Below are 144,179 nucleotides of genomic sequence, written 5' to 3' on the forward strand. Positions count from 1 at the left end.
AAACAGCACATCACGACAACGCAGTCACATGATGGGCAGTAGCGTTGATCACGACAAGTGACAACATGCAGTGCCTGGTAGGGCGATAGTGTCAAGCACCACAACATCCAATGACTCCACAATGCGGTGTGGGAAGGCAAGAGAAGACACGGAACGGATCGAGCATTCCCGCATCCACTTGGAGGTCCAATCAGTGGGCTACAGTAGCAGATGGACGTGAGGACACTCATCCAGGACCGAGCAGAGAAAGTAAGATGCCATCTAGATTGTAAAATTACTAAATAAACAAGTCTTACAATTGATTCTTCTATTACTGAATCTGCTAACACATCCAGGAACCTACCATGACCATCCTGCACACAGGATCAGCTCTTATAGTGTTAATTGTCCATCAGATAAATTCTTTTCCAGATGTGTACACAAAAGAATGTATTTAGTTTGTAGAAACAAAACTGTTTTATTCCGCACAACAACAATATATGTCATAATTATAAAAATTATTTATAAAAATATAAAAAATTACAAAATATATAATACAAAAATATCATTTATGGTTCAATGAGAATTATATGCAATTAAAAATATTTCAGAAATATGTTTACATGTAATTCTCATTTTGATCACAAGTATGAAATACTGATGGATCTAGATATAAATATTATCTTCTTTTGTCCTCTTCAGCCAATGATCTAAATGATTGTTGTAATGTTCAACTGTTGTTTCATTTCCTCCCCCGTTTCCAACCAATCAGGTACCTGCATAAAATGAACCACATTACTAATTTTTTTTTAAAGTAGAAGACTCAGTAAAAGCAAATTGTTGTTGCAGGTCAGTGCAAGCAGTCAACAATAGAACAATGTTTGAATCTCTTCCTTATAAAACATAAAAATAACATTAAAAATGGTTCAAATGGCTCTGAGTACTATGGGACTTAACTTCTGAGGTCATCAGTCCCCTAGAACTTAGAGCTACTTAAACCTAACTAACCTAAGGACATCACACACATCCATGCCCGAGGCAGGATTCGAACCTGCGACTGTAGGGGCCGTGCGGTTCCAGACTGTAGCGCCTAGAACCACTCGGCCACTCTGGCCGGCAATAACATAAAAAATATGTACACAACAAGAATGGTAAAAATTGATGAGACTGCGTACACTGAGAGGATATGTGACTATACAGAGTGATCATTGTTAATGTTCAAAAATAACTGATGCGATGCAGATGATGCTGAGACAAATAATTTAATAAAAGACACAGTGGGCTGCAAATGTCGGGAAACACCCAAAAAGTGGATGTCACCAGATGATATACCTCACTGCATGTGCAATGGTTGGGCTTGTCAATCCTAATCTTGCTATTAGGACAGTGCAACACATCGCTTCGGTAGACTACGCTGTTTTCATAAATGTGTACCAATTCATAATAGTCTACCAATACAGCAAGCACTACAATATCACATCACATAAATCAAGAACAAATGAAGAATACCTTAACAAGCAGTGAGTAGCACTGTCCCTACCAGGAAGTATAGGATCAACAAGCCCAACTGATGCGTGTGTGATGAGGTTCACCATCTGGTGATATCACATGTTCCACATTTATAATCCACTATTGTGGTATTTCTTGACATTTGCAGCCCCATGTGTCTTATTTTAAATTACTTGTCTTAGCATCCCCCACATTACTTTGGTGTTTTTAAACGTTTATAAGAATCATCCTGTAGAATGATTACAAAAGTACAATAAACAGACAATAGAGCTCTCTCTACAAGTATAACAGTATGGGAAAGTTCTCTCGGGACTGTTTAAATGTGACTCTGAATGAGATTAATGAGCCCCTTGAGAAAACTTGATCTACAGATGTTGCAAATGATTCTCAATAGATCAACAGTGCATCAGTGTCAACATTCATTCTGATCATTCTCATTTTTCTACTGTGACAGATCTGGGGGTTACATTATCATAGGAGTGACCCAGCTTACTGATGATGATTCAATGACACATGAACTTTCTGCATACAAGAAACGTGTTGCTGGAAGAGTGAGCTGTTATTTTGTTCCTTTGTTGAAGAAAGGCAAGTGAAGTCTGAATGAACATATATTGTACTATCTTGAATACAGTAAAAATGCAATCCTATCAAAGTACCCAATAATTCAAATTAAAAATGTTGTCACATACTACTCTAAGCAAGTCAGAGAGTGTACACAAAATTTCAAACAATTCTAAATTAAAGGTGTTTACATCATCCAAACTTGAATGCACCAAATTAAATCTCAACAAAGTTTAGTCGTTTTAAACTTATAAACCTTCCTTTACAAACTCTAAAGGAATAAAATGGGTCATGTAAAATCTACTATGCATATCATTATTGTTTCCATGTTAAATTATGCCTCTAGTGGCAAAAAATTTATCACATTCTGATTACTGTAAAAAGTTCTCTCAAATAATGCAAAGTGCATACATTGGTAAAAAACTCATGCCATTATAATCAGCACTCTGTACAGCCAGCTCTGGCATCAGTTATACTTAATGTTGATATTCCACTAAAACTACATTGCTTTTAACATACATCTTTTCCAGATATAAATACAACCTTTTCAGCCCCTATATTTATAAATAACCACTGAAAATGACTGTACAGCAACAAATACTTCACCAAAATTCAGTATCCTCAAAAATTCACATAATCTGCTGCGTGTTTGTGACACATGACTAATGTCATTGAAAAGTATGATCAAACCATTAAACAAAGCATGTTTGCAATGAAAAAATTGTCCTGTGGAGAACAAATGTGGAGATCACTATAAAAACCTCATAAATTATAACACAAAAGTATTTGTAAAACTTCTGTTGTCCCTTGTTCTTAACTCACTTGTTGTTTGGAGTCCTTAATGATAAGCTGAATTTACTGTGCCTATCTAATATGCAGTTGGAAGCAGTCTTTGACACTAGTATCACTGCACAGGATGAGATCTGATTATTACGCTGGATCTTCAGAGTAACCTTGGGGATATTTACTCCACCACTAAAATATTAATATCTACCTCATCTAGTCAATAAATCATTTCTTTTCCTTGATTCTATAATAGCCTTGTTTCTTGTTGCCAATTATGGCAGAAAAGCTGCACAGATTAAAAAGTGACAACTCACAAGCAGTCAATAGACAGAAATCAGCATTCACATGATCAAAAGTGGCAGTTCATTAGAGTCAGCACAAACAAACTATTTGACTAAACTTGTGAGCAGCTGTCATCAGCCATACACATTTGTAAGTGCACTACATCTGAGTTGTATATGATGGCCTGCTGACTCATAACAACTGCAGCCATTGTCAATGCACAGTCATTAAAAGGTAAAACTGTACTACTATATACAATCTGGTATACCCCATTATACATCAGAAGAGCAATTGTTTAATACCTTGACAACTCATTTTGAAATCTGGCCACATCCAACCAAACATGAGATCCAGGAATCCTATCAAACTTTTAACTTCAGTGGTTGTAACATAGTTCACTCATTTACAATAACACAACCAGTAAGACATATGAAATAATTATATGTGGTGTGTACTGAGATGGGGTCAAAACCTGTTTTGAGGGTCTAGTCTTCTAACAGGCCTAGAATCAACTGTAACTCATGAACTTTGACACAAAAGTTGGTGGAGTAACTAAATGAGTATAAAATCATCCTCATTTAATGATCTGTAGCTGTGCATATGGTACTATTTATTTGTTTTCACATATATAGTCACATTCACATAACTTTTCTGAATACATCTCGCCCAATATACCTTCAACAAAGAACTGGAAAATTTGCTGTTGAAGGAAGAGCTATAATAAATCTGGCAGCTGTCCATAGAACCTCTATTTACGGAATTATCACAGAATGATATTTTCAGGAAAGCCATCTGCAAGCCAAGTTATTAAGACGTTGTCTGATTTTTCATTTGGAGCAAGAAACAACTCTCAGCAGCAATTAATTGTTTCTAATAATAGCTTTCCTGCATAAAATGTCTGTGGTGTGCTATGATAACATCTTGTTCAGGTTGAATCCTTCAGTGGCTCAAAAAGTGGTACCACAAGCATTCCTCTCTGTTTACCTAGTTACTACTCTTGAACCAAATTTGGTCATATCTCCATGTCCCCTTTGCACTTCAGTAGCTCCTTTCTTTGGGGGAAAATGTCTCTGAACAAAAAACATATTTCAAGATCATATTTTTAAAGACTTTCTCATGTCTGCAATGAGGCAAATTTTGTGATTACCTATTTCCTATTATAACTGGCGAACTATTCTTTTGTAAAGGCAAGCCAAGGGATTAATTACTGTTAGGAAATAATTTTTTTGTTATTGTAGATAGCTTAATTTTGTCTGATTGAAACTGAAATTAAAGAACGGTATTGTATCCCATATTATAAACCATTCATTCAGAATTGTACGGTCTAGTTGAGCACTATTTATATACAACAGATTTCAGTTATAGTTGGGAGACAGTAACCATTTATGGTACTGCCACTGGTTTCTCAAAATAATGATAATTTGTAACAGAATCAATTATTTTTGCAAAAGTGGAAAATACTTAATTATTTACAAGTTGTGTGGAATCTTCAATCTGAGTGAGATGAGAAAATTCCACTGTATTTTTCAATATAATATTTTTAAAGGAATAAGGAAAGAAATAATATTACAATGAAGGGGAGATACTACAAAATCCACCGGGAAACACAATGAATGCTAAGATAGGAGAAAAGGGAACACTACAATAATATCATAAGAGAACCAGAGACCAATTTCAATCATCACAGGGCAAGACAGCTGAATCAAAATTTTTAAAAGAATCTTTAGGTAAATTCACTAAAAGAGAACAGATTATCAAGGATCAGCAGAGGGAAATACTGACCAACAGAGTTACATACAAGAAGATGGAAAACATACTTTTCACAACTACTCTACTATGTCATGCCTGGTGGTCTAGTGGTAAAGCACTTGACCGGAAACCAAAAGGGCATGTGATAAGATTCCTGGTTGGACCTTGGAGTTTTCAGTCTTCGATTTAACCTAGCCTTTACCTTTCAATGATGTGAAGGACTGCCAGAACAACACGTGGTTCATATTCCACATTAAACTGTAGGACTCCTATCCCTGATTGGATAACTGGGGTAGGTTAGGGGCACACAAGTCAACAAAGTGGCGTCCAATTGAAAAACTTGCACCAGGCCAGTGACCCACACAAAATTATAATTATTATAACTACTCTACTGTAATGACTGACAGTCTTACTTTAAATGTGAACAACCAGATACGGCTTATGTACAAGTCACCACCCCAATAGTTAATGAAGTACAGCAAGTAATAAAGAATAACAATACTTGTAGTGAAGACCAGATATGCATTGAGTTATTTACAATTTGGAAAACATAAACCATCCCTGAAGCCTGGAAAAGTGCAGGTGTATGTCCCAAATTTAAGAAGAATGATTCCCTCATGTGCAGTAACTACAGAGCAACTGCTTTACTGGGTGCCACTTATAAAATCCTACAGATTTTCCTATTAACCAGGCTGATCCCCATAACTGAAGGACTAGTTTAGGACTACCAATACCGTTTCCACAGAAATACATGATCCAGTCACATTAACGTGACCACCACCTATGTTCAATGTCAATGTGCAATAACAACAGTCAGACATCAGGTGGCAGCACTAGCATTGGAGGATATATAAAGCATGTTGGGGGACGTGGGAAACAGTGCAGTAATTGTTGTAACGCGGGGAGTGGCAACAGCTGACCTTTTCAGATGAATCATATTTTAAGCTCCACCAGACAGATGGCTACTGGTGTGTACAGTGTGAAATGTCCACAAGCAGAAACTCTGCAACAATCATCAGAAGGAGGGGGGAGCATTATGGTCCTCGGGGACCATGTCCACCTCTACATGCAATTTGTTTCCCCTCGACACAATGGCGTCTACCAGCAGGACAATGCAATGTGTCACACATTTCACAGTGTACATGTGTGGTTTGAAGAGCACCAGGATGAGTTTACCACGCTCCCCTGGCATTTAAACCTAATCAAGAATCTGTGTGAACACTGCAAGCAGGCTCTATGTGCCATGGATCCTCAACTGAGAAACGTAGTGCAACTGGCCTTGGCACTGGAGGTGGCATGGCTCCCATCTCTGTTAACACCTTCTGGAACGTCACTGACTCTCTTCCTGCACATCTTGCAGTCGGTTCCGCTGCAAAAGGTAGTTAATTCCAGCTTTTGACAAGTGGTCATGTTAACGTGACTGGAAAGTGTAGATCTATATTACATCATTTATTCACTCCAAGACAAATAACTGAGAAGATGTAGGAATTGAGTGTAGATGTTCCCATTTTCAAAAAGAACCACTATGGCATAAATTGACAGACAGTCCTAAATATTACAAAGGAATCTGAAATACTCTCAAAGTTGATCAGATTATTTAAAAAGTGTATAGAATACATTTTATATCGTATAAAGAACACCTGTAGGAGAAACTGAAAATTTTAGTGTGTACACTGGACTGAGGCATGGAGATGCCAATTCACCTATTTTATTTAACCTCATCACAGAGGCAATAGATTGAGAATTTATTAAAATTAATCCACAAGGGATCCACCTGCAGGGTTAACAGTACTAAACTTGGCTATGCAGATGATGTAGCATTAACATGTGGTTCCAAAACAGAATTAATCTGAATTATGCAAAATTATTACAAAATTGCTGAGAAAACAGTATTAGACATTAATGAAGAAAAGACAGAATATCTAATTATAACCAAGAAAATCTGAAGTGCTGCACCTTTGGCTGTAGATGGTATTCACTTCAAGTCATTTAGCTGTTTCAAGTACTTAGGAAGTGTTTTTACTAACAACAATAGGACAGATATAGAGACAGATACCTGTCTAGCAATAATGATTAAGACACTTTTTAGTCTTATCAATAACTTAAGGAAAATATTACTTAATAGTAACTTCAAAATTCACTTGCACAAACTGACTATTATACCAACAACATTTTATATGGATGTGAAGTATTAATATTCAGAAATAAAGACAAAGAAAAAATATTAATATTGGAAAGAAAAATATTAATGAAATATTTTAGATCTGAATGTGATGACAACAACATGGAATGGAGGATAAGAAAAAATGAAGAACTTCGATGGAGAATCGACTATCTAAAACAGCATTTTGCAGGACAATATGAGAAAAATTTTTAGACCTGAATGTGATGAAAATAACATGGAAACAAACACTGAAAACTCTATGTAGAAATATTAACAATATAAGAAAAGATAGATTGCTACTTACTGTAAAGAAGACACGTTAAGTAGTTGTAGACAGGTACAACTAAAAGCTTTTGGCCACAGCCTTCATCAGCAAAAGGGAAACATACACCATTCACACACACAATCAAGCACACCTCATACACACATCACCATCAGCACAGGCAGAACTGTACCAAATCTACATAATTACATTACCAAACACACTGTGTCTTGCATTGTATTGTGATGTTATCTGCCAATACAAAATAGGCTTATTTTCTGTCTGTCAATGGCTGTTTTTTTTTTATTTTAGAAAGACGTATTCCGTGTAATATTGCCCACATTCATATCTGATAAACATTAGAAATGAATTACAACTGGGTTCTAATCCTGTGACTGTAATATTATGAAATAAAAAATTCTCTCTCTATTTTTAATATAAAAGTTTTATAATGTACCCTATCTCACAGATACAGAGTAACCAGTCTAAACAAAACTATCAGTTCACTGTCATGTACTAATGCCATACTCGCATCCTGTAGCTTTATATTATAATTTTAAAAGAAATTTGACTGGTGCAAAACATCTTGAGCATTAAAGAGTGCCCTCTAATATAAAATGATACCACGCAAGAAATGGTGTTACTATGTAATTACAAAATATGTAAATTCAAAATTAAAAACCAATTGTGATTTATTGTTATTTTTTATACATTCCTAGATAGCTGGCATTGCCTGAAACAGGTCTTTTTGAAAATTATAAATTAATGAAAGTAAAAAATAAAAACAGCAATTGACATAAAGGAGGACTGCAAGTGACTCCCTATGACAAATATATACAGTTTTTATTACCTATGAATGTTCCACATTATTTGATTTTTGTAGCTCATGGGCTCAGGCTCTCCGGTTTATTGTAGACTGTTTCATGAAAAACTTATCATACTAATCTCCACAGTCACCCTGTGGCATGTAATAAGACTGGTGTGTGCGCCACGATGTTTGGTACACATCACAGTGATGTAAAACACTCCCATACTCTCAATGCTCAAGCAAGATGATAAAATACTCAAACTCTTACATGAGCATTTTTTGCTTTCATTAATATTCACTGTGCACTCAGCCCTATTAATTATATTAAAAACTGACTGTCAATCCTGACAGAGTGCAGTGTCACTTTTCTGTCACTAATGATAAAGAACATTCATTGTTACTTGGTATATGGCTGCCTATTAAGCAACCTTGAAGATTTGGGGATGGGTAAATTTATGATATGTTGAACCATTTGCAGGATAATATTCTCAAATGCAGTTAACACACTATACAGAATTCTTGTGGTATGCAAATATGCAATGTATGTTTATGCCTTCAACAACATTTACTAAGCTGAAATTGATGATTCCTTGAAGCAATGATGTCACATTGGTCTTATTTTCGCAGTGACGAGGTGATTTCATATTCACTTGATGACTCTTTTCCATGTTCACTTGATGACTCTTTTCCAAACACTTGTGGTCTCACACAGTAGCTTTTAGTGAAAGTCAACAAGCTGCACACACACATAAAGGAAAACATACTTTTGATGAAAAGTGCTAAAGCAAATATGATAAAAACTATAGCGATATAAATCCTTCCAAACCTATGGAAGTTTCAACAGGCACTGGTGCCAACCTCCAACTTCAGCCATCCCACATCACTGCCCTAGTACCCAAGGAAAGCTAATAAAGGCTGCCTGTAGCAAGAAATTAGCCTTCTTACTTTGAAAGTATCATCTTTGCAACTATTCCATTAACTGATCGTCCTTGTTTACCTTAAGCTGTGATATTTTTGCCATACTTTGCTTCTTCCCTTCACTTTTCTGAACTTTAGTGTCATGCCATTCTATATTGTTATTACATCCTGTTTAACTGTGTGTACTAGTATCTGCCTAACAGTGTCACATTCCACTGTTTGTGCCTTTTCCAACTGTGCCCATAGTACTCTAAGCAACTTCAATTCAGCATCCATTAAAGCAAACCATGTCTTGTTTAAATAAACACTGTCTCACATCATGGCAAACGCATTTATGCTGTCCATGACATCTGAAACAGGTAGCAACTGAAAAAGAATATTTGAAATACACGCAGCTAAATATACCAACCTAAGAGTCAGATCTTGAGCACAGCTTGTCATTACAACCTTTTGCATCTCAAACAGTTGTCACATTCCAAAGTTCGCACATTCGGTAAAATTCACCTTCATGATCCTCCTTTAAAAATGCTCGGAAACCTGTGAACAGAAATTAATTCTGAGTACGTATAAAGTTAAGCTGTACAGTGGCGGAGAGGAGAGGAAAATGGAGGCAGGGGAAAGGTAAAAGAGGGTAGTTAGGGGGAGGGGGGGGGGGAGGTAGAACGGGGAGCCACTGCTGTGGTTTGATAGTTGAGATACACCCACCATCAAATATGACAGTCTCTTCTACATGGTGTGCAGTTGCCTTTCATTATACCATTGTTAGTATTCAATTAACAATTTTCTGTTAATATATTAATATTTACATGTACATAAAAGAAATCAGACAAATAATGTGACAATACATCATACAGATGGCAAGTAGCAGCTTCACTACTCTGCCATCACATCTGAAACTTGCTCAATGAAAGATCCAAATTGCAATATCAGTCATTCAAATTCAGATACTTTAAATTCTAAATCAGCCACCAAGAACACAAGGAAGGTATGTTTCTCCGTTTGTTTGCTTGTCTTTTTTTTCACGTTTTCTCTCTGCTCACCTGCACATGTACTTCAGCAGATTAGCAAAGCATCATCAGAAGGAAACATCCTGCAGGAATTCTTCAATTGCAAATAATTATATTTAAATTTTACACACACACACACACACACACACACACACACACGTACTCACGCAAGCACAACTCCACGCACGACCAGGTAGGACCTCAGCAGCCACAGACAGTGGTAGTGTGTGTGTGTGTGTGTGTGTGTGTGTGTGTGTGTGTGTGTGTGTGTGTGTGTGTGTGCGCGCGCGCGCGCACTTTTGAAGAAAATCTTTTGGCCAAAAGCTCTTTTTGTTGTGCCCGTCTGTGACTCAGTATCTCCACTATATGGAGAGTGGCAATTGGTCTTTTTCATAATAGTGTCATTATTCCATCCTGGATTTTCCATTGTTTAAATATAAGATTATGCCAAACACTTTTCAAGTCTGATACATCCTCAGTATCCTGACACGTATTTCGTTTCTTGCTACACATATGCACTCTTGAAGTGTATACCTTGCCACAGGGGGGTGGGTTCTATACCTCAACAACGCAGAGACACATACGACAGGTGCAATCAAATTGGAGGGGTATCTGCAGAGGGGTCAAAATAACATGTAGTTCATGAAAAAGAAGCAACAGCCATCTTAATAGATGAAGTGCAACACACCACCTGAGTGATCAGCCCTTGCAACATTAGTCATCATGGTCTCTCTGATACTGTGACATGCCTGAAAGCTGGCAAAAATCATAGCTTTTAAATTTACTGAGGACATGCTACTTTACTGTGTGGTTTAATGACAACAGGGAATATTCATGAGGATGCTGTCATCACAAAAAAATCTCATAAACTGAATTTTAAAATCTCGGTTGGAGCATGAATGTAATACAACAATTATCCACCATTGCTGCCAATTAATGCTTTATGTAATATCTAAACAATAAAGTGCTCCTTGTTATAAAACAGTGAAGCTGCAGTGTAATGTTCTTTTAATACAAGGAGTATCATTCTTTTAGTTTTACCTTAGTATTTGAATATAATATACTAACTGACCACAAGTCTAAAAATACCCACATCTGTAGCAGTTCATACCATATTTACTCGAATCTAAGAAGCACTCGAATCTAAGCCGCACCTGAAAAATGAGACTCGAAATAAAGGGGAAAAAAATTCCCGAATCTAAGCCGCACCTGAAATTTGAGACTCGAAATTCAAGGGGAGAGAAAAGTTTTAGGCCGCACCTCCAAATCGAAACAAAGTTGGTCCATTGTAATATGAGACACAATTTAGGTCGAATGAAAGACGATACAGCTACAGTAGTTTGGTTCGAGTCGTAAGCTTAGCAGTTAAGCTTTACCAGGTAGCCATTGCTATGCGTCAGGTGCTCCGTCCGTATTTATACGGGTACTCTTCCTTTTTCACGTGCTTTGTCTGGTTTGAATCGGCTGCTTATTTTGCTTGGATCTGATAAGTGCCATTTTCTTTGTTATAGGTGTTTACGTTGCTCTAAGCTGAAAATGCATTAGTGTACTGCGTCATGAATTGTTTGTCGCATTCTGATAGTGCGTGTTTACGACCTGTCGCCGCTCGCGGCATGGCTGCTTTTGTGCTCACTACCGCCGCTAAAAAAAAAAAAAAAAAAAAAAAAAAAAAAAAAAAAAAAAAAAAAAAAAAAAAAAAAAAGGAATCATCTCATTAGCGAAACAATGGCAAGAGACTGCTATTTGTTGTTACTTACACTGCTGCTTTCTTTGATAATGATCAACAAGAACCAAATAATAGACTGCGTATGATAGAACATGTTCTGAACGAGAGTTAGCCGAAAATTTTTCTCCATTTGAAAATCTTTGCGGTCGCTTCTTTAGTACATCAAATTCTGCACAGAAATTAGTCATCTCAGATTTAAAAATCTAGTCAGTTGCCGTGCTTCATTTATGACTGTATCACTATTTGGCATAAGAATAATATGAATATAAACATGACACGATACGTATATTCTTCCACGTTTGCTGTTGTCTCACTCTAGTTTCGTAGTTTATTAGGCAGATAGGATTTAAATGAGATAGCAGCAAACACGAAAGAATACATGGCAGAATGTTTATATTCGTATTATTCTTATGGTGAAGAGAATACTGCATGTGATTCACATTTCACCAGGTTCCTATTAGCAACCATCACTTCTCACAGGTAGGAAAAAATTCAGAACGTAGAGTTGGTCATATTGACAAACATCCCTAACAGTCTTGCCAGTCGGATTTTCGTAGTACATTGAAATTCTGCTACATTCGAAGATGAACAATACGGAATTTGTATTTACTTCGTTGGACAATGTATGAAAATGCAGTGGTCGAAACTCGGGCCGGAGAAAAAAATGCTCATCTTCCACTTTCTTTTTTTTTTCCTTTTTTTTACTGACGCAGAGGTTTTGGTGCCAGTATTTATCTCTGTGCCTACAAAGCATGCCTGTTTAGCGCTGCATATATTCGATGGCAGAAGTTAGTTGTGGCGGCACCTACCAACATTTTTCAGAACTTCCGCTTGCTTTGCACTCGATTCTAAGCCGCAGGCGGTTTTTGGATTACAAAAACTGGAAAAAAAGTGCGGCTTAGATTCGAGTAAATATGGTACTTACTTTCCAAACTGTTTACATTTTATGAGGAGCAGTTTATTATGATAACAATTTTCTTAGACCTGTTTTCATTCTGCTATTTTCCAAAAGTAATGGTCTGATGGTGGTGGTGGTAGTGGTGGTTGTGATAAATGCATTGTTCCTGAATGCAAGGTCTTATGTCACAGACTGAGCATTCAGTGGGGTGTTAGGAGCATGTGAGGTGACAGATAGCTGTCAGCAGTTATCAAATAAATTAACTGTTGACAAACAAGCTTATTTAAACAGTTTCCCGTTTCAGTATTTTTGTTCACTCAAAGATATATTATTTTGCGAAGATACTCACTATTATTGTGACAAAAAATATTTGTATTAACAAAGTGATTACATTCACCATTCTATTTTTGTTGTTATTTGACATGTCTATGCTACATTCACCTGCATCTGGCTAGTGCATAAATGTAATAACAGAATTTGACCCTTACAATTATCTCGCACCTTATACAGAGATGTGCTCCTTTTCTGCTAACAGTATTCATACACACTACTTCTGAACAGACTACGAGCAGCTTACACCGAGCTGAAATTGTGATTCCATTGCTACAAAAATCATATGTAGCACCAGTAAAATTTTTGATTCTTTCGTACGAGATCCTACATGTCTTTTCAACACTTCCATGACTTGTATGTGTCTTATCACAAATAAATGAAAACAGAAAGAATATTCTTCAACAGTCAAACTGAAAAAATATCTAGATAATGCGATAAAACTGTATTACCTGTCAGCTCAAACACAAATACAGTTATGAACAAACAAATGATGTACAGAATGAGATTTTCACTCTGCAGCGAAGTGTGCGCTGATATGAAACTTCCTGGCAGAATAAAACTGGTTGCCGGACTGCGACTAGAACTCTGAACCTTTACCTTTCGTGGGCAAGCGCCCTACTATCTGAGCAACCCAAGCATGACTCACGCCCCACCCTCACCGTTTTAGCACCACCAGTACCTCGTCTCCTACCTTCCAAACTTCACAGAATCTCTCCTGCGAACCTTTGATGATGTTAACAGCTGCATCTGGCAGATAAACAAAGTCAGAGGTCTCAACTCAGGCAGGGCTGACAATGCTGTAGAATCTATGACCGTATTTGTTCAGTTTTAGAATATAGATGTCACTTTGTATAAACAAACTATCTTCAAAAGAGATATTACAACTAAAGGAAAATAAAAAATATTCCAACCTACCACATAGTAGTACCCTGACACAGTACAACAGAAGCTAGTAGATCGTTCCAAGTAACAGATGAGCAAGAGTAAGGAAGGGGGAGAGGAGTCCTTGTCTGAGCTGGAGATCTTGGTGACTTTCTTGCTTAATCCTACATTGTTTCCTCAAACTGAAGACATTGACTAGGCTAGTAAAGATACACATGGCTGCAAAAGATGGTGTTTCTGGCAGCATTTGTTCAGATGGATAAGGTACGCCTAATTGGAAAGGAGATTTTCGCTGCAGTGGTGTTGTATGTAATTCCAGTGGGTGAATGTTTTTACCAAGAGATGACATGGTGCTACTATCAGTTGCACATGTGGAGTTGACGGCTTCGCAGCCATTTCCTCATTTCTAGAGAGTTGTTTCTATATTTAATTTCATAACGAATTCCTCCTGATCAGCACAAAGAGTGGTTATCCAATTTCTTCACACAGAAGAGGAGCATGCTTCACAAATTTAAAACAGGATGAAAGGGACTATATAGAGGGCAGTGTCTCACATGGTGTACAGTATTCTGGTGGTGTCAGTGTTATGAGACTGGAATGTAAACTTCAAGGACATGCCATGCCCTGGGCAGATGCATGTTATCACCACCAGTGCCACGATTTCAGTTGCGGAGGAGTTCATACAGATGAAAAATCAGATCACCACACATGATACTGTTGTTGAACTGTCAACATGCAAAGGAACAGTGTATCACATACTCTGTAAGAAGCTTATTTATGGCAAAGTTTGTGCACAGTGCATGTCCAAGCATCTTTCAGAAGATCAGAAGACGGTGAAAATGGGTGTTAGTTTCACCCTTCTGTTGAGATAAATAGGGCAAGGAATGGATTTCTTTGCTAAGATTGTGGCATGTGATAAAAGGTGATGTCACCAGTTTGGCCCTGTCTACAAACAGATGATTAGGGAGGGAGTGGTAACATTTGGGCTCGCCTCTTCAAAAAAAGCCCACTGTGCCACGAAGGCTGGAAAGTGATGTTCAGTTTCTTTTTCAATGAAGAAGGACCTCTACTTATCAACTGCCTACTTAACAACTGGCTAACATTGTGTGCAACAGTTAATGTTGGGCAGTATTGCAATACATTTCTGAGGCTCAAGCAGACCATCAAGAACAAGTACAAGGGCAATTTCTCAAATGGGATAGCTCCTTCAGAAATATGAATGGGAGGTCCTAGAACATCCTCCTTACAGCCCCAGCATCTCCCCATGTGACTTGTATATCTTCGGTCCCTTAAAACAATCTCCGAAATTTCAGAACTCCACCGTGGCAAGGAAGTGCAGCATACCATGGAAAACCAGATCCATCAGTGACCCAGGAGTTTCCTACACTGAAGCCTTCCAATCTCTTCCTACATGCTGGGATTGGTGTATCAATGTCAGTGGCAATTATGTATAGTCATACTGTTCCACGTGAACTGTAATTCTATAATTGTTATTAAAACTTCTTTCCATATAACTGTAACTGCATTTTCATTTGGGTACACCTTATATTAATTTATAAAGACACGAACATGTGAATAACAACAGTTGATAATCAAAATTAATTAGAGAGAGCGCAGTTTCTTTATATCTTGAATACATCTATAACAACAAGCATCACTTTAAAGCTAAACCAAATGTTACATTGAAGAGAACACAGGCAGAAGAACATAGGGAAAACCAACGCAAGAAAATGAAGATATTTTGAGAAAAAAAGAAAGCAACGATATCAGTAAAATAAGTACAATCATGCACCACAGCTGGGCATGATGATGTTAAAAAAAATTGCAAAAGTTGCATGTATATTCAGTTTTTGTGACAAACATTGTGGTAATAGCCTAAAAATTAATATAAATCAAACATAATAATGCATAAATATTAAACAAAAGCAGGTGCATGGCTAAGCTGAATTAAGGTACGGGGTATTCAAAAAGTCTCTCCGCAGTGCCATATGATTGTTAGCTGCACGTGCCATATTATTAGAGGAATTGAACTGTGTATTCAACAACAGGGGCCACACTTTCACCATTTAATGTGAAAATTTGCAAGTAAAAATGAATATTCAATAAATTAATAACTTGTATTTCACTGAGTTTCATTTCGGTATATTCAATGCGGCATACAGCACGCACAGCTAACAATCATACGGCACTGCGGAGAGACTTTTTGAACAACCCGTATTTCACTCACATTATGAAACAGATCACAGAAAATAAAGAAACATTAAGAATGTTTTTTTTTCAGAATTCACAATGTTATATACAAATAAAAATATTTACCTAAGAAATATGGATTTAATTCCTTTGACCGTAAGAAAATATCTTTCAGTTGCAGAAGGAGCTTTTTCACATTACTTTCAGTCTTGTATTCTTTCACAACAGAGATAAATTTCTGATAATTTTCAGTATCAAGTGCACCTTTTACCTGAAAATATTTAACAAGTGTTAATTAAAGGAACTAAACTTAATAGATGGTTATAGACTTAAGTGTTAAATTGTCTAAAATGGGGGGAAGGGGGGCAGCAGAGAGGGAGATGGAGAGGGAGGTGAGAATGGGCATATGGTGACAAAATAGGACTGTGAAACAACTCTGTTCTGAAACAACTTGATAATTTGCTGTTTAACCATTAAAGGTAGTTGTAATGTTTAGTAACTATTAAGACAAATATAAATATCTTACCTTCTTTACATAGTTTGTAATATCATCCAGTTTGTCTGTGCCAGATTTACTAGGTACAGCTCCTGAAGAGGAACTGTATTTAGACACCTCTTTGAACCTGTTAGTAGAAAGAGGCAAGGGGATTGCATTTTCTGAAGTGTTATGATTTGATTCAGACAGCACATATGTGAAAGGTGCCATCTTCATCTTCTTCTTTTTGGCTGGTGGAGGTTGTGAACTGCTCCCTTTAATATCAATAGTACCTCTGTTCTTGGATACACTGTCAGGCATTTCATTCAGCAAATTAATGCATGTAGTATGGGGTTCAAGAGCATCCAAAAGGCTTCCATTTGTGAACGGATTGTTACTCATTGCTGAACTCTGAGTAGTGGAGGCACTAGTTGTATATTCATTCATTGACCATGAAGTCGCATTATCATCTGATGATTTATGACTGTCTTCCTTGGTGTTTATTAAACGACCAATCGCTGTTCCAAATGATGCTGGTACAGGTGGTAAAGAAACATCTGAAATACTTATCACAGATGCTGATGGAAACTGCAAAGCAAAATACCACAGTCCATTACAATAAACTAATAAGCACAATAAAAAATCATATATTTGGCCAACAGTTTAACAAGCACAAGTTCAAGTACAAATACAAGTACATTTACACCTACATCTACATACATACTCTGCAAGCCACTGTATGATGTGTGGCAAAGGATACCTTGTACAACTACTACTCACTTTCTTTTCTGTTCCACTTTGAAACAGAGTGAGAGAAAAATGACTATCCACAAGCCTTGGTACATGCACTAATTTGTCTTATCTTCATGCCTCTTGGGCGGAATGTGCATTGGTGGCAGTAGAATCATTCTGCAGTCAGCTTCAAATGTCAGTTCTCTAAATTTTCAAAATAGTGTTCCACAAAAAGAACTTCCTCTTCCCTTCAGAGATTCCCATCCAAGTTCACGAAGCATTTCCATGATACTCACACGTTGATTAACATACCAGTAACAAATCTAGCAGCCCGCCTCTGAAATGTTTCAACGTCTTTCTTTAATCCAATCTGGTGGGTATCCCAAACACTCGAGCAGGACTCAGAAAATGGATCATACTAGTGTTCTATATGTGCTCTCCTTTACAGATGAACCACATTTTTATTATTCCCATAAACCAAAGTTGACCATTCACCTTCCCTACTACTGTCCTTACGTGCTCATTCCATTTCATGTCACTTTGCAAAGTTATGCCTAGGTGTCTAATCAATGTGACTGTGTCAAGCAGCACATTACTAATACCATATTCAAACATTACAGGATTATTTCTCCTAGTCATCTGCATTAGCTTCCATTCTTCTACATTTATATGTAGCTGCCATTCATCACACCAACTAGAAATTGTGTCCAAGTTGTATTGTATCCAACATCCACTCATCATAGACACCTTCGTCTACACCACAGCATCATCAGCAAACTTTTTATATGTCCATCCTTGTGCCAGGAGGTCTGGGGGACTACGGCCGTTCATCACTGTAAGAAAACTAAACACCTACAGCCATCCTTAAGTTACTGTATAGCTACCAGTTTCAGCATTTCAGTGCACCATCTCCAGGATTTAGTTGACGCTGAAGGGGTTATTGCAATCCATATACAGGGTGTTACAAAAAGGTACGGCCAAACTTTCAGCAAACATTCCTCACACACAAATAAAGAAAAGATGTTATGTGGACATGTGTCCGGAAATGCTTAATTTCCATGTTAGAGCTCATTTTAGTTTTGTTCTTCCACCTACGCTCAATGGAGCACGTTATCGTGATTTCATACGGGACACTCTACCTGTGCTGCTAGAGCATGTGCCTTTACAAGTACGACACAACATGTGGTTCATGCACGATGGAGCTCCTGCACATTTCAGTTGAAGTGTTCGTACGCTTCTCAACAACAGATTCGGTGACCGATGGAATGGTAGAGGCGGACCAATTCCATGGCCTCCACACTCTCCTGACCTCAACCCTCTTGACTTTCATTTATGGGGGCATTTGAAAGCTCTTGTCTACGCAACCCCGGTAACAAATGTAGAGACTCTTCGTCCTCATATTGTGGACAGCTGTGATACAATACACCATTCTCCAGGGCTGCATCAGCGCATCAGGGATTTCATGCGACGGAGGGTGAGCGCATGTATCCTCGCTAACGGAGGACATTTTCAACATTTCCTGTAACAAAGTTTTTGAAGTCACACTGGTACGTTCTGTTGCTGTGTGTTTCCATTCCATGATTAATGTGATTTGAAGAGAAGTAATACAATGAGCTCTAACATGGAAAGTAAGCATTTCCGGACACATGTCCACATAACATATTTTCTTTCTTTGTGTGTGAGGAATGTTTCCTGAAAGTTTGGCCGTACCTTTTTGTAACACCCTGTATATGATGTATCAGTGGCCAACAACTGCTTTATGCAGACTACTTATAATTGTGATGTTGTCTCTCCAACCATCAAATATCAACATTTTGGCCTGAATGGTCACTGAGTAACTGATTAGATGATTTTGAACTGCTTACTTATTTCATGTAAGACCAAAACCTCTTAGGTTTCTTAGCTATATATAATATTAAAAAAAAAAAAAAAAAAAAAAAAAAAAAAAAAAAAAAAAAAAAAAATGTGGCTTCGCACTGGGAGTGCAAATGTTAGCTAACGCCACTGACATGGATACAAGGAAAATTGCATACCATAGCTACTTCTACTCTGTTACAAAGTGTGGTATCGTTATTTGGGGAATACTGAGCAAAATAATGCACATACTGAATTACAGAAAAGCATCACTGGAAATGTGTGCTGTGCATCCAAGGAAATCATTTCTCACCTTATTTAAAAATCTGAAATTATTAACTGTCTCTCCCTTTATATCTATGATATCATCATTTTGGTAAAGTTTTAGTTTCAAAGTCACTGAATGCTTCTCTCGTTGCTCTCCTTATGATTATTTTCACTTCATTCAAGTTTTATCTGGCAGCTAGGTTTTGACTTCTCCTGAATCTGTGATGAAGCTTTCTTTGTTTATGTATCAGTTTTCTAACACAGTTATTAAAGAATAGTGGGTCTTTCCCACCCCTTAAGACCTTGCTCGAAACATACTTGTCTGAGGCATACTGAACAATGCTTTTGAATTTTTTCAATCTGTGCTCTACATCTTCATCCTCAGCACTGAATATTTGATGTTGACTACTAAGATATTCTGCAATTTGTATCCTGTCACTCTTGCTGAGCAAAAATATTTTCCTACCTTTCTTAACATTCCTTTTCAGTTCCTGTAGTCGCAGATGCTACCACTGCCTTATTATCATTGACACCCTTCTCAACATTAACTGATTAGAAAAGCTTAAGTCTGTTTGTTGCTAGGAAATCTAAGACATTACATCAAAGTTGGTTCTCTCAATATCAGCTCAAAGTAATTTTTGGACAACACATTCAGATTAATATCACACAAATCCCTGTCTCGGATATCAGTTTTGACCATGGGCTCTAACATTCGATACCTGGTAAGTTCCAGTCATCCCCTATTACAATAGCACGAGGTGTGGCTATAAAATAATGGGACTATTTCCGTAAAACATTTTATTTCAACAACATACATATTTAGTTATTGTCACCCTCAATATAATGGAACTCCTACAACACTTCATGCAAATTTCCCATTGATGGAAACAGTGCTGGAAGTCTTCCACTGCGAGCTCCTTGATGATGTGTACCGCTTTTTGTTTCACTGCTTCAACTGACAAATCTTGTTCCTCTTCATGTGCATTTGGTCTTGGGGAACAGATAAAAGTCACATGGTGCTAGGTCAGGTGAATACTATGGGTGGTCAAATACTCGAATGCTGTACTTCACTAGAAACCTCTTAACTAACAATGTAGTGTGAGATGGCGTGTGTGACTTGTTGTTCTAAAATTTGGGTATTTTTTCCTTTTTTTCACAGAGTTGAGCAAGTACCTCAAGGCAGTAATGTAGCTTTATAATTTGACCTTCAGGAACCCAGTGAGGATATACACTTCCATAACTATCGACACTTTGAATCTGGATTTGCTCATTCGAGCCATCTTTGGTCTCAGTGAAGTTGGGCCCTTCCAGTCCATGGTCTGGGGCTTAGTTTCTGGATCATAAGCCAAAAATGAAGATTCATTACATTGTCGCACTTTCCAAGAAATTAAAATCATTTTCAATAGTATTCAAAGTGTCAGTACAACCATTTTCACTAGTTTCTTTTTGTTCAATCTTGAGAATTTTCAGCACTCATTTTGCACTCACTTATTTCATGTTAAACTGGTTATGTAAAATTTGTGTTGCACATTCTTTGTCAATTCCTATAGTTTCAGCAATCAATCAAATACTCAACAAACCATTTGATCAAATCAGACTTACTTCTTCGATATTTTCATCTATTTTTGATGTTGAAGGGTGTCTTGTGTGTGAGCCATCTTCAGCATCTTCTCAGCCATCTTGGAAATGCTTGAAACACTTAAAAACTCACATGCATGATAAACAGTCTTTGCTATACATTTCTTTTAGTAAAAGATAGGTTTCGGTAGCAGTTTTTCCACGCCTCGTGTGAAACTTCCCAACCATTTGTTGTTTTATTATTACACTTATGATTTTTCCAGCAAAACAAAATAACTGCTCTTACACATATGAAGGCCACAGCCACACTGCGATGTCTACATATGAAGACTTCATGCTTCAGAGCTATTGGTCATTCATCTTTGGCATGTGTACTTACTCTGTGACAGTATCAGTCCCATTATTTTATAGCTACATCTCATACACATAAAATTCTGGAAGTTCTCTCTGAAATATTCTATCACTGCAATTCCTAACACAGGCGGCCTTTACAAGCATCAGATTACTATTTTTGACCCACGTGTGATGCTTAACTTCATCCAGATTGATTCACATTCAGAATCCTTGATAACATCAGCATATATTATCAAATTCCTTACTGCAATAAATTTGCACCACTTTTGGTGTCTTAACTATCCTTAAGGCAAATATTCCAATCTAAATTTAGAATCTTAATACTATCTGGGCATTATTACCTTTAATCGGCAGTTCTAATTCTGGTACCTTATCCTGGATGCTCCTGCAGTTTATGAATATCACATTAACCTTTTCTACTTCTGACCTCCAATGGCAGGCATTATCTGAGAATAATGTGCCAGGGTGTTACTCTAATTTAAAAAAAAAAATAAAATAAAAAAGTTCATGTGCAAGTCACACCTGCTCCGCTACCGTAGCACCCAATTCCTGCATGTAGTACATGCCTAACCATTAAGTAGTGTCCTAAAATTCTCCACCCTATAATGGAGATTGAGAAATTAACATCTGACACCACCACTCAATTGTCTGTGCCTCCGATTTAGACCTCCCATTCTACTGTTAACCCGAGGACTCAATGAACTCTGGAAACAATGCTACAAATAGTGAGTTTAGCCTACATGCCTCATGCGGTGCTAGCTGCTGCCATCACCAAATCACTATCCACCACAAGGAACACAGGATGGCCTCAGAATCCAAGTGGCAGATGTCATTTGTGACAAAATGAGCCATGATTTGCAACCATTGCATACAGTGTGCTCGATAGCTGCCAGCAGAGTCTCCTCCACATCTCCAACATGACCCACCCGGCTCTTCCTCCTCACTCCACCTACCACCAGCCAACAGACTGAGTCAAATGCACAATAGCACTTTTTTCCCAACATGCCTGCTATTTCCCTGAGAGGATCTATAATCTGCCTAAAATTGGAGCTCCCAATGACTAGCGTATCTGCCCTCTGCACTTGCCTGGACTGAGCAGGAAAGTTGGCCACTGTCCCAGTAGGAGCCATCCCGTGCTGGCTCAGAAGTATTAAACACTGGGTACGACTTTCTATCTGTTGTTAAGGTGTAAGGGGCCAGCTAAGTGTCCCATTCCCTCTTTTGCCTTCTGGCCAGTAACATGGAAACACATCACTGTCCACCATTCACTCTTGAGTAAAGACTCAGTTATTGTATATCTGAAGATGCAGCGACAACCAGGTCACCTGCGCATTCAAACAGCACCAAATCTGTTCATGTCTTGTCACTGGAACCCAATGTCGCTGCAGCTTCCAGCAGTAGCCAGAAGCCTGTTGACAGTGGCCATTGCAGTTTACAGCTGTTTATGGACAGTGGTAAATTCTCCATGGGTCGCACAAACACAACAAGTACAGTGCCTATCCACATCATTCTGTGGGGGGAGGGACCTGTTAAATTCTCAAAAATACAGAAGAAGTGGAACTAATTAAAAAAGAACAAAAAGACACCTGTAGGGAAGAAAATTACCCAAATGTGGTGCTATTGATGTTGGGATGTGCTTAAATATAAATGAGGGAAATAAATGAACACTAAAATCTTCTCTGTAGAGTTCTCACTTAACACAAAGATCGCAAGATTTGCAAGCTCTTAGAACAGAAACAAAAAAAGCTCAGCTTCGCCAGAAATTCAGCTCACACAAAAGATAAAGCATGAAGTAAATAGACAAGTTTGAAATGTACACAGAGACTAGCAACTAGATAAAAACACAGATAAATATTCACTTCTTGACAGATGCTCATGGAAAATAAACTATGAACAACACTAAAGGCTATGTACCAAAGCAAACTACTGGCACTGCCACTCTGAACAATCCTATCACCTGTCTAGCTGTTGCTAAACTGACTGACAAACTACTCATCACAAATTCAAAGTGAATCAGCCGATGGTGGCAGTAATGATGGTCTGCAGCTACACTACTCAGTTCAGACAAAGGCTACTGCAGGAAATAAATATGCAAGCTTTTATGCAAACAAAAACTAGACACTCAGATAATAACACAGATAATATTCACTTCCTGGCAGAAGCTCATGGAAAATAAAGGCAGAAGTAAGATAAACTCCATACACTAACTCAAACTGCTGGCACTGCCATTGCTAGACGCTCCTCCCACCTGGGGAGCTGTCCCTAATCTAACATTAATTTTCCTAGCTGTCACACTACTGTAAGTGACAATAAATTGAAGGCTCTTTCCATATGAATTATCAAAATTATTTTGCCCGCTCCTTTTTTTTTTTATTTATTACTCCATCTATCTCGAATGTACACCAATAAAAAAGTAACAACTCCCTTCACTGTCATAAGGGAAAAGCTTCAGATCACAGTGAAAGACTTCCAGGGCAAGAAGTCCCAATATAATTAATCACCTTTCCTCGTCCAGTGTTGTCTTCCTCACATTTTAGAACTTAATCCCTTACTGGTAGCAGTTTATCTTAGATTGCCAGAGCAACAAAGTTTTCCAAGCAACTGGAAAAGGGTGTAAGAGGTTCATATACTTTAATAATCATTTAAACAGCAATTAATATGCTATATTTCAAAGTAACAATGATAGTTTCACATACTTCTAACAAAATAATCATGATTGTAAAATCAGATATGTTTGAGCTTATACAAAGGCTTCCCATTCTTTGCACCCACTATTTACGGGTGGAATAAAAAGGGAAGAAATGATTGTTGCTCACTGAATGTCATCTGCCACACACCATATGGTGGCTTGCAGAGTATATAGATTCAGAAGTGGTAACATTCTTCTTTTTGTTTGTTATGGTATCAGATTGTTATTTTAACTTTATTTGCAAATACATTTACAATGAGAAATAGTAACTATGAAAACAGAAACTTACCTAATAGTAACAACTGTTTAATATCAACTTGAGATAACAGAATATGTAAGATAAGGGAAAGGCAACCACTTACCTATAGATGACTGATGTATGGCCAATAGAAACACTGCCACCTCCACCCCCCCCCCCAACAACCTTTTTCTGCACCCCTCCCTCCCCCTTTTTTTGGAACTTCTCCCTTATTCTCACTCTTTATCACCACTGCAGCAACCATGTCTTCTAGTGCAAGATCTGCCTCTTACAATCCTGCCCCCCCCCTCCCCCCGTCCTTGCCTCATGCATCCTTCCCTACGCCCTCCCAACCTCCATCCACATAGGCAACTACTTTCAATAACTGGTATTCAATAATTAGTCTTTCCGCTACCACGGGGATGTACATTTGGTGTCTGTGTGGCTGTGTGTGACAATGTGTTTACTCTTACCGGTAAAAGAGCATGAGCTTGAAAGCTAGTGTTAACTGTTTTTTGTTGTGTGTTCCTGTGCGCCACGCACCAGTCCTGTGCCATGCACCAGTCCTCTGTAAGTAAGTGGTTACTTTTCCCTCCCTACTCCCTCCCAACCTCCATCCACATAGGCAACTGCTTTCAATAACACTGGGCAACAATGAAAATGTTTCGGACTTAAAAATTGTTAATTCACATGTATTTCCATCTGCTGAATTCAAAAGTAACCATAAAAATTACAGAATAGCTCGTTTTGAAGGTAAAGTGACATTTTATTTTTTAGAGTGAAGATTTTAAATTTGGGGGAAATTTTTTTTTTGGGAGTTGGCACACCTGTCAAATAACAAAACACAAATGCTCTTCAGCTGTTTATAAGTCATAAACATAGATACTGTTGCTGTGACTGAATTACATGTAGTTTCTACTCAAATTAATGCAAAATTTCTGGTTCAAGAGTGCTTTTTAGTGTAAAATTTGTAAAAATGTGACGAAAATGTGTAAATATGGTGAATAACTTTTGTTATATTTGTGGTGAAATAACATTTTCCACACAGAAACGCAATCTGACGACTCTTGTAAAGACTGCCTATCAGTATTATTTCGGTATGAAAGTAGGGGACCAGGATAAGTCTTGGGCTCCACATATATGTTGCAACGCACGTTCAGTTACACTGCAAGAATGGCTGAAAAAGAAGAAACGATCTATGGCTTTCGCTGTGCCTATGATTTGGCGGGAGCCTACAAACCATATAGATGACAGCTATTTCTGCCTGACTCCACCTATAAAGGCACGATTGTCTATGAAGAAAAGAAGAACAGTTCAGTACCCGAATCTTCTATCTGCTATTCGACCCATTCCACATTCGGATAGTTTACCAGTTCCTACTCCACCCAAAAATTGTGTGTTTGACGTAGAAAATGAAGCCAGTGTGGAACAAGAAGAACCAAACAAGCCTTCCACATCCCATGACCCTGATTTTGAGGGAAAAGATGATAAACCACACAGACTGAGTCAAGTGGAATTGAGTGATCTCATTAGAGACCTTGGCCTGTGAAGGGAGAATGCAGAAATTCTTGGGTCTTGACCACAGCAATGAAATCTTCTCCAAAGTGATGTGAGAATCTCACACAGTGCATAAAACATCACATGGAACTGCTTCCCTTTTTTGAGAAGAAAAATAATCTTGTTGTTTGCTGTGACATTAATGGCTTGATGAAATCTTTGAATTTGAACCATGATCCAACTGAATGGAGGTTATTCATAGGCTCCTCCAAGCTTAGTTTGAAAACTGTGTTACTTCACAACGGGAACCTTCTTTCATCTATTCCTGTTGGTCATGCTGTTCACGTGAAGGAGACATATGCAAATATGACAGCTCTCTTGGACTCAAATATCATGAACACAAATGGAAAATATGTGGTGATCTAAAAGTCATTGCCATACTCTTAGGAATGCAACTGGGTTACACAAAGCATTGCTGCTTCTTATGTATGTGGGACAGTAGAGATAGGAAATTGCATTATATTAAAGAAGACTGGCCTGCAAGAAATCTTCACCCTAGCGAGAAAAATGTTGTTGCCAAGCCTCTTGTGGACCCAAAAGATGTTCTTCTTCCACCCCTGCATCTCAAGCTGGGTTTGATGAAAAACTTTGTCAAAGCTATGAACCGAGAAGAACTGGCCTTTAAGTAGATAAGAGAGAAATTTTCGAAATTAAGTGATGCAAAAGTTGAGGAAAGCATTTTTGTCGGACCACAAATAAGAGAACTTGTAAAGGATCCTGCATTTGACAAAGTTTTGGAGGGGAAAGAAAAGGAAGCTTGGGAAGCCTTCAAGGGTGTTGTTCATAGATTTTAGGCAACAAAAGAGATTACAACTACAAGCATTTGGTGACAGTGCTCCTGCAAAAATACCGTAACCTTGGATGCAACATGTCCCTTTAGAGCCATTTTCTCCACTCCCACCTACACTTTTTCCCTCCTAGTTGTGGAGCTGTGAGAGATTCCCTCAGGGCATTTCTGTTATGGAACAAAGATATCAGGGCCATTGGAATGAAGTAAAGCTTGCAGATTACTGTTGGTCTTTGTGTAGGGATTCTGCAGAACTCCATTACAAGAGGCAAGCTAAAAGATGACGAAGTCAATAGGCCACCACATGATTCTCTTGAGACACGACCATCTGCGAAGTATTTTTCCAGCAATTTAGAACTCTTAGCATGTAATTACCAGTTTAAAAAATCAAATGCACTTTCACTGTTGTCAGCATGTATGTAATTAAAATGTATACTTTTCTCTCAATCCGTTAATATGTAATACCTCCACCTTGTGTATATCATAGAAACTAGAGCTAATAAAAATTTTTCATTGTCATATTTGTTTTTCTCAACCCAAAATTAGTAGGAATTGCCTCATGAAGTGCTCAAAACATTCAAGAATTATTTTTTTGTTGCCCAGTGTAATTGATATTCAATAATTAGTCTTTCCGCTACCACAAGCATGTACATTTGGAGTCTGTGTGGCTGTGTGTGAGAATGTGTGTACTCTAACCAGTAAAAGAGCAAGAGCTTGAAAGCTAGTGTTGACTGCTTTTTGTTATGTGTTCCTGTGTGCCACGCACAAGTCCTATGTAAGTAAGTGGTTACCTTTCCCTTATTTTACACATTTTTCCATCCCAGAATTTCCATTTCAGAACTAACAGAATAAATTATATATTCATATATTCAGAAAACTCTCTCTCTCTCTCTCTCTCTCTCTCTCTCTCTCTCTCTCTCTCTCTCTCTCCCCCCCCCCCCCCCTCTCTCTCTCTCTCTCTCTCTCTCTCTCTCTCTCTCTCTCTCTGTGTGTGTGTGTGTGTGTGTGTGTGTGTGTGTGTGTGTGTGTGTTTTACACTTGTCTCCTAGACAAAAGACAAATAATTGCTATACATACCATAAGTTCAGCTTGTCTAAAGAAGGATCGTATATTCCTCACAATGGGACCAAACTGACGAAAAGTCTTAATGTGTGGTTGCAGCCATGCAGATAGTTGTTTCTTGAAACTGGCATTCTCAAACCTCAAATCACAGAGCAGGACAGCACCATAATCCTTGGCATGTCTAATGACACGTCCCATAGCCTGATTCACAGCTCTTGATGCCTCCAGCTGATACCAGTCACGACCTGACAACATCTGTATACTTTACAGTTAAAGTAACTATACAAACAATAACTGAAAGTACCGTTTAACAAAAAAATAAAACTGTGAATCAAAAAGTGATACGATGAGTGAGACTGAGTCACATGATTTTTCTATCTGCTCTTGTTCACCTAGCCTTTGATGTTCATATTTTACAAACACTGCAACATAATACACTATACATGCATGCTTCTTAAAATGTGAAACTGTTCAAGACTGAATGAAAACAGTTTTTATGGCTGTTAATGGATGACCGTACTCTGCTGAATATAGGTTGTAGTAGCTTAGTTCCTAAATGGGTTAAATGACATTGATTTTATAACAAATTAAAGAAATGAATTTAAAAATGCACAAACCACTGAAGTCACATCAGACAGGCAAAGTGAAAAACGTATTAATTTTAAAAAATTAATTAGTATTATATTATTACAGAAGTTACTCGACGCTAAATCTTGAATTTCTTCATTTCATATGTACATTTGCTTTATTTTTGCCTTTTCAGTCAAGTTACCATAATCACTTAAAGTTCTGAATGGGACATCACACTGACATAGGAGGTGGAATTATTGTTAAGTGTATAATCATAAAAACTGTACATTTACCCACTAAGCTGACTCCACATATTTAGCATTCAGGTAATTATCAGCTACTTGGAGGAGGCTTGAACAGTCTTTTCCCATTTAATATTTAACACCTCTGTCCTAAAATAGAATAGATTTTTATCTGATCTATTATAAAACAGCTGCCTGAAAGTGTATGACTATTTTCACATGAGACAACATTTGCTGTTAAGTTTTTTGTCATTGGTTAACTATGACTGTCATGTTTTACAGCTAAAGCATAGCAAACAAACTAAATGTATGACCCCCCCCCCCCCCATACACTTTCCCCTCAGCATTTTCTTCTGTCTTTCTGTAGTTCTTTAAACTGAAATTTTACATAATAATGTAAGAATTACTCAAACTACAGTTCTGTCTATTTATCCTGGAAATTACCCACAGTTTTTATTCTGTGAATGTCTTTAATCATTCCAGCCATCATTCATCTGAGTTGCACACAAAGAACTAAGTAGGAAAACGTGACTACAGGTTTTCTCATTATGGTTCGGATGCAAGAAAATGTGAATCCTAGTCAGAAAGCTTTATGAAAGATCCAACATTTTACAAGCAGAATCTTTATAATCCATAATTTAGAAATCACATACAGAAGCCTCTTTTTGAAAACCAACATCCCCATAGGTTTCTTCTCCCGCATTTCATAAGATCTAGTCTATAAGGAAACTATAAGTCTACAGCAGAGATTGTAATGAAATGAGCCACCTTAGTCAATTCTTGGCTACGCCTGATGGTGAACAGTATCAACCACATATACCCCTCTACTGTACGCTTGGAAGAGTGTCTTTGGTACTGACAGGTGAATAGCATTGTTTTGTTGTCTAGTGACCACAGGAACCAGTCAGTCATTTACTAACAAATAAAAAATATTAAGGGAAGGGCAGATGTTGTTGCATAGCAATGTAGATTTATGCAGAGGATAATGGGTGGGACCTTTGATAATATTTTGTGATCAGATGAAACTTGTGTTAATGCTAATCATTCATACACAGAGGTTGAAGTGCTGGAGCCACCAGGGTGACAATAGCAGAGACTGGTAAAGGAGGGTGAATTACCGTTTTACAAGCAGCATAGAGCAGTTTTGTGCCAAATGCCTGTTAATATTTCATTCACAAAAACGGAACACAAGAGGTTCAAACCATCCATATGACAAATCTCAGAAACCCATCAGTCACTGTTATGGCTAACAATCCATATCATTTTGTAGGTCATGATGAGATGCCAACTCTGGAACAAAGAAAGATGAAACTATTGACTGAAAAGATACCTCCACATTTCAGTGCTATTGGGCCTACATAAAACAACATGTTGCCACAAAGAACAGAAAGTTTAGCATCTCTAAAGGCGCGAAAATTCTTGTGGAATATGTGAATCAAGTGAGTGGTGAGACCTGCAGGACTTCGGTGAACAGCACTGCAGATTTCATGATAGGAGCCGAAAATGAAGCTGTTGTGGAATCCTTTGCAGAAAAACTGATTGTAAATCAAGGACGGAGCAGTGGCAGTTCAAGCAGTTCAGGAGGAAAGACTTGCAATCAGATTCTGAAAGCAATGTGAGTGCTGTTTTTCCATTATAATACTGGCAGCACACTCAGGACTTTAAAAGGAGTACATGCCATCAACCAATCATCAAACTGTGAGCAGACTGAAATTTACACTCTGCAGTGGACTGTGCACAGATACAAAACTTTCTAAAAGATTCTAGAGCTACCCAAGCATGACTCATGACCTGTCCTAACTGTTTCACTTCTGTTTGTTACACATCTCCTACCTTCGAAACTGTGACAACTGGTCGTGAGTCTTGCTTTGGTAGCTCGATCGGTAGAGTTCTTGCCTGTGAAACGCAAAGATCCTGAGTTCAAGTCTCGGGCTGGCAAAAAGTTTTAATCTGCCAGAAAGTTTCATAACAGTACACAATCCGATGCAGTGTGAAAATTTCACTCTGGAAATATCCCAAGGCTGTGCCTAAGCCATGTCTTCATGATATCCTTTCTTCCAGTACTGCTAGACCAGTAAGTTTCACAGGAGAACTTCCATGAAGTTTGGAAGATAGGAGTGGAGGTCTGTCTGCAATCCTCCCTGGGTATCTCCACAACAGTTTGCTGAGTAATGCAATATGTCAGATGCAGGATTTGCTTCTAATGTAAACATGCCTTTTTCTCATTATCTGTGTCTTGACTTGAAAATATCTCTTTCTCTCTCACACCCTCACTTCCCCCCCCCCCTCTCAAAATTGGTGTCCCAATACCACATATGCTTTGTATTATCTACTTCTACTCCATTTTGGCATGCTGCTGAGTGCTGGAAAATCAACAACAATCATTTCTCTCCACACTTCTAAATCAGACAATGTTCTTCCTTCAAAAATCACATTATAGCAACATTTTACAGTCAGGAAACAACTTTGAACAATTTTCCGTCTATTTGAGAAGTGTAACTTAACTACATTAACAATGAAATGAGTTACAGTTCAAAGCAGAGTCAACTAACATGAACTACTTTTGTTCCATGACTTTTTTGGGATCATCAAGGCTGTCTTCTTCCATGGAGTCTGGGGCAACTCCGAGAGGGGTCTGCTGCTCAGAGAGAAAACATTAAGAACAGCAAGCGTGGCCACACAAGCCACAGCCAGCATCGCCCCTTTCAGTAACAACATCGTCTCCATTGCCATTCCGCTAACATGCCCATATAGAGAAATCCCACATCCAACATGCAAGTCGCACCATGCCATATCAGTTTATGGTCAGGCATGCCGGAAACCGGCCTCACATGGGGGAGTGATGCACCATACATAGTTTCTCCTTCCCAAGTGGCTCTTTCCACCTTCCCTTGGTGCCAGATGTCAAGCTCGGCATTTCCTGGGCCCGCCTGGATGTTGACTTGCATCAGAAGGGAGACTTGTGACCCAGCTCAATGTGAAAGCAAAGGGTGCAAGGCACAGGGGGAGGTGTGTGCAGGGACTTAAGATATGTCCGTTGGAGAAAGGGGGGGGAGGGGTGTTTGAGTGGGCTGCAAGGCTGGGGGGGGGGGGGGGGTTGAGTGGGCTGCAAGGCTGGGGGGGTGTTGCCACCTCGTGGACGACTCCTCTGTGCTAGGCGGCTGTTGTTCCCCTCATTCTTTGCATGGAGCACAGACCACCAGCTGCTCTGCATGCCCATGACCTCGTTTGCTGGTATGGGATCTCAGCGCAAGTCAGCAAGGATCCTTCACTGCAACCGTGGGTAGACGGGGCATATTTTGCCAAACCCAGAGGGTGGTGACATTGCCTGAACCAGGTCCACTGGGTCCAGTCCGCTGAACGTCTGGGTGACCATCCCACCACCTGAGTAGGAGTGGGTCCTTGACCAAGAGACTTGGGCTAGTAGGCGGCAAAGGACAAGAGGTGCATCCGCCTCTCAGGAGAGGGGTTGTACTTGCCAAGGAGCACTGAGAGAAATCATCGGTGACGGGGCCATCGAGGGGGACCAGTATGTTGGTGACAGTGTGCTGAACCCGGCAGCTCAGGAGTGCCCTTGGCCTAGGGGCAAGGTTAGTGGGCAAGCTGCAGCAGTCCCCCACCCATGCCAGAGGAGCCGGTCTGGACAAGAGACAGATCTCCACCTTTCTTCACTTGTCAAACTTCATGATGGCTGATTGAGAGATGAGTAACACGAGTTCACCTTTATGGGCATCTACAGTGTCTGATCCCTCCTCACAGGACAAGCTGGGAAAGGTGACAGATGAGAATGTTATGAGTAGGCACACCGCAATAACACTGCTCCTAGAGAAGAATGTTAAAAAATGGGAAAATAAGACAAGCTGCTCTGATGACTATTAAAAATGAGTTGGCAGCATGGGCCATTGCTAATGCAAGGCTCGAAGGCCGTGTAAAACGAGAGGCTGCACAAGCAGCCAGTAAAGACCTGGGCCAGCGCAAGCGTCAACCACACCACAAACTATGAAGGACACGATAGCAAGGGTCACCAAGCGGCCAAACACAGCAGTCTTTCTCAGACCGCTGCCTGGCCAAGACATAAAAAAGGTCCAGGAGATTTTCACGACAGAAGTGAACCCCGCAAAGGACAAGATTAGAATTAACAAGGTGAAACAAGATAAAAATGTTGTAATTGTAGACAGGCAACAGAGGAGGACAAGGAAAAGCTGTTAAAAAAACCAATAGCTGTGTAAGGTAGTAAAATGTGAACCACCTAAAAAGCAGAATCCTCTTGTCATATTATTTGATGTACTGACTATAATGAAAGATGAGGAACTGTATGAAATGACAAAAAGACATAATTTTGATGAGATGGAGGATGAGGAATTCGAAAAGAGTTAAGCTGAGATTCAAAACGGGACTTCAGGAGCATGATGTCGTCCGTCACGTTGCTGAAGTCACTGGAGCAAGGTGGAGAAAAATCACAATGGGCAAATTGTACATAGGCTTCAGGTTAACGCCAGAGATTATTTTGTGGTACCTCATGGCCACAACTTTGGGGACCTGGACCACATTCTCCATGGACCCTAAGGGTCTACCAAAATCTTGAACACGTCATGCAAGCAGCCAGGTTGGAGCAGCCAACTACCATGACCACTGCGTTGTGGCATGTGGTCTAGGTGGGGTATGAATTGAAAGTTGATGATGGAGGCTATTGACAGAATACAGATTAAGTCAATTAATCTCCCTAACGACTTTGGAAACCTATGAGATGTGGTCAAGAAGGTATTTGAAAGAAGAGGCAAAGAGTTTGATTTAGATGAAATTTATGTTCAATCAGTTTTGACAAATGAATGCATTGCATTCACTGCCGAAAAAATTGGCCAGAAAATCATATACATACCTACTTCCCATAATGACCACAATAACTATTGGACAGCTAAATACACACAATAGAAGACTCGAGATGCAGGAGCTGCACAAGGTGGTGGAGAAGAGATTGGGTGCGCTCTGCCTGCATTAGCCGTACTCCCAAGCTGGGCGAATATCCTTTGGAGCCGCAACATGGCAGGTAGTCAGTAGTGGAAACGAGCCGAGAGTGGCAATGATAATAACGAATAAAGCATTACGAATAACAATTCTCTCTCAGCTATCGAGTTGATTACATTTACGATAGGTAACAGAGTGTGCCACAGGGACATGGGGTGGAAGATGCAATTGAATTATAACAGAACGGACTGGGAGTGCCTAGCAATGGAGTGCGACATTCCTGCATTACCAGAAAATGACCAAAACCAAAAAGTAAATGTGATATGATGGGTATGTCGAAGAGCTAGTGAGAGCTATCACTAGAGCAGTGAAGGCAGCTGTACGAACTGGGTGGGGGGTGGGGGTGGGGGGGGGGGGGGTGGGGGCATAGCAGCCTCTCCATCACCATGGTCTGCCGAACTGGAGCAAATGCACCAATCTATCGGAAGAGTGAGGAGGCATTACCAGCACAATGTCATCTGGTGGGAAAAGCAATGATGGTTGCAACAATACAGGGAGCTAAAAGATACATTCCAGAAGGACCTTTGGGCAGTTGCAATTCGAAGTTGGGAGAGAGATGTCACAAATCAACTGGCTACTGACCCATCGGGAGTGCCCTATAAGTTGGTGAGGGAGAAGATCCACTCTTCAGTGGTTCTATCTACAATCTAGCATGGGGACAGATGATGGAGTCTTGGCAAGAAACTGCTGAGGTCCTCCTCTAGGCCCTGTTCCCTGATGACAATGAGAAAGGGAAAACAGACGGACAGTGCCAAATAAGAGAAGCAGATCTTGTAGGATATACAAATGATAGGGTGGTATACCCCTTCTCTGCCCAGATTAAATCTTTAAAGAGAGGAAAAGCTCCTGGGCCAGATGGCATTGTTGCAGAGGTGGTGCAGTTCCTCGCCCCTCAGTTGGTAGCATCATTTACAAAATTGTACAAGTGCCTCAGGCTGCAAAAATTACCTAAAATTTGGAAAACAGAAAATGTGGTCATAATAAAGAAAGGGCCAGAAAAAGGCCCAACTGAGACCAAGTCGTACACACCGATCTCTTGGAAAATTGTTCAAAAAATTATTGGCTGATAAACTGGCTGCACTTGGAGTGCTGTGCGGGATGAGTTCGGCTTCAGGTCTGGGCGGTCGGCATCTGAAGCAATCGCCCTGGCAGCCAAGGTCTGCGACTCAACCTCCACCTTTGACCACCTGTAGTGGCCTTCACTCTTCTCCTGTTTACAGAAGAAGGAGTGTCTAAGGCCACTATATGTTTGTCTGAGGAGTTATTGCGACAATCAGGAGGTCTGGCTATCATCCCCTAGTGAGACAGTTAGAAAATCAACAACAAAGGGATGCCCAAAGGGCTCTGCATTGGGGCCCTTGTTTTGTGACATCCATACAGAACCACTACTGGACAGTAGGCAACAGAGTGAAAATGCACTAGAGGTGAAAGCCTACACAGATGACTTCCTCCTGCTGGTAGGTGGCTGTAGCTGCGAGGACAGTGAGCCCAAGATCAAGAGGCCAAGAATATATTGCAAGAATGATGCCATAAAACTAAAATGACAGTTGCACCAAGTAAGCCAACCTACCTTTTGCTGAAAGGACAACTAATTAGGAACCCGACAGTCACAATCGAGGGCTCACGAGTTCTCTGGCACTGAGAGGCATATTATCTAGGAGTCATTGATGAAAGGTGGAACTTTGCAAAGCACATTGAAACTGTAACCCAAAGAGCCTTAGAAGTGCTCAATCCTGATATGCATCAGGCACAAAAAATTCCATCTCCCTCCTGAACTGATAAAGTTATACTACAGCAGTATATTAACATCAATAGTGGGTTACAGCTCGGGAGTCTGGGCACACAGGCTCATGGCAGTGGTGCCTGCCATGGCCGTGAGAAGGGTACAGAGAAATATGTTATTAAGGTCAGTTGGGGCCTACAGGACATCCCTGGGTGGGGCCTTGTTGGTAATAATGGGGCTTTGGCCCCTTGATATCAAAATTAGAGAACACACTACATGGTTCTGCGTAAAGAAGGAATAGACTGGGAAAACGGGGAATATTCTGTGTGTGACTCTTCGTTCTGGGTGTTCAGGCTGGGGATAAGGGAACAATCAAGAGAAGGAGTGTAGAGCTGTTGGAGGAAGTATGGGAAGCTGATGACACTGGACGCAGAACTTTTCAATTCCTGACAGATATAAGAGAACAAATAAGTCTGGGAGATTTTAAGCGAACAAGGATACTGTTTCACTTTCTCACTGGTCATGGGCCTTACCCAACGTATGTGTGTCGATTTGGGAGAAGGGCTACACATTCGTGTGACTGTGGTGCACCGGAGGGTACTCAAGACCATGTGGTTTACGAGTGCCCCCTACACAATGATGTAGCAGCTGCACTGAGGCAGCAATTACCACACAATGACACCTTTAACCTGTTACGACATGAGGATACATTTCAAGTACTGAATGACCTGGCCAATGAGGTATCACAGAAGGTTCTTCTAGAGTATCTGAGGGACAATCGTGACTAACGACAAATAATGAAATGTATTCCAATACGCCAATCCCGTACCGCCTGGTCGTGGACAGGCTGAGCACCGTTACATTCAAAATCTGCCATGTCAAGGATTAAGGAAGGGGAGGTACATCATCACCAAACTAGAGGAACGCACCAAATTTGATGTAGATAGGTTTTTAGTAAGTAGGACTTAAGATATAGGAAAATAGACAATAGGAACCTGCAGCGAATAGTTAAGACATCTTGGGCCTGCCCAGTGCCAGGGCACGGTCACCAGGATTAGCCCGGTATGCATGACCATCACAGAAGTAGGTTTATACCTGACTGGCACACCTGTAACATTGCAGGTAGTGTAAACGTGTAAGTTTTAGTATATCACTAAAGATGCAGTAGACTAATGGCAACGGTAATGTAGCTTGCCTATCGTAGCCAGAACACCAGCACTACTTTTAGTTCATTGTAAATTAGTTGCAACAATTATTGCAATAATATTAGGATCCACTAATTGTATTAGGTAGTGGGTTATTACGTATAGTAACCGATTAAGAAATAAAGTCCCACCTTTCAAACTACATAAAAAATCATCTTCAGCAGTCAATGATCATCATTCACCAGTACTAAACACATTGTGCAACATCACTTTAACAAAATGGTATGTTACACTATGTGGTGGAAGCGAAGCTGTGAGGCCAGTTAGTGAATCATGCTTGGGTAGATCAGTCAGTAGAGCACCTGCCCACGAAAGGCAACAGTCCCAAGTTCAAGTCTCAGTTCTACACACAGTTTTAGTCTGCCAGGAAGTTTCAAATTGTAAGTAGCTTTTTATGAGTATATCTGTTAATCTACTGATGGATTACACAAACATAGAACAAATTTACACTGAACATATTTAACAATGAAAGCAAACACTGATCATGTTCTATCAAATGACAAACATAGTTTACATTTCTACTGTGAAAAGCACTGCTGGAAAAAAAAAAAAAAAAAAAAAACACCCCCAAGGAAAAGGTTATTTTATTGACAAGTTAGGGCACAGGTAGTTCATCATTGTACAAATATATGATAACACATTCAGACCAAATGAAACACACATCACATTACAAGTTGTCCAAACAGTCATATCAATACACAGTGTACCCAGCTCTGGCAGTAACAAAGGCGTGTATTCTCACATGCAAACGATCACAAAGGTGCCAAATGACATCCTGCAACAGACTGTCACAACCATCTAATGCCTTTTGTTGCAGTTCAGCATTGGTTCTTTCAGGCCCTGGAGAATGAGGAAGCCCCACTTCATGTCTTATGTGCATTCATTTGGTGAGAAACTTGGTGATCTTGTTGGCCAGGGCAGCTGTTGTACACTATGAAGAGGATGTTGGGTTGCATCAGCTGTATGTGAACATGCACTGTCCTGCTGAAAAAAGCATGTCACCTTCCTACTGGTGCAACAGCAGTAGCCTGGGGTTAACAGCCTGTGTAACAAATCAGGTGCTGGTTACGTTAGCCTTCAGCAAATGTGACCGCAAGTTGTAGCAGGTGGTTCGCCACATTTTAAAGCCTGGGATGGGACCCGTGTGTCATGTTAAATGCACCCTGGAATAGACAGCTCAGTCTGTCATACACAAGTACGTACTTCACCCACATACTGACAGCACCTACTCTGATCTCTGAAGACAATGGAGTGCCACTATTCTCCAGTCAACTCTTTGACAACACCAGAGCAGTCATGTCTTGCGATGTGGTGTCACTGGGAGTCTGGCCAGAAGCACTCATTATCTTAATTCTGCTGCAAGAAGATGGTTCCCAATGCTCCCTGATGACACAGCATGTGCAACATGTGCACGGATTTCGTCTCAAGATATGTTCGGTCAGCCACCACTGCTCACACAATGTGTAAATCTGGAAATGCTTTTATACTATGCCGATGTCTGGAATCTGGTCTAAGGTGTGAGAATGTTCCACGACCACTACTGAAAGCAGTGACACACCACCAATACATGGTGCCCAACACGTGCAGCAATCCGCTGACATGTCTATCCATCTTCCCGAAGTCCACAATGCGACCCTGATCAAATGGCTGAAGCTATCAACAGGATTACATACTTGTTGGTGGGGATGATTGTACCGTAAAACGAATGTTGCAAACACTGTTCACCTCTCAACTCTGCACAGTTACTGCCTCAATATGCACATACTCAGTATATACATGGTGCCCTGAAGATGTTTCAGGTGTTTTTTTTTTTGTTTTTTTTTTCTTGGCGGTATATATCAAACAACTTCAGCATACTAGATACTGGATTGTTATTTGTAATTTTTTGAGTTTATGTATCAGAACCAGTAGCTACAAACAAAGTTATGCAGATCCAACCTGCATGTTCTTGCATTTCCCCCCCCTCCCCCCCCCCCCCCAATGTTTCCCGCAAGACATAGGGATATAGGGATCAGGGTACAAATACCACATGCAGCAACACTGCACTGGATTATATAGTACTGTTCCAACTGTCAGCACTGATTAAGTTTGGTAGCATATAATTTCTTAATTCTGGTTGTAATACACTATTTACCATCTGGGCAATCCAAGAATACATCATTGGCTGACAACATTTCAGTGTATCTTCTACTTTTCCACACTCCTAAGAGGTGCTCCAACTGGACTACAGGGAAAAGGAAAGACCTCAGTACAAGCAGCACAAAACTTTTATCTATCAAGGAGGTTCCACTTCCAAAACAAAACTTTAATACATGAAACATCATAATAAAACGAAGTGCTGCTATGAAATATTGCAGAGGATACTGTAGCAAAAGTCTGATCTAATCTAATAACAAGAACATGGCAAAAGCAATTCTATGTAACATGTTACTTATAAACCTACCTCATTTTCTTTTGTTCGGTTTTCATCTAAGTACTTCTGTTTAAGTACAACACGTGGGTCCTTAAAAGGTGGATAAGGCAGTCCAGTAATAATTACAGCACGGCCATTCATGTCTGCAAAGTCCAGGCCTTCAGATACTTTGCCTCTTGTGACTGCCATAAAGCAGGCACCCTTGACATTTGGATCTTTGATCTTTGCATAGTATTCAGTCATTGTTGCAACAAATGCATCCTTCGTCTGAGGTTCCACCAATATTGGCTAAAATATAATATAACAAAGCAAAATTATACTTCATGGAAAACGAATGTGAAATGTAAAGCAAATTTAAATATGTATACTTTTTTGTTCTACAGATTAAAACTACTGAAAAGATATTGCACTTATGACGTACAACAGCATGTGTGATTAAACAATTTTACAAATGCTCAAGCATTGTGCCAGATGTGTGATTCATAATCCACACATATTATGAAAGTTGATGTGATTATATATGTATATGTATGAGTGTGTATGCATGTATGTACATACGTATGTGTGGTCCACACCTTCTCCTACACAACTGGATCAATTTGGATCACTTAATGTCTGGGAAGAAGCACTGTGGGGGTAAGAACACCTATCTCTCAAGGGGACAGAAATGGAGGTGAAGAATAAGTGTACCTCAAGACTTCCAAATAGCCAGAGTATACTCATCCACTATTTGTGAATACAGTACTTTGTGATTTGCAACCAATTTTACATGTAATTTCAAACCTTTGAGACTTTTTTTTAACACTTTAACCTCCCCCCCCCCCCCCCCCCATGCAATGATGATAAGAAAAAAGCTTATCGCTTATTACATATTCCCTGTTAATACAGTAAACTGCCAAATCAGGCATGACCTTCTAATTTATTATTTCTTTACTATTACCTCTATTTGCAACATATTTTACAGACACAATACACATATGCTGAAGAATGTACCTACAAAATTATATCTTTATATGACACGTAGATCATGTTCCACCATAACACCAAGTGCCGGCATGATGGCCAGAATGTTACAGCAGAGAGGGCTGTGAGACGACGTCACCCAATAATACGCTGATGGACCCTTCTCTAAGGCAACACCGAGACCAGAGCACCCTCTATACGAAGATAATACAAGCGCCGTGCCAACTAGCCATGGCCGGAGTTGAAGTTGAGCCGATCTAAGAAAACTACAGGAGTGACTTAGAAACTGTATTGGTTCACTTGTATTACGAATTGTATACACTGAAGAGCTTGCTTATGTTTGTCTGTCACCCCTTGCTTGCGACACATCTATATCTCACAAAGTTACGTATTGTAATCTTTCCTTTTGTAATTAACTCCATTAATACGATTGGCTTGAATTGTTGTCTAGTGATCTGAGAAAGCAGCTTTCCTAAGCACTCTATATTAGACGAGAGGGCAGAACCCAACAGTTCAGGAGATATGACATAAACATTGAGCTGCTTGGAAATGGAACTGCCAGACAAAATTCACTAGAGATAAAGATGAAGTCTGTGCAGAAATATGTGTGAAATATGTTAAATACATGTGAAATGTATGCGTTGTGCGTAAATGCACAAAGCCATGGGTAAAATGCTCCTCCTAAACAACTGGATTTCAACCTAACATGGTACATATATTACTTACTACCTAGAAAGAAATACTGTGGAGGTAACCAGCGACCTCCTATTGGGGTGAAGATGATAAAGAGAAGGGAGAAGGAGGAGATGGACACAGAATGGACATGATGGACAGAGGGATGAGGGTGGGTAAATGGACGGAAAAGGAAGAGACAAACAGAAGGTAGAAGAGCAGATGGCCAGAAAAACATAAAAAGGAAACAGAAGGGGAAGAATAGGGGAGGGGGACAAAGATAAGGACCGCGAGGGGGGGGGGGCAGGAAATAACAGAGAAGGAAGAGGAGGAAATGGATGGAGAGAAGGACAAGGAGGAAATGAACAGAGATATGGAAGAGGAAGAGATGGACAGAGGGAGAGGAGGAGTGGATGTACAGAAAAAGGGAGGAGGAACAGACGGACAGAGATTGGGGGGGGGGGGGGGGGGCAAGGAGCAGGTTTAAAGAAAGAGCAGCGAGAAGTAGATGGACAGAGAAGGGGAAATGGCAGATGGTCAGAAAGAGGGAGGAGGAGGATATGGACAGAGGGGGATGGAACAGATGGACAGGGAAAGAGAAGGAAGGAGCAGATGGACAGAGAGGGGGAGGGGCAGATGGTTAGAAAGTGGGGGGAGGAGGAAATGGACAGATGGAGGGGCAGGAGGAGATGGAGAGAGAAAGGAGTAGGAGGAAATGTTCTAAAAGAAGATTAGAATAAATACATACCCAACAACATCAAGTACTCAGCTAATAGTAATAGTAATAATAATAATAATAATAATAGAAGTTCTTCAATACAATAATACTAAAGTATGTCAACCATCACAGGCAAAACTTAAGTGTGGTGTGTATAGATTACATAAAGGCATATTATAGTGTACCTAATGACTGGATCCTGAACTGGCTTGAACTACAGGAGTTCACCCAAAATTTTTATAATTCTGTAAGTATAGCATGAAATAATGGAATACTAGACAATCCATAAATAATGGACAACAAGGTTTTCATTCATGAATTATATGGGTAAGAAAAGAGAATATTTCATGGGGATTCTTTGTCTCATCTCTTATGTTGCATTTGTCTGATTCCTCTAACTAAATAGATTCTATTTCAATTATTAAGCTTTGTGACGACTTAATTAGTCACCTTTTTACATGGATGGTTTTAAACTATTTACAAGAAATGATAAAATTCTAAACAAAATGCTAAGTATTGGTAAAACATTTAGTGATGACATCTGCATGCTGCTTGCTACTGAAATTAAGTGTGTTTAGAGGAAAACTTGTTAAGTCAAAGGAAATTCATTTGGGTGAAGATACTAGTATTAGAAAGTTAGAATCTGCTAAGACTTACTTGACACTTTCACATAATGTGACAGGTATAATCTTCTGGAGAAGGGTACCAAGTGCCAAAAATCGGTTAAGAAATTACATTTCTTTCATGTGACTAGTTGATGATTAATTATGAAATTATTAAATGAATAACAAATCAAATGAAGCAGCAGTAAAGAAAAGAATTCTTCAATAATATTATGGGGCACAAAATTGAAATTAAAAACTGAATTCAACTCCACAAATAAAATTACGACTAAAGGTCACTGACAGGTCCTGTAATTACATAAAGTTTCAGTATGGAAAACTGGACCCATCAAAATATTTTATCTGCAGACTATAAGAAACAAAAACTGCTTAACATGTTTGGTGCTGTACACCCCAGGGCTAACATCAACAGACAGTATGTGACACACAAGGAAGGAGGATGTCTGAGACAAATACAAGCAGTATGTTATAATGCTACAGTTGGATTTGGGAAGAAATGTGTCTCAGCATCTGAATGAAACACTACTATTTCAAATAATACAATTTGAGACTGCAGATGGAAACAGAGGAATTATTGCCCTGGATAAGACAGTTACAAGACAGTTCTCTCAGAATGCTTAAGATACCGATACTGACTCCTCCCTGCAAAACAATCAAAACTTGGACTCAGGACAAGCTAAAACAATCATGGAGAGAGTGCCCAAACCAAATGTAAAACTGGAAGTACCCAAAAATGTATGTTCTGTTGTAAATAATAATTTATAATAATAATAATAATAAATTAAATCCTATTTTTCTAGAACAGAAAAGCAAGAAAACAGTGCATTAAAAAGCTAAAAGCATGCCTAATAGCAATAAGGTAAGAAGATTAGAATTCAACAGCCCTTTGACAGCAAGGTTAGTTGGAACACAAGCTCTGACTGTTATATCAGCATTTGTCCTGAGCAGTATAGCAAGACCACAGAACATTTATATTGGCTTGAACAGATGGGAACTGAATAACAGTCGTCCTAAATTTAAGGCCAGTGTCTTAAGTACCCTTCAGCTCACTTTTTCAGTAAGACTATGGAATGCATAACAACTGTGAGTGTGCACAGCAGAAGCATCATAAAAATAAGCAGGGAAGAATATGACTGCTGTTATAGCAATTCAATATGCTTGTAATAGCCAAGTTGAATGATGATGCGTGTCTAAAAGAAGCTGCACGAACAATCAGCCACATCTTGATAAGATTTCAAAGTGGTGCAAAGTTTGGCAACTTGCTACGAATGTTCAAAAATGTAAAATTGCAAACTTCACAAAATGAAAAATACGTAGTACACTATGACTACAATATCAATGAGTCAAAGTTGGAATCGGTCAACTCATACAAATATCTGGGTGGAACACTATGCAGAAATACGAAATGGAACAATTGCATAGGCTCAGATGTGGGTAAATCTGGTGGTAGACTTCAGTTTATTGGTAGAATACTAGGGAAATGCATTCAGTCTACAAATTAGATAGCTTACAAATCACTTGTATGATCTATCCTATAGTACCGCTCAAGTGTGTGGGACCTGTACCAAATAACACTAACAGGGGATACCTAATATATACACAGAAAGACAGCACAAATAGTCACAGCTTTGTTTGACCCATGGGAGAGTGTCACAGAGGTGCTGCAGAAACTGAACTGACAGACTCTGAAGATACACACAAACTATCTTGAGAAAGCACATTTACAAAGTTTCAAGAATTGGCTTTAAATAATGACTGGCAGTATACTACAGCCCCTTTATGTATTCCTCCTGTTGGGATTGTGAACATGAGATTACAATAAATACAGCATGCACAGAGGCATTTAAACATTCTTCCTTTGCTTCATGTGTGAATGGAAAGAGAAAAGTTCCAATAACTGGTACAATAGGACACACGCTCTGCCATGAACTTCAGTCATTTGCAGAAGAGAGATGCAGACATAGGTGAGAGTGAGATGTGGATGTTTTGGGGCTTGGGACCTTACCTCTTCACTCTGCATATTGTCCACGTATTGTGGGTAGGGACAACATGTGAAAGTGAGGTTTATGTCAGTTCTGTATTAACAGCTCCATAATGCAAGGCTCTGGAAATGTACGATGAAGGGGAGGGAGGGGAAAGGTTCAGCATTTCAGAAGATGAAACTGACAAATGTCCTCTTTATCCCAACAATTATTATTCTAAAGACGTTTACTTCTTAGCAGTGTCCAGGGACACTATTAGGCTACTGAAAAATGGATGCTGCACACAATGACAATGTGTGCACTTTATCCAGAGACACAACACTTTATGTACTGTTACACTGAGTGTATGAGACTTGACAGTGCACAGAACTGGGTAATTCAGTTCCTCAATAATGGTTACCATGTGCCACCAAGTGGCAGGTGTGCTTAGTGCACCAGATTTCAACATAAATAAAACCAATTTGCAGATAACAATCAGAGCATCTGCCTTCACACAATGACTACAGACAATGGTCACAAATAAACATAAATAATGTTGTTCTCGAGATAAAGTGCAATGTACATATTTCAGTTCCTTCGTTATCAGTCTGCTGGTTTCAACATATGAGCAATCTTGACTATCACCTAATCAGCATTTCAGAACTCAGGAGGTAGCAAATGGAACTCAATTCTGCAGCACATATTTGGTTTGACTAATGCTCTGTCTTGCCCCATATCTCATCATTTCAGCCACTTTATTTTCAACCAACTACTCTTCAACAACATTTTGTAGACTTTGTACCAGATCAAACTTTGCTGTTGCCTTCTTTTATTTAAGTTTTTTCACTCCCACTTGAAAAGCTTTCTTAAGGACCCATCATAAATGATTTTTTTTTCTTTTAGTACAAACACACTTTTTTTCTTCTTACTACCCTATTTTCTTCAAACGCCAGGTACTTCATACACTGAAGATAAAAATTTCTTATTTTTTTGCTCACTAATAGCTTTGGTGTATTATTTGCTAGAAGATAAAAATTTTTACATCCTTAACGAGTCAACAGTGAATCTCAAGAAATTACTCAACACAACATAGGACCAAAGTTTTAATTATTTACATGTATATCAATTTCATTCCTGATATGGTAGTTACAACTAACCAGCAAGATGTTCAAATAACTTACAGGTTTGCTGCCGGGTGACATCGTCGAATACCGCCGATATTTTGACAGGAGCACACCCTGCCATTCTGAAGGCACGAATGCAAGGAAGAAGAAATGTGCAAGGAAATTTAATACCTCGGTTCACAGAGGAGAAACAAGGAAGATACCACACACAGAACAAGTGTCAACACAAACAAAGATAACCAACATCAGAATTATCGATAGTTACTATTAATCAACAGGTGAGGTAGCACTAATTCTGTCCCTCTGTTTTTTGATGAGAGACAGAGCCGGATTCCAAGCAGCATTTAAACAAAATCCACCATCTCTGTTAATAAGGTTGCTTTATAGTCTGATTTCAACAGCTTCCTTAATAACACTATTCCAATAGCTGGACGTGCAAGCCAGAATCTCCGTGTTGTTGTATTCTATAGGATGACCGGTGTTAAGGCAATGTTCTGCAATAGCGGATTTGCTCGGCTGTTGTAAGCATGTGTGACGCTTATGTTCAATACACCAGTCTTCCACAGTCCTGATTGTCTGCCCAATATATGACATGCCACAACTGCAAGGAATAAGATAGACCCCAGCCTTACGCAAACCAAGATCATCTTTTACGGACGCCAACAGGGCCTTAATCTTAGAAGATGGTCGAAAAACACATTTCACATCATATTTCCACAAAATACGGCCAATCCTGTTGGAAATGCTTCCTGCGTAAGGCAAAAAGGCCGTAGACTTAGGTGCCACTTCGTTGATATCGTCACTCACTCGTTGTACAGAAGGCTGATAGCCCAACATACGTTTGATCTGCCTCTCACTATAACCATTCTGACGAAACGTGGCTTTATGATGTGGTAGCTCAGCTGCCAAACTTTCAGGGTCTGAGATAACGTGGGCCCTGTGAACCAAGGTGTGAAGTACTCCTTCACGCTGAGCTGGATGGTGACAACTATCAGCTCGCAGATACAAGTCAGTGTGGGTAGGCTTCCTATAAACAGAATGTCCCAACGTACTATCAGTCTTCCTTTTGACCAACACATCAAGGAAAGGAAGGCATCCATTCCTTTCCACCTCCATAGTGAACTGGATATTCGGGTAGATTGAATTCAGGTGCTCCAAAAACCTGGTTTAAATTCTCACTACCATGAGGCCAAACAACAAAAGTATTGTCTACATATCTGAAAAAAAAAAAAAAACGCAGGTTTAAAGGTTGCTGACTCCAATGCACGTTCCTCAAAGTCCTCCATAAACAAATTGGCCAGAATAGGTGACAATGGGCTTCCCATTGCAAATCCATCAGTCTGTTCGTAATACTGACCATTGAATAAAAACTAAGTGGAAGTCAGCACATGTCTAAACAAATTTATTAACTCGACCTAAACTTAACCTCAATTAGCTGCAATGAATCAGACACAGGAAAGCAAGTGAAAAAAGAAACCAAATCAAAACTGACTAAAATATCAGAGTCATTCAAACGCAATTCTGCAATCGACGTAAGAAATCTGCAGAGTTCGTAATGTGGTGGTCACACCTACCTACTAGTGGGCTCAACAAACTAGCAAGATGCTTAGCTACATGATATGTCATAGCACCAATATTAGAAACAATCGGCCTCAAGGGGACAGCCTCTTTATGGACCTTAGGGAGGCCATATAATCTAGGTGGTACAGCACAGTAAGAATTAAGACTCTTGATTAAGGCCCTGTTGGCGTCCGTAAAATATGATCTTGGTTTGCATAAGGCAGGGATCTATCGTATTCCTTGCAGTTGTGGCATGTCATATATTGGGCAGACAATCGGGACTGTGGAAGACCGGTGTATTGAACATAAGCGTCACACACGCTTACAACAGCCGAGCAAATCCGCTATTGCAGAACATTGCCTTAACACCGGTCATCCTATGGAATACAACAACACGGAGATTCTGGCTTGCACGTCCAGCTATTGAGATAGTGTTATTAAGGAAGCTGTTGAAATCAAACTATCAAGCAACCTTATTAACAGAGATGGTGGATTTTGTTTAAATGCTGCTTGGAATCCGGCTCTGTCTCTCATCAAAAAACAGAGGGACAGAATTAGTGCTACCTCACCTGTTGATTAATAGTAACTATCGATAATTCTGATGTTGGTTATCTTCGTTTGTGTTGACACTTGTTCTGAGTGTGGTATCTTCCTCGTTTCTCCTCTGTGAACTGAGGTATTAAATTTCCTTGCACATTTCTTCCTCCTTGCATTTGTGCCTTGAGAATGGCAGGGTGTGCTCCTGTCAAAATATCGGCGGTGTTCGACAACGTCACCTGGCAGCAAACCCAAAAGTTATTTGAACATTCAATTCGCCAGGAAAAATTAAGGTCTCACAAGCAGCAATATTCCTACCACCACCAAGAATGTCAGAATAAATCTTTCACTACACATTTTCAATATGGAAGAAACCAACTAGTCTTAATGGCTATGGCACACCCAGCAAGTAGGCAGTAGCAACACACCCCCCCCCCCCCCCATCCTCCTCCTCCACCCCCCTCCAAATATATATAAAAATAAAGGGAAACATTCCATGTGGGAAAAATATATCTAAAAACAAATATGATGTAACTTACCAAACGAAAGCGTTGGTATGTTGATAGAGAAACAAACACAAACACACACACAAAATTCAAGCTTTCGCAACCCACGGTTGCTTCATCACGAAAGAGGGAAGGAGAGGGAGAGACGAAAGGATGTGGGTTTTAAGGGAGAGGGTAAGGAGTCATTCCAATCCCGGGAGCAGAAAGACTTACCTTAGGGGTAAAAAAGGACAGGTACACACTCACACACACAAACATATCCATCTGCAAATATACAGGCATAAGCAGACATACGTAAAGGCAAAGAGTTTGGGCAGAGATGTCAGTCGAGGCGGAAGTACAGAGGCAAAGATGTTGTTGAATGACAGGTGAGGTATGAGCGGCGGCAACTTGAAATTAGCAGAGGTTGAGGCCTGGTGGGTAACGGGAAGAGAGGATATATTGAAGGGCAAGTTCCTATCTCCAGTGTTCTGATAGGTTGGTGTTAGTGGGAAGTATCCAGATAACCCGGACGATGTAACACTGTGCCAAGATCTCGTGGCCGTGCACCAAGGCATGTTTAGCCACAGGGTGATCCTCATTACCAACAAACACTGTCTGCCTGTGTCCATTCATGCGAATGGACAGTTTCTTGCTGGTCATTCCCACATAGAAAGCTTCACAGTGTAGGTAGATCAGTTGGTAAATCACGTGGGTGCTTTCACACGTGGCTCTGCCTTTGATTGTCTACACCTTCCGGGTTACAGGACCAACTCACTCACCCTCCACAACCGTTCCAGCAAACCTCAACCTCCTCTCACTGTACACAGACCCAGTCTCTCCCATCTACTCAATCTCCCACTTCCAGCTCCACTCCCCCCAAAACCTCAAAATTCTAATCAACACAATCTGGAGCCACAACACCCTAATTCAGTAGTTAACCTTTCCTCCAAACCTATCTCCCAATCCAAAACCTCTGGCCTATCCAAAGGCCTCACCTTCAGCCCCACTCCCAGATTCAACCAAACAGCCCTCGTCAAAGATTTACTGTCCTACACTCGTACTCTCTGCTGGAAATATCACTTTGCCACGAAGAAAAATGATCCTAATCCTACTCCTAATGATCCAACTCCCCAAGACACTATCCAAATTCAACCCTGCCTGGAACAGTTCCGTCCTCTGTCACCCACCTCCTCTTCCTCAAAATCACCCTCTCCAAACCTTCCAGGAATTTCTCACTCCCAGCCTTGCCTCTCAATCCTTCTTGAAAAACCTTAATCCTACTCCCAACATCACCACAGCTGAAGCCCAGGCTATCCATGATCTGAAGGCTGACCGATCCATCGTCATTCTTCCGGTGGACAAGGGTTCCACGACCGTGGTACTTGATCGTCGGGAGTATGTGGCTGAGGGACTGTGTCAGCTTTCAGACAACACTACATACAAAGTTTGCCAAGGTAATCCCATTCCTGATGTCCAGGCGGAGCTTCAAGGAATCCTCAGAACCTTAGGCCCCCTACAAAACCTTTCACCTGACTCCATCAACCTCCTGACCCCACCGACACCCCGCACCCCTACCTTCTACCTACTTCCTAAAATTCACAAACACAATCATCCCGGCCGCCCCATTGTAGCTGGTTACCAAGCCCCCACAGAACGTATCTCTGCCTACATAGATCAACACCTTCAACCCATAACATGCAGTCTCCCATCCTCCATCAAAGACACAACCACTTTCTCGTACACTTGGAATCCTTACCCAATCTGTTACACCCCCCCCCCCCCCTCACCGAAGTTTGGTACAGATTTATTGATGACATCTTCATGATCTGGACTCACAGTGAAGAAGGACTCCAGAATTTCCTTTCCAACCTCAGCTCCATTGGTTCCATCAGATTCACCTGGTCCTACTCCAAATCTCATGCCACTTTCCTTGACGGTGACCTCCATCTGTCCAATGGCCAGCTTCACACATCCGTCCACATCAAACCCACCAACAAGCAACAGTACCTCCATTATGACAGCTGCCGCCCATTCCATATCAAACGGTCCCTTCCCTACAGCCTAGGTCTTCGTGGCAAACGAATCTGCTCCAGTCTTGAATCCCTGAACCATTACACCAACAACCTGAAAACAGCTTTCTCATCCCGCAACTACCCTCCTGACATAGTACAGAAGCAAATAAGCAGAGCCACTTCCCCATTTCCTCAAACCCAGAACCTCCCACAAAAGAACCCCGAAAGTGCCCCACTTGTGACAGGATACTTTCCGGGACTGGATCAGACTCTGAATGTGGCTCTCCAGCAGGGATACGACTTCCTCGAATCCTGCCCTGAAATGAGATCCATCTTTCATTAAATCCTCCCCACTCCAGCAAGAGTGTCTTTCCGCCATCCACCTAACCTTCGTAACCTCTTGGTTCATCCCTATGAAATCCCCAAACCACCTTCCCTACCCTCTGGCTCCTACCCTTGCAACCGCCCCCGATGTAAAATCTGTCCCACCACCACCTACTCCAGTCCTGTAACCCGGAAGGTGTAGACGATCAAAGGCAGAGCCACATGTGAAAGCACCCACGTGATTTACCAACTGATCTGCCTACACTGTGAAGCTTTCTATGTGGGAATGACCAGCAAGAAACTGTCCATTCGCATGAATGGACACAGGCAGACAGTGTTTGTTGGTAATGACGATCACCCTGTGGCTAAACATGCCTTGGTGCACGGCCACCACATCTTGGCACAGTGTTACATCGTCCGGGTTATCTGGATACTTCCCACTAACACCAACCTATCAGAACTCCGGAGATGGGAACTTGCCCTTCAATATATCCTCTCTTCCCATTACCCACCAGGCCCAAACTCTTTGCCTTTACATATGTCTGCTTATGTCTGTATATGTGCGGATGGATATGTTTGTGTGTGCGCGAGTGTATACCTGTCCTTTTTTCCCCCCAAAGGTAAATCTTTCCGCTCCCGGGATTGGAATGACTCCTTACCCTCTCCCTTAAAACCCACATCCTTTCGTCTTTCCCTCTCCTTCCCTCTTTCCTGATGAAGCAACCGTGGGTTGCGAAAGCTTGAATTTTGTGTGTGTGTTTGTGTTTGTTGGTGTCTCAATCAACATACCAACGCTTTCGTTTGGTAAGTTATGTTCTAAAATATCAAAATTGCATCCTGTCTCAGTTTGAACAAAGCCAGAACATATACTGACTAACAACAAGACTAACCAGAAACAGTTGTTATGACATTTCAAAACTATTTGATGATTTGCCATTATTCTCCAAGGAACTGAAAATGAGGAATGGCATTGGTTTCTAGAAGCTTCCAGTAGCACTGTACTTTAAATTCACAATGTTTCTTCACATTGCCAGCCAATGTAAAAAAATACTAAAATAAATGTAAATATAGAATGTCTTAATTTTTATCTGAATGTTTTCAGCCTGTCAGTAAAATAATATGCACAAATGTGATACAAACTATACCCTGTCAGTTAAGCACATTGTACCTTAAGTGGTACAATCAGAATATTTGGCGGGTGATAAACACAACTATTCAAACAATGGAAAATCCAGGATGGATTGCAACAATATTATGAAAAGGATAGTTGCTGCTCAACCCCCCCCCCCCTCCCCCCCCCCCCCCCCCCACACACACACACATTTTCGACAGTTGTGCCTGTCTGCAACGCAGCATCTCTGCTATATGTTGAGAAAAATAACTATTCATTAGTTCTGAGTTTTATTTTGTACTAAATTGTGTTTTGTTTTTATTGTTTTTACTTTAATTTTCAGTAAAATGCTCATGGTTTGAAGTAATACACAAGAAACATTTTATTACATTAATGCAGACACAAAAAACACAGAAAACATGTACCGAAAAAACACAGATAAAAACTTTCAGAGAACTGACAGCAAAGAACATATTTATCAGCAGAGGCACAGATTCTCATTTACAACACTCCTGCTAGAATCAAGGCCCATAAAAACTTCATACTATTCCACATTTCTTAATCATTTGATGATGTACTCTTGAGAATGACTCAGTCAAAATAAGCATCTGTTCCATCAGGATTTGTTGTACTATAACTCGAGCTGCATCTATTTTCTCTCTAATAAAATGGTATCTGATATTGTATATGTTTTTCCTTCCACTGCATGTTTATTGACACAATACTGTTTATTTCGGCATTTTTTTAAAACCTTTGTAGCCAGAGTGTCTCTTGACAAGTCAATGGCGGGGCCAGTATTCAGCTTCAGAAATTGATAAGAGCTACCGTCGGCCATCTCTTCCTGCTCTAGGAAATTACAGTTCCTTGCGATTTAAACAGAAAACCAGGCACTGCCCTCCTGTCCGCTATGTCTCCTGCCCAGCCTGCATCACTGAACGCAGAGACACTGTAGTTCTCTTTCTTAGAGAACTGCAGATTCAAGTTCTCAGTCCCTTTCAAGTATCTCAAAATTCTTTTAGCTGCCTGGCAATGAACTATATCTGGACCACTGCTGAATCAACTTACAGCTGAGATTGCATATGCATACATCAAACAGCTTTTCTGTAGGGAACTTTTACCATGGCTGTTCTCTCTCCATCTATCTTAGACCTCCTATCATGTGTGAGTACTCCCTTATTGTCTACAGGTGTCAACACTGGAGTGCAATCCTTTGTGTTGTGTTTATTAAGCATTTTTTCTACATAATGAACCTGATCAATACATAATGATCTCTTGTGATTCTTATGCCCAAGCAATTTGACACTCTTCTAGCCCCTTCACTACAAATTGTTCTTCAGGTTTCTTTTTGAAGCTATCCCTCTCTTGTTGCTTATTGCTGAAAATAAAAATATCAACATAAATTATAACAATTAGTATGTTATTTATTTCATTCTTCTGATAAATGCAAGTTCAAGTTCAAAGGTGCTCCACTTGACTGAATATGCCACTTATTATTACCTTGTTTTGATTCATAAACTGCGTTCGTAAGCCTCAGGATCCATTTTTCCTTAACATATCAAGTATCAAAGTCAATCTCTGGGATTTTGACATAAATGCAATCTTTCGAATTGAACTGTAGGAATGCTGTAACAATGTCTACATGATCTATGTCTAGGTCATATTTAGTAGTTAAACCAAACAGATTTATTAATGAATTGTGGCATATTACTGGGGTATATGTCTCTTCATAGTTTCAACCATTTGTTTGTGTACATCTTTTAACTACCATCCATGCTTTGTGTTTTAACTTGGACACACACAACTTCATAGGAAGTTCACAGTGCTGCTCTTTTGCAGTGCACTGTAGCAGATGACGACGCACGGCTAATGGGCGCAGCTTGGTATCTAAAAATGTGTCCTGTTTCACATATAAACAACCTGTACCTATTAGACACAGTGGATGTCCCTTGCTATGGTGTTCAACACAATAATCTGTTGCTGTCAGTCAATTGTTTGAAAAAGCAGTACTTCAGTGTCATAATAACTGTTTATGATTTCAAAATGGGTTCCAGTGCAAATCGGTAGGTCAGTGAATTCTTGAATATCAGATATGAAATATGCTTAGCAAGGGCTCTACTGAAGGAAATACATTTTGAATTCACATAATGGTTGAAGAGGGTTCTCACTGTGCCAATCAATAGTTTCAATGGCTTGGTTTGTAGTCAGCGAATGAGACACTATCTATCAGACTTTAACAGTGGGTAAAAAAAGCTCAGTATATGAGATATACTCTCATCATGTTCTTGATATGTGGTCTAAAAGCAATACTCCACATTGTTGGCTGGCAATCAAACATGATGACAAATTTCAACCTACAGATGAAGCAACCACTCCACATCAGGATCTTCCCTACTTACAAGGGAACATCCCCATCGCACCCCCCTCAGATTTAATTATAAGTTGGCACAACGGATAGGCCTTGAAAAACTGAACACAGATCAATCGAGAAAACAGGAAGAAGTTGTGTGGAACTATGAAAAAATAAGCAAAATATACAAACTGGGTCGTCCATGCGTAAGATAGGCAATATTAAGGGCAATCTGAGGCGAGGAGCTCCGTGGTCCCGTGATTAGCGTGAACAGCTGCGGAACGAGAGGTCCTTGGTTCAAATCTTCCCTCGACCGAAAATTTTAACTTTTTATTTTGAGTTTCTGTGAAAAACTCTTATGTTTTCATCACTTTTTTTGGAGTGATTATTACATCCACAAGAAAACCTAAATCGGACAAGGTAGAAGAAACTTTTCACCCATTCGCCAAGTGTACTAGTTAGGTGGGTCGACAACATATTCCTGTCATGTGACGCACATGCCGTCACCAGTGTCATATACAAAATATCAGACGTGTTTTCCTGTGGAGGAATCGGTTGACCTATGACCTTGCGATCAAATGTTTTTGGTTCCCATTGGAGAGGCACGTCCTTTCGTCTACTAATCGCACGGTTTTTCGGTGCGGTCGCAAAACATAGACACTAAACTTATTACAGTGAACAGAGACGTCAATGAACGAACGGACAGATCATAACTTTGCGAAAATATAGAAAGCAAAATTTTCAGTGGAGGGCAGATTTGAACCAAGGACCTCTCGTTCCGCAACTGCTCACGCTAACCACGGGACCACGGCGCTCCTCGCCTCAGATTGCCCTTAATATTGCCTATCTTACGCATGGACGACCCAGTTTGTATATTTTGCTTATTTTTTCATAGTTCCACACAACTTCTTCCTGTTTTCTTGATTGATCTGTGTTCAGTTTTTCAAGGCCTATCCATTGTGCCAACTTATAACTAAATCTGATGGGGGTGCGATGGGGATGTTTCCTTGTTAGTTAGTTAGTCCCTCACAAAACTAAACTAGACTGCTTGTCTTTAATTTTTTGAAAAGTCTTTGACATATTATACCATAACCATACGAAGTTACTGTCTTACACTTTCAGATGTTATTGTTGTGAAGATAATATGTTTTTTTTTTTTTCTCTTTTCTTTGAAAATGTTCCTTGCTATCTTCATTTAACATGAACAAGCATCAGATAACATACACTGTAGTAGTTTAGTTAAAGCACGACGAGAATCAAAACAATTATACCAACAGATGAACACTTATTAACAATCTGCACTGTTTCACGAGTAGCTAGAAACGCTCAAAAATTAACGTTTGTCTCACAAAGAGAAAAATTAGATAAAACAAAACAGTTTGTCTGCATACCTTTCATTATGGACTTCTCTGGAAGCTCACAATTTAAGTCTAACACTGACAAATGGTTTCTTTTGTTTATCGATTCCAAACAAATGCTAAGAGCAAGTCTATAGTCATGAAAGTTTAAGAGCAAGTCTACAGTCATGAATGTTAAACACACAGTGCACTGAGAAGCACAGTAGTTTACCTTTGACACACATATCTGCGACCATATTCCTGACAGCTGCCATTCTTCCTGACATTTCTTCAGCACTGGATATGAAGGAAAAAAGACCAGAAGCCCACCAGGAATAATACGGCTGAGATTAAGAATTGTTCGTCCAAGAGATGTTATGTACTGCGGATCATTCCTATAAATCAAGCCAAGATACTAAGTACATTTGCACCAGATAGTATTAAAACACTAACACATATCAAATTACTGTTTATGACCTTCATAAGCTACAGAAATGATTGCAGACAAGGAGAGTAGTCCTTATAAAGACAAAGGGAAGAAAAAAGAAAGACCAAATACAAATGCTTTGCAATACGAAAATTGATTGGAATGGGCATAGAATGATGGGTACAGAAAGCAGCTCATTTGGTTTAAAAAAAGAAAAACAAATGAACTTTTACAAATATAGGACTTAATTTAACACTGAACAACTGGCATAAAGCGATGGGAATCAAAAATTTTCTTATACACTGGTTTATTTAAGTCTTTCCTCCTCCCTTCTATACATTTGGCTGCCCACTTAACAGAAGTGAACATACACTGATAAATATTTCTGACATTCCTTATTTGAGGACGTGAGATTACATTGTCACTCTCATGCTTAAAACCACAAATGTGCAAAAACGGCTACTCCGGCTTATATGCAATCACGAATTTCATGTTTCATGTTCTTTGTTCTGAAAAAAAAAAAAAAAATCTAATGTATGACAAAATTCAATGTCCATTATCACTAAAGTATAAAACGAGTGAGCTCTCTAATGCTACGACAGCAAATGTGCCTCATTAGCGATTTTCACTTTCTGGTACAAGTCCTCAGTGTACTGTGCAACCATGAATGTGCTACATACATTGATTAGATGTCCAACAAATTGTCTTTCAAGTGATTATGACCACCTATTCCGTCTTCAGTTACATCATTTCATTACTGGACAAAACTGCATTTAAACATTGTTACTGGGAGTAAGACTGCGCGTTGTTAGCAACCCTTTTGTGGTGAGCAGTAACCCTGCACAGTATGAGCAAAAGAATAATATACTTAGACTGGTCTAGGAGATGTATAAAGAAAGCAGAACCTGCAACAAAAACATCATATACAAAACCCCAGCATCATCATGAGAAAGGTTTGGCAAATTTTAATTCATTAGGTATAAGGAGACATTTTGTTAGTTACAGAGTATGAGAGTATATTTAGCAAAAGTATGTTGTATTGTTATTCAATTGTGAAAAGTATAAACAGGCATGCCATTCTCAGATAAAAAAAATTCTTCGTTCTTCAGATAACTGTAGTTCTACTGGAGGTTCACCCAGCACAGTATCAGATCTCCATGTGTCATCTCACAAATTTCAACCTTCAAATTGTACTGGGACAATCAGCTCTGATGATGACTGTGTTGTTAATCTTGATTGTAACGCAGATGCTAGCAATCAGGATAAAAGTCACCAAAGTAAATATGTAGAAGAACAAGGTACATACAACTAACTACATCTGTACTCTGCAAACCTCCATGAGATGCATGGCACAGGATACGTCCCATTGTACCAATTACTAGGGTGGCTTCTCATTCCATTCATGTATGTAGCATGGGAAGAATGACTGTTTGAATGCCGTGTGCATGCAGTAATTATTCTAATCTTATCCTCAAAATCCCTATTTGAATGATAGGTAGGTAGTTGTAGTATAGTCCTTGAGTCATCGTTTAAAGCCAGTTCTTGAAACTTTGTTAATAGACTATCTTGGGATAGATTACATCTATCTTCATGAGTCTTACAGGTCAGTACCTTCAGTATCTATATAACTCTCTTCCATGGATTAAACAAACCTGTGACCATTTTTGCTGCCCTTCTCTGTATAATTCAATATCCACTGTTAGTATTATTTGGTACGGGTCCCACACACTTGAGCAATATTGCAGAATGGGAGCAATATTACAGAAAGGGTCATACAAGTGATTTGTAAGCAATCTCCTTTGTAAAATGATCGCACTTCCCCACAGTATTCTACCAATAAACTAAATCTATCACCTGCTTTACACAAAACCGAGACCATGTGAGCATTCCATTTCATATCCCTAAAACGCATTACATGCAGGTAATTGCACGAGTTGGCCACTACTTTTTTTCTGCACAATTTTACATTTATGAACATTTAAAGCAGGTTGCCAATCTTTGCACCGCCTTGAAATCTTATCAAGCTCTGACGGAATATTTATGCATCTTCTTTTAGATAGTACTTCATTATAGAAAAATGTGTCATCTGCAAAAGCCTGATGTTACTATTAATATTGTCTTCAAGTTCATTAATATATGACATGAACAGCAAGGATCCCAACAGACTTCTCTGGGGCACACCCAAATTTACTTCTACATCTGACGATAACTCTCCATCCAAGACTACTTGCTGCATCCTTCCTACCAAAAAGTCCTCAACCCAGTCACAAATTTCACTTGAGACTCCATGTAATCATACTTTTGACAATAAGCACATGTGTGGTACTGAGTCAAATGCTTTTCAGAAATCAAGAAATACTGCAATTACTTGACTGTCTTGATCCAAAGCAGTCAGTATGTCACGTGAAAAAATTGCAAGTTCTGTTTCACATGATCAATGTTTTTGCAATCTATGGTGGTTGGCAATGAGGAGACCATTCTGTTCAAGATACCTCATTACGTATGAGCTCAGCGTATGTTCTAAGATTCTACAACAAATCAATGTCAAGGATGCTGGATGGTAGTTTTGCGTATCATTTCTACAACCCTTCTTGTAGACAGGTGTGGCCTGTGGTTTTTTCCAAGAACTGGGCACAGTCTTTTGTTCAAGGGATCTATGATAGATTATAGTTAGACACGGGGCTAACTCAGCCCCAAATTCAGTATAGAATCTGACAGGGATTCGATTGGGGTCTGGAGTTTTGTTCAATTTTACTAATTTCAGCTGTTTCTCAACACCACTGGCACTATATTTCATCCATCTTTTCAGTGGTGCGAGGATTAAATTGGGACAATTCCCCTGGGTTTTCCTTTGTAAAGGAACATTTGAAAATTGAGTTAAGCATTTCAGGGACTGAACACTGATTTTGGTGCCACTAACGACCTTCACACATGACCAGAATTGCTTTAGGTTCTGTGAAATATCATTTGACAATATTCTGCAACAGTAGTCATTAAAGGCATCACACATGCTCTCTTGACAGCCAAATGTGTTTCATTCAGAATCTTTCTATCTATAGCTCTATGCTTCGTTTTACACCTATTGTGCAGTAATCTCCGTTTCTTTAGAAGTTTCTTTACATTGCCTGTATACCATGGAGGTTCCCTCCCATTATGGACTGTTCTACTGGGTACATATCTACCTAGAGTGAGGTCAACTATTCTTTTATATTTGAGCCAGCACTTCTACACATGCTCCTGCCCTTTCCTGAAAGTTTCAGGTTCCTCATTGAGATATGACACTAATGATTTTTTATCTAGTTACTGAACACGTATATCTTTCTGCTTGTTTTAGTTGTCCTTTGTACTTTGGTAAACAATGTTGCCAAACCACATCATGATCTCTGATTCCAGTTTTAATGTGAACATCCTCAAAGATGTCAGGTCTATTTGTTGCGGAAGGATCCAACTATCATTTTTTGCCCACCTCTGATACTGAGTCTTGGCCAAAAAATTTCACATGCACCTTCAATTTCTATCTTGGTGGATTTGAGTTTCTTGTCTACTGTGACAAATACACCACCTCCATTTCCCATTTGCCTATCCTTTCGACATTTACTTAAATTTGCCCCAAAAATCTCACTCTAATCAATTTCAAGTTTCAACCAGCTTTCTGTACATAGTATTATGTGAGCTTCACTGCTTCTCATGAGTACTTCAGACTCTGGCACACTGTTGGAGTTGCTTCAACTGTTTACCATTGGATTTTAATACTCTCATCTATGGGATGCTTATGGGACAATGATACTTCTAGGTTCCTACAGCTATCTGGATTGGGCGGAGAGTCGCCTAATCTAAAAAACCCTTGCGTGAACACCACACATAGTCAGCTACCTGAGTAGCAGCCCCTGATGTTTAGGGCAGCACACCCGACGCATTTAGGGGGACCCTACAGTTATCAATTCTATAGAGGAAGTCCAGGAAGTCGCAGCCTAACTTGCCACAGAACCTTTGAAGTCACCAGTTCAGTCCTTCCACTTGACTCAGAACCATAGGGACATGATCAGTTATGTGGACAATGCTGCAAATTGTAAACTTAGTTGAAAGTCCATGTGCAGACTTGTCTTCTCAACATTCCCTGCTAGTTGCTAGAATGACCCAAGAATGACCTCGGACCAGACAACAAGCATCATTTGCTCCAAAGTGTCACAATCTGCAGTTGGTTGCACCCTGTTCTATCAATGACTGCTGGAACAGCCTCTTCAACATGTTGAAGTAATGTTCTTCATTAATTTTCTTGAGCGTCATCATTGTCATTTTTTAAATAAAATCTAAATGTAATATTAATAATTGCAAATTATCCAGAGGCATTCCTGTTTAGTAATTGTTAAGAAATGGATATGAGACCAAAAAAAATGGCCAAAACTTCTGAGATAACTAAAACGGGTGATCCTTGTTACATGTTCAGTGTGGCAGTAAGAGTAAACACAGCTGTGAGACGTAACCTTAAAAAGAAAGAAGATGATCTGCAGCAAATACGTCTATTCTCAAGGCATACTCAAAAAAACTTACCATGGCAGCAGCAAAACTTAAAGGATCTGATCATAATGCGTGAGAAACAGATGATTACCTGAGAATAATATGAATACTACCACAATCTGTTGAGTGATGAAACCGTTTGTCACACACTGGATGAACCATTTATTGAAGAGGACTCTCATGCAGATTGAAGGCTTCTTTGGGTATGTTTGGTTGCTTACAGTTGTATTATTGATTCAACTTTTATTTTGTAGTTTATCATTTATTCTGAAGCAATGAAAGTGGAATAGGCATCAGATTCATCTGATTTAGTATGAATGCCAAAATTCAGTATATGTTGTTAATTTCAGAACAAAAAATGTGCAATTCTCCTCACCCCCCCACCCCCCAAGACAACGGAGATATGATTACGAATTTCATATCCTAACATTAACATCTGTGCTAGCAGTAAATCAGACAATCAGTTTCTTAAATTACCATATTTGATTTTTAAGTGGGTTTGAAAGATCCGATCACCCATATACCGAAAACCTGAAACTTCTCTGTTTTGGTATAAATGGGATGAGGCAATAGTATTATATTTCAAATTGTAAGATATAAGTTCAATAGTCTTTTTTGTGTCAGCTTATCTTGAAAATAAATGATTTTGCAATTACTCAGCTATAAACAGTTATTTTATGGTTCCAGAATGAGATTTTCACTCTACAGCAGAGTGTGCGCTGATATGAAGGTAGGAGACGAGGTACTGGCAGAAGTAAAGCTGTGAGGATGGGGCGTGAGTCATGCTTGGGTAGCTCATTTGGTAGAGCACTTGCCCGCGAAAGGCAAAGGTCCCGAGTTCGAGTCTCGGTCCGGCACACAGTTTTAATCTGCCAGGAAGTTTAAGTTATTTTATGGTTTATTGGAAAGCAGTTATAAATAATTACTGCACAATTTCCCAGTGCTCATTCATTTACAAAATTAATCTCTACTTTTAATGTATGCTTCAATTCTTCCTATGTAGAACTGTCCTTTCAACTTCAACACTGCTATATGGTGTAAAGCTTGACAATTATTCATTTTAGCTACTAGTTTGGTTACATAAAACATAACTAGCTTCCACAACTGACAAAATAAGAGCATCAAATATTAACTATCTGAACTGAATGGGGCTGAACAAGGAGAGAGAAAGAAAGTGCTATGTTTCAAAACTTCCCCCCCCCCCCCCCTCTCCCCCCAAAGATGAAGGAGAAATGAAGAGGATTTAACCGAGAGCCAGGCAGTAAAGTAACTGTAAAACTTGATTGCAACCAACTTACAGGGAGCATGGAAAGAGAAGAAAATAATTTCTGAATGGATTTTTTGAAATTAAAGGAACAAGGTTACTCATTTTTACATCCATCAGCACTGTTCTGGCTGGTGCCATTTTAATGTTGATACTGCAGTGGTACCTGTATCGTTACACACTGTACTACACTAAAGTTTTATACAGAACAATAATGAAAAAGGAAGAGGCTGCTACTAAATGTTTTCACAATTATTCAGGTTGAAATTATTATTTGATTACAAGTTTCACAGCACCATCGAACAAATACCTTGTATTTTTATCAACCAGCATCAATCCTGAAAACAATGGTCATATGAAACCCTACTACCTCTTTTCTCGCATGATATCCTGAAAGCCAGACAGATGGATGCAGTATTTCTTGACTTCCAAAATGCATTTCGCTTAGTACTGCACCAATGGTTATTAATGAAAGTTTAATTACATGGAGTATCAAACAAAATTTGTGACAGGATTAAGGATTTCTTGTAGTTTTCTATAACAAAACTATCTGGAAAAAGCTACACAAATATAAAGACAGACCCTCACAAGGTTTCAAAGATCTGCAAAAATGGCAACTTCCTCTAAATGATAAGGACAGTCAAACTGTGCACTTCACAAAAAGTAAACCATTGATTACATATCAGTGAGCCTTGACTGGAATCAGTCACCTTCCCTACATGTAACATTTTTTAGGGATACAAAATAGAAAGATCACATAGGCTCAGTTGTTGGTAAAGCAGTTGGCAGACATTGGTTCATTGGTAAGATACTGGGACAATGCAGTCAGTCCACAAAAGAGATCACTTACAAACAATTTGTATGACCCACAAAGCACTTGTGCAACACATCATAGAATACTGCTTAAGTATGTGGAACGCATACGAAATAGGACTAGCAGTAAATACTGAATGTATACGAAGATGGGCACTATGAATGGCCACAAATTCATTTGACTCAGAGCAGAGCACCATAGAAATGTTGAAAAACCTGAAGTGCGATACACGAAGACAAACATCAACTATCCTGTGAAAGTCTACTTAAAAAGTTTCAGGGATCAGTATTACGGGAAGGATCTACAAACCTACTATAGTTCCCAATGTATTACTCACATAAGGACCATGAAGATAAAATTAAACTAAGTACAGCATGCACACAGGCATTTATGCAGTCATTCTTCCACACTCAGGCACTTCATAGTGGTTACCAGAGTATGGGTGTAGGTGTACATAATTGGTAAAAATGTACTCCCATTTTATTTTACTCAACATGAAAGTGACAAGGAGAAAGACTGCAAATACTTCTGCTATAAATTTATTATTGTGACACTAAAGATTTAACGGAGATGGAATGAACTATGAGTATTAACTGGAATTCTACTCTACATAGGATATAGGATGGAACTGGAAGGTGATGAGGAAGAGAGGACAGAGGAGAGGGAGAGGACAGGGGAGAGGGAGAGGACAGGGGAGAGGGAGAGGACAGGGGAGAGGGAGAGGACAGGGGAGAGGGAGAGGACAGGGGAGAGGGAGAGGACAGGGGAGAGGGAGAGGACAGGGGAGAGGGAGAGGACAGGGGAGAGGGAGAGGACAGGGGAGAGGGAGAGGACAGGGGAGAGGGAGAGGACAGGGGAGAGGGAGAGGACAGGGGAGAGGGAGAGGACAGGGGAGAGGGAGAGGACAGGGGAGAGGGAGAGGACAGGGGAGAGGGAGAGGACAGGGGAGAGGGAGAGGACAGGGGAGAGGGAGAGGACAGGGGAGAGGGAGAGGACAGGGGAGAGGGAGAGGACAGGGGAGAGGGAGAGGACAGGGGAGAGGGAGAGGACAGGGGAGAGGGAGAGGACAGGGGAGAGGGAGAGGACAGGGGAGAGGGAGAGGACAGGGGAGAGGGAGAGGACAGGGGAGAGGGAGAGGACAGGGGAGAGGGAGAGGACAGGGGAGAGGGAGAGGACAGGGGAGAGGGAGAGGACAGGGGAGAGGGAGAGGACAGGGGAGAGGGAGAGGACAGGGGAGAGGCAGAGGGAGATTGTATCCATATGGATGGAAGTATGGGCACTTGAGCACAACACTGATGAATGCAAGTTCTAGTTTGATAACTGCACAAGATGTCAAACTGTAGAATTAAACCAGGAAGCAGGATATTCCAGAAAATCAGTATCTGCATCTGAATGTCACACAATTCATCAACTAAATTCAACTTTGTATTTCCAATAAGGCAACCTTACCACTTGTACAACTTCCTCGTAATTTCCCTTCTTTTCACTTTTCTTCTTTGTAACAAAACAAACATTATCCTATGATTTCATGTTTACTTACAAAGGTCAGGCTGTTCAAATCAAAAAGGCCAGGCTGTTCATTACACCATGAACAACATACTGCTTACGTCTTGATGATGATGTGTCAGAAATGGTGTTATAACTTCCAAGTTGAACAAATATATTTCAAGGAAGACGCAATACATGACAATCACAGATCAGGTAAACAGAGTAAGACGTGTGTACACTTTAACAGTCAAATCATAACTGAGTCCGAGCCTAGCGGCCGCTGGCTGGCTAGCTGCTCAGGTGACACTGCTGCTGCATGGCTGGCAGACAGCGCCGCATGTAGAGGACGCACATAACTGCGCGGCAGCATTTTGAAAGATCGGCGAGACACAACACTTTTCCCCCCTTTGAAGTTTTTGCACACATCTTGATGGAGGTGGCCTGTAGATTGCTAACGTCCATAGGTGTTGAAACTTCCTGGCAGATTAAAACTGTGTGCCAGACCGAGACTCGAACTCAGGACCTTTGCCTTTCGCAGGCACGTGCTCTCGGTCCGGCACACAGTTTTAATCTGCCAGGAAGTTTCATATCAGCGCACACTCCGCTGCAGAGTGAAAATCTCATTCTGGTCCATAGGTGTTGTTTGGTTGGCCGTAAAGTATCGAGGAGGAGGCTTCCCATACGGACGGAAGTGCCCCCGATGATAACGGATCAAGATGACAGGAGACGTGGGGGTCGAATCTGCTGGGGCCCCGTGCACCAATCTGCCCATTGCGGCAAGTCCGGTTGTGATAACAGGAGACATGGGCGATGTGTCCGCATCCGTAGGAGAAGGAGGCGAGTAGAGTTGCTCCGACAGATGATGGCCATCTGGTTCCTGCATGGGCACGTCTCCTGGTGGCATCAGTTCTTGTGCTGGCACCGATATGATGGTGAGAGGACTGCATTGTGAGTAATGAGAGATTCCAGTATCCCGAGCATCAGGTAGAGCTGAAGGTGGTGTAGCAGCATCCGGAACGGGCGTTCCCGGCACACGAGGCCGAAGCTAGTCCGAATGACGCACTGCAACACCCGTGTCCGTCTGGATTTCATACAGGCGTTGGCCACGGTGTCGTAAGATGTGGCCAGGACTCCATTTTGGCCGCCTACATATTCCTGTACCCATACAAGGTCAGCGGCGGTGAACCAGCCAAGCGAAGGCACCCGCGTCCATGAGGTGGAAGGCCGCAGAAGATGAAGTAGCGTTCGGGGTTGTCGGCCATGTAAGAGCTCAGCCGGGCTGCGGTCGCCCATGGGGGTGAAACGGTAAGAAGCCAGAAATTGGAGAAGCCCATCATCAGCAGAAGTCAGGAGTTTCCTCATCTGAGCCTTAAATGTGCGGACCAGTCGTTCAGCCTCACCATTTGACTGTGGATGGAACGGAGGGACTGTGACATGTATGATGCCGTGACAGGCACAAAAATCCGCAAAATCGGAAGAGGCAAATTGCGGACCATTATCAGTAACAAGAGTAGAGGGAAGGCCTTCCAAAGAGAAAATGTGAGGGAGAGCATTGGCGGTTGCCGCAGTGGTAGGCGACGTGCAACGGACAATGAAAGGAAAGTTAGAGTAGGTGTCAATAATGAGAAGCCAATAAGTACCTAAAAAAGGTCACGCGAAGTAAGCATGAATACGCTCCCAGGGCTTCTCAGGCGAAGACCACGGTGACGAAGATGACTTCGGGGCGGCAGCCTGTGACACACAAGGGCCGCAGGCAGCGACCATGTGTGCGATTTCAGAGTCGATGCTGGGCCAGTACACATGACGGCGCGACAGAGATTTTGTGCAAGACACACTCCAGTGCCCTTGGTGAAGGAGGTGCAAGACCGAAGCATGCAAAGATGCAGGTACCACAACACACAGTGAAGCATTTTCAGTGGAAAGTAGGATAAAACCATCCCTAGCCATGAGGTAGTAACGCAAAGCGTAGTAGTTCCACAACGGATCAGAAGTCTTAGCGGACGGACGATCTGGCCAACATCCAGGTGGAAACACAAAAGTTCGTCCCTATCGAATGCCAGATCAGGACCCATGGGAAGGCGAGACAGTGCATCAGCATTCGCACGAACAAGTGGTTTGTGATCCATAACAAGATGAAATTTGGATCCATAGAGAAAAACACCAAACTTATGAAGAGCATAAATAATGGCCAAAGCTTCTTTTTCAATTTGAGAATAATTTTGTTGGGCATCCGTGAGCGTTTTTGAGGCATAAGCAATGGGTTGTTCACAACCGTCAGAAAAACGGTGCGCAAGGACTGCACCGACCCCGTATTGTGAGGCGTCCGTGGCAAGAACAAGATGTTGGCCAGGTCGATAAATAGCCAGGCATGGGGCCTGTTTCAGCATAGTCTTCAATTTCTGGAAAGCCGCATCGCACGATGCGGACCAGTGAAAAAGCACGTTTTTATGCAACAGGCGATGCAACGGCTGAGCCACCGAAGCAGCAAACAGTAAAAACTTTTGATAGTATGCTATTTTCCCCAAGAAGGCCTGCAGTTCCTTAACAGATGTAGGGCGAGGAAGATCATCGATCGAAGTGACAGTTTGCTGAAGCGCACGAATACCATCCCAAGAGAGTTGAAACCCCAAGTACGTGATAAATGTCTGAAAAAATTTTGATTTCTGAAGATTACACTTAAGACCGGAAGTCTGTAAGACATGAAAAAGTGTGCAGAGATTTTGAAGATGTTCGTCAGTGGTGGAGCCAGTGACAACAATGTCATCCAGGTAATTTATACACCCAGGGACAATGAGCAATAATTGTTCCAAGAATCGCTGAAAGAGAGCAGGTGCGCTGGCAACCCCGAGTAGCAATCGTTGGTATCGATAGAGGCCAAAAGGCGTGTTAAGGACCAAAAACTGCCGGGAAGCAGCGTCGAGAGGAAGTTGATGATAAGCTTCTGACAGGTCAAGTTTAGAAAAATACTGGCCTCCAGCAAGTTTAGTGAACAATTCTTCAGGTCCAGGCATAGGGTAAGTGTCGATAAGGCATTGAGCATTTACAGTGGCTTTGAAATCACCACAGAGATGAATATCACCATTTGGCTTAGCAACGAAAACGACAGGAGAGGACCACAAGGAATCCAGTTGAGCATAAGGAATAGCATCAGAGATAACCCAAAAATGAGAAAGGCGTTGAAACCAAACTCCATGTTACTATGGTCGACCACAAATATGGGAACAGTGCGAACGACAGATTGGTAAGATACCTCAGCATCAAATTGTCCCCCAAGAGAGAAATCTTCTTTTTATTGTAAGTTCGTAACTGCCTAGTGACAGGTGGCAGTATTGGAGAACCCAACTGAAGATACATCTGAGAATTGATGATAGTGACAGCAGAACCAGTATCCACCTGCATGCGAACATCTCGACCAAGTATTTGGACAGTGAGGAATAACTTCCCTGAAAGGGAAGAAGTACAACTGACAGACAACACAGAATCAGAATCAGCGTCGTGTTCATGAACATCATGTATGCGGTCGGATTTGCAAACAGTTGACACATGACCCTTTTTTTTTTCATTTGTGACACACGGCCCAACGTTGTGGACAATCTTCTCGTGACTGTTTCGTAAAACACCGCGGACATGAAGGAAGTTGCCATGGGTTTTGCTGCAGTTCCTTAGAGGTTTATTTACGGTTAGGCCGAGGCTGCGCTTGGGAGCGTACTGCGGCCACGTCGGCCGGTGGGGACACGCCACACGCTTCGTCAACATTGCACAGAGGTTGTATTTCCTCGACGTCGCCCCATCCTCTATTTGCGCTCCAGCGGCGCGAGAAATTTCAAAAGACTGAGCGATGGATAGGACTTCATCTAGAGTCGGATTTTCCAACTGAAGGGCACATTGCCTAACTTATTTGTTGGGCGCCAATCGGATAATAGCATCCCGTACCATGGAATCGGCGTAGGATTATTTGCCAACTTCAGTAACAAATTGACACTTTCTACTGAGGCCATGAAGTTCAGCAGCCCAAGCACGATAGGATTGATTCGGTTGTTTTTGACAATGATAAAAGGCAACACGAGAGGCTACCACATGTGTTTGCTTTTGAAAATAGATGGACAGAAGTGAGCACATTTCAGCAAAGGACAAAGACGCAGGATCTTTCAAATGAACCAATTGCGACAACAACCGATACATTTGAGGTGAAATCCATGAAAGGAACAGAGACTTACATGTTTGTTTGTCCGCGACATGAAATGCCAAGAAGTGCTGTTGAAGACGTTTTTCTTAATCAGACCAGTCTTCTGCCGTCTCGTCGTAAGGAGGAAATGGAGGTAGAGGCAACGACGAGAGACGCCCCGCATTTGATGCCGCAACGAAAAGAAGCGTTTGCTGTTCTATGAGACCTTGCAATAGTTGCTCTAAAGTAGCCATGGTAACATGTGGGTCAACGATGGAAAAGAAAAATCACTACCTCATCGCCAATTGTTATAACTTCAGGTTGAACAAATATATTTCAAGGAAGACGCAATACATGAAAGTCGCAGATCAAGTAAACAGAGTAAGACGTGTGTACACTGTAACAGTCAAATCATAACTGAGTCCGAGTCTAGCGGCCGCAGGCTGGCTGGCCGTTTAGGTGGCGCTGCTGCTGCATGGCAGGCAGACAGCGCCGCATGTGGAGGACGCGCGTAACTGCGTGGCGGCACTTTGAAAGATAGGCGAGTCACAACAAATGGGGTTGCTAAAGAATGTTAGTTTACAATGTCAGATTAATAACTCTGGTAAATGTCTGTGAAAGAACAGGAAATTTTCTTAAACTGTACCAATTCAGGTCAACACAGTTCTGCCTACACTTTTTTGAATGTTTTAAGTGTGAACAACTGCAGTTATTCGTTGGCAGTCATATTAAGCAATTAAAGTATCATGGAATACGTAGGAGAAGAACTTGAGTTTGAAGCAAATATATCCACTTGAAGGATTCAGCAAATAATCGGTTCAAAACCCAAATGGGATAAGTTCATATTGACACTGATACTGAAAAATATTTACTTGTTTATTAATGAGTTTAACTTTTACAATGGCATCGGGAAAGCAGATGCAAAACCCATGTGTGGCACCAGGAATGGCTGCATAGGAAACTGAAAAGTGAACATTATATATGGCCATAGCACCTGACTTTTAGAAATTTCCATATATGGGCATAGTAGTGAAAAGATTACATGTGGCTCTGGCCACCACTTCGTGGTAGCACTGCGAACTCAGGAAATAAAAGACCATTTTTTTGGTGTAGAAATGATGTGATAACTCAATTTTGTTCTTCTATTGATTCCTTCATTAATTCGTTCTCCAGGAATTCCAGAAAAGAACTAATAAAATGGCTTGCCAATAACCTAAATCTGCCAAACATATGACCTACAATCCCACATTATTGTTACAGAGTTTACACAACAGTCTCTTATCCTACCGCACTTCTTCACAAGACACACAAATATTCAGCCAAGAGTACAATGATGTAAATTAATAGTCACATAATTGATTTTAATCTGAGGAAAGCAACATCATTTAGCTACACGTATCTAAATATGTAAGCAGTTTGCATCCCCCTCTGCAACCAGACACACACACACACACACACACACACACACACACACACACACACACAGAATTTGTGCAGCTGCGTTGTCCCAGCAGGACACACAATGAAAGGTTTGCATTTTAGCAGGTGGGTTGGGGTGAGAGGTTGTGTGGGTTGGGAGGCAGGAAGTGGGACGGCAGGTAGGGATGGGGTAGATGACAGGTCAGAGGGAGGCAGCCGGTGTGCAGGATAGAAATGTGGGACAGGGAGGCAGCAGGTGTACGGGATAGGAATGTGTGACACAGGCACTGGAGCAGATGAGTTTGTGCACCACATGGTGGTGGTGATGATGTGAAAGCATGGATTGGGAAGGGGTGGTTGGACAAAGGAGGAGGAGATTATTGTGTGGGTGCAATGGGTTAGTGGAAATTGAGGCAAGGAGGATTACATAAGCAAAGCATGTGTTGCAAGGGTAATTCTCATTTGCATAGAACAGAACAGAACAGCCGGTGCTGGGTGAGGGATCCAGATGGTACAGGTTGTGAAGCAGCCATTGAACTCAAGCATGTTGCGCTGAGCGGCATGTTCCACCACTTGGTGGTCGATGCATTGCAGGAAATCCAAAGAAAGTCCATCATACATTACCGTGTGTTAAAAGAAGAATTGAGTGGATGGCCATCAGGTCCTGTATGTACAATGCCAACAAAAACTTGGTCTGGAGTCACTATGTGTGGATTCTCTAGCCTCACTGGAACATCTATGGCCAGCTCCGACACTAGAGGCTTCAAAGGAGCAAGTGTTCCACTCGTGAGAATTACACAGTGAGCACCCTGCTCCACCAATGCCTGCATCCTATATTATGGAAAAAATAAATGCAAATAAAGTAACAGAAATAAAACAATTTATGCCAGTATTATTCCTGTTTCATAATCGGCAATAATTAATTTACTTTCAATAACTTTATAGAGCATGGTCAAAAATATGGAAATACCAAAAACACAACACATTGCATTGTCTAATATGGTGTAGGAAACCTGTTGGCATTCAAAACAGCTTACAGCTATCTCAGACTGGTTAAATACTTGTTCTGTATGGTTTTCAAAGGAATCTTAAAACATCCTTCCTGCAGAACAGAGGCAGCTGACATAATGACAGTGTAGGTGGATATCGATCTCACTGCCTTCTGTCTAAAGCAGACCACAAGAATTTACCAATATTGTGATATGAAGACTGCTGGCCAGGGGAGATGCAATAACTGATGCTAGTGCTCACAAAACCAGTCATGGACAATCCGAGCTGTGTGAACAAGGACCCTGTCATCTTGGAACACAGAATTACTATGGTATGGACCTGGTCCTGCCAACTGGTCACATAATCCTTGGCAGTAATGCGTGCTTGCAGAGTACTTATGGGGCCCATGGAATGATACAGCTGCTCAAATAATCATAACTAAACCCCAGCCATGCTCCACTCTCAGAACATGCATAAACATGGTCAAAAGTTGGAAAAATTGTGAAACAAGACACATCTGACCAAATGAGATTCTTCTATTGCTCCACAGTCCTTATAGCTACGAGACAATGTTTTCCTGTTACGGGCCTCTGCATCACCGATGAGTGGTTCTGGAATTCCAATTTGCCTTTGCAATTCCCTGCTTATGGTACTGACAGGGTTTGTGAGTGCCACGTCCAGTTTTGCAGTAACTTTTGCAGCTGTCATACTCTCATTTTTTGTCAGATCCTTTTCAATGACTGTCTGTCAGGATCACTCAACACACACTTCCAATTGTGATGTGGCTTAGCAGATGATGCTTTTCTGCATGTGGTACAAATCTTCAGTACAGTGCCTCTTGAAGCACCAAACACTTCAACTCCTTTAGTTACAGAAGTATCCACTATATGAGTGCCAACCATTTGCCCACATTTGAATACATTTAGCTGTTAACATATAGTACTCACAACTACACAGAACACAGTTTTGCCTACAACTGACACTTGCAGTGTATTGTGCGCATTGTACAGATGCCCTTCGTGGTCAAAAATAATAGTGCAACCTGTATGCTTGATTAGCATCTACATTTATGTCGAACATGCATGTCTTGTGGTGTCTGCACATTTCTGTCCAACCCCTGTATGTAATATTGTGAAGAAGCCTAAAAGTTATGTACCTATCGCTTAGAGGACACAAAACCAAACAACCAAGTCACATAACTGTGTTACTTTTAGTTACAGAGATATCGTTTATCACTTCAGGTTAGGGGTCAGATCACAGCAGTGATACACCACACACTTCTGATAGCATCTTATAATAGTCCATCAATACAAGAGATGGCCTGCGTCTATAGACTACCTTCCTCAAGCTTAGACATGGCTAATCTAGCCCAACAAGCACAGTGAGATCAGCCTGGACTAAGCAGCTGCTGATTTACTGGAAATTATATGTTGCTTGCAATATCTAGTAGATCATGCACATTATGAGATCATTCAATGGCTGCATAATTTTTCCATGATCTACATGTATGTGTTCCAAGTTCTGAGAGAATTTTACTTTCTACTGACATAGGGCTTGTCTTTTTTAATGTAATTTTGAAATCATTATTATACGACAGCCTCTCAAGAGGAACAATTTCATTTGAATCTGTCCAAGCCTGCTAGGCACAAGACTTTCTTTTTTTATTAGTGTATGCATCTCACATGCAGAATGGTACATTACCTTCTTGCCAGTTTCACAAAATGCTGTTTGAGAATTTCTGCCAATTGCCTTGTAGTGCACATTCTTGCTAAATGTACAATTTTGTTGAAATTAAAACACAGCGCAGTACACATAATGAGAAACTACAAACTGAACAATTTAGAAAGCAGTACTGGGAGAGTAGGTTAACACACAAAATTAAATGATCACTAAAGTAATATAATCAAAAGCATTCAATAGAGGAGAGAGAAACCTCTTATATAACTTATAATGAAAAATTATTAAATCAACTGCAGAATAGATGAAAAGAGGGTCTGGAACTGTTGATCTTGGTCTGAGCTTGGCCTATTAGTTTTAGCGGTTCATGTGTTGAGTGATAGTGCCATATCTATGAATCGTTTAATCTTAGCATGTTGGAAGCCATTGGATAACTGGAAGATAATTTTACAATACTGCTTCAGAACAAATCAGAGTATCTCTCTCTTCTTTATTTTTTCCTGCGTAATTTAAATTAACTGTATTTATCGCCTGTCACCATGATGTGTTGTTATGACCCACTATCAGCTCCTATGTGCTATCTATGTATGTACACAAACTTGTTTTACTTACAAGATGTATCTAATATGTTTCCAGCTGCATTGTAAGGTCACCAAAACCCATTAAATACAAACATATTATAAATACGTGTGTGTGTGTGTGTGTGTGTGTGTGTGTGTGTGTGTGTGTGTGTGTGTGTGTGTGTTTTCCATATCACCACCTGAACCACTGGACTGATTTCACAGAACTTGGTACACATATTCCCTATTGTCAGGCAAAAATCGCTGTGGGCATAAGAATGATGAAAAAATATTTATCGCTTACTACTATTTCGCTGTTCATGCAGTATAAGTACTGCATGAGGCATGATGTTATAACTTATTACTTCTTTACTACTAACTGTATTTGTGACATATTTTACAAACAGTACAGACATAATCCACTGAGTGCAAGTGCAAAATTATATCATTGTGTGACACAGTCAAGAGGATGTGATGTTATAAAGATTGAGATATGTGAAAATCTGCCACACCAAGCATGACATTTAAATTTATTACTTCTTTGTTACTAAAGCTATTTGCAATAAATTTCACAGACAGTATCCATGTATGCCTCTGAATGTACAGGGTGACAATTATTGAACTATATGAAAAAAACATAAATTAGTTGCAAAATATAGTGCGCACTCACTTTATTCAACATGTAAACATCATTACAGATATTCAAATTAGGTTATGACATGTTCTATATGCTTGCCCTCATTGGTGATGCTGTGGTGCAGATGAATAGCAAAATTCTGTATGACCTGCTGAAGTGTTGAAACACCAATGCTGTCAATGATGTCCTGAATGGTTGTTTTCAGCTCAGCAATGATTTTTTGGTTATTGCTGTACACCTTGCATTTAATATAGACCCACAAAAAGGAGCCGCATATGTTCAAATCTGGAGAATATGGCAGCCAATCGAGGCTCATGGCATTCACCTCTGGGTACCCCACAGCCAGAATGCGGTCCCCAACGTACTCCTCCAGGACATCCAAAACTCTCCTGCTTCAATGGGCTCGAGCTCCGTCTTGCATGAACCACATCTTGTCAAAATCAGGGTCACTTTGGATAATGGGGATGAAAATGTCTTCCAAAACCTTCACATACCGTTCAGAAGTCACCTTGCCATCAAGGAATATCGCACCAATTATTCTGTGACTGGACATTGGCCATCACACACTCACCTGTTGAGGATGAACAGACTTCTCAATCATGAAATGCAGATTCTCAGTCCCCCAAATGCTCCAATTTAGCTTATTGATGAACCCATCCAAAAGAAAGTGAGCTTGGCCAATAAACCAAACAATGCAGCGCATACTATTTTCCATCTTGCCCTGCGACCAACTGTGCAGTTTGAGCATCCTAATGCAAACTGTTCTGAAGTTATGATGATTTTTTTTTCATGTAGTTCAATAACTTTAACCTTGTACCTACATGATCATCAGGATCGGGCTGTGATCATCAGTTCAGCCAAGGCCCTACAAGGGCTGTAGCACCAAGGAGTAAGTGAGTAAGTAAGTAAGTAAGTAAGTAAGTAAGTAAGTATTCTGGAAACAATCCCTCAGGCCAGTAGTGGTTGCAAGCACTTTCAGAGAAACTGTGGAAGGAACTCCATCACAATGGCCAGAGAACAATTTCAAATCCCCTGTTCTCAACTTAAGAGCCCAGTGTCGTAACGTAGTACTGCGCATCACTCAGTAGTAAGGATGTAAGAGCATACTTATACAGATAAAAATATATGCAAATTTTCCTTAAAATATAAAATATTTTGCAAATAGTCCAAAATTGAATATTTTACTGTAATTAATGACTATCAGCATGTTTCTTCAAAATTCTACATATCAAGATGACTAACATTTAATGCAGAATGCTAAATGGAATCTCACATGAAGAGAGGGCATGAAATAAGTGATGGCTGATTAGATGTATGCCTACTTGCAGAATGACAGCTATGATAGAGACTTTTACAAAGATATAATAGCTTTCCGCACCTTGATGTACATTTTTAAATCTCTAATTACATACCTCCCTCTTGTTGTTTTGTTGAATCACTGACATTTGCCTCACTTCCCAAGCCCCACTCCCTTCCCCCCACTCTCTCTCTCTCTACCCCTTTGGAATGAGATATGTGAAGCAAGTTGGTGCAGTTGCAGTTAAGGAACTAGACTCTATTTAAGAGTAGCAGGGTTCAAATACATATATAGGTTTTCCATGGTTTCTCTAAGCCACTTCAAGTGAATTATTTGCTAAGGGCATATCCAATTCCTACCACCCACATCTGCCTCAAATGACCTACATGTTGACCAGATAAACCTAAACTGTTCTGGATCACTCTTTCACAAAATGCCATCAGTGATATTTAATGGGTGTGTCCAGTACTAATCCATTTAGCACTTTCTTCAAAGTTAAAATCATCCTGACAAAACAACCAAACAGGTATAAAATCCCAAATGTTAAAAGATGTTTTTTTTTCACAAAGCAAATTATTCTGAAAAATGTAATAAACTTACCCAAATCCAGGACTGAAGCACCAATAATTTATCTGCTTTCCCTTGTTACTTGTCAGATTCGCTGTTCTGTTAGATAACCAAGTATCTGTCTTGCTCTTAGTTGACTTGAATTCCTCATAAGTTATAAAGACCTACACATAAGGGTAACATTACATTATGACTCATTTCACATAACATATGCATCTGACTATGTCACATACTAACAGACACAAGGAGCAATAGAGTGCTTTAAAACTGAAAAGTCATAATCTGTGCCATGATTAAAACCCAAGCTGAATAAACCTCAATCACAAACTACATTTTTATCAATGGGAAATAAAGTGCAAAAACCAAGACATTTTTGTTAAACAACAATGGTGATATAAAAATTATTCAAAATTTGCCATAAAAGGAGATTTCAATCTTTTCCTACTGAAAACTTCAAAGCCTGCTAGCTTTATAAACACACAGATCAATATTGACAAATAGCAAAATTCATAAATAACCCATTTCACATAATTTATTTCTTTTGAGCTGTTGCACAGTTTTATCAAGAGAGAACTAAATTGTAACATAGATCACAAATCAGGCAGATGCTGATATGCTATGCATAAATCATCAATATCTCATGGTAGAAGACATTCAGAGAGATACATGCATATTCATCACTCTTAAAGCAACATTTGGAACTCTTCAGACTGTTTCAGGCTTGGTCCGACAACTAATTACTTCAAAAATAATGAAAATTTACTGGCACCATGTTTACATGTGACACAGAGGCAAAAATCAAATTTCAGAAGCTTGTTTTTTTTTCTCTCTCATGTTTAAATGTTAGGCATGAATCAATTCTGTTAGTCGAATTAAATATCAGTTTGCAAGAATCAGTTGCTTTACACGACTTTCATCTGTTAATCAGCTGTTCTTGTTTTGGCAGTAAAATTAAGTGAGATCATCAGTATTTTCAAAGCCAATACCCACCACGACAGCATAAATTTACATGCCAACTAGTACTGCAGATGATGAAAAGATTGAAGGAATGTATGATGAGACAAAAGAAATTATTCAGATAGCTAATGGAGAAGGTAGATGAAAATTTAATAATTATGGTGGACTGGAAATCAATAGTACGAAAAGGAAGAGAATGAAAAATATTAGGAGGATAAGGGTTGGGGGACAGAGATGAATAAGGAAGTTGCCTGGTAGAATTTTGCACAGAGCATAACTTAATCATCACTAACATTTGGCTTAAGAATTATGACATTGGAAGGTTCCACGTTGTACAGGGTGGTAACAAACAGCCTTAAAAGTCTGTAACAGCGTTGCAGGAGAGACTGTGCTGAGAAATAATTAAGAAAAAATTCAATATGTTTCACCGTTTCAGAGTTATTTAACATTGAAGTTAGCCAGTCAGGTCGAAACTTGTACACATTCAAGCAGCCTGCCAGAGGTAGTGCCAGCAAACATGTTCTTTATTTGGTTTCCTCAAAGAAAACATACATATCTTTTGCTCACCTAGCTTAAATTTATCACTTCCTAAAAAGGCATGCTTTAACTGGTAATATGAGCATTATAACAAGTGGTAACTCACAAATCCACAAATGTCTGTGCATTACCACATTTTAGCATGTGCAAGTGCTTGAATTTGTGTTCACTGACCTGACTGGCTAACTTCAACACTAAATAACTCAGAAACTCTGCAATGTTTCAATTTTTTTTCTTAACGATTATTTCTCAGCACAATCTCCCTTGAACATCCTTACAAACTTTTCAGATGCTTCTAATCACCCTGTATAATAGTAAGACGAAAATTTCATGATCAGATTTTAAACTGTGCAAATTTTCCAGAGGCAGATGTGGACTCTAAGCAAAATTTATTGCTTATCAACAGCAGATTTAAACTGAAGAAATTACAAAAGGGTATGAAATCAAAGAGATGGGACCTGGATAAGAGGTTGTTGAGGCTTTCAAAGGGAGCATTAGGTGACTACTGACTGAATCAGGGGAAAGAAATACAGTAGAAATGAATGAGTAGCTTTGAGTGATGAAATAGTGAAGGCAACAGAAGTCAAACAGGTAACACAAGACTACTAGAAATCCTTGGACATCGACAGGAATACTGAATTTCTATATCTACATCAATACTCTGTCAACCACTGCGAAGTGAATGGCAGATGGTATGTTCCATCATACCAGTTATTAGCATTTCTTCCCGTTCCATTCACGTATGAATTGCACGAAGAGTTATTGTTTAAATGGCTCTGTGTGATCCGATTATTCTAATCTTGTCTCCAAAATCCCTATGTGAGTGATGCATAGGAGATAGCAGTATTTCCTAGAGTCATTATTTAAATCCATTTCTTGAAACTGTTAGTAGACTTCCTCAGGTTAGTTTATGCCTCTTTTCACAAGTCTTCCACTTTAGTTTCTCCAGCAGCTCGGTAACACTCTCCTATGGGTCAAACAAACCTGTGCTCATTTGTGCCACTCTTCTCTGTATATGTTTAACATTCTCTCCCCCCCCCCGTGTTAGTCCTATTTGGTATGAGTTTTACACACTTGACCAATATTACAGAATGGGTCATATGAGTTATTTGTAAGAAACCTACTCTGTAAACTGATTGCACTTCCCCACAGTATTCTACCAATAAACTAAATGTATCACCTGCTTCACCCACAATCGAGCCTATGTGAGCATTACATTTCATATCCCTACAAAGTGTTGCACCCATGTATTTGTATGAGTTGTTTGATTCCCAATTTGGTTCTTTAATACTTAAGTCATAGGATACTACATTTTTCATTTTGTGAGGTACACAATTTTACATTTCTGAGCATTTTAATCAAGTTGCCAATCTTTGCACCACTTCGAAACTTATCAAAATCTGACTGGATATTCATGCAGCTTCTTTCAGACATTACTTCATTATAAGATAACTGCATCAACTGCAAAACGTCTGGGGTAGCTATTAACATTGTCCATAAGGTCATTAATATACAACATGAACAGCATGAATCAGAATACAGTTCCCTGGGGCACACTTGAAATTCCTTCTACACTTGACGATGACTCTCTATCCAAGACTATATGCTGCATCCTTCCTATCAAAATGACATCAGCTCAGTCACAAATTTCACTTTATACCCCCACATAATCAAACTTTTGATAATAGACGTAGGTATGGTACTGAGTCAAATGCTTTTCAAAAGTCAAGAAATACTGAATCTACCTGAATGCCTTGATTCCAAGCTTTCAATATGTAATGTGAGAAAAGTGTAAGTCAGGTTTCACATGATCAGTGTTTTCGGAATCCATGTTCTATTCAAGATACCTCATTATGTTTGAGCTCAGAATATGGTCCAAGATTTTACAACAAATCAATGTCAAGGATACTGGATGGCAATTTGTGGATAACTTCTAATTAATGAAAGGATGAAATATAAAAATGCAACAAATGAAGCAAGCAAGAGGGAATACAGACATCTAGAAAATGAGACAGACAGGATGTACAAAATTGCTAGAGGACAAATGCAAGGCTACAGAAGCTTGTATAATAGGAGAGCGATAGATACCATCAATAGGAAAATTAAAGAGGCCTTTGGAGGAAAGAGAAGCAGCTCAGATGCAAAACCAAGACTAAGCAAGAAGGGAAATGTGAAAGGTGGAAACAGTATAGAGGGGCTACACACAGGAAATGAATTCTATGGCAATATTAGAGAGGGTAGAAGAAGTAGCTTAAGCTGAGATGGGAAATTCAATACTGTGAGAAGAATTTGATGGAGCACTGGAAGACCTAAGCCGAAACAAGGCCTCTGGAGCAGATGATGTTCCTTCATTAACTACCAATATCACCGAGAGAGCCAGCCATGACAAACGTATTCCATCCAGTGTGCAAAATGTATGGGACAAACAACATACCCTCAGACTTCAAGAATAATGTAATAATTCCAATTCCAAAGACTTCAGTTGCTGAAAGGTGTGAATATTACTGAACTATCAGTTTAATAAGCTTTGGTTACAAAATACTGACATGAATTATTTACAGAGGAATGGGAAGTTGGTGGATGCTGACCTCAAGGAAGATCAGTTTGGGTTCTGAAGAAATATAGGAACTTGTGAAGCAATACTGACTGGCTACGACTTCACCTGGGAAACAGTTAAGAAAGGTGAACCTATGTTTGTAGCATCCACTGGTTTAGAAAAAGCACTTGGTAATCTCGAGTGGAATTCTGAAAGTGGCAGAAACAGACATTATTAACAAGAGTTGAATGGCATGAAATCGAAGCAATGGTTGAGAAGGGCGTGAGACAGGTTTGTAGCCTATCCCCAGATTTAGACCATCTGTACACAGAGCAAGCAATAAAGGGAAAAAAAGGAAGAATTGGAGATGGAATTAGAGCTCAATGAGAAGAAATCATAACTTTTGAGGTTTGCCAGTGACATAATTCTGACAGAAACAGCAAAGGACTTGGAAGAGCAATTAAACAGAATGGACAGTGTCTTGAAAGAATGATACAATATGAACATCAACAAAAGTAAAATAAGGATAATGGAATGTAGTCCAATCAAATTAGGTGATGCTGAGGGAATTAGGTTAGGAAACAAGACACTAAAAGTAGCAGATGAGTTTTGGTATTTGAACAGCAAAATAACTGATGATGGCTGAAGTAGAGAGGATATAAAATGTATACTAGCAGTGGCAAGAAAAGTGTTTCTGAAGAAGAGAAATTTGCTAACACTGGGTAAAGATTTAAGTATTAGCAAGTCTTTTCTGAAAGTATCTGTACAGATTGTAGTCATGTATGGAAGTGAAATATGGACAAAAACAGTTCAGAGAAGAAGAAAATAGAAGCTTTTAAAAGGTGGTGCCACAGAAGAATGCTGAAGATTACGTGGGTAGATCACATAACTAATAAGGAGGTATTCCACAAAACTAGGGAGAAAAGAAATCTGTGGCACAACCTGACTAGAAGAAGGGATCAGTTGATAGGACACATTCTAAGACATCAAGGAGTGACCAATTTAGTACTGGAGGGAAATTTGTGTGTGAGTGGGGGGTCGGGGGGGGGGGGGGGGGGTAAAAACTGTACAAGAAGACCCAAGAGATGAATATGCTAAGCAGGTTCAAATGGGTTTCATTGGGAGTAGCTATTCAAAGTTGAAGAGGCTTGCACACGATAAGAGTAGTATGGTAGTATGGACAGCTGCATCAAACCAGTCTTCAGATCAACAACTATGACTAACACAACAACAACAACAACAAATCAATACCCCCATACCTTCCTTTTTTTATAAAAAGAAAAAGAAAAAAAGAAAAGAGAGAGAGAGAGCGTATAATGCTCTTACAGATGTCAGTGACTATGTAAGGAGGAAGGAGGAGAAGATCAGTCAAGAAAGATGTTTAAAAATCTTATCCACATGGATTGCTGAATCTGAAACTGTTTACTACAACCACCTACATCACTCACATTTGGTGAAAAACTGTGAGAAATGATCACTTGTGGTACATTACTGCACTCCAATTTGGGGACTGGAGAGTAGAGTAGAGTAGAGTAGAGATAGAGAGATAGAGAGATAGAGAGAGAGAGAGAGAGAGAGAGAGAGAGAGAGAGAGAGAGAGAGAAGAGAGCAGGTGGTGGTGAGGGAGGTGTAAAATTACAAGTTCACCAGATGTACTAAATACAAAATTCCTCCCAATCAGTTAGATTTTGGTAAATAAGCAAAATATATCAGCATTTATGTAACAGGTTGGTGCATAAGTTCAAAGTGTTTTTGTTTTGCATGTTGGTTGCTATGGGTTATTTTACATAGGGTTGTAGAAGCATTATTCACTAGGGGTAAGATTGATACTGCCTACAGGAAAATTAAACAGACCTTTGGAGAAAAGAGAACCATTTGTCTGAATATCAAGAGCTCAGATGGAAAACCAGTTCTAAGCAAGGAAGGGAAAGCAGAAAGGTGGAAGGAGTATATAGAGGGTCTATATAAGGGCGATGTACTTGAGGGCAATATTATGGAAATTGAAGAGGACGTAGATGAAGATGAAATGGGGGATATTATACTGCATGAAGAGTTTGACAGAGCACTGAAAGACATAAGTCGAAACAAGGTCCCGGGAGTAGACAACATTCCATCAGTACTACTGACAGCCTTGGGAGAGCCAACCCTGATAAAACTCTACCATCTGGTGAGCAAGACATACCAGACACGTGAAATACCTTAGACTTCAAGAAGAATATAGTAACTCCAACCCAAAGAAAAACAGGTGTTGACACATGTGAAAATTACCGAACTATCAATTTTATAAGTCACAGTTGCAAAATACTAACACGAATTCTTTACAGACGAATGAAAAAACTGGTAGAAGCTGACCTCGGGGAAGATCGGTTTGGATTCTGTAGAAATGTTGGAACACATGAGGCCATACTGACCCAAGAACTTATCTTAGAAGAAGGAAAGGCAAATCTATGTTTCTACCATTTGCCAACTTGGAGAAAGTTTTTGACAATGTTGACTGAAATACTCTCTTTCAAATTCTGAAGGTGGCAGGGATCAAACACAGGGACTGAAAGGCTGTTTATAATTTGTACAGAAACCAGATGGCAGTTATAAGAGTCAAGGGGCATGAAAGGGAAGCAGTGGTTGAGAAGAGAGTTGGACAGGGTTGTAGCCTAACCCCAATGTTATTCAATCTGTATATTGAGCATGCAGTAAAGGAAACAAAAGAAAAATTCAGAGTAGGAATTAAAATCCATGTACAAGAAATAGAAACTTTGAGGTTTGCCAATGACATTGTAATACTGTCAGAGAAAGCAAAGGACCTGGAAGAACAGTTAAACGGAATGGACAGTGTCTTGAAAGGACGATATAAGATGAAGATCAACAAAAACTAGGATAATGGAATGTAGTTTCATTAAATCAGGTGATGCTGAGAGAATTAGATTAGGAAATGAGACACTTAAAATAGTAGACGAGTTTTGCTATTTGGGGAGCAAAGTAACCGATGATGGTCGGAGTAGAGAGGATACAAAATATAGACTGGCTATGGCTAGGGAAGCGTTTCTGCAGAAAAGATATTTGTTAACAGTGGGTATAGAATTAAGTGTCAGGAAGTATTTTCTCAAAATATTTATATGGAGTGTAGCCTTGTATGGAAGTAAAAGATGGCCAATAAATGGTTTAAACAAGAAGAGAATAGGCACTTTCAAAATGTGGTGCTACAGAAGAATGCTGAAGATTAGATGGGTAGATTATGTAACTAATGAAAAGGTAATGAATAGAACTGGGGAGAAGAGAAATTTGTGGCACAACTTGACTAGAAGAAGGGATCGGTTGGTAGGACATGTTCTGAGGCATCAAGGGATCACCAATTCAGTGTTGGAGGGCAGCATGGAGGGTAAAAACCATAGAGGGAGACAAAGAGATGAATACACTAAGCAGATTCAGAAGGATGTAGGTCATCATAGGTACTTGGAGATGATGAAGCTTGCACAGGATAGAGTCGCATGGAGACCTGCATCAAACCAGTCTCTGGACTGAAGACCACAACAACAACACCATGGTTTTATTTACTGATTGTTATTTTTTTATTTATAGTTCACTGTTGCTATTTGAATTCATCTATTGTCGTTTTGTCATCTGGAGGTAGTGAGTGGAGCTGTGGATGCTAGAAAATGGAGTGCCAAGTGGAGAAATAGGAACATTTCCGACCTATTCTTCTGTTTGAGTTCAATAGAGGGGTGACGGCAGCAAAGGCGGCCAGAAACATGTGTTGTGTATGGGGATAATGTCGTCAGACAGAGCACAGCAAGAAAATGGCTTTCTTATTTTAAAGAGGTTTGTTTCAATGTTAGTGAGTCTCCACATTCAGGAAGACCTTCAGGGTTTGATGAAGACCATTTAAACACATTAATCCACAACAGTCCATGTCAGTGCACTCAAGAACTGGCAAATGTGTTGAACTGCGATCATTCCACCATCGTGCAACATTTACATGCAACAGGGAAGGTTCAAAAATTGGGTGTATGGGTACTGCATGCTTAAGCTAAAATCACAAAAATCAGTGGGTGGCCATAGTGCATCTCTGCTTATTCATCATCAATTGGTTCATGAACAACACCAACCATTCCTATCCTGTATCGTTAATGGTGACCAGAAATGGTGTCTTTATACTAATGTAAGGAAAAGAAAGGAATGGTTCAGACCAAACAAAGCAGCAACTCCCCATACAAAGACCAGTGCACATCCACCAAAGGATGACTATGTAGTGTACTATAAATTGCTTTCCTGAGGTGTAACCACTGCTGCTGACATTTAGTCTTGACGTCTTGCAGATGAAACCCAAGAACAAGAAAAAGGAAGACTGCACAAAATGATGCTACTCCACGATAACGACCACCCATATTCTGATAGACTACCCAAAAACACTATACAGGAGTCATCTGCACCCATCGTATTAACTTGATCTTCCAGATAAAAACACGCTCCACCTCAAAACCATGTGATTTCTATAGTCCCAGAATTGAAAGCTTTCCCAGCATTAGCAGACCGTTGTAAACAGTGAAGGAGAATATACTACTGGTGGCTTAGTCTCTTTTACATGTACCTATTGTGTTTATTAAACTTATGGGAAAATACTACAAATTTGTGCACTAACCCAATATCTCATTCCATCTATAAAGATAAAATGTGTTTATCTCCAAATAAATAAAGGAGCAGCAGCACCAGTGCTCGCAGTGTGGTTTCAGTTGCCTGAGACTACAGTCGTGTGTGTGAGTTGAGTTTGTGTATGTGTGTCTATTGTTGACAAACGCCTTAATTGCCAAAAGCTATAATTGTGAAAGTCTTTTTGTTGTGCCTATCTCTGACTCAGCATCTCTCCACTATATGGTGAGTAGCAAATTTCCTTCTCATAATATTGTTGCTCATATTTTTTTCTCACACATCTGTCTCATCATTTTGAAAATCAACAAGAAAGCCATTACATACAGAGCCTATTTGTTTTTCTTGTTTACATATTAATATGTGTGCAGAGATCCATTTGCTTGAAACTTCCTGGGCGATTAAAACTGTATGCTGGATCAAGTGGCAAACTCGTGAACTTTGCCTTTCATAGGCATGTGCTCTACTGGTTAAGCTAACCAAGCACGACTCATAAACCATCCTCACAGCTTTACTTCTGTCAGTACCTTATTTCCTGGACATATGGTACTGGTGGAAATAAAGATGTGAAGATGGACTGTGAGTCATGCTTGGGTAGCTCAGTTGATAAAGCACTTGCCTGTGAAAGTCGAAGGTCCCAAGTTCGAGTCTCAGTCTGGATCATAGTTTTTAATCTGGAGGAAATTTCATATCAGTGCAAACCCCACTGCAGAGTGAAAATTTCTTTTGGAACCATTCCCCAGGCTGTGGCTAAGCCATGTCTTGCCAGAATCTTTTCTTCCATGAGTGCTAGTCTTTCAAGTTTCACACAGAATGAGATTTCATCCATTTAATTTTCTCCTTTACAGCTTCCACAAGGTGACCCCAGAAACTGTCTAGGACAAAAAAGGACTTCCTTTGTAATAATGCCCCTTGTCGTCTTCCCCAGACTTTCTCCAATGAATCCACCATCAAATCTACTATCATACAGCTCTTTTCCTGAACTCATAAGTGAATTCCATGTGGGATGGTCTCCTCTGGTAATGTCTTCCTTTTGAAGATGGGATACGGTGGAAGTTTATTGTCATCTGCTGTAATGCACATCATCTCTGTGCATCTTAGTTTCTCCGTTCATCTTAGTTTCTGCATTCCAATCGTCCTCACAAGGACACTTTCTGAGCCAGTTGGAGCAACAGAGGTGTTATGAGGTGTATCAAAAAACAATGGCATCTGGTCTGTGTTACCAACCTGGGTGAGGAAACAGTCATATTGCTGTTGCACTTGTATTACATGAAGGTGGAACTCGATTATTTTATCTGTGTAGTCTCAAGCTAAACAATGACGCAAAGACATTCTCCTTCGTAGACAGAGAATTTGTCATCTCATAAAACAAATCACCCAACCAACGCTTGCTTTAAAATCTTTTCTGTCAATGTTGAGCATGACAGCTATCTCACAAGCTTTGTTCTGAATCATTTTGTAAGAGGCAGCACAAACATCATTCTGAAGTTCATTGACAGAACCAATTACATCACTATAAATTTCAGCATATTTCCCTGTTTTAGGCCCATGGAAAGATTCGAAGCTTACCTTTGCAGCCATGTGTTTATCTTCTTGCCTCCATCAACAACATATTGAGTTAGGATCAACAGAGAAAGGTCTTCCTGCAGCTTTCAATCCATTTGTATTGGTGCAAGATAACACTGAATGACGACTTTACTTTTTAGAGTTCAATCAGTTCTCCATGTTTGGATTTCTCCTGTCCTGTCCTGACCTGTCCTCCTCAGACTTGTGGTTAATGCCACAGCTGAGGTGATCATGTCTAGTGTGTCATTTACTCAACATTTCACTTTCGTATATAGTTCAGTTCTTGTTCCATTGACTTCCTATTGGTCTCTGATGGAGCCACCAGAAACAGGTAGAAATTCAATGGAAGTAGCCATTTCCTACTGGTGGTCCATACCGCCGTTTCCTACAGGTGGACCATACAGCCATTTCCTACTTTGCTGTAGTGCCGTCACTATTTTTTGGCCAATACTGTGGAAAATAGCAGCTCAGCCACAGCAGATGAAGAAGCCATAAACAGAAAGTGGCGGGCAAGGCACTGGCATCACAGTCACAGGAACAGGGCTGTTTATGCACTGTAGGGCCAATCAAGCTGGGGACCGAAATCCTGTTGACACAGCAGAAATATGGGGCTCTTGCAGGTCACACCAAGCAGTTCCTACACCACTGATCCACAGATCAGTTATTCCATACACAGCTGTAAGCAGTACATCAGCACAACAAATGAGTTTTTAACTATTATAAATAACAGTCAATTCTAGCAGAGGCATTTACAAAAAGAGCAGCACTTATTACAACAAGAGGGCTATGGAGGGAGCCACAGATCAGCAAGCAGCCACTACAACTTTGGACCTTTGCCACTGCTGGACCATTTTCTAGCACCAAGTCTTTCTAACTGGACTTTGCACCTTTCTATTGGTGGGCCACCTCCAGGCTCACTTCAGCCGAAGCCATACTCCTTCCCTGGCAATACAGCTGCTGCCCTCCTACAATGGTAATGGTGTCCTGGCACCATGTGCCTTTGCTCAGAAGGTCAAATTCTCCTGGAAGCTGTCACCCCTACAACAGTTCTAGCACATTTCTGCACCACTGTGACCTTCTATAAACGGCCATGCCATACGTGACTGGGACATGTGCTGCTGAATGGGCTTCTGGGTGACAGCTTTCATGGATGCCTATGTCATGGCCAGCTTCTTGTCTGACAGCTGGCCACCGCAGGGCACCATGTGTCATCCATGCCACCTGACAAAGGGGAGGAAAGGGGGGTCACCATGCTACAAGTGTAGCACCACAAATCTCAATAAAATGTTTAACTCTCTCGTGTAGTCTTCCTGAGTTACCAGTGGTCTGCACACTCGCTGCAACCCAACTCTGCACAAATGCAGGTCACGGTCTTCACGAACCTTCTGATCTTCCATGCATTCAATATCAATCTTGGGTTCAAAGTGTTAAAAGGACCCTTACAGGGCCAGGTAATTACATACATTTAAACAGGATCATGCAATTGCTGTGATTTGCTTTCCCGCTACAGTTTAAACGCTTTCAGCATATCTCACCCATTAGGATATTTTTAACTTAGAGGAAGGGGGGGGGGGGGGGGGGCAGAGAGAGAGAGAGAGAGAGAGAGAGAGAGAGAGAGAGAGAGTGTGTGTGTGTGTGTGTGTGTGTGTGTGTGTGTGTGTGTGTTTTTCTCCTACATCTTGAGAAAGGAATTTCATTCTGAAACCTAGAAAAGCAAACCTCTGTTCCATTTGTTGTATCTGTTGATTTGTGTATCTGTTGATGGTGCAGCACTTCTGCTTTCCCGTGAGTCATCTCTTTATTGCTAAATAATTTGTTAAAATCTTTATTCCACAAAGAAGACATGTAGTCGTCATCTTTTAGTTGCAGCAGGAGGTAGAGGGAGGGGGAGGGGAAAGGGGAGGGGGAGTTGGAGGTGGTGGTGGTGGTGGTGGTGGTGGTGGTGGTGGTGGTGGTGGTTGTTGTTGTTGTTGTTGTTGTTGCTGTCGTCGTTGTGGGAGGAGGAGGAGGAGGAGTTAGTGGTGACATCAAATTCTTCAAACACATATTTAAAAACCTCAAGTTTAATATGTCACAAACAGACACAAACAAGTAACTCTACAGTTAATTAATAGGTTTTAAAAGGAAGGAAGATTAGGGTGTAATATTCCGTAACGGATCGATCATTATAGATAAAGCCTAAGCTCAAATGGGGGTAGGGTATGAAGAAAATCGACATTTCTTTTTGAAGGAACCATCCCAGTATTTGACTTAAGTTGTTTAGCAGAACACTGAAGACCTAAAACTGGAAGGATGGGTGGAAATTTGAACTTTCGGGCTCCAGTAGTTTAAATATGTGCCGAATCACAGGTGTCAGGTTAATGAAAGGAAAACATATTTAACATAAATTGCATTCCAGTTGTGATAGTGAAATAACCTAGCTCCGAAATCACAAAGTCAATGAAATACTACCCAAAATGGGAGCTAAAACATTTATCTACCAGTATGACTGTATCTGTAACATCAGTACAGTGCAGAACTTGCTATGGAAGTATTATCACATTATGAAACTCACCTTATAGCAGCGTTTAACATGATCAATGTGTCGGGATGAATTTACATCTGTACTAAATGCTATCCTCAGCACTTCTACAAATTTCTGTAGACCTGTACCCTTCCTCTGGAATGGTGATGTACTTGTTGTTGACAAATACTGGATAATTTTACTAAGTAAATCAACAACAAGATTTTTTTTGCCATGTGTAATCTGTTAAAAAGAAAGTTACTTTAGAATCATGAAAAACAGTGACAAGATAAAATAAAATTTGTTTCTTGGGAGAACTAAATATCAAAATACATTTGAAAAGTACAAGCTCTCAACAATTCACCTCAGCTTTAGACATAAGCTCAAAAAGAAAGCTTCCAGGATATGTGCTACCCTCTGGAGTAACCTCAACTGCATCAACTGCCTTTTCCAGTTCCAGGAACATTGTCTTAAGGACACACAAATCATCTGCTGTGAAATCCTTCGGTGTTGAATCACCATCGGACTGAGTAAATCCAGTCTGCGTTTCAGCATACATGTCTTCCATTACCTGAGAAGAATTAAAGGTACTGTCTGTTACATACCAAAATAACAATACTTTCAAATGTGTTACATTGTAAGACAGACATCTACTGTTACTAAAGTTTGATAATATCCATTATTGTAACACTCTGTACAACACTTCAGCATATTCAGTCTGAGAGAGAGAAAAGCAGGAGGGAGGGGGTGGGGGTTGATAGAGAGAGAGAGAGAGAGAGAGAGAGAGGGAGAATGGGGGGTTAGGTATGAGTGGGTATGATGCTGTGGTGGAAAAGAAACAGACATAATGGAGAACAGCCATTTGGTGTGGCGACATAGTACAGGGTGTATACGCGGACAAGGAAAATAATATTCCCGGATTTCCTGGTTAAAAACACACTATCTCCCAGGTGAAAATACACTTCTTCCGTGTTAAGTGACATTATACTTTTCCTCATAACTGTAAAACTTATCAGTCCTTTGAATGGTTATGGTTTTATACACCAGCATAGAATTTCTCAGCCCTTTAGAAAACAAAACTCAGACAAAAAAGACCATGTACGCTGCACATTTTCATATTGCTAAAGTATAAATTTGAATTCCACTAAACACTAAATGTTACTTTCTGAAGCATTCAAAATGAGATTGCGATGCACTTTCGTAAGCCAGTCATAACTTACGCCACGTGATCTCGCCAGCTGATACAGCGGATATTCAGAGCTTAGGACACATGATGTAGTCAACCAATAGCATTATCACTGTTAAGTAGCATGTACACACAAATAGGAAAAGTTTATGGTGTAAATTAATATACATAGTGTTGCTACAAGAAAAGCAGAGCTTTCACATATAATACTGGTCTCGACGAATATTACGCTGCAAGAGAAGTGAAACTTTCATGTATAATGTTGATCTTTTTTGTGCGCGTTACACTTTAAGATACATCACACAAATGTGCCAGTAAAATTTTTAATACCGACATAAATGTCTGATCTTCTGAGCTCGAAATTTTTTCCAAATGGTCATCCTCAAATATGCGATTATTAAATGAGAGTCAAACTCTGTTATTTAACAAATTCATCACACATTCTCATACTTAGTTCATCTTGTGTAAAAAGAAATTTACTTTGAAAGCAACATTTTTCAATCAATCAATCACAATGTTTTCCCGCAACCTGTTAGAAAGAGGTTCATTTCAGCAGTTGCCAGAGGGCGCCAGATAACAGGCGTCACCACAGTTGCACAGCTATGATGACACAGGAAGCCCGTATGTTCGTACATGTAAAAATTAGAAGATCTTACATGATGACATAAAAGAAACAAGACATCAGAGGAATTTCATGAAACAAACTAAAATGCATAATTCGGCTTAAAGGGCACATTCGTATGTCCAGATTCGGTTGTAAATTTTCTTAGAGTACCAGTGTATTATCTCATTTTTGGTTCTTTATTATAGCATAATGCCATATGTGCTAGAAGATGAAAACATGCTCTTTTTAAATGCAGTGAACATCTTTTGAAATGCAGTGAACAGTTGAAACTAGCCAATAGTGTGGAATTAAACACTTTGTTTCAATAAATTGACTGCCTCAGTGGATAAGATTAATAAAGCCATATTTATTTAGCAAATCTACAAAAATAACTTCGTTGTTCTGCAAGGCGATTAAAGCTTGACTGGAAATGCTGCCCGAGGCAGATGCCCCAGTTGGCTGCCAATAAATATGGCAGCTTGCGCGCGCCAATAAAATTTTTCCGGGTAGCATCTTGCACAGCTAACAGCCACACTTTTTTAGCCAGAAGCGAGAGAAGGTACATGCGCGACTCAACTGTGCATGCGCATGGGCTCGCTTGCAACTCCTCACACGAATCTAATGTAAACAGTTATGACGTCATGCTCATCAGAGGCAATTTGTTGTCATGAAGCATAGCATAGTCTTCCTAATGACTTTGACACATTTTGCTACTGGAAGGAGCACGGTGTTTTGCTGTGTATATGGCACATTTCCTTGGCAACTTCAGTTTTATTTTAGTTTTTTCCTCTTGTTCATGTTTTATTGCTGCAGTATCATTCTGCAGTGGCAAGATGCAGTAATATCCTTTGTTAGATTATAATTTCTTCCAGTCAAAATTACATAAATATAACTGAAAACTAAAACAAACAAAAAAAAGTCCTGGAATGCTAAAAAAATTCACGCTTTTCTCCCGGATGAAAAAATTCCCGGGTTTTTCCCGGATCTCCTGTTTGTCCTGGGTCGTATACACCCTGTAGTAGCTAGAGAGAGTGCATATATATTTTATAAAATTAATGTTGCCTACTGCAGGAAGACACTATTATATAAAACGAATAATGTCATAAAATAAATCATGTCACATACAAGAGAGCCTGCAACAGCAGAAGGCAAAGAACCCCCTACAGCATGTAAGGATTTGGTGATAAAATAAATGGACACACTTACCTTTCTTATTCCTACCAAGCAAATACTGCTAATCACTGAAGGAAAGAACAAACAGATACTAACCTGAGTAACCTCTTGTATGCACAGGGCAATATCAGAACTTGAGATTTGGAATGAGGCAGATTCTTCACACATTTTCTCAATATTATGTGCCTCATCCAGAATTATAACATTGTTCTGAAAAGAAAATGTGATTATTAGTTCAGTATTGTGATAGACACACAATTCTTTAACAACAGCAATCTCGGATATAAAACCATCAGTGCATATTAACAACAGCTACCTTGGGAAAGAAAACCCTGACACTGCAATTTGCATGAATACTTCAAGTCGGTAACACAGACAACTATATGAATGCATGGTGTCTTATTCTTTCGGACATGTTCAAAAAGAACAGACACCACGCATACATGTAACTGATTTGCCTCGATGGATAATAAATCTACCATCTTCAGTGCGGATGCACATTTACATCTGATCTCCTGCAGGAATCTGAAAGTAGTGAGCATGGAGGACATGGACAGGGACTATGGATAAGCGGCACTAGGTGAGAATGTGGGTCAGCTGAGAAGCATGCCAAGATAGTCCACACATCTGCAATAAACACTGTGACTATGTATCACTGTGGTTAACGCAACTGCCTAGTAAGCAGGAGATTCAGGGTTCAAATCCTGTTCCAGCAAACATTTTCACTCATCACCGTTGATTCTGTATAAAGTCCTGATGCAGATGACATCAATAGTCCCTTCCGTTTCCTTTCTCTCTCTGTAACATAGACAAAGTTGTATTACTCCCAAGTGCCCATACTTTACTTTTAATATATATACCATCTGATCAAAAATATCTGGCTACCCCTATGTAATACAGAACTAACCACACCATGCCATGAGAGGTGGACCTGCCACTGCAGAAATGAGGCAGGGAGTATTGTGTTGTCAGTACAGAAGCAGTAACAGTGGAACAGATCAGTCTTGTGACTTCATAAGTGGACTAGTGATTGAGTTTCACGCAGGTAACAAATACATCAGGGGCATTACAACCCTTCTACAGCTGCCCAAGTCAACTGCTCGTGATGCGATTCTCGTGATGCGATTGTGAAGTGGAAACGTGAAGGAACAACCTCAGCTAAACAAAGACCAGGCAGTGCTCATGTGCTGATGGACAGAGACCGTCAAATATTGGGGTGACAGTGGATGACTTGAAATGAGTGTTTTGGAGTAATGACCACAGTATACCCTGCAGTAATCAGCTGAAAGGCTTTTGGTTTGGTAAATGCTTGGAAAACATTACCTGTCATTGTGCGTAGTACCAACAGTGAGGTATGGAGGAGGTGATTTTATGGCTTCGGGGTGTTTTTCGTGGTTACGGTGTGGTTCTCTTACTGTGCTAAAGGAAATGCTAAATGCGGAAGTATATGATCACGTTTTACAGAATTTTGTATTGCAAACAGTAGAGGAAAAATTCAGAGACAATGACTGTTAACAGCAAGATAATGCACACATTCATAAGGCACCATGTGTAAGACAGTGCTTTGTGGACAATAACAGTCCTCAAATGGACTGTCCTGCCCAGAGTCCCAATCTGAACCCAGTGGAACATCTCTGTGACAGTTTAGGACTTTGACTTCGCTCCAAACCATTTCGTTTAACATCACTACCTTCTATGGTTTCAGCTCGAGTAAGAATGGACTGCCTTTACTGCATAGATATTGGCATAGACAATTCATTAAAGTGTCCCCTGCAGAGTTCAAGCTGTTAATAAGGTGAAGGATGGAGACATCCCATATTAACATCCACAATAGGTGTCCAGGTGCTTCTGATCACACAGTGTAAACTCCACATCTGAATTGCCCAACTAATTCTATACAAACCTGACAAGAAAACATTACAAATGTAGTCACCATAAGGCCACGTATTTATGACGGCCACTGATCTTCCCAGAAAGCACAGAATAATCTAAAGCAAGCTCACCTTACAGAATTTGATGTCATGGCTCCCATTTTATAAAAAACATACAAATGTTGATGTGGAACAATCTGAACATACAAATACACAAAATTCAAAATACAGTTCAGACTTCTCAATAATTATTGCTACACGCTCAATGAACATACAATAAATACATTCTAGGGCATAGTTTGACTTCACTTGGAGCAGGTATGAAGTTTAGCGCTATCATCGATGTTATTCCACAAAATCTGTTGAGACAGAAAAGATCTAAAATGTTCTTAATTAAAATTCGATGCTGATGGAACTTCCACAGAAAGAAAGAAGATAGAGTTTAACACGCCACTGACATCATAAGAGATGAAGCACAAGCTTGGATTACAAAAGAATGGGGGTGGAGGGGGGGGGGGGGGTGGAAACTGGCTGTGCTCTTTTCAACAGAACCACCCCAGCATATGCCTGGAGCGATTGAGGGAAATCATGAGAAACCTAAATCCGGATGGCTGGACAGGGGATCTTCTACAGTTACACCTATAACTGAACTCTAACAGTCACACAGTAACTACATGGTGCATCAATATCATTTTCTTCTCTTCCTATTTTATTCGTGAATGCTGTGTGGAAAGAACAACTGATTCTATGCTACCATGTATAGGCTCAAAATTCTGTAATTATACCCTCACCGTCAATATGCAAAATACAACTAGAGTGAGATGACAGATGTTTGGATATTTGTGACAATGTCTGCTCACATACTGACTATACAGACCATACAACTTTTCTTGGAATTTTCCTATTCTTTCCTGTCAAATAAATTTGATATGAGTTCCAGGCTACTGAGCAACACTCAAGAACCAGTCATACGGTAGTACTAGGTGAGTTCCTTCAAGGAAAAAGCACTGCATGTAAGCTATTACAACAGAGACATCCAGCATGCCTTTAGTAATGATAAAAATAAAATTATGCTAACCTTGCCCTTACATGCTATTATTCACTGGAACAAACCAAAGAGTCCTGGGCGGAACAACTGTAGGTAGTCTTTTACCATACACCAAGCGAAATGGCATAGCGGTTAGCACACTCGACTCACATTACGGAGGATGACAGTTCAAACCTGCATCTGGCCATCCTGATTTAGGTTTCCCGTGATTTCCCTGCATCGCTTCAAGCAAATGCTGCGCTGGTTCCTTTGAAAGGGTACGGCCAACTTCCTTCCCTACACAGATACAACCGATGACCTCGCTGCTTGGTCCCCTCCCCCAAATTAATCAACTCGCCATACATTTGAAGTCTTGAGAGAGTGAAAGGCTAATAAACAAGATTGAAACTGTTGCTAAGTTCCCAGATACTGTCCTTTCTTAGAGCAAAGAAAACACATGTACACTGAGGTGACAAAAGTTGTGAGATAACGATATGCACATATACAGATGTGCTGTAGTATCGCGTACACAAGGTATACAAGGGCAGGGCATTGGCAGAGCTGTCACTGGTACTCAGGTGATTCATGTGAAAAGATTTCCAACGGCATTATGGCTGCACAACAGGAATTAATAGACATTGAACGCAGAATGGTAGTTGGAGCTAGATGCACGGGATGTTCCATTTCGGAAGTTGTTAGGGAATTCAATATTCATAGATCCACACTATCAACATGATTATGGGATGTAATCAAAAGGTCAGTTCATGCACAAAATACTGCACTGGCAACACTTTCATAATTATGGACGGTTATAGAGGCAGTATGGTTCAATATTTCTGCAGGGGACTTCCAACGACTTGTTGAGTCCAACCTATATCGAGTTGCTGGACTACACTGGGCAAAAGGAGGTCCAACACGATATTAGGAGGTATCCCATGACTTTTCTCGCCTAAGTGTATATAGGACTGTGTAGCAAACGCATTGTTTTTAAAGGTGAACATTGACTGTCAGCTAACAGAGTGAATATGCACAGATACTGGCAAAAAAGAATGTCATCAGCACGCTACACTCTGAGGGTGTTAGCATCTGTTTGGAACAGACATTGTCTTATGGTAACATGCTATGCTTACATACATCCAATTCCTAGCTTGGTATTCTTTTCTAGAGACTGATGGCACACAACAAGGACATGGATTTTGAACCACAGAAAAGGGCCATAATAATAACAAATAGAAGTAGTAATTGGGCTCACTGTAAAGAGCTATTTAAAAAGCTGGACATCCTTACTACATCAAGTGAGAACATACATCAATCTGTGGTGCATCTCAGGGAAAATATTACTAAATACTTCACTAATAGTTCTACATATAATCGTGGAACAAGAGTCAGTTTGGAGTTGTGTTTTCCCAGAAAAAAGCTCAGAATAGCAGTTTAAAACAGGTGACAAAATTGTGCAATAAATTGCAAAAGATTACTAAAACAGATTTGCTTAAAAGGCAGGTAAATGTTTTTCACAAGTAGTGCATATTGAACAATTAAATATGACTTACAGGAATCACAGTAGTGGATAGTAAAGAAAGGGGTTAACTACAGTATCTTGTAACATTTCACTACACGATTATGCTTTACTAATTTCAGAAAGATGGTGTGTCAAGATGTATAATGCACAACAGTAAAGTCTGTTGATAGTTTTTCAAGAGGACAGTAGCATATAGTTGAATATGGAGGCCGAAATCGAGGCAAGGGGCACAGCAGCATCTTCTCAGTCCAGGAGTCATCAACTGGTATCTTAGTGTGAATGGCAGCGAAGAGTCGAACTATGTTTTACATTGAAGTGGCTAGAAACAATCCAGGAGTCATCAGCGGGTGCCCTCAGTGTGTGGGCAGTGAAGAAGGGAACTCTGTTTTACATTGCATGTTACCTGAAACAATTTGTGTGTAAATGAAGGGACACTATACAACAGAGAATTACTGAATAAGGCAGTGCATCTGTTAAGACACTGACTTCATAGTCAGAAGGATGGAGATGCTGTGTGTGGCAATTCTGATTTGGGTTTTTCTACATCACTAAGGCAAATGACGGGATGGTTCTTTAATCAATGTGATGGCCGACTGCCTGTCCTACCACCACAGGCTACCTGTCCTCTCCTCTTAAAGCATGTTATGTATGTTGTGTGTCATATTTTGGCCTGCCAGTTGGCACTGTATTACCTTGACAAATCCTGTACCGTTTAGAGTTGTTCCTTCGATGAATAAAGAAAAGAAAATAAAAAAACATATACACATTGACTGGGGCAATGCTGCTATGCATGTTTATGTACAACTTTTATTTGTTTGTTAGTGCACATTGCAGTATGCTGTTCATTCTGGACAGGTCTTGAGAACATTAAATCAAACACACACATTTGTACATAATGAGACAAAAAAAAGTATCCTGAGTTAGCAGAGACAAACAAAGAAAACAATTCAGACTTAACTACAGACAATGTAGCAACCATTTTCAAGCTAATGTAAATTATGTTGCACTGCAAATAATTCGAACATTTTGTTTCTTTCTAGAAGTAATACTGTGTTGATACTCACAGAATTATCTGAAGCCTAAAAGTGTTAATAAACATAATAACTAACTTAATTCAGGAACATGCAAATACAATTCATTCAAGAAATAAGTGAATTTCTACAAATAAACTTCTGTTTCCCACACAATTCATTCGCAGTTATACCCAGTACTACTATTACTACCATCTATAACACGTACATTTATTTCCACACCAAATGTTGTCCTTGTATTGGGATCAAGCAAGTAGTTGTATGGTAAGAAGACTACATCTGCTGTCTGCTTGAGTTCATGAGCCATAAAGTACGGGCAACACTTGGTCTTACGTCCTGCTACAACAAGGTCCTCAATATCGAGAATACCCTCATTCCTAAAGGCAGGATCTTCTTTCTTGGATTCCACATTATTGTAGAAATAGCATGTGCGAGATGAGACTCTAACACGGCACATGTGCACCTGGGAAAATGCAGTAAATTCACAACATCTATTAAAAATTTGCAGCACACAAACACAAACGTAATTACGAATGATCAATTTATTGTAACAACACAACAGTCACAATCCATCCATCACCTGATTTATGATGGTACAAATAATATATAATCAAACAAAAGAAATTGTTGATACTGATTACAAACAATACTGGTGTATAAAAGTTAGCATCACATTTGTTAGCAATCTGTAATCAGTAAACATAAGAGTGTCATAAATGAATGTGTTAAAGTTAATAAATTAAAAATGGAAATAAAACCATACACAAGGGGCACCCAATAAGCAAGTTTTCCTATTTTATAGAAAAAAAATTTACACAAAATTTATCATGTTGAAATAATTTTATTGGCATTGTACAGTGCTTCTGTCTTCTCTCTCTTCAGTTTTTCCAAACATTTTTGGTAATAGGATTCAAGTTTTTCCAAACTAGTGTCGTACTGGAGCTGGCCGAGTGCCCGTAACCAGCTGTTCACTGTTGGTGTGACTTCACGAGTTGCAAGAACATGTAAAAATCACTTGGGGGCAAGACCTGGTGAATATGAAGGATGCAGGAATACTTCCCAATTGAACCTTCGAAGCTCCACCTGAGTCACCCAAGCTGTATGAGCACTGCCATGAAGGGAGAGAATTCTGCAAGACAAAAATCGAAGACTTTTCTTTTGATGGCAACTTGTACCTCTCAGTATTCATTGTGGTGTTGCAAGACAGGTTGTGTAGAAGTACCCTCACAGTCCCAAAAGATGGTTGCCATAATTTTCCCTGCTGAACGTTTGATCTTTATTTCTTTCGTGCACTGTGCTAGGTTTCTTCCACACCACGCCCTGACATTCTGTCTCAGGTCTCACCCCAGTAATGAGCCACTTGAAGAGCAAATATCTATATCTACCTCTATCTCTCTCTCCAATGCATTTCCAGAACATTTTGGCTGAATCCATCTGTTGCTGCTTGCAGACATCATTCAGGAAACATGGCGCCCATCTTGCACAGACATTTTGGTAGCGAGGAGTGTCTTTCACGATCTTTGTGATGGATGAGCTTCCAAGTGTAGCCCCCGGATGTAGCCATATTAATATGTTGTGAACGGTAATGCAATGATCTTCCTGCACAATAACACAAATTGAAATAATGGCATCATCATACATCACTGTAGTAAGCCTCCTTGTGTGCTGTCGCCGTGCACATCTTTGCACCCTTCCATAAACTATACATGCCAACATCAAATCATTTGAATGCTCATACAGGCATCTCCATACGATGGATATCAACTCCATACTAACTGGCAGTGTGCTGACAAGATACTGTTGCATGCAGCATACACCATTGTAAGTGCTGTCAACACATACCAGTCAAACTCACCAGCCCTCATATGTCATGGGCACATTTATTTTTGCAGAGAAATAAAATAGGAAAACTTACTTAAAGGGATGACCCTCATAAATTATGTTTCTAGAAGGTTGAATGACACTGCAAGCACGACATTCTGAACACAAATCATAATAGAAGTACTGTGTGTTGCATATTTGGAAGCTGTTCTGTGGCTCCTAATTTTGAAATGATTAAAACTAGTGAAGTAGAATAAGAAAAACATCAATCCTACCTTGGCACTGCTGTTAAGTTCTTTGGATACTTCAGGATGAATACACAGCTGGTTACGAGACCCTAATACTGTTACACGAACATGGTTATAGGCAGTACGTTTCAGTTCCTGCATTGCTTGTGAGAGCTGTGAATGTGTTCTCGATGCATAAATAATTTTTGGAACACCTGGTAAATAAGTAAACCATAAATCACAAAAATAACCAAAACAATACAAAAATTTGAATATTTTTGTTGAGCAATATAATACCTTGTATTATTTGGTATGTTATCAAAAACATCAGTGTCAACAGCAGAATGTAAGTTTGAACTTCTATTGCAAATCTATCTGTCTGCCCAATTTGGGGGAGGAGACCAAACAGCGAGGTCATCGGTCCAATCGGATTAGGGAAGTATGGGAAGAAAGTCGGACACATCCTTCCAAAGGAAGCATCCTGGCATTTGCCTGAACTGATTTAGGGAAATCACAGAAAACCTACACCAGGATGGTCGGACGCGGGTTTCAACTGTCATCCTCCCGAATGCGTGTCCAGTGTGCTAACCACTCCACCACATCGCTCAGTATATTGCATATCTAATACACATACTATATGTCCTCTACACTGCAGATATGAAACAGGTGATTGCTTTTGTGATCTACCAATCACAAAACTCATCCAACTAATTATGTTATTTTCTGGTCTTCACAATGGAATGAAATCTGCTTGTATTTGAGTTTCAGGAGCTAATTTTATCACACTGTAAAAACCAAGTTATTGATTTTCTTTTCCACAAGGGGGAATACTCTCTATTTATTTATTTATATTTCACTGACTGCTGTGGTGATCACAGAACTTTCCATAACATATCAACATCATCACCATTTTCTACAGGAAAATTAGAACTACCAAAAACAAATCCCCCCCTCCCCCAATGTAAGGAATAAATACTAAGAAGAAGGCATCATCTGGAAAAAGCTGCTTAATTTAAACTAGTTATTAAAAGAAGCATCATAACAAACTATCATGAAACTGATAAATGCTTAGAGCTTCCAAAAACTATGCATATGAGCAAGGAGGAGGAAGAAAACTGATGCTTTCATACTGTAATGTGGTTTGGTGTAAGATTCTACAAGTATCTTTAACTGAAAAGTCAACAAAACAATATTCTCCAAAATAACATCAAATGTATATTTTAGGTGAAAATATCGAAGGAGGAAGAAAATATCATAGGTTTGTCATGTGAGCTACAGACTCGCTATGTCGTGCCAAGAAGACTGAAATCAACAAATCTAAGTAACAGGTTATCTACTAAATTAACATTAAAAAGCTTGGAGAGACATTTACCTTTTCACCTGTTTAGTTATAGGGAATAGGAAGTGATAACTCTATTTGTATGAAGCTAACTAATTCCACAGATTTTCTATTCAATAATCTGGTCTATATAACTGCCGAACTATTTATTATTTTTTCCAGTATTATCGGCATATTTTTCTTGCTATAATGTAACAAATAAAACCATTCAGATACTTCCTTGGAGATGCAATTTCAACTGTTATGTTGTAAAGAAGGCCATTTGAACTATTGAAACTTTCTGACAGAAAGAAACTGTGTGCTGATCCAGGACTTGAACCCAGAATCTTGCCTTTTGCAAGTAATGCTCTTACCAAGTGAGATATCCTGGCATGACTCATGATCTACTTTCACAGCCTGGTTTATAGAGGAGAATGTTTATGAGATTTTGAAGGTGGGAGAAAGGTATAGCACACAGTTTTAATATAACAATTCCATGGCAGACTGAAGGATTCATTCTGAATTTGAAGTATAGTTTACATTAAAGAACATCAACTTGCTACTACAACTTCTGTTTTTAAAAATCTGAAATTTTATACTGTGGCCATACCCTATAACAATTCTACAATCATTTCTTTTGAGGCTATATACAAAGCAATTTAATAATTTACAAAGTGTATTAGTATTACTCTTTTTTCCACTGAATTGTTTCATATCAGTTTCAAATGTGGTTATCGGCGTCAGTGTCAGTTAAACGAGAACACAATCATTCCATTACATTTGCTTCATCAACTGCAAAAGTTGATGATGTAAGAATAATAAAATCCAAACTAGTGTGAGACAACAGAGACGTGTGTAGTACTTGGAACATCATCTGCTGGTGTACTTGCAGCTATATAATACTGTTGTTATTTACCCCACACAGATTGTTGTCCTTTTGTAGATCCACCAACTGCAGTGTTCAGACTGTCTGCAAGGCCAGTCACAAAGTCCCCACCAGGTAGCTCAAACAGTCCACCTTGCGCCTTCATTTGAAGCTGAGCTTTCTTTACTGTTAGCCATGCTAGTGAAGCACACAGCAAGCTCAGAGTTTTTCCAGTTCCAGTAGGAGACTCCAGAACACCATTCTTCTTCTGGAAGGCGAAGGCAAAACGATTGTTTTCTATGCAACATACGGCAAAACATCTTCAAGCAGCAAACAATATCGATAAGACTTACGTGCTGGAGGCATTCTATAACTTTTTCCATGTAAGTCCTCTGCACAGCATATGGTTCAAATGGAAAGTTCACCGAAACGTCTCTTATATTATATTCCGGCATTGTGATCGCTTAGGTCACGGTGGTAAAATTAGACTTACAACAAGCCCACAAGGAAAAACGACAGCGTGTAACACATCCTTTTACAAAACATTAATATTTCACGTGATCATTTCTCACTGTCAGTACAATCCCACTCACAGCGCATAATCTAAACGACTTGAAACCAACGAGGGCAAGACTATCATTACTAGGAAAGTCCGTGCCTGTATCTTATCTTACGCTAGTACAGAATTTCTGTCAAGGTATTGGTAGTAACTACATCGAATAGGGGTAAATACACCATATATGAAGAATAACACACCACTGTCAACCTTAACACATCTTTCAAACAAAGCTCGTTAGCTCGCTAGTCGCTACCAATGAAAACACAACTGTCACCCGCGCGAATCGTTTTGCAAAGATCAAATAAATATGAAACTTGGAACTTCGCCAAAGGGTACTCTCTGCGACAAAGTAACGTATTTGATCATTGTTGATAGTTCATTAATTTCATATCACATGGTTTGGTATTGTGTGGTCTTACGAACGTAGGTACTAACAAAATAGATGAGATGCGTGTGCGGAAAACAGCATTGAAAGAAACAGAGAAAGTAATTCTGTGTTTAAAAAGTAAAAGCTCTGCAGGAGTTGATAACATTTCCAGTAAATTATGGAAATATTGTTGTAGAGAAATAAGAAGTCCTCAGCCATATTTGTAATATGTCACTGTAGGAAGGAGTATTCCCTGACAGGCTAAAATATGGACATATAGGACCCATTTATAAAAAGGGAGAAAAGACTGATGCTACAAATTATCGACCCATTACTCTCACTTTTTTTCTAAGGTACTAGGGAAATTGATACACGGCCGAATGGTTGAGCATGTTAGTAAGTACAGCACCCTCAGCAGTAGCCAGTTTGGGTTTCGAAAAAGGGTTTCAACTGAGGATGCAATACATGCATTTGCTGACAATGTTTTAGAATCCATAAATAATTATTTGCTGACAGTTGGAATATTTTGTGACTTGTCATAAGCTTTTGACAGTGTAAGTCGCCATATCCCCCTAAATAAAGCCAACACCCTAAAAATGAGTGGAACAGTAGGCAAATGGCTTGAATCCTATCTGTGTGGTAGAAAGTAATCACGTAAGGACTGCATGGTGGCCAGGTTTCTTCAGGCTGGGTATCTCAAGGCTCAGTATTGGGATCACTTCTTTTTCTTGCCACCAGAGGCGGATACATTAGGGCCCCTTAGGGGGCCGCCCGTATTGGCACCCGTGCCACCATTCAGCCCGCACGATATTCGTTCGTTTCCTTCGTCAGTCGACTCGACTGAATCGAGTTATCGAGTAGTTGTACTTTTCTTTGTAGCACGCGCGTTCTCGTCGTCGTATTTTATGCGTTTCTGTCTGGCACATAGATAGCTAACACATGCCTATGAGAAAAGTCGCAGCCATTATAGTGATCTCGATACCTTATTCTGTCAGGTATTTATTCGAGAAAAGTAGTGAATATTCTATTATTTCCTTGTACAAAGAACCTTCGATACATAGCGTTATAAATACGGACTATTCACCCAAATAGGAAGCTAGTTTACATTCAGAAGCAGAAACATTAAGGCTGAAGAATGAATATGTAAAAAGTCCTAGTTGTAGCAAGTGCAAGTGTCAAGATTAGTCAAGAGAGTGATCAGCTGATTGTGAAGTATGAATAATAGTTATTCATAGTAATGTCTCAGTATAAATATTGTTACGAGACTCCTAACAATATTTTTACTAATAATGTAACAATAGTTTCCCATGTCTAACTTGTAACACGAGTTAGGTATGGGGAAATATTGATGCCCCTGATGAATGTGGCAATACTGGCTTTGGAGAAGATTCCCAAAAGCGCTTTGTTACTATATAGACCGTCTATCGAATGCACTAGAAAGAAACGAGATCGACAATAAAAGTTCCATACACATAAATTGCACTATCATGGTAGATAATAGTCCCCTGATGAATGTGTCAAATGAGAATGTAAATAAGGCTTTTGCAGATATGCAAAAATGGTTCGAAACTAATGTTCTTTCCATCAGTCTAAAAAAAATAAATTATGTTCCTTTTCCCTCTAGTACAAATGTTACCAATGAGATGAATCTAAAAATGGATGAACATGAGATTGTAAAGGTAGAGTCCTCCAAATTCTTGGGTCTGCATGGAGAGAGCAAACTTAAGTGGCACTATCACATTCAAGGTCTGTGCAAAAGGTTAAACTCAGCAACATTTGCCTTGAGAATCATATCATACAGCAGGGAGATGACCACAATAAAAACAGCATACTTTGGCTATTTCCATCAACTTATGACCTATGGTGTAATATTCGGGGGAACTCAATCGATAGCAAGAAAAGTGTTCCATGCACAGAAGAGAGCTGTAAGAATTACGTGTGGAGTACATCCTAGGCGCTCATGCAGAAATCTATTTAGAGATCGTCAAACCTTTACAACAACTTCTCAATATATTTTTTCCCTAGCGTGCTTTGTTTAAAAAAGATAGCAACTTATTTAAAACCCATAGTATGTACCATAATTGTAACACCAAAAGAAAACTTGATATTCATTATGATCTAAAAACATAGAGGATGGTCCAGAAGGGGGTTTATACAGTGGCACCCAGATTTTTAATGCCCTTCCACCAATAATCGAAGAACTGCTTGGGAACATACCCAAGTTTAAAGGAAAGCTGATGCAGTTCCTTCTAGATGGATCTTATTATAGTATAGACGAATTTCTAAGCCAAAATGCGTAATACCTCCTGAGTATGCTTAAATCTATTTTTGTGGTCTTCGTGGCCTAATCATCTTTCTTTGACTATCTACAGTGTAATTTAAAACTGAAACGTATGTATATCTGTATGAACAACTGTATATTCACTCAGAGGTCAAATATGATAACTCATATGTAAGGTTATCTGTCAGCTCATCTGTTCTTATTATTTATATGATCAGAACAATGTACTTGTGCATTAAACAATAATTTGTGAAAATTTGACTAGTTCTATACCCAGAGATAAATTCGCATATGGATCTACAGAACTCCAAATAAATAAATAAAATGAATAGAGAGTAGCCAGCTATCAACAGCATTGTACATTCCTCTAGAAGTACTGGGTGTGGGACGTAAAACCGACCCGTAAAGTCAATACCTGAACATAAAATGAAATGTAATGTATTGGATATGATTACTTGCCTTCACAGTAGGTGCCAAAAGTGTCCTCCGCCCACTTCAGCACACATGTGAGCACGCTTGAGGTGATTCACATATATCCTTCTCATTTCTTGTGTTGCCATGCTAGTGATGAGATACTGGATCCTGGTACTGAGTGCTTCAATTGTATGTGGATGTGTTTTGTATACCCTTCCATTTAACAGTTCCCACAAGTAAAAGCCACAAGTGAACAACTCTTTGCTGATTGCACTCTCTGGTGTAAACATCTCATGCAAGCAGGACAATGATGCAGCTAATGTGAGGCATGTTGCGCCATCCCACTGAAAGTAACATAACTGACCGACAAGTTTGAATAAAACTCTTCTCCTAAAAACACATCACTGTTCACTGTCATCTCAAAGAATTTGGATCCCACAATGCCCCAGAAATAGCACACCAAGCACCAATGTTCTAATCATTCAAGGGTACCTGGCGGATCACGTGTGGATTTTCTCTAGATTAATACCGGCTGTTTTTGGAATTTGTGTACCCATACATGTGGAATCACTCCTCATCATTCATGATGAACCTTAGTGGGTCCAAGATACCACTGGCAACATTTCTCAACAGCCACGAACAGAAACACATTCTCTTCTGTAGGTCAGGCTCCTTCAGTTCTTGCAAAACACTTATCCAGTAATGGTTTTCAGTCCCCTTAAAACACGTCTACAACTTCTCTCATTTGCATTAACCTGTTGACTCCTGGTTGACTTACGAGGACTTCTCGTCATTATCTCCTACACCTTCCTCTTTACTTCAGGTGAGCAGGCAGGTGGTTGTCTGTTTCTGGGAGCATTTTGAACCTATCCTGTACCCTGCCATTTTTCAATCAATTCCTGTATGGTGCATCTTGCTGGCACAGAACATCCTGGAAATTTCTCCTGAAAAAAATTCTTTGTTTTCACAAAAGATCCAGTGCAAATGAGGCTTCGACAATGGCAACACGCTCGGGTAACAAATACGATATTATCACACCTCACACTAACCTGGTTTCACACAAAGAGGCCTTTTTCTCAGATGGTTTCGGCCAGTTTCACTGGCTTCGGCTGCAGCTGCCTTACAAAATAACAAAGTCCGCACAATGTCGGTGTATCAGTGGAAATGGCTAGTTCATGCACGACTGGTAGGATGGCGTTTATAGTTTTCCATTATTACTGAAACGCGCGCAGGCACCGGAACATTATCGCTGTGTACGACGACCTGGTTTTGCGTGCCACACCCTGTTGTATCTTCTTTAGCAAGCAAAAAGTCACTAACTTTTGAGAAGATTACTTGAATGCTGTATTCCCTCCCGGATTTACTGGTAGTGTGAGTGCAGTATTCGTCTGGTATAATCTGTGGGTAGTTATTAGATACTTCGACAGTCGTACCCCACTAACCTAACCTAACATTACCACTTACTGCCGGCCTATCCAGAAATACGTCACAATGAAATACTGTGGGCTAACTTTCTGTAGTAGCGTAAGCTAACATGGAGTTTCTAGCATCTGCGACTAAACTCGCAATGTATTAAAATAACTAATCATGGAGATGGCATTACGTTACATTAATACTTGTTTCACATATCACGAATGTGACATGTCGTAAAGATATTGAATGTCAGTTTAACATAAGATTTCTTTACATGATATAATTCTTTGTACAAGTATTACTTCATATCTAAAAATGCATCTATTGAGTAGAAGGTGTTGTCATTTAGAAATTCTTTTAATTTTTTTAAAATGCTGGTTGGCTATCTGTTAGATTTTTAAAGCTATTTGGTAAATGACCAAAGAGTTCTGTGGCAGCATAATTCACCCATTTCTGAGCCAAAGTCAGATTTAACCCAGAATAGTGAAGACCATCCTTATTCTAGTATTGTAGCTTTGCTCTAAGCTATTATTTTTGAAATGGGATTGTTTAGTAATAACAAACCTCATCAGTGAGTATACACCATTCAGGCAGAACATTGTGACCATTGACCTGCCGTCAATATGGACTCGTCCATACGACAGCAGAGTTACCTGACGAGGAATGACTCCTTGTCAGACACACACATGGTTCATGTAGTATCGGTGAGCGTGCTGTCCATGTGCAGAATGGGGACAGTGTCTGATCTATCTCTGTTTGACTGAGGGCACATTATGATGGCGCAGAGTCTCATTACAAGCATTTCAGGAACTGCACGCCTGCCAGGTGTTCGGGGAGTGCTCTGATGAGTGTATTCAACATGTGGCGAAGCCAAGGTGAAATCACATCCAGTCATCGTGAGGCAGGGTGGCCACTGCTCAGGGCAGATGTTGGATGCCTAGGTTGGGTAGACTGGTAAAACAGGACAGGCAACGAACCGTGGTGGAACTAACATCAGACTTTAATGCTGTGCAGAGTACAAGCGTGTCTGAACACACAGTGCACCAAATACTTCTAACAATGAGTTTCCGCAACCAATGACTTTCACATGTGTCAATGTTAACACCACAACATTGGCAGTTGCGACTGAAATGGGTATGTAACCATTGGTACTGGAAATTGGTGCAGTGGCAGAGTGTTGTATAGTCTGATGAATCCTGGTACCTTCTTCATCGGGCTGATGGGAGGGCGCGAATCTGTCGTTTCCCAGGGACACAGCTCCTTGACACCTATACTGTGGGGTGGAGGCAAGCTGGAGGCTCCATTATGTTCTGGGGAATATTCACGTGAGCGTCCACACGTCCAGTGGAGCTCGTGCAAGGCCCAGATGGCCAAGGAGTATCGTACACTGCTTCCAGAACACATACAACCCTTCATGATGATCATGTTTCCTGACAGCAGTGACATTTTCCAACAAGATACGCACTGTGTCACAAAGCCAGGAGTGTGATGGAGTAGCAAGTTTCAATTGATATACTGAACCCCAGCTCACCAGATCTGAACCTGATGAAACACATCTAGAATTCAACCAAACACATCATATCTCATTGCTCCCTCCACAGAGTTTACAGGAATTAGGTGACTTGTGTTGCAGATGTGGTACCAATTCCCTCCAGTGACCTACCACAGCCTCATTGCTTCTATGCCACAATGAGTCACCACTGTTATCCTTGCGGAAGGTTGACATACTGGCTATTTGGTAGGTGGTCATAATGTTCTGGCTGATCAGTGTATGTAGTGTGAAGGTACTGTTAACATCCCTAGTTCCTTAAATAAATGTCTGCAAGGTGCTCTTGGCTAAGCTCCATTTACTATTCTAATTACATGCTTTCACATCCAGAAATTTTGAATATTCTGCCCTCGGAACAGACCTCTGTCAAAAGTCTATGTTTATCAATGGTGATATGTTATTTACTGTACAGAAATGTATATACTGTGTTTTATTAAAATTTAGTGATAATACATTTGCAGAGAACCACTGAATAATTTTCTAGAAGATATTATTTACGATTTCCTCAACTAATTCTTGTTTGTTGTATGTGATTACTGTCCTTATACGATCAGCAAAAAGAACTAGCTTTTTTTCTTCATGAATATAGAGTGGTAAGTCATTAATATACATTAAAATAATAAGGGACCTAAGACTGAAGCATGTGGGGCACCATTCTTGATACCTCCCCAGTTAGAGGACCCTGCTGATTTTTGCAGGCTAACTGTATTGTTAATTTCAACCTTTTGTATTATTCCAGTTGTATACTAATTAAACTATTTGGGCCATGGACTACTCATAGCACAATATTAAGTTTAACTAGAAGAATTTCATGGTTCACACAGTCAAAAGCCTTTGACAGATCACAAAAAGTCTCACTGGGTGATGTTCAGTTATTCAGAACATTTGACATTTGATCAATGAAAAGCAAATACTGCATTTTCTGTTGAAAATACTTTCTGAAAACTAGACTGATGTTTCGATAGTACTTCATTTTTACAAATATGTGAAGCTACCCTTGAATACATTACTTTTTCAAAACTTTTGGATAAGGCTGTCAGAAGTGAGACTGGGTGCTGGTTGTTAACATCAGATCTATTTCCCTTTTTTGGAATGAAGCAATGATCCAATCAATTTGCAGCATTACTAACAACATTTGCATTTTTTCTTCTTAAAGTTTTAGAAGTCCTACCAAATATGTAAATTATATCCACTGTACTTATCTTTCTCTGCCATTCAAAACAGCATCTTAACAAATACCTTTCGCTTCTTATATAATAGTGTCATATCTCTTACTCCACATAATAGTGACTTTAAAAACATAAATGATTCTTTCGTAGTTTTTATACCTACTCATATGGTACAGGCTACAAGGAAGCTATTATTCGAAAAAATCTTTAGAACTTGATAATACGAAATACTTTCCTAAAGAGAATCAGCTGTTATATTCATGAAAGTGAAGAGATTCACCAGGAAAATAGTCAGTGGAGGAAAACCAACTGCTGTTAAACTCCAAACATATCATAGACAATCCTCAAGTATATTTATCTGAATGGGACCACATGTTAAGTGCAACCATATACTACCCCTGTTTGGCAATGCTGTAAAAGTACCAGATTCTAGAGTACCAGTAGTCAGTGCCATAATCACAGTATAGTAATACACTGAAGGACGTCCATCAATTTTCAACTGTGGAGAAAGCTATCTCACTGCACATAAGAACTCTTGTACGACGCAAAAAGTACTTTATTTCTGTGGTTTCCTTTCATTTCTTCTCTGTATGCTATCATTTGTCCCAAAATATCTTTATTATATCTTGAACCAATTGTGAAATATTAGCATAGTCAAAAATACATGAAGCAGCATGTATATACTTTAACATTAATATCTCTTTCTATCTACACATATGACACACACACACACACACACAGAGAGAGAGAGAGAGAGAGAGAGAGAGAGAGAGAGAGAGAGAGAGAGAGAGAGAGGAGAGAGGGAGGGAGAGAGAGAGAGAGGGAGAGACATTTGGTGGTAAGCATCCTCGCCATATGGAAATATCCTCACAATATGGAAATACAGCGAAATACCAACGTACCAGTTGAATACGAACGTTGCGTTTATAAATCAGTTTGCAGAGTACAGAAAGTAGTGCCACTGGTGTAGGTTTATACACTATAGCGCAAAAGAAACTGGTATATATACAAATATAGAGATATGTAAACAGGCATAATACGGCACTGAGGCCGGCAATACCTATATAAGACAACAAGTGTCTGCAGCAGTTGTTAGATCGGTTACTGTTGCTACAACGGCAGGTTACCAAGATTTCAGTGAGTTTGAAAATGTTGTTATAGTCAGCGCACGAGCGATGGGACACAGCATCTCCGAGGTAGTGATGAAGTGGGGTTTTTCCCATAGGACCATTTCACGAGTGTACTGTGAATATCACGAATCCGGTAAAACATCAAATCTCCGACATCGCTGTGATCAGAAAAAGATCCTGCAAGAACGGAACCAACGCTGACTGAAGAGAATTGGTCAACGTGATAGAAGTGCAACCCTTCCGTAAATTGCTGAAGATTTCAATGCTGGGCTATCAAAAACTGTCAGCATATGAACCATTCAACAAAACATCATCAATATGGGCTTTCAGAGCCGAACGCCCACTTGTGTACCCTTGATGACTGCATTATATAAAGCTTTAAGCGTCACCTGCACCTGTCACCACAGACATAGGACTGTTGATGACTGGAAACATGTTGCCTCATCAGATGAGTCTCGTTTCTAATTGTATCTAGTGGATGGACGTGTACGCATATGGAGACAACCTCATGGATCCACGGACCCTTTGTGTCAGTAGAGGACTGTTCAATATGGTGGAGGCTCTTTAATGGAGTAGGGCATGTGCAATTGGAGTGATATGGGACCCCTGATACATCTAGATACGGCTCTGACAGATGACACATACGTAAGCATCTGCTGATCACCTGCATTCATTCATGTCCATTGTGCATTCCGACGGACTTGGGCAATTCCAGCAGGATAATGCAACACCACACGTGCATAATTGCTACAGAGTGGTTCCAGGAGCACTCTTCTGAGTTTAAACACTTCTGCTGGCCACCAAACTCCCTAGACATGAACATTACTGAGCATATTTGGGATGCCTTGCAACATGCTGTTCAGAAGATGTCTCCTCCCCTCATACTCTTTCGGTTTTATGGACAGCCCTGCAGTAGTCATGGTGTCAGTTCTTCCAGCACTACTTCAGACATTAGTCGAGTCCATGCCATGTCGTGCTGTGGCACTTCTGCGTGCTCGCAGGGCCCTACACGATATTAGGCGGGTGTACCAGTTTCTTTGACTCTTCAGTCTATATTAAGCATGAATATAAACTATCTTACATTACAAATCAATTGTTTTATTTTCAATGAACTATGTGTATTAACAGTGTGCTAAGATATCATTTTTTCGAATTTTGAAGCTGTTCTTGATAGATTAATGATGGTATTTATCTTGCATTTCAAAACAAATATTCGACAAAACAATTTCTGACTTTCTTTGAAGTTAATGCTGAATGTTGTACTAAATGTTTGGATCTAAGCTTTTGCTACAAAACTGTTCAGTTTCAACATTGCTACTTCTCCTATCAATGACAATACAGTGTAGTATTAAAATGCACCTAACTGTATAATGAGCTACATAAATAAATGCATCTATTTCCTTCCTCAGTAGTCTGAATTCATTCATTATCCTCAATGTGCATTCAACAAATCTCCTTACGCTGAGAATAATTGTACAGATTTTTCTCATTGTTCAGTTGTCCACAATGAAAAGGTCAACTCAACATCTCTAACATGAGAGCTGCCAAAATGATTAGTAGCTGTTCATCATGCAGTCCTTGAAATTTTGTAAGTGACTGTAGTAAGAGTCCAATGTTCGTAAACTTTCTCTAGAACATACTTTGTAAACTTGGAAACTTATGGTAAGTTCCTATTTCTTAAAAGAAATATTATTCCCAAGAGCTAGTTCTTTGAAAATGCAAGATAAGCTCGATCTAAAATGATCAGTTATTGACAACTGCTCTCTCAGAATAACGAAAGTGAGGTTTTAGAAAAGGAACATTTGGCTTGCTTCAGATTAGAAATATCTGTAAATGTATTTCAATTTTGATATCTGCGTTTTCTCACCTCCAACTAGAACATAATTGAGTAGAACATCACCAGCTTATATTATAGCCTACTCACAGAAAAGACTCATTTCAAATCTACACTGCCTGACAGAAAAAAGTGCACCACCCAAAACGGAAGGAGGAAATGAAATGAAACTTAACATTTGAGAATGAACTAATGAATCAGTGACTGCAAAATCGAGCCAAATTTAAAAATAAGATGACAGTATGAGCCCAATTGCCAATGTGATACTGCAGACCCTCTGGCCTGGATGCATGGACTGATTCCATTAGGAAACTATTATATCTTCTCCTGATGTAATCTGGCTGACAACTCAATACCATTAGCTGCTCACAGGCGTTGATATACACCAACAGGGACAGTTGAAAATGTGTGCCCCGACCAGGACTCGAACGCAGGATCTCCTGTTTACATGGCAGATGCTATATCCATCTGAGCCACCGAGGGCACAAAAGATAGTGCAACTGCAGGGATTTAACTCTGGCACGCTCCCCGTGAGACCCGCATTCTCAACTTATAGTCCACACACTACATTCCCTGTTCTTGATACACTGGGTAGTGGCACCATATCTGAGCTGATGTCTCAACTGCTCAAACACGTTCTATTGAAGATAGACTTTGAGATCTTGATGGCCTTGGGAGTGCCTGAACATATGCAGGCAGTTCCTAGACACACATGCTAGATGTGGACGAACATTGTCATGTTGACAAATGGAAACGTGATAGTGTTGCATGAGAGGTAACATATCAGCATGCAGGATGTCTGTGACATACTGTTGTGCCACCAGAATTCCCTCAATCACTACCAGCCAAATCTGAAGTCATATCCATTGGTTTCCCACACCATGGCTCCAGGAATAACACCGCTTTGTCTTCCCAAAACACCAGAACAATGGGACATCTCTCAGGTCACCAAGATATTTGATGACGGTCGTCTGTGATAAGACAGGACCGTGATTCTTTGCTGAACAGAGTAAAACGCCATTTATCAGTAGCCCATGCTTCCCAGTCATGGTATCATTCCAAATGCAGCCATTTGTACTGAGATGTTAACAGAAGCCTTCATATGGGACAGAGATTCTGTAATCCGGCTGCTGTTAATTTTCGACTAATGATGAAAGATGGCAAGGAATGTTTCAGGGAGTCCACTACTTACTCTCGGCTGGCATACATAGATGTCAATGGGGTAAAATGTGCTTGGGGCACAATATGACGATCCTCCATTGCAGTGGTCAGACGACATCAATCTGAACTTCGATGATGAGTATGCCTGCACTTACGTTCCCATGCAGTGGGCCACAGTCGCATCCGAATTCCCCAAATCTGGAAACTGCAGAACTCGACCAGCCAGCCAATTGAAGATCCACAATGAGACCCTATGAAGCTGTACCGTATGATTATAATGCTTTCTTGCACAAGGATGTGGCATCTCCATGTCCTGTATGGTGATCACTAAAGATACGACACTGTTAACAATTGTCATATATCCAACCAGGCATGATGACAAAACTAAACATGATAGTAATCCAATCTGGTGACCATTCTACCTGTCACAGAGAACTGAACAATCATTTACATAACCTTCAATGGTGTATATGTGTCTCACTTTTTTTTTGACAGGCAGAGTATTTATGGAACATGGTTTTCTCCACTTCTGATTTCAGATACGAAATGTACACTACACTTAACTGTAAGAAATGGGTAAGAATTAATTATATGTTTTTATAGTGTAAAGTGAGAGGTACTGTAAGACCATAGCAAATGACTGTACATCTTCCAGTCAAGGAGAAAATGTGTATATATTTGGAGATTTCTATATATGGATAATTAAAATCATACATGGATCCAACAATAATTTTGAGGCGAAGGCAGATTTTAATTCAGTGGGGAGCGTTGTTTTCTTTTGTAAACAAACTAGCGACTTGTGCTAGATTAATTTAATGAACCTTATGCAAATATACAGTTCGCTTGTGTGGAGGTTTTGTTTTTTAGGACACGATTAATGGGCAATAACTGTCATAATAATTACCATAATTTATGGGCAAGATTGCTTTATGTTTATTCAGGAATTCAGTGCTTTAGATTAAAGTGATTGATAATTTATGACCCAAAAAATGAAGTCTGCTATTGGTAATCCCCCTCCCACCACCAGCACCACCACCACCACTACCACCATCACCACCCCTGGTTAGTGTCCCCAAGACTGTCATTCTTAATGCGGATTTCACTGAAGCTCTTATTCTCCTCCACTTTTTAAGAAGATATATGTGAGGTCCTGCCCACTCGTCTCAAATAGGGTGCCTAAAGGATGCTACATTCTCGGAATGCTATACAACAATTCAAGCAAATCACATGAATAGTTTTCATTACAACATCAGCAGCATCAGTAAATTCAGATGATATTCCAAATTTCCAGCATAGGATAGCAGTCAGCAGTATTGGTCAAGGTTTCATGAATGTTTGCTACCCATGCTATTTCCTGCAATGTATGACACTAATGGCTTCATTGGCAATTTTTACCAATTTTTTAAAGAAGATGCACATTTCATTGCTATATCTTATTCTCCTGCACTTTTTAAGAAGATATATGTGGAGTCCTGCCCACTTGTCTCATATAGGGTGCCTAAAAGATGCTAAATTCTCGGAATGCTATGCAACAATTCAAGCAAATCACATCAATAATTTTTATTACAATAAAGAAGATTGACAATACTTAACTTTGTATTTACAAGAAAGTGCTGCAAGTGATGGGTGACATGCAAACAAGTAATATTCTTCACTATAGACAATATCCATACAAATTAAAAATATCAGTCTAATAATCAGTACAGCGAAGAAATCTAATAAATTACACAGATATTCAGTATTAAACAATTATTTAACAACAAAATACGCTCCATGCTTATGTTTTGCTTAAAATGAACTTATCACTGGCACTTTTAATGTATGATGTAACTGTCAGGTCCCCAACACCATATTATTACATTGGACTTGCAAAAAAATAATGGCTACAGAGAAGAGTATATGAACTCAAGAAGCTGGAACTTGACTGGGAGAGAGCATACAGGTGTGTTTTTGCATGCTCCTGAGATATACATATCACTCCAGGCTCACGCCACTGCACGAAGTCTGTACTAGACTGCCAGAGTCTTATGGTTCTGCAGCCCCCTACTACATCGAATCATCCCCTCAGTTCGCATTTTAATATTGCTGCGAGATAGTATTTGAATAATTACAATGTGTATATGTAAACAAATCCTCATAGTGCTCCCTTAAAAACATACAGAATAATAAATTTCTGTAATCAATACAGTGATCCCTTTAGTTCTTCAGAATGCACTGTGTCATCACTACACCACATGTGCCACAGCACTCACGTGTAATAAGATGTGCCTCAACGAACAGCTACCTGCAGGAGCAATGAATTCCCTCACCCTCACATATATTGTGTGCATAAAGACAGAAGTACTTTTGTATGACTTACTGAGAGTGGTTGCGTGCAGCCGCTCTCCCCTCCACCTCCGCATGTGATCTGGTACACTGTCCAGCTCCTCAGTCAAGCTTCTGTGAGATACTATCACACATATCAGGAATAACAAATTTTGCTTTAACCATTTTCTTCCCCCACCCCTCTAAGTACTCGAGTAGACCATATGCGCGAATCTGCATCCATCCTGAGCGTCATCAGAGGTGTATGGCTTCATTTAATTTACAAAAACAGTCTGCACATTGAATTGAAAAGTCTCACTACTCCAGTATTAAGCTGTTTAATGTTCTCTCACCACACATCAAATGCCTTAACAATAGATTGCCAGCATTCAAACAAACTCTCAAGGAGAACCTGATAGAGAAATCTTTTTATACAATTGATGAACATGTGAAAGAAAATATATGTGATCACCAAACTTGCAAGTGTTGTATAAATAATGTAATTAATTGCTTTTTAAATGGGTATATGAAAATTGTTTATTGGTATTTCTGTATTTCCCTTGGAATACTGAATTTATCTTGATTCCTGTATATATTACTCATCCTTAACAAATGGAACAAAAACTTTCTGTTAGTTGTTTAGTTGGTATCTTATTTACATTGTGTCTTTTTTTAGCATTTATGTAAAATATATTTCAGGTGTGTACAATCAGACACATGCCATATCATATACACTCCTGGAAATTGAAATAAGAACACCGTGAATTCATTGTCCCAGGAAGGGGAAACTTTATTGACACATTCCTGGGGTCAGATACATCACATGATCACACTGACAGAACCACAGGCACATAGACACAGGCAACAGAGCATGCACAATGTCGGCACTAGTACAGTGTATATCCACCTTTCGCAGCAATGCAGGCTGCTATTCTCCCATGGAGACGATCGTAGAGATGCTGGATGTAGTCCTGTGGAACGGCTTGCCATGCCATTTCCACCTGGCGCCTCAGTTGGACCAGCGTTCGTGCTGGACGTGCAGACCGCGTGAGACGACGCTTCATCCAGTCCCAAACATGCTCAATGGGGGACAGATCCGGAGATCTTGCTGGCCAGGGTAGTTGACTTACACCTTCTAGAGCACGTTGGGTGGCACGGGATACATGCGGACGTGCATTGTCCTGTTGGAACAGCAAGTTCCCTTGCCGGTCTAGGAATGGTAGAACAATGGGTTCGATGACGGTTTGGATGTACCGTGCACTATTCAGTGTCCCCTCGACGATCACCAGTGGTGTACGGCCAGTGTAGGAGATCGCTCCCCACACCATGATGCCGGGTGTTGGCCCTGTGTGCCTCGGTCGTATGCAGTCCTGATTGTGGCGCTCACCTGCACGGCGCCAAACACGCATACGACCATCATTGGCACCAAGGCAGACGCGACTCTCATCGCTGAAGACGACACGTCTCCATTCGTCCCTCCATTCACGCCTGTCGCGACACCACTGGAGGCGGGCTGCACGATGTTGGGGCGTGAGCGGAAGACGGCCTTACGGTGTGTGGGACCGTAGCCCAGCTTCATGGAGACGGTTTCGAATGGTCCTCGCCGATACCCCAGGAGCAACAGTGTCCCTAATTTGCTGGGAAGTGGCAGTGCGGTCCCCTACGGCACTGCGTAGGATCCTACGGTCTTGGCGTGCATCCGTGCGTCGCTGCGGTCCGGTCCCAGGTCGACGGGCACGTGCTCCTTCCGCCGACCACTGGCGACAACATCGATGTACTGTGGAGACCTCACGCCCCACGTGTTGAGCAATTCGGCGGTACGTCCACCCGGCCTCCCGCATGCCCACTATACGCCCTCGCTCAAAGTCCGTCAACTGCACATACGGTTCCCGTCCACGCTGTCGCGGCATGCTGCCAGTGTTAAAGACTGCGATGGAGCTCCGTATGCCACGGCAAACTGGCTGACACTGACGGCGGCGGTGCACAAATGCTGCGCAGCTAGCGCCATTCGACGGCCAACACCGCGGTTCCTGGTGTGTCCGCTGTGCCGTGCGTGTGATCATTGCTTGTACAGCCCTCTCACAGTGTCCGGAGCAAGTATGGTGGGTCTGACACACCGGTGTCAATGTGTTCTTTTTTCCATTTCCAGGAGTGTATATATTACATATCCTTAATATGTAAAAAGCAATTTTCTGTTTATTGAATGTGCTGTTGTCTATTGATTTTATTTACATTGTATCTTTATTGTATGTATTTATACAAGTTATGCTTGAACAATGTATGATTTGACATGTTCCCTATCCTTGCGATTCTCTCGCTTACAGGATCTATGGAACATGAAATAAATAAATAAATAAATAAAATAATAAAATATAGTAAATAAATAAATAAACAAAAATTCACATACTAATATGGTTTGACAGTTCTAGATTTTTTTTCCGTTGTTCCAACCAAATGATCGTTGATGAATGTATCAGCGTTCCAAATGCAGCAGATGTCCCTCCCCTCGTTTTAAATTTCACTATTGTAGTGATCAGATATAAACTTTGTCACTCCTAGCAGTTGTCAAGCATACTTGTTCTCGTCTGCATTTAGTACCATTCATGACTTGTGTGCAGAAATAATGTCTGTCATTCAAAAATTTCGTGCTCCAGAGTAATTCCATAATCTTATTCATTGCATTTTATCTACGAGTACACAACACAAATTTAGGTGTTAGTCCTACCGTTTATACGCAGACAAAACTCATGGAAGAATGTGACTACCTACCCAGTCTTATCAGTCACTCATGAAGTCTCTGCTAAAACTTACCAGAGGATTGATAATAATTGTAGAAGTAACGTAATTATACTCCCTAACTGAGCAGTTAAAAGAAAATCCTAAATTAAGAGACAGCTCTGTGTTGGCGATGTTTAGCATTTTCTTCCACAAGTCATCGAAAAAAACCTTGGAAACCCGTGTGTATTTAATGTGATGCTACAAGCTGCTTCAATCTATATTGTGTCTACTGAGGTAGAAGTAGTGTGATTGTGAAGTCATCTGGACACGTTTAACAGGGCTAGGAGAAATAAAGTTAATTGTTGGGTGCTGTTACCGGCCACCAGGTTTCACCGTGACAGTTCTAGAATCATTCAAAGGGAGTCTACACTCTGTATCGCAGAAGTTCCTGGATCATACTATATTAGTTGGAGGCGACTTCAACCTACCTAGTATAGACTGGGATGTCTATGGATTTATTATAGGTGGTACAGACAAGCTATCATGTGCGTTACTTTTGAACACATTATCCGAAAACTATCTTGAGCAGCTAAATCGATAGCCAACACGTAATGGAAATATTTTGATCTGGTAGCCACGAACAGACCAGACCAACGGTGTCAGGCATTAGTGATCATGATGTTGTCATTATGACTATGGTTACGAAAGTTAAAAAGTCAGTCAAGAAGGCTGTGAGAGTATTCTTACTAGAAAGAGCAGATAAGTAGTTGTTAGCATCCCACTTAGTAAATGAATCGACTTCATTTACTACCGGTGCGATGGATGTGGAAGAATTATGGGCAAATTTTAAACACATTGTAAATCACGCATTGGAGAAGTATGTGCTGAAAAAGTGGGTTACGGACGGAAAAGACCCACCATGGTTTAACAGCGCAATTCGGAGAATTCTCAGGAAGCAAAGACAGTTGCACACGTGGTACAAGAAAGATCGGGAGAATGAGGACAGGCAAAAGTTAGTAGAGATTCGTGCTGCTGTAAAAAGAGCGATGCGCGAAGCATTCAACCACTACCACCGTCATACCTTAGCAAAAGATCTTGCTGAAAATCCAAGAAAATTCTGGTCTTACGTAAAATCGGTAAGCGGGTCAAAGGCTTCCATCCATCACTCACTGATCAGTCTGGCCTGGCAACGGAAGACAGCAAAACGAAAGCTGAAATTTTAAATTTAGCGTTTGAGAAATCTTTCACGCAGGAGGATCATACAATCATACAGTCGTTTGAGTCTCGTAGGAGTGGCCGAGCGGTTCTAGGCGCTACAGTCTGGAGCCGCGCAACCGCTACGGTCGCAGGTTCGAATCCAGCCTCGGGCATGGATGTATGTGATGTCCTTAGGTTAGTTAGGTTTAGGTAGTTCTAAGTTCTAGGGGACTGATGACCTCAGCAGTTAAGTCCCATAGTGCTCAGAGCCATTTGAACCATTTTTTTGAGTCTCGTACAGATTCCCGTATGGAGGTCATAGTGATAGACATCCCTGGGGTTGTGAAGCAGCTGAATGGGTTGAAAGTAAATAAAACACCAGGTTCTGATGGGATTCCAATTCGGTTTTACTGAGAGTACTCTACTGCATTGGCTCCTTACTTAGCTTGCATTTATCGCGAATCTCTTGCCCAATGTAAAGTCCTGAGCGACTGGAAAAAAGCGCAGGTGACGCCTGTATATAAGAAGGGTAGAAGGATGGATCCTCAAAATTACAGAGCAATACCCTTAACATTGGTTTGTTGCAGGATTCTCGAACATATTCTCAGTTCGAATATAATTAATTTCCTTGAGACAGAGAAGTTACTGTTCATGCGTCAGCACGGCTTTAGAAAGCATCGTTCCTGCGAAACGCAACTCGCCCCTTTTTTCACATGATATCTTGCGAACCATGGATGAAGGGTATCAGACAGATGCCATATTCCTTGACTTCCAGAAAGCGTTTGACTCGGTGCCCCACTGCAGACTCCTATCTAAGGAACGAGCATATGGGATTCGTTCCCAAATATGTGACTGGCTCGAAGACTTCTTAAGTAATAGAACCCAGTGCATTGTCCTCGATGGTGAGTGTTCATCGGAGGTGAGGGTATCATCTGGAGTGCCCCAGGGAAGTGTGGTAGGTCCGCTGTTGTTTTATATCTGCATAATTGATCTTTTGGATAGGGTGGACATCAATGTGCGGATGTTTGCTGATGATGCTGTGGTGTACGGGACAGGATTTGTGATTGGTGTAAAGAATGGCAGCTAACTCTAAATATAGATAAATGTAAATTAATGCAAATGAATAGGAAAAAGAATCCTGTAATGTTTGAATACTCCATTAGTAGTGTAGCGCTTGACACAGTCACGTCGATTAAATATTTGGGCGTAACATTGCAGAGCGATATGAAGTGGGACAAGCATGTAATGGCAGTTGTGGAAAAGGCAGATAGTCGTCTTCGGTTCATTGGTAGAGTTTTGGGAAGATGTGGTTCATCTGTAAAGGAGACCACATATAAAACACTAATATGACCTATTCTTGAGTAGTACTCGAGAGTTTGGGATCCCTATCAGATCGGATTTAGGGAGGACATAGAAGCAATTCAGAGGTGGGCTGCTAGATTTGTTACTGGTAGGTTTGATCATCGCACGAGTATTACGGAAATGCTTCAGGAACTCGGGTGGTAGTTGGGTTGGGTTGGGTTGTTTTGGGGAAGGGACCAAACTGCGAGGTCATCGGTCTCATCGGGTTAGGGATGGATGGGGTAGGAAGTCGGTCGTGCCCTTTTAAAGGAACCATCCCAGCATTTGCCTGGAGCGATTACGGAAAACACAGAAAACCTAAATCAGGATGGCCGGATACGGGATTGAACCGTCGTCCTAGGGAGGGAGTCTCTGGAGGAAAGGAGGCGTTCTTTTCGTGAGTCGCTACTGAGGAAATTTAGAGAACCAGCATTTGAGGCTTACTGCAGTACAATTTTACTGCCACCAACTTATATTTCGCGGAAAGACCACAAAGATAAGATAAGGGAGATTAGGGTTCATACAGAGGCATATAGGCAGTTATTTTTCCCTCTTTCTGTTTGGGAGTGGAACAGGAAGAGTAGATGCTAGTTGTGGTATGAGGAACCCTCCGCCAAGCACCGTATGGTGGATTGGGGAGTATGTATGTAGATGTAGATGCAGATGTAGTCTATTTGTCCAGCATCATTTAGTACATAATCATCATTCAACCCCCAAAGCACAGTGTTATATCCATGATAGGATTCAAAGTCGTTTCTGAAAGTATTTGTATGGAGTGTAGCCCTGCATGGAAGTGAAACATGGACGATAAATAGTTTGGACAAGAAGAGAATAGAAGCTTTCGAAATGTGGTGCTACAGAATAATGCTGAAGATTAGATGGGTAGATAACATAATTAATGAGGAGGTATTGAATAGAATTGGGGAGAAGAGGAATTTGTGGCACAACTTGACTAGAAGAAGGGATCGGTTGGTAGGACATGTTCTGAGACATCGAGGTATCACCAATTTAGTGTTGGAGGGCAGCGTGGAGGGTAAAAATCGTAGAGGGAGACCAAGAGATGAATACACTAAGCAGATTCAGAAGGATGTAGTCTGCAGTAGGTACTGGGAGATGAAGAAGCTCGCACAGGATAGAGTAGCATGGAGAGCTGCATCAAACCAGTCTCAGGACTGAAGACCACAACAACAACAACAGGATTCAAAGGTGGACCCACCACAGGTTATGACTGGGACAGAATATCTGGGACAGGGCTAGAAAGTGTACGCAACATGTGTTACAACCAGGACAGGGTTTGAGAGTGGATCCATCACACATTATGGCCTGGATGGATTTCGAAGGTGAATCCACCAGTGATACATCCATGATGGTGTATGAAGGTGGATTCACCAGTGGTAGGTCTGGGCTACAGTCTGCGGGCCCATTGGTAGAAACTGATATACACACTCACAGAAAAATAGCGCAGCTGCGCTAGATGTATACAATTGTACTATATTTACAAGCAAATTTACAATATGTGACGTCATAATCATATGAGCGGAAGTGTCAGCACATTGGATCTTTACAGTAGGTTGTATACAAAGGGAGCTTTGAAAGCAAGTCTCCCACTAACGTAGTGGATGTCTGAGGGTGTTGGGGAGGTATACTTGTGTATGTGTATCGGTGGTGAGTCGAACTGTTTCTTGTGTGTGATACTCATAACCTGTGCAGAACAGAGATACTCCCTGATTCATCTCCTTAATAAGCATCGTTGCGCAATTTAACTTGTGATGTGCAGGAGATCAAATTAGATCACTCTCTTTTCATGGTTGATCATTAGCTATTAAGCAACATCCTGGCAAACTAAGTGACGCTGGATTCTTGGTACTGGTGATGGAGATGACACCATGTGTGCCTTTGTGGCGGAGGGTTGAAGTAGGGATGAAACGAACAACCCACAGGGTCAACATGCTGTGTGGTTTTCCAAGTGCTTGTTTGTGCTTCTTGTAAAAAGTAATGGTTTTGTGAATAACACCCATCAGAAAACATGAAAAAAATTATTGTGAAGGATGTACCTAATATTAAAGCTCCATCACATCTTCTGAAAGCACTATCACGCAGCCTTGTGACTCTGAGAGCTTCTGACAACGCTCGCCAGCATAAAATTAGCTTCCAGGAAGAAATGGGAGTAATATTTCCCTGCAGATATAATACTGCTTGTGTGAAATGTAGTCCTACCCTTTATTCGTGTACTGTGTGTCAGCTACTTGTTTTAGATACAGTAAGAGCATTTTGACAAAAGCAAAGATGTTTAAAGAGACACTATTATTTTATTACAGGGTGCACATATAGTCCGGGAACAGTTTCAGTTATTTATTGCACAAGAACCAAACACTGTACAAATATCATACATATGTTATTTTGAAGAGAAACCCTGAAAGTTTTTTTCATGTATACCGCAACAGCGCATTTTGGTAATTTGCCGATAGTCAGCGCTCGTCGCAAACATGGCGAGTTCAGATGCGGAGCGAGCTTTTTGTGTGTTGAAGTTCGACAAAAACAAGTGTTCTACAGCTGTTCAACGGATGTTTAGAACCAGTTTTCATCGTTAAGTTCGTGGGTACCTGAACACAGAGCTGCCGCATCGATGGATCGGCCTTGCTACAGAAGGGGACAGCTATTTCACGAAATGGCCTCCCCGATCACCAGATCTCACGCTGTGTGACATTTTTCAGTGGGGGCACATGAAAGATCTGGTGTATGTACCACCTCTACCACGAGATGTAGCAGAGCTCCGGGAGAGAATAAGGCAAGCGACTGCCACAGTCGACGATGCCATGCTGTAACGGTTATTGCAAGAATTCGATTAGCGTATTGATGTCTGCCGAGTCACTCATGGTTCGCGTATCGAATGTTTGTAAAAAAAAAACCTCAGAGTGGCATTTATTCAAGGGGAACATAAGAAATCCATTGATGTTGAAATGGACCATCAGTCTGTACTATTGCAATGCCCTTCTATAGATAACTACTAGCTGCTGGGTTCGGATAATCGGGATGGATATGAGTGACTACATAACGTTTGGGATAAATGTTTGAATCGTCCTCTGCTAAAAGGAACTTGGTATTTATGCTCTGATTTATAGCTATGGAGATGGACTGTTTGAGTCTGGTCCTGTCTAAATTCTGGCAATATGGAGGTACAGTTCAAAATTAGTATGGGATGTATATGGTGTGGAGGACTGTAGTTTTAATGGAACATTTGTTAATGTTAAATGGGAGTACCACACATACTGGATTACTGTTTTTTTCTTTCCTAAGCAAATTATATTTCGAAATCAGGAGGGGGATCTATATGAAGGTATATGGCATCTAAGACTGTAGTTTTAATGGTACATTTGTTAATGGTGGAAGGGAGCGCCACACACAGCATCACTTCACTTAAATAACCCTGACAAAAGTTTGGTAACTGTGTTACAGACAACAGATTCCATTGCTTCGCTGAATGAGCTGAAGTTTCGTCATATGCCAATTACATTTTGAAATCAAGATGGAGTTTATATGGATGTATATGGTATGGAAGTCTCTAGGTTTAATGGAACATTTGTTAATTATGGGAAGGAATACCACCCACAACATCACTGTATGTAAATATCACTGATGGACGTTTGGAAACTATGCGACAACATTTCGTAAATAATTGTTTTTTGTATGTTTTGAATTCCACACGTATTTCATTCAAAACCCGTTGAAGTAGGTGCACCATCTTGCGATGAATTTTCGTTGATCTTAGGATGATTGAGTGACTGAAAGCACGAGCAGCACTTCTTCATCTCAATGCCCCCCCACCCCTTCCCTATCTTAAGAAAAACATTATCACAAATCTACTCTCGCTCCATTGCAACACATACCACTTCCTGCAGACCATGTGTGTTCGCAGCACTTTATTGCTTTAGAAATATTTTCTGTATGACTCCTGAGATGATAATTTTAACGTAGCATGATGAGTATTGAAGCACTAGCACTGGTGCTGTTGAAGATGGAAATGGCGAGACAGAATGTGTCGTACTTAGCCATCAACTGTCCCTCGGTATATATGTCAGTTTGCAGTGCAGCTTCCCCCACTCTATTTGAATGAGCCCCACCTCACTATTTTCACTATAACTCTGAAGTCACTGTCAGCTGCACTAACATGCATGTGGTTAAGTGACACATACTGGTGAACAGTAACAACGATTCAACAGCTCGCAACTGCATAGTTGCTGTCTAGCAACAGTGTAATTCTGCAGCTGTTCATGTCTGCCAGACATTATGTAGTCGCATATATCCATTCTGTTAAAAAAATGTCACGTTTTACCTATATCCATAGGCTAGTAGTCATCTACAGAAGGCCATTGTAATAGAACAGGGTGATTCAAAAAGAATACCACAACTTTAGGAATTTAAAACTCTGCAACGACAAAAGGCAGAGCTAAGCACTATCTGTCGGCGAATTAAGGGAGCTATAAAGTTTCATTTAGTTGTACATTTGTTCGCTTGAGGCGCTGTTGACTAGGCGTCAGTGTCAGTTGATGCTAAGATGGCGACCGCTCAACAGAAAGCTTTTTGTGTTATTGAGTACGGCAGAAGTGAATCGACGACAGTTGTTCAGCGTGCATTTCGAACGAAGTATGGTGTTAAACCTCCTGATAGGTGGTGTAATAAACGTTGGTATAAACAGTTTACAGAGAATGGGTGTTTGTGCAAAGGGAAAAGTTCTGGACAGCCGAGAACGAGTGATGAAAATGTAGCACGCATCCAGCAAGCATTTGTTCGCAGCCCAGGAAAATCGACTCGCAGAGCTAGCAGAGAGCTGCAAATTCCACAATCAACTGTATGGAGAGTCCTACGAAAAAGGTTAGTTATGAAACCTGAACGTCAACTACCCGAGGCGATGGATCGGTCGCCAGGCAGCCCGTGACAGAGCACTTCATCACTGGCCTCCAAGAAGCCCTGATCTTACCCCCTGCGATTTTTTCTTATGGGGGTATGTTAAGGATATGATGTTTCAGCCACCTCTCCCAGCCACCATTGATGATTTGAAACGAGAAATAACAGCAGCTATCCAAACTGTTATGCCTGATATGCTACAGAGAGTGTGGAACGAGTTGGAGTATCGGGTTAATATTGCTCGAGTGTCTGGAGGGGGCCATATTGAACATCTCTGAACTTGTTTTTGAGTGAAAAAAAAACCTTTTTAAATACTCTTTGTAATGATGTATAACAGAAGGTTATATTATGTTTCTTTCATTAAATACACATTTTTAAAGTTGTGGTATTCTTTTTGAATCACCCTGTATAGGCTGATGGTCCATTTCAATGTCAAACAGATCTGTTTTAGATGGATTTCTTATGTTCTTTTGCATCCATGCCAATTCTCCAAATATGCCTGATGCTCCTGACTGTGGGAAAAGGTAGTCTCTCTAGAGTGTATAGACTTCCTCCTATTAAAGTAATGATACATGACATCATCCTTCTCTCCGACATTTAGTGCAGACATTAAGAAACAAAGCACCTTCTACTGCCAATTCCATCTGCCATGTGATGCTTTTTGCTAAAGTAATATAATACATAGGCATAGGCAGTACTCAGACTTACTTTTTCACACTGCAATATACTCCAGTATAGAATCTAGTCGCTACTAGCTTAGTGGGATGTGCATGTCGCAAAGCACTTGTTACCAGATCATATGCAACTGTGTAGCACAGATTTAACAACAGTTCTCTGCTGGGGGACGAAACGATATCTTTTTAACAACAGTGGAAGACCCATACATTGACAGAATGCTGATAGAGTCTGTTAGTTTTATGTTTTGACATTAAAAAATCACTATTCTTCAAAGCAGGTCGCAGAATATGGTGTCAACTGAAAATACTTGCAAATTGGGACCGAATTTCCCCAGGTGGGGACTCCTGGCCATAAATGCCAAACAATCATTTCATTTCAGAACTAGAGATCCCATACACTGCCATCAGAAGCATTAACTGCAGTAAAATGCATAGCAGTAATGATCTGGAGTAAGATGAAGGAGAACGCATATGTCAGACTCATATTCATTTGCTGGAATCTTAAGGGAAGAAACTCAAAAACTAAGAAATGACAGGTGAGCTACAGCCGATATGTACATGTATGAGCAATGTTCACTTTAGAGAAGATGTTAAAAGGAACACCTTGTATTTGCAAACACGTCGTAACTCGCTGGATCATACTTTTCTGGACCCTACACAACGCACCTGCCTCCACCATTGCCAATGCAGCGTGCATGCGAGCTATTAGGTCGTGTATATCCGTGGGTGGAGTACTATAACCTTGTTCGTTTAAATGTACACACAGATAAAAATCTAGTGGATTAAGGTTTGGGGAACATGGAGGCCAGAACATTGGACTTCCGTGACCAATCCATTTCCTTGTAAACGTTTCATTTAAATAATTATGCACATTCATCCCGAAGTGTGGCATGGCACCATCATGCTGAAAGCATAGCTCTCGCTAAACACTAAGTGTAACGTATTCTAATGGGTCAGGCAAATTATTGCAAAGAAATGTACGATACAGGGCCTCTTTCATCTTGTCTGGCAATAGGTAAGAGCCCAAAAGCACTCCTCTCAAAATTTCAGCCTACTGGTTTATGTCAAAGCGTGTATGAAAGCTACATTCATGGGTGACATATGGGTTGTGTTCCAACAATAATGGCTGTTGTGGAGGTTGAAATTACCTTCACGAGAGAAGCTAGATTTGTCATTCCATACTACGTTATTTATAAAATGTTCGCTATCTTCTGCAAAAACCATTCACAAAACTGTACCTGTCGAATGCAGTCTTCTGGCCACTGGTGTTCAGTTAATGTGTATTGATACAGAAGCAGCTTTTATCGTGCAACACTTCAACAGCCAGTCTTTGAGGCATCTGGAACTGTCTTGAAATATCGTGTGTACTTCGATGAGGTGACTGGCGAATGGTTTCAAGAACCACATCCTCTGTTTGTGGGGTACATCTATTCCTTGGACAACCTCTGTTCATTACCTGTGGGTGACGACTCTCGCGTTCCTGAAGGCGTTGCTCCACATGGAGAAAATATTTTTATTGGGATGGCGCCTTTGAGAGTACCATGCAGCATACATAAAAGCAGTAGCAGCAGCAACAGCAGCTTGGTTATCATATGCACCCAGCACTAAAAACATATCGACATATAAAGTGTTTGTGTACTTCATCTGGAAGCTGCCCTATATGAACTTGACAGAACCAGTTATGCTTGTGTACTGCGTGGTCAGTAGGCACATGCTTACAGTTTAATGGAGACCTCTGACATATGATACGCTATTGTCATATGACAAAGTAATGTCCAGCTTAGAGTCCTGATAAGAGGATGGGGGCAGGGGGGGGGGGAGCATAATTCCCAGGGCCCAAGCCTTATGGGAGGCCCAAGTCTCTCAAGGTCTCGTATCACCCAAGGTGCTAATTTGGCAAATGCCAGACTGCTATTGTGAAATAAATGTTGTATCATATTGTAAGTAAAACAACATTATCCCAGCACTAGAATAACCAATCTGTCTCTCCTTTCCACTTACGCTTTTTAGTTTTATGAGTCTTACAGGACAGCTGCATAAAACGCTGCTTCGTGTTTAATCTTGAGTGCACTGTATTTTCCTTAGACATAGAGCACTACAACCTCCTTATGATGGAGTTGAAAATGCGCTATCTTTAACTGTTGTTGAAAATTCTACTAAAAATTTTTCCAACAAATGTATATGGCACCAACTGTGAATCATCGTTATAATTTGGAAGGTTTGTCGGCAACATTCAAAGATAAGGCACTTATGAGTCCATCATGGAGTCATTTTACACGAAAAATATTTCTCTTTCTACAGGTGTTCCATTTATCTGACGACCACGTGCCCACGATATTACAGGCCGGCCACGGAAGCCGCGCCTCAAGTGGGTCCCGCGGGACCACACTATGCGCCCTCTTTTTTGTGGGCTTTAGCCTGAAGGCCATACGGAAATACGCGCCTTGTCGGCCAGCGTCATTCGAGCAGTGAAACAAGCATCACAAGTGTAGAATAGATGTTTCCAGGTGTATGTGTTTCGTGACGTGATGCAATTCACAGATTAGTGGATAAATTTTGTGAAATGGGAGTGTTCAAGACACGAAGCATAAACGACGACGTATATGCTCTCAGAAGTTCGACACAATGACATTGCATACTACCTGGAAAATTCTCCTAAAAAGTCTCTGAGAAGTCTTTCGCAGCAAACACAAGTATCGTGGATTCTGTACAAAGAGGTGCTAAGCTGCTTAGGCTAAGGTCCTATAAAGTATCAGTATTACAAGAACTTCGACTTGGCGATCCTCCGCACAGGGTTAAATTTTGCAAATAGCTTTTAAATCAAGTGCATGTTGGTGAAATGGGTCCTAACCTCATTCTGTTTTCACACGAGGCTTGGTTCCTTTTACAAGGGAATGTTAGTTTCCAAAACGGTCGACACTGGAGTGCAGTTAGACCTGTTGTGCTTCATGAGGAACTCCTTCATGATCGGAAAATAGGGGTGTGGTGCGCAGTTAGTGGTGACAGAATAATAGGCCCAATTTTTTTAATGACACAATTACAAATGAAAGATATGTGCAAAATGTTTTGCGACCGTTTTTTAATGAACTGAGTGAAAGAGAACGAAGCTTCGCATTTTGTCAATAGGATTCGGCAAGGGCTCATAAGGCCAACGTTTCTTTGCTAGCAATTCAAGATGTGTTTGATGAAAGAGTGATTAGTAACGATATCTGGCCCACTAAAAGTCCTGATTTAATTTTGTGCGATTTTTATTTGTGGGGCGCACTGAAGGACAAAGTGTACACAACAAATCCTCACGTGATAGAGGAACTCAAGGATAAAATCCGTGCATCAGTTAATTCAATATCTCAGAGAGAATTACATTGTGTGATTATTAGTTTCTTGAGTAGATGTCAGAAATGCGTGGTAAATAATGACAAGCAGTCATTTTTTTGCTTATGTTTTAAATGTAGTCATGTCGTACCGCAGCAGTACATGAGCGACACGGCATCTGATCGCTGGGCAATGGAGCGCTCGTAGCCTGGCATCTAGTGCATCGCACAGTTGGTCATCAGATAAATGGAACACCCCGTATATAGCCGTCCTGCAACAATAATAAAAGTGAAGAAATGAAATGACATGAAACAGGTATATTGGGAATGCTGATGCCCTGAAGTACACAGGTAATGTCCTTCTTTTGTTCATCTGTGGAATAGCCAATTTACGTGGAGACTCTCATGTTACTTGATGTGATATTATCCCTTGGTGCAAGAGGCTTAGGTTCACAGGTTGAGCTCAAAAAACTGGAGATCCAAATAATGGAAATTTCCTCGGAATATTAGAGCTCTGAAGTCATTGTGTTCCATTTTTCACAAAACTCGTTAGCAAGGTCAAAGCCCAACAAAAACCTAGAAAGTGGTTACAAGTGCATTATTCGTCAGGTGGTACCCAGAATGATTTTATTTCTAGTTGTGCCCATCTTGTCGGGGTGCCATCTTGAAATAGAAAGAAAATTAGAAGTACTATCGTATCATTGTTGATGTAACTCCTGATTCAAATCATTTTGAACAAACGACAGTCATCTTGTGTTATATTTACTTCAAGAAGGGAATTGATACACATGAAACAAATTAACGGTTTTTGGAGTTCATAGACTGTAATCAGAAAACAAGGATCATTGCATTGCAAATGTCTCCGTTTTTTACATAATGCTGCTCCATCAACGGTTTTCTTGCGGCTCTGGTCATCACGTAACACATCAATAGCCTCTTCATCTAATATCTTTGAAGTGGCAGTTATGAAGCTCTTCTACAGACTAAACATGTCAATGGCGAAATTATCCATGGTTACAGGAATCATAAATCCACTATTTTTCCAGCAGTGGTTCTACCACATAATTGTAATGCTTCAAGTGGTAAATCGGTACCAACAGAAACCCACCCATCGTACCTGCTTTTATTTTATCATGGAAACCAATCTTTAGCATGTGTGTTCACAGTTCAGTCAGCAACACCTTCACAAGAAGTTTGCCTTGCAACATTGCCTCACTTGCATCTATATTACCCAACGGAAACTAAGTCCTACTGTGTTATACTGTATACTAAGAAAGGTCGTTATTATCATGATGTTTGTCTAGCCAAAGAATCGCTGGATACCCCTACAAGAGTATGGTAACACTTCCATCCACTCATGAAAATGCTTATTTCTGATACTAATACTGAGCGATGTCTTACTTAACTACACTATATTATTGTCATCAACTCCACAGAATGTGCAATGTGGAGACCCAAATCTACTCCTACCTATGAGGTCCAGACTGACGACTGTCACAAGTGCAACTGTATCTACCAGGAATCTCCTCCCACAAGTCTTGCCCAGCAGCATTTCCTCTGTGCATCTATCTGTGTAGTGTTACGTCATATTGGGAATGCCTTCCGATGGTTGAAGCACTCATCTTTGCATTTAACAGCTGCTTTTGCTGACATTGTTTCTCCTGTCTTTGCTTCCCACAATCCAGTGCTGGTTATCTAACTCATCCACACTTATAGCATTCAGGTTGCCGACATTGCTTCTGTACATGACAGTTACACCCAAATCTAATAACACTTTACCTCTGAATCGAAAACACTGTAGTCCATACATATTCTTAGGGCAATGTCAGTTTCTTCTAATTGCGTAGCGATCTTAAGGGTCACAGTCCAAGTCTTCGGGATTTTCCATCCTCACTCTATGTGACGTCTTTCCAGCGATTTCAAGTAGCAAAGCATCCAGTTCCCTAGTTTCGGCTTCCCACAGCAAGACTCTATTGGCGTCTGGGCACTGATCATCTGGATCCTATCCGTAAAGGCCTCTACTGATTCATTATGTTTCTGGGTTAAGGTACTCAATTTTTCCCAGAAGAACCTTGTACTGTTTTGCTTCTGATAACGCTGTCAACTAACTGTTTGAATGGCTTTACTATACAAAGAACTTTTTGGTACAACACTTATGGTTTAGCTTCTCTGTCAATAGTAAATTTGCCACGCAGAGAGAAATCTCATCTGACTAACCACTCATTGCGGAGGTAGCCCTAATATTGTCAGAATTAGGTTACATGCTCTATCGATTTGCCAGAAAAAGGCGTTATCAACGTAGCCGCTGGTGGATCAAGAGGAGGAAGAGATGGTACACTCACTACTGTCTTAGCTTTCTTTGATCCTGATTGCTATTACTGAACCACAACCTGTAAAACTTCGGCCTACCTATGTAGATCTTCTTTTCCTGCTCCTTCCGAGAAAACCTGACAATGCTTGCACCTGCTCCTTCAGTGCAGTAACAGTATCACCCATAGCAGCAGCATGAGTGTCTGGCACTTTGTGTAATCTAATACTGCTGGTAACAACAACGAACAAGCACGAATAGAGAAAGTGTACTCAAAAGACACAAAAAAGAATTATGCACTGATCTTTTCATCGTATCATTGGTCATGGGGACTCAGAAGAACCACATTTCAAATTTCCAAATTTTCCACGAGTAATACACGCGAATGATGCAGCCTAGGTAAAAGGCAATACATGCCTTGGCAAAACTTATACCACACTGGCGTCGAATACATTTCCGTGGCATACACTCTAAATAATGACGTCTGTAGGTTTCTGTGAATTAACCAGTAATACATTCAAGGTGCAATTGATGACTCTGCGACTTGAAATGGTCAAACCAGATACACATTTACTGCTGGGCTGCACCCGATGCTGTAGACTTGGTTCCACTGTCACCAAAGTCCTGAGGTGACAGCCATTTCTGACACCAATGTTTTGCTTTGTACGCAGGAAGCAGAGCACAAGTGCAGAAGAGTAGTCCAGAGTATTGCCTACAGGTGTTAGATACACAGCGGTATCTGTAATAACATATATTTGCCAGATTTAGTTTACAGAGATACATAGCTGATTCAGTACATTGTACAGTGGCTGGGTATCTGCATGCTTCATGAAGAAGTGCCGATGTGCCCTGTCGATGAGTTGTGACATCATAGTCGTTGGTCATTGAGCGGCAGCCGTGTGTTGTCATGCAAACACCAGTGTGGAGATGGGCAAGCATCACCCACCCCAGACATTCTGGAGTGCAATGCGGCCCTACACCTTAGTACTCTCATTGACAGCGTCTCGTGTTCTTAGGTGACGATAGCCAACTCTGTGGTCCAAAGTGCCAGTTGTCATGAAGGTTAGGCCATAGTCATCCACCATGGATCAACCGAGACTGCAGTAGATGTTCGTGAGCCAGCCAAGGGGTTGTGCGAACACACCATATCTGGACAGTTTGGGGATGACAGTTGCAGGTCATTCGTGAGTGACCCTTAGTGTGAGGAGGACTGACTGCACATCAGACCTCTCCTCATCTGTGATGTCACAGTAGGCAGCAATGGTAGACCACAGTTGCGGTCGATATTAGATTGGCTGTGTCTCGATGTTGAAGTCAGGAAGCAGGTAGCTGGTGGACCATCATCAGTCAGCTTGTCGTGGTTTCATTGAAACTCAGAAGACCCTCATTCTCTCTGTTTCTAGAGAAATGGGCAGAATGGCAGCATGACTAGATGTGTCTTTGAGCCCCAAAAGCCCTGTTCATAAAGAGCCAACTCTGCACATGTAGTGTGACGGATCTGGATGCATGGCCGTATTTCTCCTCGTTTATTGGCCTTCTAAGTGCTCCTAGCCTTGCTGTGGTAGTTCAAAATTATTCTGAGTCGACGAGCTTGGGTTTTACTACAATGTTTGACTACTGTAGTAGTCCTCTGGCGCTTGAAGTTATGGAGTGTCATTTAATACTGCCTTGTTCTGTTCAAGTGTGGCCTTTACGTTTTTGCCTTTCTAACTCAGAGAGTGTTTGGCAATGCTTGCCTGGTGCCTTTCTTCTGCTACATCAGTGGTATGCTATGCTGACATTGCAATTGGCACACTGGCCCTAAGCTGGCTCCTCTGCCCTCATCTCACAAAAAATTTAGGTATGTACAACAAACTTATTCTGTGGCATAACAATTTGTACCCCTCCAGTAATGCTCAACTACATGCCATTCTGTGGTTCTTCTACTAACAACTCTGTGACTTGATAAAACATGATCATGTGATTGTCCCAACTACCTCATGCAAAGTGGCTGAAACTACTACACGCAGTACTAGTTTTGTCTTCTTGCATAATGCAACATCATGCACAATGAACTGCGGTTGCATTGCAAATAGTTCACAGTCCTTGTCAGCAGCTTGCACTGCCCACCAGTCCACAGTGGTGCAACCTACTCTCTGCAATACGTCAACCTTTATGTTGGACCCACATACACATTTGCCTAGTTTATGAATTACTTCAGCATCAAAGTCGTTTGGTCTCATGCCCAATGCATTAGTCTATTAGTTGGATCCTTCAGCCCCATTAACCACTTCAATGCTGTGTGATCCATTATCCATTAAATTTCTTACTCTACAAATAACATCAGAAGTTTGTTACACCATAAAAGAGGCTCAGTATGTCCTTTGCGGGGTAGAATAGTGTATCTCTACTTTGCTGAACTGATATAAGACGTAGATAATTGGATGTTCCATTGCACCTACTTCTTAACTTCATATGTAGCCAAGGGCATGATTGCTAGCATCAAAAGATAATATGAATAACCAAAGCCAAACTAGTGTCAATAATTCTTTCAGTTTCGTGAATACATCTTCACACTCTGACGTCCACTGAAATTTTAGACATTTTTCAACATGTAAATGAGATATCAATTTGACGTGACACTTCTCTGTGTTTCGTATTAGGTGTGCTGCATGTAATTTCTTAAATTCTTCCCTTAACCGCGCTATATGCCCCTCCACATCTCCCACAAATCAATTGCATCATCCAAATACACTATACGCTGTGTTAGTTTCAACCCTCACAAAACTCCTTCCAGGAAATGCTGGAACGTGGCTGGCACAGTTAGTTAATTAGTTAGTTGCGTTTTCCATTGATCAATACCACAGAAAAACCATTATGATGTGGAACGTGTCAAATGCACAAGAAATGCGCACAGGAAACAAGTTTTTTTTTCATTTTCTTTTTTTGTTTACATTATAGTGTTATATCTAAGTATTTATATTATCTATCCCATTCCCTTAAATGGCAGAAAATGCATATATTATATCTCCAGATTTAATTTCTCATATTCAAGAATTCATCTATAGAAGGAGTTGTCAAGGAGGTATGATTTCAATTTGTTTTTGAAACTATTACTGCTGTCTGTCAGACATTTTATTTCATCTGGTAATTTATCAAAAAGTTTTATAGCAGCATATTTTACCCCTTTCTTTGCCAAAGATAGGTTAAGTAAAGGATAGTGTAGGTCTTTCTTTTTTCTGGTATTGTAATCATGAATGTTGCTGTTGATTTTAAACTGGTCCATGTTGTTGAGAAAAATTTCATTACTGAGTCAACGTACTGTGAAGCAGTTGTAAGAATTCCTAACCCTTTAAACAAATGCCTACAAGAAGTGCGACTATGAACCCCACAAATTATTCAAACTACTTTCTTTTGAGCAGTGAATACCTTTTGCCTAAGTGTTGAGTTGCCCCAGAATATTATTCCGTATGATCTCAGTGAGTGGAAGTGTGCAAAGTATGTAAGCTTACTAATTTCTACATTTCAAAATTGGCAATTATTCTGATTGCAAAAGTTACTGAACCTAGTCGCTTTAGGAGATACAAAATATGAATTTTCCAACTAAGATTCTCATCTAAATGTACACCCAAAAACTTAGTATGCTCTACCCTGGCTACGGACTTCTTTTGATGTGTTATGTTTATTGAAGGAATTATACTTTTTGCAGAAGAAAATTGGATGTACTGTGTTTTTTCAAAGTTCATGGCAAGCCCATTCGCAGAAAACCAATTAATAATTTTTCCAAAGACCTTATTTGCATCATTTTCAATCCGACTTTCTTTTATTGGATTAATAATTATGCTTGTTTCATCAGCAAACAGTGTCCGTTCAGCATCTTGTTTCACATAAGAAAGGTCATTCATATATATCAAGGGGGGACCTATGATCGAACCTTGTGGAACACCTAATGTAATTTCACCCCAGTTAGATGAAGTGGCAAACTCCTTTGAATCACTCGAAGGATATAATGAGACCTTTTGCTTCCTGTTCTGTAGATATGACTTAAACCACTCATATTTACACAATAGAATTGTAATTTCTCTAACATAATGTCATGGTTCACACAATCAAATGCTTTGGATAAGTCACAGAATATTCATACTGGTGACATTTTACTATTTAAAGACTCTATTATGTGGACAGTGAAATTGTATATTGCTGTCTCAGTGGAACAGTATTTCTGAAATCCGAACTGTGATTTACAAAGTATCCCATTACTGTTGAGATGGCTAACCACTCTTCGGTACATTACTTTCTCAAAGATTTTTGAAAATGCTGTAAGCAAGGATACTGGCCGGTAATTATTGACATCTGTGGTTTCCCCCTTTTTGTAGAGAGGCCTGACAATGGCATATTTTAACCTGTCTGGAAAAATACAACAGCTGTAATTGCTCCACATTGTTTTAATAACTTGTTAGAGATGTCATCTACTCCAACAGAACATTTATTTTTCAAAGATTTAATAATTTTCCTTATTTCCTTATTTCACAAGAGGTTGTTAGGTGAAACTAAATCTGACAAAAATTTTTCAGAACTAGATTAGATTAGATTAGATTAGATTTACTTTCATTCCAATTGATCCGTAGTGAGGAGGTCCTCCAGGATGTGGAACATGTCAGAAAAACAACAATACATGACAAATATTTACAACTAAAACAAATAAGCTAATGTACCATTCCACAGGTCCCAAGTGGAATGATCGTCATTTTTTAATGAACACTAAGAGTCATTTTACAAATACTATTGCACTGAATTTAAAATAAAAAAGTTTTTTATTTATTTATAAGGTAAGAAACATGTAATACAACTACTGTGATGCTTATTTACAATGAACACATTACTGCACTGAAATGGTGCAGAAGTTAGATTATACTTACACACACACAAGCACACACACACACAAATTTTCAGTGAACACATTACTGCACTGAAATTGTGCAGAAGTTATGTTGTACTTATATACAAATCAGTTGGTTTTACTAAGAAATTCATCAATGGAGTAGAAGGAGTTGGCCACCAATAAATCCTTTAGGCTTCTCTTAAACTGAATTTCATTGGTTGTTAAGCTTTTTATGTCTGCTGGCAAGTTATTGAAAATGTGTGTTCCTGAATAATGCACACCTTTTTGTACAAGACTAAGTGACTTTAAATCCTTGTGAAGATTATTCTTATTTCTAGTATTGATTCCATGAATTGAGCTGTTGGTTTGAAAAAGTGATATATTTTTAATGACAAATTTCATTATGGAATAAATATATTGGGAAGCTGTAGTTAGTATCCCTAGTTCCCTAAACAGGCTTCTGCAGGATGTTCTTGAGTTCACACCACATATAATTCTTACTGCACGTTTTTGTGCCCGGAAAACTTTAGCTTGGCTTGACGAATTACCCCAGAAAATAATCCCATATGACGTTATGGAATGAAAGTAAGCATAGTATGCCAGCTTTTTCATTTTTATATCCCCTATGTCTGACAAAATTCGCATTGCAAACAGAGATTTGTTAAGACGCTTCAGCAGTTCTGTGGTGTGCTCCTCCCAGTTGAATTTATTATCAAGCTGTAATCCCAAGAATTTAACACCGTCCACTTCTTCTATCTTCTTGTCATCATATGTTAGACATATACTCTTGGGACACCCCTTACAAGTTCTGAACTGCATGTAGTGTGTTTTTTCAAAGTTTAGTGACAAAGAATTGGCTAGGAACCAGTGATTAATGTCCACAAATATTTTATTGGCTGATCTTTCTAAGACTACACTTGATTTGCTATTTATTGCAATGTTTGTATCATCAGCAAACAAAACAAACTTGGCATCTGGTAATGTTACTGATGAAAGGTCATTGATATACACAAGAAAAAGTAAGGGCCCCAAAATGGAACCTTGTGGGACCCCACATGTAATTAGTTCCCAGTTGGATGATGCCTGATAGCTTGATACATGTCTCTTTCCTAATAACACCCTTTGTTTCCTGCCAGAGATATAAGATTTGAACCATTTTGCAGCATTTCCTGTTACACTATAATATTCTAGTTTACTTAAAAGGATATTGTGATTTACACAGTCAAATGCCTTTGATAGATCACAAAATATACCAGTTGCCTGCAATTTTTTGTCTAATGAATTAAGTACATTTTCACTGTAAGTGTAGATAGCCTTCTCAATATCAGAACCTTTTAGAAATCCAAACTGTGACTTTGACAGTATGTTATTTGAGATAAGATGGTTATAAAGACGACTGTACATTACTTTTTCGAAAATTTTTGAGAATGCTGGCAACAGTGAAATTGGACGGAAATTTGATGCTATTTCTTTATCTCCTTTCTTAAACAGTGGCTTAAATTCAGCATATCTCAGCCATTCAGAAAATATTCCACTGATAAACGACTGGTTACACAGATAGCTTAATATGTTACTTAGCTCAGAATCACATTCTTTAATTAACTTTGTTGATATTTCATCATACCCACTAGATGTTTTTGATTTTAAAGATTTTATGATGGACATTATTTCTGTTGGCGTAGTGAGGGTCAAATTCATATTATGGAAGTTACTTGAAATGTCTGGTCTAAGGTAATCCATAGCAGCATCTACCGAACCTGACAAACCCATCTTTTCAGTAACAGTTATAAAATGTTTGTTAAAAAGTTCTGCAACACTATACACATCTGTCACCAATGCATCATTTACTCTTAATGCTATTTGTTCCTCTTCATGTCTGGTTCTACCGGTCTCCTCCTTCACTATATCCCATATTGTCTTTATTTTGTTATCTGATATGACTATCTTTTCCTTGTAATATATTTGCTTTGACATCCGTATTACAGTCTTTAATATTTTGCAGTATTTCTTATAATGTGCTATAGCATCAACATTGGAAATGTTTCGGATTGACAGATACAGTTTTCTTTTGGTTTTACAAGATACCCCTATTCCTCGAGTAATCCATGGCTTCTTTGTAGACTTTGCTCTAACCTTGGTAAGTTTTGGGGGAAAGCAGTGTTCGAATAAGGTAAGCACTTTATTAGTAAAAATGTTATATTTTTCATTCATGCCATGAGCACTGTAAACATCAGTCCAGTGAATGTCTCTGAGGAGTGTCCTAAAATAATCAATTTTTGGCTTACTGATTACCCTCTTGAGCTCAGATTTAACAGATTTTATATCCTGTTCAGTATTAACATTTAACAGAAGGAACTGCATGTCATGGTCTGAGAGGCCATTGACTATTGGTTTTGTAATATAATTTTGTTCATTTGACTTTTCTATAAAGATATTATCAATGGCTGTTTGTGAGCAAGTGGCTATCCTAGTGGGGAACTTTACTGTGGGAATTAAGTTGAATGATAGTGTTACTAACTCAAATAAGTTCTTATTGGGAGAGTCTTTAAGGAAATCTACATTGAAATCACCAGCAACCACTGTTTCTTTGTTTTTGGTTGTTAAATGGGCCAGTACAGCTTCAAGGTGGTTTACAAACAGATTAAAGTTACCTGCAGGTGCTCGATATACACTTAATATTATGAAAGATTTTTTGTGAAAATCTAATTCTGTTGCACATGCTTCCATATGCTGTTCTAGGCAAAATTTATGAATGTCTATGTTCTTAAATTTATGACAGTTCCTGATGAATGTGGCAACTCCTCCTTTCTCCATTTCTGATCTACAAAAGTGAGATGCTAACCTAAACCCTGTAACACTTAAAAGTTCTATACCAGTGGTCACATGATGTTCGGAGAGGCAGATTATGTCAGCTGGGTTTGAAGACTCTAATTCATCTATGCAGATAGTTAATTCATTAATTTTATTTCTCAGTCCTCGAATATTTTGATGCAATAAAGATAGCTGACATTTCACATTGACTGAGTTAAAATTGGGTGGAGTTAAAATATCTGCTGACAGTTGAAAATTCTTAACCAATGGCTGTTTATGTTGATGTAATAAGCTGGAATTATGTTTTTTGATTTTTTTCTCAAACTGAAGGTTTGTCTCAGTTCTAACCTCTCTTAAAATTTGTTTTCTTTCTGTCCTCCCTACCCTAAAAAAGGGTCTTTTCTGAATCCTATAACCACTGGTATTTTACCACTCATGACAGTGCCTCCCCCTTTAACTTTCCTGCTATTTCCCCAGCCAATTTACCCTTCCCCTTCCTGTTGAGGTGAAGGCCATGCCTAGTATAATCCCACCTACTGATAGAATCAACATGAACCACACCAATGTGTGACCCCGCACCCGACATGAGCAGCCGTTCCAGCTCCAAATTAACTCTCTTGACAGAAGAGTTCAAATTAGGTCGGTCATGGCGCCCAAGAACAGATACAAACTCAACACTGGTATGCCTCGATGCTGATGCAATCTTCGCCAGGTCACACTCTATGCTGTACCCAGGATCTCTGTCAATACTGTTACCTGCCCCACCCACTATAACCACGGTGTCTTCCTTAGTGAAATCTTTGCAAAGTGATCCTAAATCCTCTGTCACCTGCTCCAGACCAACACTAGGTTTAAAAAAATTGGTGACCCTGTATTCTGATCCTAGTTCATCCTGCAAGAGTTGGCCAACACCTCTTCCATGGGAACTACCTAACAACAACACTTTCTTTCTCTTTACTGATTTCCCTACATTCTTACTTTTCAATTTGCTGCTGAAAGTTTGTTGTGCCCTGTCTACACCTGTAACTGCTTGAGGCTCACCAGCTTCTAACTGAAGCAACAGGTCAAATCTATTTTCCACATTCACCATAAAGCTGTCAGACAAAGTTCTAGGCCTGTTCCTCCTGTTGCCTGTTGCCACTTCCCACCTCTCTTTACCCTTCTCCCTCCTTAACCTGTCAAGATCTCCCCTGGCCTTGTCTAACTCAGCCTGAAGGGCAGCAATTTTCCCCTCCTGTTCCAGTATCTTCCTATCTCTACTACAAATCCTACAAAACCACTGATGAGTCTCATTTACTTCCCCTATTCCCACGCCACTACAGTCACCCACATGGAAAAAACTACAGCACCCATCACACCAAAGCCCCGACCTAACTATTCTACGGCAAGTCAAGCACTTTTCACTCATGATAAACGTAATAATTTATTAAGAATAAGTCAGTTAAATTACAGATAAACACGAAAATATGGTTACACAAATTTGGCCTATACGCAACTGTGTGTAAACAAAAACAAAAGTGCAAAGTTTCTGAAACAACAAGTAAACTTTAGGCTACTTTCCGGAAATGCTAGTTAAATAATGAAGAGGTACGCTAAGTTAAATTGCTGGAGAGAGCAAGGAACAACTAAACGAAATTCTATAGATTTGCTGCAGCAGAACGTAAACAGAAAATACGACTGTACGGTCTTTTCGCGTTTTCTGCTATATTACGTAAAGAAAATTGAAACCTTTAATGGTACACTTAAACGGCACACCAATACACTTATTTACCACGTAATCAGTACTAATCTATATGTTTTATAATCTAAAATAACTTATCTTTACGAGAACACCAAACCTCGCGCTAGTCGCCTGGCTGCAGGGCTGCCAACTAACTCTTCCATGTACTGCCTGGCTTTTTCCTTTGAATTATTCTCACCAATTTTTTCTCCTACACTTAAGAAGTGATTGTTAAATACATTGGCTACCTGTGTACTGTTAGTTAAGATGGTCTCAATCTCTTTAATAGTAATACTACCTACCCCAGTGGTTACTTTTCCTATCTCCCTTCTAACAACATTCCATATTGATTCGATTTTATTGCTGGAGTTGTTAATTTCTTCTCTAACATACAAATTTCTTGATTTCCTTACAACTTTTCTCAGTCATCATCATCATCATCATCATTTAAGACTGATTATGCCTTTCAGCGTTGAGTCTGGAGCATAGCCCCCTTTATACAGTTCCTCCATGATCCCCTATTCAGTGCTAACATTGGTGCCTCTTCTGATGTTAAACCTATTACTTCAAATTCATTCTTAACCGAATCCAGGTACCTTCTCCTCGGTCTGCCCCGACTCCTCCTACCCTCTACTGCTGAATCCATGAGTCTCTTGGGTGACCTTGCTTCTCCCATGCGTGTAACATGACCCCACCATCTAAGCCTGTTCGCCCTGTCTGCTACATCTATAGAGTTCATTCCCAGTTTTTCTTTGATTTCCTCATTGTGGACACCCTCCTGCCATTGTTCCCATCTACTAGTACCTGCAATCATCCTAGCTACTTTCATATCTGTAACCTCAACCTTGTTGATAAGGTAACCTGAATCCACCCAGCTTTCGCTCCCATACAACAAAGTTGGTCGAAAGATTGAACGGTGCACAGATAACTTAGTCTTGGTACTGACTTCCTTCTTGCAGAAGAGAGTAGATCGTAGCTGAGCGCTCACTGCATTAGCTTTGCTACACCTCGCTTCCAATTCTTTCACTATGTTGCCATCCTGTGAGAACATGCATCCTAAGTACTTGAAACCGTCCACCTGTTCTAACTTTGTTCCTCCTATTTGGCACTCAATCCGTTTACATTTCTTTCCCACTGACATTACTTTCGTTTTGGAGATGCTAATCTTCATACCATAGTCCTTACATTTCTGATCTAGCTCTGAAATATTACTTTACAAACTTTCAATCGAATCTGCCATCACAACTAAGTCATCTGCATATGCAAGACTACTTATTTTGTGTTCACATATCTTAATCTCACCCAGCCAGTCTATTGTTTTCAACATATGATCCATAAATAATATGAACAACAGTGGAGACAGGTTGCAGCCTTGTCTTACCCCTGAAACTACTCTGAACCATAAACTCAATTTACCGTCAACTCTAACTGCTGCCTGACTATCCATGTAAAGACCTTTAATTGCTTGCAAAAGTTTGCCTCCTATTCCATAATCTTGTAGAACAGACAATAACTTCCTCCTAGGAACCCGGTCATATGTCTTTTCTAGATCTATAAAGCATAGATACAATTCCCTGTTCCACTCATAAATAACACTTCTCCATTATTTGCCGTAAGCTAAAGATCTGGTCCTGACAACCTCTAAGAGGCCTAAACCCACACTGGTTTTCATCCAATTGGTCCTCAACTAATACTCGCACTTTCCTTTCAACAATACCTGAGAAGATTTTACCCACAACACTGATTAAAGAGATACCTCTGTAGTTGTTACAATCTTTTCTGTTTCCATGTTTAAAGATTGGTGTGATTACTGCTTTTGTCCAGTCTGATGGAACCTGTCCCGACTCCCAGGCCATTTCAATTATCCTGTGTAGCCATTTAAGACCTGACATTCCACTGTATTTGATGAGTTCCGACTTAATTTCATCGACCCCAGCTGCTTTATTGCACTGCAATCTATTGACCATTTTTTCCACTTCCTCAAATGTGATCCTATTTCCATCATCATTCCTATCCCATTCTACCTCGAAATCTGAAACATTACTGATCGCATTTTCACCTACATTGAGCAACTCTTCAAAATATTCCCTCCATCTGCCCAAGGCATCCACAGGATTCACCAGCAGTTTTCCTGACCTGTCCAAAATACTTGTCATTTCCTTCTTATCTCCCTTTCGAAGACTGCTAATTACACTCCAGAATGGTTTTCCAGCAGCTTGACCCATAGTCTCCAACCTGTTTCCAAAGTCTTCCCACGATTTCTTCTTGGATGCTGCAATTATCTGTTTGGCTTTGTTTCTTTCTTCAACATAACTTTCTCTGTCTACCTGGGTTCTGGTATGTAGCCATTTTTGATACGCCTTCTTTTTCCTTTTTGGCCGGCCGGTGTGGCTGTGTGGTTATAGGTGCTTCAGTCTGGAACCGCGTGACCGCTACAGTCGCAGGTTCGAATCCTGCCTCAGGCATGGATGTGTGATGTCCTTAGGTTAGTTAGGTTTAAGTAGTTCTAAGTTCTAGGAGACTGATGACCACAGATGTTAAGTCCCATAGTGCTCAGAGCCATTTGAACCATTTTTTTTCCTTTTACAGGCTGCCTTGACTGTATCATTCCACCAAGCTGTTTGCTTCATCGTACTTTTACACGCTACTGTTCCAAGACATTCTTTAGCCACTTCTAGTACTGTGTCCCTGTACCTTGTCCATTCCTTTTCCAATGAGTGTAATTGACTACATTCAACTAACTGGTACCTTTCTGAGATCGCTATTATGTACTTGTGCCTGATTTCCTTATCCTGAAGTTTCTCCACTCTTATCCTCCTGCATATGGACCTGACCTCCTGCACTTTCGGCCTCACAATCCCAATTTCACTGCAGATTAAGTAATGATCAGTGTCATCAAAGAATCCCCTGAATACACGTGTGTCCCTCACAGCCTTCCTGAATTCCTTTTCTCAGTATGGTACAATAATTTTTATAGTGTAAAACTACTTCTGGATCTTTACTAGTTCTTGCTGTCCCAAACTGTTTTCTTTTTCTTTCTGAAGACGCTTTAATACCTGTAGTAATCCAAGGTTTCTTTGAAACGTTTCTTTGGAAAACAATGTTCAAAAAGGGATATAAATTTATCAAGAAATATGCTGCATTTATAATTAGCATTTGGCTCATTACATACATCTTCCTAGTTTACATTTCCTAAACTTTCTCTGAAGTGATCTATAGATACCGGGTTGAGCACCATCACACTTTTACTTAATGGTTTCTGAAGTTTACACCCTGTTACGTTTTGTAAGTTAATCAGTTGTGAATCATGGTCAGATAATCCATTTACCTCAAGGAAAGCATGTGTTTGTTCTGCATCATCACCACAGATTGATAACTTCATCATTTTGTCTGACAGACAGCATAATAGGGAGTCAAACTTTTTTATGAATAGCTCCCAATTTCCAAGTGGAGATTTGAAAACCAAATGGCATTTAGTGATACTGGTGCATCTTCTAGCTGTTGGCGGCCATTCCACAGACCCTTGGTGGAAAGATACTTGCACTGCCTCAACTTTTCTAAGGTTATGTTTTATTTGCGATTGGACACACATCTGTAAGTCTACGACTATTATGATATACACACTCACATCAAAAATGATAAGCTCAAGGCATCATGCATGCCTTTGTATGTTTTGATTCCCACTGTTGCCCTCCAATGACAAATACTTTCTTGAGTAATGTCATCCCATAACTGTTGCTTAATGAACAACTCCATCACAGGCTTCAGGTAATGATATACACAATATGGTTTACCATACATGGATGATTCATCCCCAGTTAGGATACTGTGTTGCACAGTGGCAACACTGGCAAAGACATGCAAGGATTAAACAAGTCTTCAAATTCTACTAACAACTCCTCTCTCACTTAATTTTCTTGTTTCATTTTCTCCTGTAATGCAGTTATGCTGGTGGCTTGCTTTTGCTTATGGTTAGAATTCATTCTATCCAGATCGTCTTCTACCAAAATCTCTATATTGGTAACCAACAAACCCTTAGACAACTCAATGTCTTTGGTCCTAAAATTATCTATCCCACTGTAAAGCACTTGCTCACTGTCTCTTTCTCACATGTGTGCATTCTCTCTCAGTGACTCAACCACACATAATACATTTACCGGTCTCTCAATCCCTATGCACACCCACAGCAGTTTTCACATACCTTACAGTACTTTAGTGTGTGAAGTGGTCCTTGGTGACATTGCATGCAGATTGATTGGATCACCTTTCGCAAGAGACAAGCCTTGCAGCAATGTGGTACTGACAATCATTTTTCACAGACAGAACAATGTCCCACCGAGTT

At 40.0% G+C, this 144,179-nt stretch overlaps 1 protein-coding gene across 1 annotated transcript; it reads right to left on the bottom strand.

Annotated features, from left to right (window-relative positions):
• Positions 1 to 467: 467 nt before the first annotated feature.
• LOC126175674 (regulator of telomere elongation helicase 1 homolog) lies at positions 468 to 100,605 on the bottom strand. The gene is made up of 16 exons (XM_049922598.1): positions 100,161 to 100,605; positions 99,859 to 100,075; positions 97,673 to 97,839; positions 95,785 to 96,039; positions 90,225 to 90,338; positions 87,530 to 87,736; positions 87,217 to 87,408; positions 74,459 to 74,589; positions 69,322 to 69,528; positions 54,835 to 54,997; positions 38,856 to 39,113; positions 27,663 to 27,902; positions 16,581 to 17,117; positions 16,181 to 16,325; positions 9,428 to 9,555; positions 468 to 755 (listed from the first exon to the last, which is right to left on the bottom strand). Exons 1-15 carry the CDS (start codon positions 100,260 to 100,262, stop codon positions 9,476 to 9,478), a joined length of 3,015 nt encoding a protein of 1,004 aa, XP_049778555.1. The 5' UTR covers positions 100,263 to 100,605; the 3' UTR covers positions 468 to 755; positions 9,428 to 9,475.
• Positions 100,606 to 144,179: the final 43,574 nt, after the last annotated feature.

Source organism: Schistocerca cancellata, chromosome 3 (assembly GCF_023864275.1).
Source record: "Schistocerca cancellata isolate TAMUIC-IGC-003103 chromosome 3, iqSchCanc2.1, whole genome shotgun sequence".
Taxonomy (NCBI): domain Eukaryota; kingdom Metazoa; phylum Arthropoda; class Insecta; order Orthoptera; family Acrididae; genus Schistocerca; species Schistocerca cancellata.

What these genes read in the sequence shown, in the direction of transcription:
- LOC126175674 (XM_049922598.1), bottom strand. Translation starts at nt 100,262, where the DNA reads ATGCCGGAATATAATATAAGAGACGTTTCGGTGAACTTTCCATTTGAA. An exon ending in AACTTAACAGCAGTGCCAAG is followed by an intron (nt 96,040 to 97,672) that starts GTAGGATTGATG and finishes GCATTTTCCCAG; the next exon opens with GTGCACATGTGCCGTGTTAG. An exon ending in TTACAAACTATGTAAAGAAG is followed by an intron (nt 16,326 to 16,580) that starts GTAAGATATTTA and finishes AAATATTTTCAG; the next exon opens with GTAAAAGGTGCACTTGATAC.